Below are 144,179 nucleotides of genomic sequence, written 5' to 3' on the forward strand. Positions count from 1 at the left end.
TAACCCCCCCGGTCGCCGACTCACTCACCCTGGGCAGGCAGCAGCGACGGCGGAGGCAGCTTCCCCCCTCAGTCTCCTCCATGGGCTTCCCCTGCGTCTCCTCCCTCCTCCTCCTCGGCCAATAGCATAGCCTCTCCTTTCCGCCAATCAGGAAACGGGTCTCAGGACCCGCTTCGTGATTGGCCAGGAGGAGAGTCAGTGTGGCAATAGCGAATATTCATTCGCTATTGTCACACAACAGGGTGGGCTCAGGGCGCAAAAAAAAAACCCCATTGGAATCCATGCGTCCGGCAGGCACCCTGCATGTAGATTAAGGGGCCAGATGCATGGATAGGGGGGCGGTGCCCCTACTCCCCCAATGGATGGGCCGCCACTGCCTGGTATCCCAGGATGTCGGCACCCCTAGCTGATCCATCCATCAGTTTCAGGTGCAGGCGCCGGCATCCTTACTAAGGGAAACAGGAAGTAAAGCCTTCACAGCCTGTCTCCTACTGCACATGTGGGAGTTGTGCTGCACTTTCTGAATGGTCTCGCTGTCTTCTGGGACCTGTGTGTCTTCCAGAAGGTGGGGGGGGGGGCGACTACCGTAAATGACGTAGACCTTACACGGAAGTGGTTACCTGTTTTTGACAGGTATCCTCTCCCCCCCCCCCCCCAAAAAAAAAGGTGCCAAATGTGGCACCGGAGGGGGGGAGGAAGCAGATAAGCGGAGCTTCCACTTTTGGCATGGGGCAAAAGGTGTGTCTGCTCCCCGCGCTTGGGGTGCCATAACAATTGAGAGTCCCCGCAAGCGTGACCCTCACTTACAGCGGGTTTCCGAAACATTTGGCAAAGTGCACATTATTGTGCTAACCATGAGCAGCACAGTGGCCTAGTGGTTAGCACTCCTGCCTTGCAGTCCTGGGGCCCTATGCACGTTCTCCATGTGCTTCTTGGTGTTTTCCGCCCCACACTCCCATTACATGCTGGGAGATTGATTGGATCTTGTCTAAACTGGTCCTCGTATGTGTGTGTATGCATGCCTATAAGACTGTAAGCTCCTTGGGGGCAGGGACTTCTTGGTAGCAAGAGGGTGATATGGCTGACATGCCCCATGCCCTTCCCTGCTGGGAATGATTGATAGCAGCAATTAACAACAAGGAGGCTGCATGCTGATGATAAGACTATGTCCCCTCCCCATCTCAACATCGATGCGATGCAAAAGGGCTGCTGCAGAAACATGACCACTCTGATTATGATCTGTTATGAATAGCTCAAACTATTTAAAAAAATTGTGATTTTGGTAACTTGTAAGGACTGCAATAGGAACAGCTTGGTACATATGGGAGACCTTAACATACAATTTACCTATGGAATTTGAAAAGCATACATTTATAATCTGTCTGTATACTGTAGTATATAACATCGTGGGGTAGGGGGTTATGTAGTCAAGCAAGGAAGAACTGTCTGGGCACAAAAGAAAAAAAAAAACACATATACACTACTGCAGGGCTCTAATTTTAAGTCCTGAGCTTCTAGCCAGGCCTTAGGAGTTACTCGCCACCAGTTGCCCTACCCATCCCCTACCCTGCTTCGTCCCTAAATCCTCCCCTATGTGATATGTGATATTTATGTGATAAATAAAATAAGGATAAAATATGATTGGCTACTATAGGCACTGTACACATCATCACTGCCTTGTTAAGTAAATATTTTAAGACTATAAATATACTATATATTATAGCATTAAAAAATTAAAACCAAGGAATTACACTTTCACTGATTTAGGATGCAGAGAGACTTACAGGGGAGCAGGAGCTGCCAAAGTTAACTTTTCCTATCACAAGCTGGTGATTGGTTGCTAGGCAGTCTGTAAATGTAATCTTTAGCAACTCTCGCCAAACCCCCTTCCCGCCCCCACCTCATCTAGTTCTTTGCTGACTCCCACTGTATGCCAGGCCCTGCTAAGAGAATGACGGGGGGCAGACGCTGGGAGGAGAATCGGCTCCCGTTCAACACCACCTACTGATGCGGCTCCACACTCGCCCTCAGCTTTTTTCCACTCACCTAATGCGAGCAGGTGAGCGGAAATTTTGAGGGCTGCACTACTACACTTCTGCAATAAATATACATGTCCCCATGCTTATCCTTTGAAAGACCCTGCAAGTACAGAAAAATACTAATTGATCCTAACAATGCTGCCTATGCTTCACTGGCATCGAAAGCAATTTTGTTAGCCATACCTGAATTCTCACCTGCTGGACTACACTCCTACCATGTTATAGAAATGAGGAGAGGAAGATGTGTTTTGTAGCATGGCAGGGGAGAATTCAGGAAAGGCAAACAATACTGCTAGGGATTTCAGTACAACATTTGCAACTCAATAGCTCACTGGATTTCTGGCAGAATCAACAGTTGTTTTTTTGTCTGTCCTTGCAACATTTTTAAAGAGACATAACAGGAGGAAATGTGCGTATTGCAGAGACGTACTGATGTTTCTTTTTATTTTGCCCTGAGATGCACATTATAAAGGGGATCTATGGCAACAACATCCACTTTAATTTTTTTTAACATCAGCATGGTAATAACAACAAATAAATAGTTATATTTTTGACAATGCAATATAAGCTTACTTGAAAAATCTCCTTTCATGTTGTGAGTTCTGCCTGTCTGCTGACTGTCTCTTTCCACAACTTGCTGGATTCCCTGCATGCTTTGCAGTTTCTCCTCTGCTGTTTACTTTTAATTTCTAAGGACTACATATCCCATATCTGTGAAATGAGAGCCACAGTAGTGCCTACCCACAGGGCATAGTAACCACGTGATACAAGGAAGGAAATAGATGGGATCTTCACAAAGGATGGAAGGCCATATATGATCCTTTTTTTTTTCCGTTCAAGCAGCAGATTGAATGAAAAAAAAATTAGCAGATTCCCCCATCACCACATTTAAAGCAAGGCCCGAAGCAAAAAAAAAAAAAAAAAATATAGCGCAGGGCAGACATGACCATGTGAAGAGGGGAGACAGGGCAGGTATGGGTTAAAGCAGGGGCGTAACTACAGGGGTTGCAGGGGTTGCAATCGCTACCGGGCCCCATGCTCCAGGGGGCCCGGTAGCAAACCAGTGGGTGAACTTCCAGGATCGCAAAGGTCACACTTGCGACCGGACCCTGGCATTGCACCACTCTGGGGAGGCCCCAAGATTGCAGGAAGGGGGCCCACAAGATTGCAGGAAGGGGGCCCACTGCAGAACCTGTGAAAGAATCCTGCTGCGGGACTGTAATAAAAGGCCATGCAACTAGTGTAAAGAGCCCCAGGATTAGTGGGAAGAGCCCTGGGCTTGAAGGTAAGGGCCCCGGCCAGGGGTCTGGGGGGCCCTTCATGGTTTCTTGCATCAGGGCCCTGAAGGTTCTAGTTACGCCTCTGGGTTAAAGTAAATTGTTTTGATTTGGGGGGATTCAAGGATTGGTGGAGCAGTCTTGGGAGGGGTTGAGGTATATTTAGGAGGGGTGGCCCCTAAGAATTGGAGGTCAGTGAAGTTCAACGGACGAAGGAAGAAGAAGCTTCCCACCCACCCTCTCTGAATTTTCTGGATGTTATGTTTTGTTTTTGCTCTGTCTTTTGTGCTTTCTGTCCTTTTCGGGGGTCATTTATGATTGTCATGGCAGCTTGGCGTTTTGTTGGTCTTTGCTGGCGGCGGAGGTGAACAGTTTAGGTTAAGGGTATGGTTGGGACTCATCGTTGGTATGGGTCCCTATGGTGCATTCCATTTAATGTCAGTTTAAATGGAATTCAAAATGGTGGCACTGCGGGGAGTGGTTTGTCTCCGAGCCGGTGACGCGGCTGGAGGCCTATCAGGGCACAGGTCCCGCAGTGCAGGATTTGGAATTATTTTGGGGTGCCTCAAAGACCAACAGGCTTAATGACTGATTTGTTTTATGTTTTAAGGAATGTTTTTTCTCCTTATGTTAATTTTAAGGTAAAAAGGGTTAATAAAATGGCTGCTGTGGCCAATTAACTCCAAACACGGTGTGGTCTCAGTTATTTAGGTAAGGGGAAAGGTTTGGGGAATGGGGGTGGAGTCTTTTGGCGTTAAGCAGCCTGAGAGTTGGGGGACATCTATTCTACATTGGTCATGTGGATGGGGGAAACCTTCCTGCTGAGTAAGGTATTCTGCCAGTTGTGGGTCTTCCCCTGCCAGCAGAATACACTGATCAGCTGGCAGAACTGATAGTTCAGGAAGAACCCAAAAGACTGGTTGTACACAACAGCCAGCTGGTCCATACCTGGATCAAAATTTGTCCAGTCCCTGCTGAACTGACCGATTTTTGATGTATGGCAGGCTTTAGTTTATAAACTTCAAGATAGTTCAGAGTAATAAGAGTAGGCTAGAAACAGTGTTGGGGGCAACGAGTTACAAAGTAACGGATTACAGTAACTACAAAGTAACGTAACTAGTTACAATACTAATATTGGTAACTACACTACTTTACTAGGCTATAGGAGGTAACTACACTACTTTACTAGGCTATAGGAGGTAACTACACTACTTTACTAGGCTATAGGCGGTAACTACACTACTTTACTAGGCTATAGGAGGTAACTACACTACTTTACTAGGCTATAGGCGGTAACTACACTACTTTACTAGGATATAGGAACGTGCTTTCCTGCGTTACCTAAGCCGTGCGATACAATCGTTATTTCGAAGAATAGAGAGGGATGAAGTTTATGACTTTTTGTTGCACTTTATGTTTTATTCTGTTTTTTCAGGTTTTGTTCTCATGTTTCCCAATGCCTGTGTTTATACAATAAACTCTATGCAGAAAGAGTGTCATGTATCTTCTTCTACACGGTCAATTAAGAAAGAGGAAAGTAAAGTAATAAGTAGTAAAGTTACTTTTCAAATGCAGTAACTAGTAAAGTAATCTCATTACAATTTACAGAAGTAACTAGTAACTAGTTACATTTTTTGAGTAACTACCCCAACACTGGCTAGAAATGATCTAAATACAATGTGGAAGTGAAAGTATTATTTCCGACCATAGATATGTTTTTTTAGGTGTGCTTTAATAACCTTTCAGGTAAGGCTCTTAAAATTTACAAGAATTTGAGAAAAAAGTGTAAAAAAAAAAAAAAAAAAAGGTGCTCTATTGAGATCTGGTGACCGTGGAGTACATTGAAGTACAATGACCTAAGTAGGTTCCCCACTGTCCATGGAGACACACTACTCTTTGACTTTGGATCATATCTTCTGAGTTCACGCTCTCCTTTGACTCCAGCATTCAGGATGATCCGGTTGGCGATTTTACAGTCTATCTGTATCCTTCAGTATTTTTTTTTATATAACATCTTTATACTCGATGGGCAAAATATATTGGCAGACTCCTCTGGGACCTTGGTGTTTTGTCTTTGTATTGCTTTTATTATGACATGGATTTTGCTTATACATAATTTCTTGATATAGGTTGTCAACTTCAGTTATTCCCTGATGAAGGAGCTGTCCAGCCCCGAAACGCTCAACCCATTATATCTCATTGTCCTTATTTTTGATTTCTCTATGTCTTCATGTTTGTATTACATTGTACATGCTGCTTTACAATTTATGCATTAGTGCTTTTATATATCTATATTAATAAAAATTGATTTTACCCATACACTGTCTATTACTTTTTTGGTGCCATTAAAGTGCCACCCATAGGGGATTTTCCATATCTTACATTTACTTTTTTTATTTTTTTTTTATTGGTTGAGCCAGATGGACTTGTGTCTTTTTTCAACCTTACTAACTATGTAACTATGTAACCTCTTTGTCTTGTTGAAGAAACCAATGGTTTAGATGATTTGAGCTTTGTGACATGGTGCATTATCCTGCTGGAAGGAGCCATCAGAAGATGGGTACACTGTAGTAATTAATTGATGGAATTGGTCAGCAACAATACTCAGGTAGGCCGTGGTGTTTAAACGATGCTCAATTTTTACTAAGGGGCCCAAAGTGTGCCAAGAAAATATCTCCCACACCATTACACCGCCACCACCAGCCTGAACCATTGATTCAAGGCAGGATGGATCCATGCTTTTAAGATGTTTACGCCAAATTCTGACCCAATTTTGGTGAGCCTGTGCGGATTGTAGCCTCACTTTCCTGTTCCTAACAGGCGGAGTGACACCCAGTGTGGTCTCCAGCTGCTGTAGCCCATCTGCTTCAAGATTCGATGTGTTGTGCATTTAGAGATGTCATTCTGCATACCTTGGTTGCGAGTGGTTATTTGAGTTAATGTTGCCTCTCATCTTGAACCAGTCTGCTCATTCTCCTCTGACTTCTGACATCAACAAGGCATTTTCCTCCACACAACTGCAGCTCACTGGATATTTTCTCTTTTTCGGACCATTTTCTGTAAACACGAGAGATGGTTGTGTGTGAAAATCCCAGTAGATTATCAGTTTTTGAAATACCAAGACCAACCTGTCTGGCACCAATAACCATGCCACATTCAAAGTTACCTAAAACCCGTTTCTTCTCCATTCTGATGCTCGGTTTGAACTTCAGCAAGTTGTCTTCACTACATCTAGATGGCTAAATGCATTGAGTTGCTGCCCTGTAATTGGCTGATTAGCAATTTGTGTTACCAAGCAATTGAACAGGTGTACCTAATAAAGTGGCTGGTGAGTGTATAAATATATACAGACTATGAAATAATAATAATTAAAAAAAAAAAAAAATATATATATATATATATATATATATATATATATATATAAATATATAAAATAAATCCAATGGAAACATTAAAGGGATATCCCGTATAACCATGTATGGCTGCGACCATTTACCCCTCAAGGCTACGAAACCTAAACCGGCATGTAGCTAATTGTTGACATGACTCAGAGCCTTTGATGTCTGCGGGGTACATACAGACAGGCACTCCGAGGCTTCTAGCTCTAATTAGGATCTTTTACAGCATGCATTATTAATGACATTTAATAGAGCTTAAAACACAACAAAGCATTTTACTATTCCTGAACTAATGGAGCACTTACTGCCGGCCTTGTTCCTAGAGCGAGCGCAACACTCAGATCCAAAGATTTTCACGTCCCGTCCTCGGCTATGATCAATTAACGGAGTAAAAGTCCAATCGATTTCTGCTCACTTTGTATTTTCAGAATAAATTATTCTGAGCGGAGATGGAAGGAGAGACAGACAGAAAAAGCTCAATCACCCGAGTCTGGGGGGACAACCTACCTAGAAAACATCGACTATGTTCTAAAGTCACATTCACACCTGCATGTTTCCTAAGACCCCGTACACACCTGAGCGTATTGGAATCGAGGGTAGAATCGTGCAAATTCACCTTGCAAATTGCAACAAAATGTGCAACGTGTTAGTGGTGCCATTATTTCTTATTTCTTCAACTGTCGTGATTCAAAACACACAAAAATTGTGGTTAAACGCATCTGGCTCAGTGCCAAAATATGGAACGTGAGCTTCTTTGGGGCGTTTTTGAAGCAGAGGGAGGCCTATTTAAAATGAATGGTGACACTCAAAAAACACACAAAAAAAGTGACGCACCACCATTGCTCTGGTGTCACTCAGGTGTGAATGGGGTCTAAATGCGCGACAAAACCTAAAAAATGTACGTTATGCCATGTGATTCGGAAACATGCTGCAATCGGATTTTGTGCTTGTGGTGCCATTCATTCTTAACCACTTAAGCCCCGGAAGATTTTACCCCCTTCCTGACCAGGTGGTATTTTGCGATTCGGCACTGTGTGACTTTAACGGACAATTGCGCGGTCGTGCGACGCTGTACCTAAACAAATTTGACGCCCTTTTTTTCCCACAAATAGAGCTTTTTTTGGTGGTATTTGATCACCTGTGCGATTTTTTGATCATGCGCTATAATCAAAAAAGGGCGACAATTTTGCAAAAATAACAATATTTTTCACATTTTCTTATATGATATTCCCAAAAAAAAATTAAAAAATCAACATTTTTTTAAATTTTTGGGCAATTTTTTTTCTGCTACCTGAGTTTGGTAAAAAAAAATCACAATAAGCGTATTTTGATTGGTTTGCGCAAAAGTTATTGCGTTTACTAACTAAGGGAAAGATTTTTGTCATTTTTGTTGTTTTTTTTTTTAACGAGTAATGGCGGCGATCTGCGATTTTTTTTGCGGGACTGTGACATTGCGGCGGACAGATCAGACCCTTGACTGACATTTTTGACACTTTTGGGGGTACCAGTGACATTACTACAGTAATCAGTGCTATTTACTGTAAAAATGACACTGGCAGGGAAAGGGTTAACTTTATTGGGGAGGGAGGGGTTAAGTGTGTCCCTAGGGGCGTGTTTCTAACTGTGCAGGGATGTGGCTACTGGTGTAAGAACAGAGATCAACGGTCCTACATAGCAGGACCGTTAGATCAATGCTTTTACACAGGGGAGAATGACAGGAGGCTTTGTTTACATTAGCCGCCTGCCTTTCTCCCTTCACAGCGGACGATCGCGAGTGACCGGCGGACGTCGGGTCCGCCGGTCACACGCACGGAGGTGTCCGTGAACGAGCCGAGGCGGAGCGCGCCTCCGGCGGAGCTCGCCCGCTATTGGCTCCCAGGCTAGTGATGTACCAGGACGTCACTTTGCCTGGCCGGGGCTGACCGCCGCAGTATATGTACTTGCGGCGGTCGGCAACCGGTGAATGTCATCTGAAGCTCAGGTAGCTGACGCGCACTTTGCCACACGTTTGTCGAAACAACAAAATGGGCACTGAAAAAACGCCAGACGCTCTGCGACTGAAAAGGTTCTGGAGATACTTTGGGGCTCTGGTGAGCAAAGGGCAGACCATTCAAGTGAATGAGCTGCCTTAGGTGCGACTAGGGTTGCCACCTGTCCAGGATTCACCCGGACAGTTCGGGTTTTGAACCGTGCATCCGGGTTTCAGACCGCCTAAAACCAGAACACATTATTCAGACTATGGCTTACCAGAGGGTTTGCTGGTTGCAGTTGTCTAAGCTGAGAGTGTTTGTTATACTCTTTTTTTCACACTGCCCAAAGCCAGCACAAAGAGTCTCCCCCGCCCCCAAAAAGATGGGAGAGGAAAGAGGGCTTCCCTTCCTCCCGCCTGTACCCCTCTCTGTCTGCCCACACTCCATTCCCTGACACTGTGCTTCAGAAAAGGAAAGTGGGGGCAGAAAATTTGAAGCCCAGCAGCCATAGATACATCTGGATGAGAGATGCTGACTGCCAAGGGGTGAGTGAGCTCACCATCCATCCCTGTCTGTGAATGAAGTCTTCCCCCTTCTTTCTCCTGCCTCTGAGTGAGTACACTAAGGTAAATCAGGGTTCTCAGAGCACCCCTTACATCAGAGTTCCCCTTTACACCAGAGGCCGCAGTGTTCCCCCTTACTCTAGAGTTCTCTCTGCACATCAGAGTTCTATGTGTTCCCCCTTAAATCAGGGTTTCCAGAGCATCCCTTATGTTAGAGTCCCCAGAGTTCTCCCTTACATCAGAGTCTGCAGATTCCCCCCCTTACAGCGTAAGGGAACTCTGCGAGTTCAGATTCAAAAAGGGGAACTCCGCGGTTTCAGATGTAAAAGGGAAACTATATGGATTCAGATGTAAAAGGGGAAATCTGTGAGTTTAGGTTTTAAAAGGGGAACTCTGCAGATTCAGGTATTAAAGGGGAACTCTGTTGATTCAGATATAAAAGGTAAACTATGGGGATTCAGATGTAAAAGGGAAACTATGGAGATTCAGATGTAAAAGGGGAAATCTGTGAGTTTAGGTTTTAAAAGGGGGAATTCTGCAGATTCAGATATAAAAGAGGAACTCTGCGGATTTAGATGTAGAAGGGGAAATCTGTGGACTCTGATGTAAAAGGGAAACTATGGGGATTCAGATGTAAAAGGGGAAATCTGTGAGTTCAGGTTTTAAAAGGGGAACTCTGCAGATTCAGATATAAAAGAGGAACTCTGCGGATTTAGATGTAAAAGGGGAAATCTGTGGACTCTGATGTAAAGGAGGACTGTTGTGATTAACTTCATATGATTAGAAATGTTTTTTGATCGCACAATATATGTATAGTGTATACTATAATGAAAAATTATTGTGCACTGATAAAGGTGTTCGGGTTTGACTTGAAGAAAAAGTGGCAACCCTACGTGCGACGCTTGTTAATGTGTGGGAAAATGTGAGCGGGAACATGCGTTCCCGCTATGCTCAGGTGTGAATGGGTCTAAAGAGTCTAAGCCTAAGCGGCTGAAAAATCACTGCAATCGCAGATCGCACTTGTGATGCCATTAATTGTAAAAGGCATCTGAAGCATGGGTAGCTGATGTGCATTTTGTTACGTGTTTGTCATACGACACAATGCACTACAAACACGCCAAAATGCGTACTAAGAAAAGAGCCAGCCGATCCGCGACTGAAAAGGTTCTGGAGCTACTTTGGGGAATTTGCAAAACGCTGGGCAGCCCATTTAATTGAAAGGGCTGCCCAAGGTGTGATGCGCATTAGCACATTAAAAGATGCGCCAAAATAAACCTAGCGGGAATGTATGTTCCCGTTACGCTCAGGTGTGACTAAGGAATAAATAAAATAAGATAAAATAAAATCAGGGATGTCGGTCCTCGGATAACAAACACATATGGCGATGGGAAGCTCTGCATTAGATGCAGGTAATCTGAAATCTTAGCACTGTTAGCCAGCAATGGATGACATTCAATTATTAAGATATAGAATGAGGATAATGTAACATCAATTGATGATAATCTGATATAATACAAGGGTAAGGTAGCATGGAATAATCCTAATATGATATAGAAGGAGCCTAATGCAATTTCTAATGGGGATAATGTGATAGAGAATGTGGATAATTGCTGTTAGGAGGCTTTTACTGGAAGTTCTCGATGTCCGGAGACACGCACCACTGTTCTTTCTGTACATACTTTACACTTAGAGTCCTTCCTTTATTATTAGATCAGTTTACCTATAAAGCCTCGGAGCTCTGATGGAGGATCAGGTACAGAGCGCCCCGTGTGACTATTAGGGTGTCCGATTTTTCACCTTCCTTTCCATGCCATTATATTAAGTGCTGGTTCACACATATGCGATGTCAGACATTGCATGTGATACGCACCGCACTGCTCTGCAAATCACATGCGATGTCTGTGCTATGCAAATTCAGCCATGCAGATTGCATCGTATTCGGACCAAAGTCGCACAGGACCCTTTTTTTGGTCTGCACCAGAATCGGATCGCATGGGCAGGGCCATCTTACCGAATGGGCACGCTGGGCAGTTGTCCAGGGGCCCCACTTGCCTGGGGGGCCCTACCTGCCCAGCCCCAGCCAAGTATTAGTCCTGATTCCCATGTACATCCCGCCGCCAAACTTAGCAGGCTGCAAGCGTCTGTCGGCCCTGCACTGCTGTCAGGGCACTTGGGCCGTGGAGGGGGAGTCCACAACTGCAGGAATGCCTGTCCGTCTCCACGGGAACAGGCACACACAGGACAGTCCAGTCTGACTCCAGTCCGTGTGTGTTCACCAGACCCAGCCGCCCAACTTGGAAGCTGTCATTAGCCTGGCACTGCTGTACAAATAAATACCTCCTAATCGATAGTTTGCATTTTTTTTCTCATAGGTGATTGTGTAGGCGGGGCCCAGTGCACTGCATTGCCCGGGGCCCTTTAGGGACTTTAAGACCGGAAGGATTTGCCCCCTTAATAACCAGGCCCTATTTTGTGATTCGGCACTGCGTTACTTTAACAATTGCGCGGTCGTGCAACGCTGTACCTAAACAAAATTTACGTCCTTTTTTTACCACAAATAGAGCTTTCTTTTGGTGGTATTTGATCACCTGTGCGATTTTTTAGTTTTTGCGATATAAACAAAAAAAGAGTGACAATTTAAAAAAAAAAAAAAAAACAATATTTTTCACATTCTGCTATATGACATTCTCAAAAAAAAAAATGTAAAAATCAAAATTTCTTAAAATTTTAGGCCAATTTGTTTTCTGCTACATATTTTTGTTAAAAAAGCATATTTTGATCGGTTTGCGCAAAATGTATCCCATATACTAACTACGGGAAAGATTTATGTAATTTTTATTGTTTTTTTTTTTAATTTTTTTACTAGTAATGGCGGTGATCTGCGATTTTTTGCAGGACTGCGACATTGCGGCGGACAGATCGGACCCCTAACTGACATTTTTGACACTTAGCTGGCCCCAGGTGAGCGATGTAGACCTACGTCGTTTTTCCTGTACGAGCCACCCTGCCGCAGAAGTGGTTTAGGTGGCACTGCGCATGGGCATACCTCCCAATCTTTCGAGATGGGAATGAGGGGCACCTATTAGCAAAAGTATGTAGCCATAGGACACACCCCCTGCCAGGCACCCTTAAAGGAGAATTAAACAAAAAATATTATTAATTATACCCGCAAGTGCTTTTTTTTACAACTACTATTCCTTTATATTGGCTTTTGAAATTCAAAAATGCAGAAGTTTAGAAATTGGATGAAAGGTTTAGCACTGGGAAACACTTTTTCAAATATAAAAACTGCATTTTATACACAACTATATAGATCAGACCAAAACGAGGGACAATTGAGGAGGAAAGAGGGACAGGGGGACTTTGTTCCAAATCAGGGACAGTCCCTCTAAATCAGGGACAGTTGGGAGCTATGCACGGGTGTTCCCACCTATGCGATCCGATTCCTGTCCGAACTGACAGTTGGCACTGCCATATGTGAACTGATCTGGGGGAGTCGTTAACTTTGTATTGACACCCCCAGTAGTTTGCATATGGCAGTGTGAACTGCCTGCGAGTCGGGTGCGATGCAAGAACACGCAGTGGATTCGCAGAGTTCCTGCATCGCACCAATGGGAACCAGCACTAAGGGAGTGTTGGAGGGGAAACTGACTCTTTGATGTTCCTGAAAGTGAACAAAGAAATCCAAAAGAAGATTTTCCTTTGTGTACGCGCTAAGCTGGAGGATGTTGGTGTCTACTAGCTATATAGTAATGAATGGGATCTCTACTTAATAATTGTTTTTCATGTAATAAAATAGATATGTTCAAAGTGGACTTCAGTAAATTTACAAGTCCATTAACCGCTTGCCTACCTATAACATACATATACGGCGGCAAGATCCCGTGCTAGGTACGCGATCTGGCACTTCCAGGTAGAGAGCGTGTGCATGTGCCGCCGTCGACCCTGCTGTGCTGTGATTAAACTCAGCAGATGTCGCTCAGCGGGTGCCGGCCAATGGATTACCACCAGCACCTGCCGATCGTTGGGAGTTCACACAGGAAATAGCCATGCATTTGTAAACAAGCCAAAGCCCTGTCCTATCAGTGGGGAAGTAATGGATTTTCTTTCCCTGCATAGCAGGGGAAAAAATAATTTTCTTCCCAAAATAAAAGCACCACACACCAGTGGTGTATTTTGGTTTTGTGCTGCCCTAGGCAAGACTAAAATTGGGCGCCCCTCCTATGTAAATTTGCCCCACTCCTTCCTTTTTAACGGATGTGACTCCCTCCAAAATTGAAGGACTCCAAGTGCCAGCATGAACCCCTGAGAGCTCACGAGAGGGGGGAGAGAGAGAGGAGAGAGAGGAGAGAGAGAAGGGGGTGGGGGAGGAAGGGAGGGAGGGAGAGAGGGGGGATGAGAGAGAAGGGGGGTGAGAGAGAGAGGGGGGGGTGAGAGGGGAATGAGAGAGAGAGAAGGGGGATGAACGGGAGAGAGGGAGGATGAGAGGGGGGATGAGAGAGGGAGAGAGAGAGGGGATGAGAGTGAGAGAGAGAGGGGGGTGAGAGAGAGAGAGGGGATGAACGGGAGAGAGAGGGAGGATGAGAGAGAGAGAAGGGGTGGTGAGAGAGAGAGAGAGAGAGAGAGAGAGAGAGACAGGATGAGAGGGGGGATGAGAGAGAGAGGGGATGAGAGAGAGAGAGAAAGAGAGGGGATGAGAGAGAGAGGAAGAGAAGGGGTGAGAGAAGAGGGGTTGAGAGAGGGGGGGTAAGAGAAAAAGAGAGAGGAGGGGGGGTGAGAGAGAGAGAGGTGGGAGAGGCGGCTCTAGCAACCAGTGGTCAAAAGAGTCTCAGGTGGAGGGGGGGTGGCTTTTTTGCTGCCCCCCTGCAAAGTGCCGCCCTAGGCCTGGGCCTTGTCGGCCTAGGCCAAAATACGGCACTGCCACACACAGTACACAAACACTGGCTAGGCACACATTTAACCCTTTGATCGCCCTCAATGTTTATCCCTTTCCCAGCCAGTGTCATTGGTACAGTGACAGTGCATATTTTTAGCACTGATCACTGTATTAGTGTCACTGGTTCCCGCAAAGTGTCAAAAGTGTCAGTTAGTGTCGGATTGTTTGACACAATATCGCAGTCGCACTATCAGTCTCTGATCGCCGCCATAACTAGTAAAAAAAAAAAAAAGAAATTCCAGTATATACTGTATATCCCATAGTTTGTAGATGCTATAACTTTTGTGCAAACCAATCAATATACACTTATTGGTATTTTTTTTTACCAACAATATGCAGCAGAACACATACTGGGCTAAGATGATGTAGAAATAGGATTTACATTTTTTATTGGGTATTCTTTATAGCAGTGAGGAAAAAATATTATAGCACAAAAAAAAAAAAAAAACGCAAAAGAAAAAAATGCAAAAAAAAAAATATATAAAAAAATAAATAACTAAAAATAATACGACGAAACGTACGTCGGGCGGTGCTTGCGGTCACGCTCACCCACACGGAGAAGACGCGGCGGCCATCTTTTGGGTGGTATACTGCGGTAGTAAGCGGAACATGCTGGATTGATCCATCCATTGACTGAGATGCTCGATTTTATCCTGCTTTTGTAAGTGCTTTTAATCCCTTTTTTGTTGTGAATAAATCAAACGGTCTGCGCTATGATGGTGCCCTGTTCTTTATTTCATACCTATTTATGATTACTTTCCTCCTGGATATTGCTGGACATGAGGAGGATCGCCTCGAGCTATATCAGTTTTTTGGCGTTTAGGATCTCTGTCATGGGGATCATCTCCATCTGGTAAGAGACAGTGTGAACAGGGTGTTTGGTGGTGGTTTCACGGACCTACAGTTTGATTCTTCTGACAAATTGGGACTTTTCATGGACTTTACACACTCAGTCTTTCTGAGTGGTTCTTTTAGGATTAGCGCTACATTGTCCACTATATAAAAATAAATAGATAAATATATCCCCTAGTTTGTTGATGCTATAACTTTTCCGCAAACCAATCAATATACGCTTATTGGGATTTTTTTTTACCAAAAACATGTAGCAGCATACATATTGGCCTAAATTGATGAAGAAATTAGATTTTTTTTTTTATTATTATTATTGAAAATGTTTTATAGCAGAAAGTAAAAAAAAATAGTTTTTTTTCTAAATTGTCCTTTTTTTTTTTCTGGGGTTGTAGCGCAAAAAATAACAACCGCAGAGGTGATGAAATACCACCAAAAGAAAGCTCTATTTGTGGGAAAAAAGGACGTACATTTTATTTGGGTACAGCATCGCACGACAGCGCAATAGCCAGTTAAAGTAACGCAGTGCCGTATCGCAAAAAATGGCCTGGTCATGAAGGGGGGTAAATCTGCAGAGGCATCAGGATTTACATGAATGCCTCACCTCAGGAAGTAGATTCTGATCCTGAATTATGCCTGAATAAAGATGGTTCTGTTTTTTGGAGAGGACGGAAGATAAGGACATTGTCAGGGAAAGTACTAGGATCTCTGTAAGTAGTAATAAATATCTGAACGTATGATAGATAGATAGATAGATAGATAGATAGATAGATAGATAGATAGATAGATAGATAGATAGATAGATAGATAGATAGATAGATAGATAGATAGATAGATAGATAGATAGATAGATAGATAGATAGATAGATAATAAAAATAATTATTATTATTTGTAGCACCCTCTTAGTCAGGTGCTAGGTAAAAGCATTGGGTTGCTTTCCTGCTTATCAGGGAGCAGGATTTCTAGTTAGGCCTGTTACATATGTCCAGGGTGTTATTCATCTGGGCTGAGGAAGTCTCCCCACTGTATCCAATAGGGGAGCCTGTTGGACAGTGGAGGAAACCCAGCCAGTGACACACAGGCTTTTGTGGCTGTCCCAGTGGGAGGGCATAACAGTGGTTCATCCTAGGATTGACCATAAAAGCCAAGGGCACATGTGACAGGGCGTCTTTGGGCAGGAAGCAGAGTCCCAGGAGGAGGGTGACGGCTGTGTCTCCTTCTGCAGCTGGGAAAGGTGGTCACAGGCAGTCGGCCTGGTGAACCTGAAGGGATTGCTGAATGCAGAAGTCCATTGGATGCTGACAAGTGGAGTTTGGAGGCAACGGTGACTCTGGAAAAACAGTGTCCGTGAGTACAGAGGAACTTACCCAGGGGTCTGCCAGGAAGGGGACCACTCCAGAGGCTAGGGTCAGCTGATGGATGTCAGTACACAGGCATTGAGAGTAAAGGGGGTGCCAGTTTCAGAATCCTGAAGAGAGTAACTAAAACAGGAGCTTTTCTAAACATCTTCACCTTAGTGGCAAGGTGAAGCAGCGGCCTTGCCGCACACACTACAGCTAGTTGTCCCAAAGATTGTGCATAGTTCATAGTTGGAGTATCCCACTCATCCCTTCTCCTATCCCAGTTCCAAATAAAAACACAAAAACCAAATCCCCTGGACTGTTCATTGACTGAGCCAAGGTCTTAAAGTGTTAAGAATTTGCCAGCTGTTGCTAAGGGTAACCCAGGGGAATCCGCTTCAAGAAGGTCCCAAGGGAGTAGTGATACATATTATTAATATATTACAGGATTTATATAGCGCCAAGAGTTTATTCAGTGCTTTACGATATAAAAGGGAAGATAGGACAGACTACAAGACAGACAGATAGGAGATATACCTCACCACATCTAAGGACTGCAATATATTGTGTAGCACCCTACCAGGTAGGTGCTAGGTAAAAGTATAGCCGGTCTTGTCTGCTTATCAGCAGGGCCATGGTTTTCAGCTGGTTTGTCATGGTTCCCAGATGTGGCTGTTGAGACTGGGGAGTCTCCCCACTGTGCTCAATGAGGGCTCTCATTGGGCAGTGGAGGAAACCCAGCCAATGGCTCACTCAGGCCTGAATCTACCCCAGAAAGGCAGATTCTGCCGCACAGCATTCTGGGAGTGGGTATAAGTTTGAGGGGAGCACATGACGTGGGGTCTTTGGTGGGAAGTAGAGTCCCAGGAGGGAGAGTACGGCTGTCTCTCCTCCTGTCAGAAGAATCGGGTGTCCCAGGCGGCTTGCCTGAGGGGACAGAAGGCTGAGCAGAGCTGCAGAGAGGATCCGGTCTCCCGAGAACCAGCGGAGCTGAGAGGGGTTGAGTTTCAGGAAAGCATTCCCAGTCGTGAGTACTGCAAACTGCCCCTGGGGGGGTCTGCCAAGTGAGAGGGGACCGCTCCGGAGAAGGTCAGAGGGATCCGGGAGCTAGCTAGCCCTTGCAGGAGCAGAGTAAAGGGGGTGCCAGTGGTTGGGCCCTAAATCGTAGAGGGGGTGCCAGTGTTGACCCTGAAGAGTAAAGGGGTGCCAGTGTTGACCCTGAAGAGTAAAGGGGGTGCCAGTGTTGACCCTGAAGAGTAAAGGGGGTGCCAGTGTTGACCCTGAAGAGTAAAGGGGGTGCCAGTGTTTGGGCCCTGAAGTATTCAGTGTACAGTGGAAGTGTACAGGGTTGAGAGTTGCAGCAGTGTTACTAAAGGCTACCTCATTCAGGAAGGACTGGAGGGAGCAGTGTCAAAGACTTTTGAGCTAACCAGCGTGTCAGAAGTCTTCAGGACAGTGCAGCAAGTCAGTGATTTCAAGCGCCAGCAAGCGTTGGTCGGCACCCAGCCGGCGACAAGTCAGCGCTGAAAGGCATTTTTTCTCAAGTGTCCCAATTTCTACCTAGTTGAGCCAGAGGAGTAGCCCACTCATTCCCTTCTCCCATCCCCAATATAAACTAAACAAACCAAAGATGCCGGCCTGTTCTTTGACTCAGATCTCACACTTTAAATGTGCTGTTGGTGTTACCGGTGACCATGGCAGACCCACATCAGGCCCAATGCCTGGAAATATTGCTACATTTGCATTTTTTGTTTTTGGGTTCAGATATGCTCCAATTATTGCTGCTACTTGAAAAAGGTCCCAATCTGTTCTTCGTTGTCCATATCCACTTGTCGACCGACCTATAGCAGTTAAACTGCTACAGGGCGGCCGCTGTGCGCAGGATCAGGTATATGTACGTGATCCTGCACTTCCAGGTAGGGGGCACGAATGCGCGCTGCCGGCGGCTCGTTCACGCTGTGATTATAAATAGAAGAAGCTGATCAGCAGCCAATGAGACAGAACTGCAATCTGCTTATGTAAACAAGGCAGATCGTCGTTCTGACAGGAGGGAAGACATGAATCCTGTGTTCCTGCAAAGCAGGGAATAAAATCCATTTCTTCTCCCTAGTAAAAGCACCTCCCATGGTATAACACTGGTCACTCACACAGTTAACCCTTTGATCGCCCCTGATGCTAACCCCTTCCCAGGCAGTGTCGTTAGTACAGTGACAGTGCATATTTTTGTCATCCGCTGACATCCGCAATGCCCATAGCCAAACATTATGTCCGTATATCATCCGCAAAGGGATGGGATGATATGCGGACATACGGAGCGGATGACACAAGTGTCATTCGCGCCGTGAAAAAAAAAAAAAAGTGCCGGAGCGGATCGCAATGCGTTCCCTAATTGTCAGTTAACCACTTGCCGACCAGTCACTGGGACTGTACTGCGGCAAAGTGGCTCGATTCCATCCAGCGACGTAGACCTACGTCGCTGGACTCCTCCCCCTGTAGGCGGCGCTCGCGCGCCGCCGGAGGCGTGCTCCCGCTGTTTTAAGTCACAGCGGGAGTCGGCCAGGGGAGGAGCGGTGGCGATCGCCGCTGCTCTTCCCCGATCGTCGGGTAATCGAGTTTGGAGATCTGCCCGCTTGTGTAAACAGAGCGGGCGGATCTCCTAAGTGACAGGGAGTGACAGATTGCAGGGTTCAGCATAACTGAACATGCGATCTGTCCCTGTGTCACTCAGTCACCTCCCCCCACACACGTTAGTAAGCACCAGGCATACATTAACCCCTCCCTCTCCAATAAAATTAACCCCTTCCCTGCCAGTGTCATTTTTACAGTAACAGTGCATATATATATAGCACTGATTACTGCAGTAATGCTACTGGTACCCCCAAAAGTGTCAAAAATGTCAGTCAAGGGTCTGATCTGTCCGCCGCAATGTCGCACTCCCGAAAAAAAATCGCAGATCACCGCCATTACTCGTTAAAAAAAAAAACACCAAAAATGACAGAAATCTTTCCCTTTGTTAGTAAACGCAATAACTTTTGCGCAAACCAATCAAAATACGCTTATTGTGATTTTTTTTACCAAACATAGGTAGCAGAAAACAAATTGGCAAAAAATTTTAAAAAAATTTGATTTTTACATTTTTTTGGGGGGGGGAATTTCATATAAAAAAATGTTAACAATATTGTTATTTTTTCAAAATAAACGCTCTTTTTTTGTTTATAGCGCAAAAAGTAAAAATCGCACAGGTGATCACATACCACCAAAAGAAAGCTCTGTTTGTGAGAAAAAAAGGACGTAAATTTTGTTTGGGTACGGCGTTGCACGACCGCGCAATTGTCAGTTAAAGTCGCACAGAGCCGAATCGCAAAAAGTGGCCTGGACCTAAGACAGCAAAATCCTCCGGTGGTAAAGTGGTTAAAGTAAAGCAGTGTCATATCACAAAAAAAATGGCTTGGTCAGGAAGGAGGGTAAATCTTCTGGAGGTCAAGTGGTAATTTCCTGCTATGATATCAATGTAAAGTAAAAAAAAATGTAATTCTTTATTGAGCTTCCTTCCATTAGATACCAGAACAATGTCTAAAAAGGGGGATCAGCTGAAAAATACTGTAAAACTTCATTTTAGCAATGCCCTTAGCACGACTATAATGTCTTCATGTTGACATATGTCAAGAAGGTGTAGGAGCTCAGTAGGGGAAGAGGGATTTTTTTTCCATCATGGTTCTCTAAAAATACTACCCACCTGGCTGTCAGTTCTTTCTGAGGCAATGACCCAGAGCTAGCATGCAGCAAGTAAAACTGCATTGTGCTCTATAAAGCCCCGTACACACGCACAGATCGTCGTCATACAAATGTTCGTCTTTTCTCCCCGGGATGTCGGTGTCTGTTGAAAAGTGCAAAGACAGCACAAGGACAGCACAAGAATTTTGTCCGCAGACTTCAGCTGACTGCAGAAGTGATGTCATGTAATGGTTAACTTTCCCTGTGTTTTTTATTTTCTGAGCATGCCCAGTCTTGCAAATCTGCGGTCTGTCGGCTGATTTCTGTACTGACAGGCGAACAATCGTCCGTTCTGGTGTCCGCAGACAAAAATTTTCATGTTTGCAAGAAAGACTTTTGTCCGCGGATTGTGTGCAGACAGCTGTCGGAGGCACCATACTAACACGCGTACAATCGGCAGATCTTTCGTCTGCCGACGTTTGTATGACGACGATCTGTGCGTGTGTACGGGGCTTAACACTGTGATCATGGCTCACCAGTGACAGGTTGTCTTTATCCCTGACCTCCTCTTGCCATGCTGTTGTAACCATCTCCTGCTGTCTGATGTTTGGCCTTTTAGGGTGTCTACCTCCATTATATGACTCAGTTTGCAAAACATGACTTATGAGGAGTGGCTCCGCTTTTCTAGTAAACAGACCTCAGAGCCACTTAATAATTAAACATGCATTTAATAGGTGGGGACGACATGAACCTAACCAACAATCGATGGGCCCTAATTAGGGTGCTCCAAAATAATCTCTCAGTGCTGAGGAGAGAGAAGGAAGTCTGGTTTGCCAGAGAGGATATTATCCCTAAGGGGATGTAATGCTCCAAGCAGACATGAATGCAGCCATTACCAGGCCGTCCATCTGTCTGTAGAGTCCTGGAGATCAATGCCTGATGTGCTGAGGTCACTGGGATGAGTGTTATATGCACCAGCCACCAGGGATGACTGTGTAGCACTCCCCACAACCCCACAACCCCCCTGAAGGAGTTGCTGGATTTTATGGGCCCTTCTAGTTTACCAGTAATCTGGCCTACGGCTGCCCCAAAGCGTTCATTAACCCGCCAGTGGTGATTGAAAAACAGACATGAACTCCATCAACCGTCTTTTTGCAGATTTTATTGTTTTAAATGTGTGGGTATAGAGGGTTGGGGTTTAGGATACCCAAAAAAAAAAAAAGCAAATGTTCCAACCAAAGGCCAAGCTTGAACTCTTTTGCCTTCCCCACAGGCAAGTGTAGATTTGGTAGGCCAGATGGACAGCTCCCCCTTAGGTCTCTCTTCAGCCTCTCTCACAGTGGATCTCTCAAAGCATTTAGCAGAACTCTTCTGAAGGTGCTCCCCAGGGGAGGACTGGGCCAGGGGGCAGGGGGGAAATTTCCCCCGGGCTGCTCTGATACCCTATAAAAAGGCTGCACTACTTCTGCCACAGACATGCCTAAAGGATTGCTGGTGAAGAGAAGTAAAAAGTCCCCACTGCTGACCTACTGGGTGAGGGTTGAAGACAAGGACAGAGCGCAGGCCTCCCCCTCAGCATGGATGCTGTAAACTATGTCTGAGCAGAGGCCAATTCCATGCCCCACTGGAGACTCCTCCCCGGCAAGCCTCAACCGAGCTGTGCTAGCCAGGTCGGGAACCTGGATTCAGCCAGTAAGTAGAGAGTACCTAGAGCAGGGCTTCAGCCTGGAATGGGGGTCAGGAGGAGGACGGAAAGAGGGAGTGTGGGAGGGGGGCTGAGTCTCTGCACCATGGGCCTCTGGTTTGTACTTGCCCCCTGGGCCGAAAGTTGCCAGTCTGCCCCTGGTGCTCCCCCTTAGTAGCCACCTTCCTGATTTCCCAGGCCCTAGTATAGGCCAACTTCCAATCCTTGGGCCTTGGAACTATGTCCTTCCCAGACTGCAGGCCTTGTAGGTGAAGGACCTCCTCTACAGGAGGTAAAGACCAGGATCCTTCAAGCTGACATCCTCCTCTGTAAAGCCTAAAAGGCAACGACACTTCTAAAAAGTCTCCCTAAGTATTGCTTGCCTTCCTCAGCCTACACCTCTTGCATACATCTCCTAGTGATTTGCCAGGCCCTATTGTAAGCCAACTTGCAATCCTTGGGCCTTAGCTCTGGAACTATGTCCTCCCCAGACTGCAGGCCTGGAAGGGGAAGAGGTAAACAAGAGTGGAGCACCCTCCTAGGTAGGTGCTAGTGAGAGAATATAGTTTTTGGCTCTGTCTGCCTATCAGAGGAGCAGCAGGCATATCTATATTGCTTTCTGCCTACCAGATAGCAGGATCGGTTTGTGAGGTCTGCTCATTGTGCTCAGTATGCAATACATTATGTCTAGAGAGTGTTTCATACTGGTCCAATAGGGAGGCATGTTGGACAGTGGGAGGAAACCTGACAAATGGATGCATAGGCTTTGGTACAGTCCTGGTGATTGGCAGGAGCAGGTCGCCTCGGTGCATTGTGGTATACTGTATAAAAGCCAGGAGCACATGTGCTGCAAGGTCTTTGGCTGGAGAGCAGAGTCCCAGAGGGAGGGAGGGTGGCGGCTGCCTCCTCCTCTATAGCAGTGGCACGTGGCCTCAGGAGGTCATCCTGAGGGCCAGAGGAGTGGAGCTGAACTCAGAGGTCCAGGAGAAGATGACTGAGGGGGAGACACTGGAGACTCTGGAAAAACAGTATTGTGAGTACAGGGGGGTCGTGTCTAGGGGTCTGACCTGAGGGGAGCCACCCCAGGAGTAGGATAGTTAGTGGACATGTGTCAGCAAACAAGAAGGAGGATACTAAGGAGAGTGTCCTGAAGATAAAGTCAGTTCATCAAGTCATCTGGGAAAGAGACTTAAAACTAAATTCCCCTCCTTGGCAAGGTGGATCAACAGCCTAGCTGTACCAAGCAATAGAAGTCCTCAAATGTTGTGCATAGGTAATTTGGAGTATCCCACTATTCCCTTCTCCCATTCCTAATTTATCAAAAAAAAGCAAAAACAACTACATACCCCTGGATTGTTTATTGAATGAGCCAAGAAGAAAAGTGAGAGACTGTTAATGTTAAGGTTGCTAACGGTAACCCAGGGGGACCCATAAGTGTGAAATCCAGCAGTCCTCAAGGGGGCAGTGCTACAAGAGGTAAAGACCAAGATCCTACAAGAGGTAAAGACCAAGATCCTTACAGTTGACATCTGGAAAGCCTAAAAGGGAAGGACCCTTTAAGAAGGTCTCCCTAAATATTTATCCTCTTCTTTAGCACACATCTCCTAGTGATTGACCAATGTAAAATAAATAATCACTACTTAAAATAATGTATTTTCTCACTCTACGCACTGGCACTCTTTTACCAGTAGTAGGGAGAAGCAAACAATGCCTTTGGCTAAGGGAAAACCCAACAAACCCAGATAACAATGACAGATGCTCAATAGGGTTTAGGTCCATCACCTTAAAAAACAAATTGAAAAGGATTAAGAGAGGTGCATAGAAGCCAGCCAGCCCCCAGTCTGATGTACTCACCCTCCAGTCTGCCACCAACCAAGTAGACCTGTCTCATGATATAAATAAAGAACAGGGGTTTAGTTGACACGCGTTTGCAAACGCATGTGTAAGCTGCAGGGCCACTTCACGGCACCCTGTTTTACCTGCAGTCCTAACACTTTTAATTTGAGTGTCTCCACACTGGAAGCAAATGGCAGCTAATGGATGAATAGGATGCAGGTGGGAGGGAGCAGCCCAAACCTCCCCCAACCCACCCCCATCCATGACTGGTCTAGTATCTCAAAACTCTAATAGCGATGTTCTTGCGATGGTACAAACTGAAAACGACCAGCTGAGAAGCATACACCTCCAACCCCTTGGCGGATGCAGTGTAAAACACAGATTGGGACTTTATATGAGGCAATTGGCCTGTATAGCACAGTGCCTCCAACCCTAATTTAATAAAATATTTGGGACTTTACATGAGACAAGCAGGTCATGCTATGGTCTCCTTCCCTGTATATGAAAAAACTGGGGTCAAATCAGACTGCATCCACCAAAAAATGCCAGAAAATCGCACGGTGGGACTTTAAATAAAGCACCAGCTTGTAGGCAAGGTGCCTCCATCCCTGGTTACATAAACAATGTGGGCAATGTGGGACTTAAGTGAGACACCAGCAGGTATGCCCAGCGTCTCCATCCCTGTATTAGAAAAAACGAATTGAAAAGGATTAAGAGAGGTGCATAGAAGCCAGCCAGCCCCCAGTCTAATGTACTCACCCTCCAGTCTGCCACCAACCAAGTAGACCTGTCTCATGATATAAACACCTCCAACCCCTTGGCGGATGCAGTGTAAAACACAGATTGGGACTTTATATGAGGCAATTTGCCTGTATAGCTCAGTGCCTCCATCCCTAATTTCATAAAATATTTGGGACTTTACATGAGACAAGCAGGTCATGCTATGGTCTCCATCCCTGTATATGAAAAAACTGGTGGATGCAGTCTGATTTGTCTGATACCTTGAGTGCAGCCATTTCTTCTATATTGATTGTCTGTGGAGGCGAGTACATCATCAGGCTTTTTGATTCACCTGGAGCAGTGAGTCTTCCTTGTCTTTGTATTTCATAGTACATGCTGGCATGGTTTCCTCAATGAGCTGTTGCTCACCAGTGCCGGCAGCACTCATGGAGCCAAAAACAGTATCTCTCCTGCTGTCAAGTGGTACGCGGGAAGGTGAGTGGTCTGAATGGTCCTTTTAGCCCAGATAAGGCTTGCTGCCCCCTCAAGATCAACAACAAGAGAAGAGCGCACGAACCTTATGCATTACCACTAAAAAAGTGTATCAAAGTGTATCAAAGTCAAGATAGGTAGCATACATTATACTCACAAACGCAAGATGTATAAATGCATGTAGGAAATAGAAGCCAATCGCCTCCAGAACACTTCTCTACTGCTGGAGGGCGTCCACAATGACCTGGCCTGGCTTAAGCATTTTGAGGGAGAATCCTCTTCCTCTGAGCCAAAATTGCCACACAAAAATTGGCTCTGAGGAAGAGGGTTCTCCCTTGAAACGCCTAAGTGAAGCCAGGTCATTGTGGACACCATCAATCCATCCAGCAGTAGAGAAGTGTTCTGGAGGCGTTATACGTTTGTGAGTATAATGTATCTGTTTTGATTTTAATAAACATTTTTTGTGGTAATGCACAAGGTCGGCGCGCCCTTCTCTTGTTGTTGTCTTTCCGCACTCATGCAGCCCCAAACCATGACACTCCCACCACCATGCTTGACTGTAGGCAAGACACACTTGCCTTTGTACTCCTCATCTGGTTGCCGCCACAAACGTTTGACACCATCTGAACCAAATAAGTTTATCTTGGTCTCATCAGACCACAGGACATGGTTCCAATAATCTATGTCCTTAGTCTGCTTGTCTTCAGCAAACTAATTGCGGGCTTTCTTGTGCATCATCTGTAGGAGGCTTTCTTCTGGGATGGCAGCCATGCAGACCAATTTGATGCAGTGTGCTGTGTACAGTATGGTCTGAGCACTGACAGGCTGACTCCCCACCCCTTCATTCTCTGCAGAAATGCCGGCAGCATTCATACGTCTATTTCCCAAAGACAACTGCTGGATATGATGCTGAGCACATGCACTCAGCTTCTTTGGTGGACCATAGTGAGGCCTGTTCTGAGTGGAACCTCTCCTGTTAAACCGCTGTATGGTCTTGGCCACTGTGCTGCAGCTCAGTTTCAGGGTCTTGGCAATCTTCTTATAGCCTAGGCCATCTTTATGTAGAGCAACAATTCTTTTTTTTTAGATCCTCAGAGAGTTCTTTGCCATGAGGTGCCATTTTGAACTTCCAGTGGCCAGTATGAGTGAGAGCGAGAACACCAAATTTAACCCAATTTGCACATTTTCACTTAGGGGTGTACTCACTTTTGTTGCCAGTGGTTTAGACATTAATGGCTGTGTGTTGAGTTATTTTGAGAGGATAGCAATTTTACTGTAAACTTTGTTTGTGTTCGCTCTCCTATACAAGAGAAAGAAAGAGATGACGCTGGGGGAGCAGCCAAGGACCTCAAATCTCAAGAACCAGACCATCAGACGTAACTGTGCTGGACATGGATGTAGAAACTCACCCAGTGACAGAAGGTCTGGCCTGATGAGAAGGAGCATTGGGTTCTGGTAGCTAAACAGTGCTAACAAGGGGAACCATGGCCTAATTGGCCAATAAGCCATCATTGTCACAACCTCCACAACTTCTGTTCAGGGTTTTCGTAGAAACCCGAGGATAACCAGGACTTGAAGAAATGCACAGGACCCGCTGCATTTCCAATGATCCGTCAGACCATCTGCGCCTGAAAAACCTCCACATGTAGAGACCATTCCTTGTTGCAAAAATAAAAGTATACATCACCGCACACAGCATCCCCCACGATCATGCCTGGATCCAGGAGACACTGCTGCACGGGCCCAAGGCATTTATGGCCATCTGCTAATAGCAAGGCTGTTTTGCTGTACTGCCGCTTTGCTTGCCAATGGCCAAGCTTAAGGTCTTCCTGGCACCGCATCCATCGCCCTTCTCCACCCCGCTAATAGCTGGGGATTGCTGGAGACACCACATGGCACCGAATCCATTGCCCTTCTCCACCCCGCTAATAGCTGCCGACTGCCGGGGACTCCACATGGGACCGAATTCATCACCCTTCTCCACCCCGCTAATAGCTACGGAATCCACATGACACCAAATCCATCCCCCTTCTCCACCCCGCTAATAGCTGCCGACTGCTGGGGACTCCACATGGGACCGAATTCATCACCCTTCTCCACCCCGCTAATAGCTACGGACTCCACATGACACCAAATCCATCCCCCTTCTCCACCCCGCTAATAGCTGGGGACTGCTGGAGGCTCTACACAACTTCCGGGGCACAGCTTGCCTAACAACCAGGCCTCGATCGTGGACACTTCATCCAAGGTAAGACTTCAACCATTCTGGTCCTTAGGAGGAGGACAAAAAAGGAACGCGTCCTCTGGCTCAGAGTAAAGATTTATGGGAGTAGGGTCATATAGGGGAGGAGTGGCGGCGGGGGTTAACCCATACGTATGCTGCCATGGAGTCTGTCAGGAAATTTATTTTTTTACATTTTAGTATGGTTCTTGTGTTTTGATTTTTTATCCACAATGTGCAGGTGAGGAGTTTTTTGTACTTTATGATTTTTTGGATGTACTCACATTACACTTGTCATGAAGTGGCTGAATTGACATACAGATTCTGTTTGCTATGTATATATTACTGTGATCGTTTAGTGAATGGTTTTGTATAGAGAGTGTTCATCTAGCACCTAATCTCGTACAGCTGATTCTGTGCTATTTAAAGGGCACCATTATTAGTGCTAGCAGGTTATGAATAAGTGATTCGATTCGCGAAACATGTCAACCATGCTCTTCCGACAAGTGTCATGAACTCTCCTTGATTTTGTCTGTTGGATGATTATTGCATTAAAGATCTCGTAGCATTTGGAAGTGCGGTCATTCATTTCTTTATTGGATGCATTCACTGGACCATGGACTGGACCCATGGGTGTCTGCAAGGGGGGACAAGGGGAGGCAAGTGCCCCCCCCCCCCTGGAAATTTCCTGGCCTGATCTAGGAGGGGAATCTATATGGACCATGCTCTAAAGGGGAATCTATGGGGGGCCCTGGCCTGGTCTGCTCTAAAGGGGATCTATGGGGGACCCTGGCCTGGCCTGATATAAAGGGGGATCTATGGGGATCCTGGCCTGCTCTAAAGGGAGTCATATTGTCTAAATATATATATTTATATTCTTTGCAGGGATAGCCTGAAGTACCTGGTGGTGCAGGAAAACCAGGTAGCATGGGGAATATAGGTGAAAAGGTAATACTAAAGAGGGATCTGTGGGGACCCTAGCCTGCTCTAAAGGAGGATCTATGGGGGATCCTGGCCATGGGCTGCTCTAAAGGGGGATCTATTGGGACCCTGGCCTGCTCTAAAGAAGAATCTATGGGGGCGAAAAGGGGCAAAGCATGGGTGACCTTAAAATAAATAAAATAATGCCCGCCCCCCTGAAAGAAGTTCATGACTTGACCTGCACACCTTTGTCTACGAGCTTTCACTTTTCACCTGGAGCAGCATTATCTCCCTTTTGTGCTGCTTGTTCACATGTATTTTCTTCTCTGAAGAGTGATTCATGCTTGGATTGGTCCTCAGAGGGCATTTTACAAGTGGTGAGGAGGCTTTGTATCACGTCATAACCACCTGCTTTAACCCCTTGATTCCCACACTGGTGTGCTGTAACCGGTGCATTGCACACAGTTGCAAGGCACTTGCAGAGTGGCCCCATTCACTTAAATGGGTCGTGTTCGGCAACCATACAGATGGTATAATTCCTGCCTCGGCTGCAAAGCAACGCATCCAAAACTAATACCTTAAACTAACAAACCTTATTTACAAAACCAGCGATAATAAGAAAGTAAAATAAAACACCTTGCTTCATTTCGCAATTCCAGGTCTGATAAACTATCATTATGCGTCTTTATGACCTGTAAATGGAAATGATGATAGTGTACATGTGAAAAGTGTTGTTTTGTAAATAGTCGCACATTACGGCCGCGCGCACCTGTAATTATCTCTACTCCTGCAGATACGGAGAATGAATCACATTTGGCCGGCACCTGTTGGACATATTGACAAAGGGATTGGCCTCAAATCAATGAGCGTTTTGTTCTGAGCTTCGTTTTCCATTCTTGATTTTATTGCCGCACATGGCGGGAGTGGTAAACATGTTTTTATCTTTCACCTTGGTACTGTAGCAGTGAGTTAATAAGTGACAAGAAGTACAGTGTGATTTTAGTATTATTGCTGGATTAAAGGAGATCTTTTTGCGAATTGCGCGGTCGTGCGACGCTGTACCCAAGTAAAATTGATGTCCCTTTTTCCCACAAATAGAGCTTTCTTTTGGTGGTATTTGATAACCTCTGCGATTTTTTACTTTTTGCGCTATAAACAAAAAAAGAGCGACAATTTTGAAAAAAAAAAAAAAAACAATATTTTTCACTTTTTGCTATATAACATTCGCAATAATAAAAAAAAAAATTTTTTTTTTCATCATTTTGGGCCAATTTGTATTCTGATACATATTTTTGTTAAAAAAAAAAAATCACAATAAGAGTATATTGATTGGGTTGCACAAAATTTATTGTGTCTACAAAATAGGGAAAAGATTTATGTCATTTCTATTTATTTATTTTAATTTTTTTGCTAGTAATGGCGGCGATCAGTGATTTTTAGCGGGACTGCGACATTGCGGCGGACAGATTGGATACCTAACTGACATTTTTGACACTTTTTGGGGGACCAGTGACATTACTACAGTAATCAGGGCTAAAAATATGCACTGTTACTGTAATAATGACACTGGCAGGGAGGGGGTTAACACCAAAGGCGATCAAAGGGTTAAATGTGTCCCTAGGGGGTACTTTCTAACGGTGTGGGGGATGGACTTATGGAATGAACACAGGGACCTGTGTTCTTAAATAGGAGGAACACAGGAGCCCTGTGTTCATTGCTGACAGAACAACGGTCTGCCGTGTTTACAGCCCCGCAGATCAGCTTCCCCTCCCACAAGCGCTCCCGTGTAGCGACGTACAGGTATGTTGTTTCGTGGGAACCTCCAGACCTGCCGCCGGCTGGTCGGCATGTTGTTAAAAAAATCTGTAATTTAGGAAAAGAGGTGTGCCTTGGTGTTGTTGGATTTTTTTCTCAGTTGAGTACTGTCTGTGAATTTATTTTTATTATTGGCACTGTTACATTTTTTGCCAATAAGTCTCCATTCACACTGGTACGACTTGTCAGGCGACTTGGTCAGCCTGACAAGTCACGCACCGTCGCGGTCCATTGACTGCTACAGGAACCGTTCTAATAGGAGTGACACAAGTCGCTCCGACTTAGAAAAAGGGTCCTGTACTACTTCGGGGCGACCTGGAGCGACTTGCATAGACATTCATTTTATGAAGTCCGTGCAAGTCGTGCCGAAGTCGCGGTGCACGCGACTTCACAGGTCGCCCCCAAAGTCGTGCCACTTCAGTGTAAACCGGCACTTAAAGCTACCCTACCTAGGAAAGTGTGTTTATCTAAATTTAGTGGTGCTTTCTAAGGATTCTCCTAGTCAGTGGTTATTTTTTATTACATGTACTTATATAGGACCATCATTTTATGCAGTGCTTTACATATATATTATAAATTCACATCAGTCTCCACCCTCAAGGAACTTACACTCTAAGGTCTCTAACTCACATTCATACATACACATATTAGGTCCAATTAACCTAGAAGTATGTCTTTGGAGTGTGGGAGGAAACCCATGCAGGAACAGGGAGAACATGCAAACTCCAGGCAGGTAGTGCCATGGTTGAGATTCAAACTGACAATCCTGGTGCTGCTAGGTGGAAGTGTCAACCATTTAGCCACTGTGGTTATCGCCAGTTTCTGCCTGCTGGCTGCTGCAAGTAGGTGTCAGTGATGCCTTTGGCAACAGTGTGGGAGGCTGTACTAATTAGAGCTTTGAATATTTATCTCTCTCTGGCCAATCACTGGGAGGTTTATTGCCAGGGGTGCAGGCTGGAAGAGGGTATACATGTTTAGGGAGTGACCTTGGGAGTGTAGGGCTCTCCCAGGCCTCCTGCCTGAAGAAGGGAAGTTATTGGCTACCAAACCCCCTCAGGCTTACTGTCTGAGGAGAGGGGCAATGAAGCAAGGCCAAGGCCTGTTTTGAGGCCTAGATTGTTTAAAACGGGGATTATAATGTACCAGGGAAAAACTCCAGATGTCTTGAGAAGCTGGAGAAGCAGGAATTTGAAGCCTGGTCCTCATTAAAGCATGGTGTCTTCTCCCCTAGGTGTTAGTAGCTGAATAAACAATGTTCAGGGAATGACCTTGGGAGTGTAGTTCTCCCCCAGGCTTCCTGCCCGAGGGAGGGATGTTGTTGCCGACCCATACTCTCTCAGGCCTGTTACCTGAGGAGGGGCCCATGCAGCTAGGCCAAAGTCTGGTTTGAGGCCTAGCCTGTGTAACATGGGGATTGAAGTACCAGGGAAGAGCTCCAAATGTCTTGAGGGGCCAGAGAAGCTGGAAACTGAAACTTGGACCTCACTGGAGCATGGTGTCTTCTCAACAAGGTCTTGACAGCTGAATGGACAATGTTTATGAAATGACCTTGGGAGTTCAGTTCTTCCCCAGGCCTTCTGCCTGACGGAGAGATGTTGTTGGCTACCAGACCCTCTCAGGCCTACTGCCTAAAGAGAGGGACCATGCAGTCAGGCCAAGGTCTGGTTTCAGGCCTAACTTGTTTAATATGGGGATCAACGTAACAGGGAAGAACTCCACATGTCTGGAGAGGTTGGAAACTGAAACTTGTTCTTGACTAAAGCATGGTCTCTCCTCCCCAAGGTGTGAGTAGCTGAATGGACAATATTCAGGGAATGACCTTGGGATCGTAGTTCCCATGGGAGGGATGTTGTTGGCTACCAGATCCTCTCAGGTCTGCTGTCTGAGGTGGATAGCCATGCAGATAAACCAATAAACCAAGGTCTGATTTGAGGCCTAGCTTGTGTAATATTGGGATCAAAGTACCAGGGAAGAGCTCCAGATGTCTTGAGGGGTTAAAGAAGCTGGAATCTGAAGCTAGGACCTCACTGGAGTATGGTGTCTTCTCCCCAAGGTGTCGGCAGCTAAGCCATACACTGTTAATTTCTTTTTTTGTACACCCAGATTTGTCCACACCAATAAGGTGGATGGAGGAATCGCCCCCCCAATGGAAAATTGTCTTCTAACCAGGGCTTTTTTTCTCAGAGAATAGGTGCAGGAACTCCCCCTTGTCTCCACCCCCTACCCACCCCCAAGCACATACCTTGGTTACACTTCCTACCCACCTCCCAGTACCGCCCCTTTTAGAGAACAGAGAACCAAGTATCATTCTGTGGTACTAAGAAATTTGTATGGAACTTGTTAAATAAAACAAGAAAAGAGCAAAATAGATCCCCTGCAGCCAGCAACAATAGACCCCCCCAGAAACAAGAGATCACCCACACAACAATGCCTCCCACTACAACAAAATACCACCCCAGCAACAATAGACCTCCAGCAGCATCATTAGATTCTCCAGCAGCCAGCAATAATAGACCTCTCTCTCAACAGTAGATCCCTCCTAGCAACAACTGACTCCCCAGAAATATAGGATCCCTTCCAGCAGTAATAGATCCTTCTCCAGCAACAATAGACCCCCATGCAAAAATAGATCCCCCAGCAGCCATCATCAATAGACCGTTCAGCATACTCCAGCACCCCTTGCACTTAAATACATTCAGTGTTGGAGGTGCCGGAACTGCGTTCCCCCACGTTCCCCCTGAAAAAAAGCTCTGCTTCTAACATTCTGTCAGAAGTAACTGAACAGCAGCTGCAGCTGCTGATCAAAAACATTTTTTCAGCATGTCCCTTCGACAGGAGTCAATCGACTTCTGTTGAGCGGGGACAGACACCCACTGATAGAAATTTGGCTTGTCCCTGCTAAACCAGCTCAATTTCATTCAGTGTATGGCCAGCTTTACAATCAGTGCCAGGAGCCAAAGGAAATACCTAGTAATTGCAGATATAGAGAAGCATGTGACTCACTCCATGCAACAGAGTTTTTGGCCCAGTGGAGGGGGTTCAAAGCCCTGTAGCATCAAAAGCTTCACAGGGCTCTTCTTTTACTCCTGGCTGCTAAACTGGGCAGTGGAGGGGAGAAAAACTAAGTATGTGCTACAGGGTAGGGCTACATTGTATGGTAAAGCAAAGGTTAACTTTTACATAAACAGTGAATTTAATATGTGTGCTCTGAAAATGCATGACACATTCACTTTGAATGCCACATTCCTTTGTTTCACTGAAGCGTACCTTCAATGCTCAGTGACAACTGATAATATTTAATAAAAAGCTCTGTACTTGCTGTACCTCCTATTAGGATGAAACCGTGGTCAGCTTCGTATGTCACATTATTATCTCTTTAGTCAGTAAAATATAATGTGTAAAATAGAAAATCAATCCAGAATTCTGAATGTGGGGTGACTCATTCATGATAAGCCTTAAACCTTATACCAGCTCACCATTGTCACATCCAGCTTGTGGTCCATTACACGATGTGTCACCTTACAAGCATCTATGTCCTTTGCATCAGGCTTCTGCAATAAATGAGCTGCTTATTACTCTGCGCCAATCATCCCAACCCGCAGCCAGGGGTGAAACAGTAAGATAAGGATCTCCTAGTACACCTTAAAGGAAGCGTCTTTGATATTAAAATGACTTCAGTGTAGCTTTAGGAAATTGGCCACAGACATTAAAGAAAGCTTAGTCCTTCATTGGACTGTCTGCAGATGTCTTTTGATCCAGCTTCAGCCATAAACAGGGATGTCTGGCTTTCACAAGTATTATGCATATGCAAGAGCAAAGCACAGTTCACCATTGTTGAAGCAGCAGTAATTAGACAAGGCTCCTCAATTGGTCTGATTGCTTTCTCCACTGAGATCTTCTGGCCAGTAAAGAGTAATCTGGATGTAAGACTGCAATAATATAATGTCTAAAGGGCTGTTAGCTCTCTAGCTTCTTATACTGTATAAAGCTAGCCCTATGCTGATGAAAATTGGGCCGGTTCAGCACGGAACCGCCAAATTTCAAAAAGTGTGCGGCCATGATCCCTTCTCAACAGAAGCCGATCGTTTGAAGCATCTATGGCCAGCTGTAGACATCGAGAAACCTTCCTGAAATCATATCCAGTTCTGTTTCTGTCCACCAGGGAGTTTTCGATGTTCCTTGCCACCTATGTGTGTTTCAGCTCCTCAACTGTCATATCCTCTGCAATGCTCTCCTGTGTACTTCTTGCCCCACGCTGGACCATCTGTGTGACTCTTCTGCCTATACTACCCCATATCAGACCCTCCAGCACCCTTCTGCTGCACATATTTCCCACTGTCATACCCTCCACCCTCCTCTCTAACACAAGTTGCCCAATGTTTTTTTTTTTTTGTTACAAACTGCCCAATGTTGGACCTGCTGCACTACTCTTCTGCTCATACTACTCCATTTTGGACCCTCCAGCACTCCTTTCCTTCACATATTCCCAATATCATAACCTCCACCTTTGTCTCCAATGCATAATGCCCCATGTTGGACCTTTTGCACTACGTTTTTACTCATACTACCCCATGTCAGACTCTCCAGTACTCCTCTCCTGCACATATTACTCACTTTCATACCCTTTACCCTCCTTTCCAGCACTTAATGTCCCATATTTGACCTTCTGCACAACACTGCCGTTCATACAACATCATGTCAGACTCTCTGACACCCCTCTCATGCACATATTTCCCACTGTCATACCCTCCACCCTCCTCTCCAACACAAATGACCTCATGTTGGACCTTCTGCTCATGCTATCCTTGTTGGACCCTCCAGCACATCTCTCCTTCACATATTTCCATCTATCCTACTCTCTACCCTTCCACCCTCCTCTCCAATAAAAGTTGGCCAATGTTGGACCTTCTGCACTACACTTCTGCTCATACTACCCCATGTCAGACCCTCCAGCACACCTCTCCTTCACAAATTTTCCATTGTCATACCCTCCACCCTCCTTTCCAACATATAATCTCCCATATTGGACCATCTGCACTACTCCTCTGCTCAAAATACCAAATGTTGGAACATCCAGCACTTCTCTCCTGCACATTTCCCACTGTCATACCCTCCACCCTCCTCTCTAACACAAGTTGCCCAATGTTGGATGTTCTGCACTACTCTTCTGCTCATACAACTCCATTTTGGACCTTAAAGGCACTCCTCTCCTTCACATATTTCCCACTGTCATAACCTCCATCCTCCTCTCCAACACATGATGCCCCATGTTGGACCTTTTGAATTCCTCTTCTATTCATACTACCCCATTTTGACCCTTCAGCACTCCGTTCCACTTCCTGCACATAATTCTCACTTTTATACCCTCCACCCTCCTCTCTAGCACATAATGCCCCATGTTAATAATAATGCTGTGATATAATAATGATTGATCAATGTTCTTTACAGATATTTTTTCATAAGGACTATTTTATTAGTTTGATTAGGTTTGTATATTCTCGATCTAGGACATTTTTAGCATACTCTGGCATCAGGATCCTACCTGTATTCGATGCTAGAAAATGAGAACTGATCTATGATGTGTATATTTACAATATTGTGCGTTTCCTATGGTAACCACTTGCCTATTTTTTCCGGCGACGATCACCCAGCCTCCAGCACTTGAGAAAGTCACGTGTTTGTGACGCAACGCGTCAGTAGCAGCCGGGTGATGTCATGTCCGGTCTATGGCTGAGACTGGAAGTTCGGAATTTTACATTGTTATTATCCTTGGAACCCTCGGTCTGCTTCCTTTACTACATTATCTGTCTTCTACTTGATTGTAAGTGATGATTGTTTTTAATAAAGCCATATTTTACATACTACACTATGAAGATCCCTATTTTATTTTATATGAGCTGAGATTTACCTGCAATGGAGTGAACCTCTTCAGCCAATGACTGATTTTCAAAAAAACGCATTATCATTTTCCCTAAGGTAAGCGGCGACTGTACTTAGTGTTGGATATCGGTTGTGGGAAAAGAACACCTTTGTTATTATTCTTTGGATGGCAGCATTCAGTATTGGACAGGTCTTCCTATATTTGAGTATTTTACATGTATATATATTTTTTGGGACTTGGATATATCATTGGAAGGTGTGCAACACTCATTGATGCTAAGTTTTTTTTTGCACATTGACTTTTTATTATATTTATCATAATATTTTTTTTTTCACGTGCATGCATGCTATATGTGTTGAAGCACGAGATATTTATGTATATGTTGTTATAAATGTTTTTATATATTGATATAGAGCCGCTCCATACCGATTTATTATTTTCAGTGTATGTGGTAACACTACAAGGATTGCCTGCTGTATCCAGTTTTGTATATATATCTATATATAAATAAATAAACCTCCTAAGATCCTATAGATTTTATACACTCTACATAGCTAGATTAAGATCATACTTTATCATCCTTGGTTGTTTCATATACTTCTGTTCAGTTTTTACAGAAGAAAAAGAAGGAGAAGGACCTCCACTTGAAAGGATGACTAATGAATCGTTTGATGCATGTGTCTTTACAGAGGAAGACGTTCTAAGATTGCTGTCTAAAGTGAAGACAAATAAGTCACAGGGTCCTGATGAGATACACCCAAAATTATTAAAAGAGCTTAGTGGTGAGCTGGCAAAACCATTAACAGATTTATTTAACCAATCATTAGTAATAGGAGTCGTCCCGGAAGATTGGAAATTGGCAAATGTCGTGCCCATTCACAAGAAAGGTAGTAGGGAGGAATCGAGCAACTATAGACCAGTGAGTCTGACATCAATAGTAGGCAAATTAATGGAAACCCTATTAAAGGATAGGATTGTGGAACATCTTAAATCCCATGGATTGCAAGATGAAAAACAACATGGGTTTACTTCAGGGAGATCATGTCAAACAAATCTTATAGATTTTTTTGACTGGGTGACTAAAATAATAGACGGTGGAGGTGCAGTAGACATTGCATATCTAGATTTTAGTAAGGCTTTTGACACTGTCCCACATAGAAGACTTATCAATAAACTGCAGTCATTGAGCATGGACTCCCATATTGTTGAGGGGATTAGGCAGTGGCTGAGTGACAGACAACAGAGGGTTGTAGTCAATGGAGAACATTCAAAACAAGGTCATGTTACCAGTGGGGTACCTCAGGGATCTGTACTGGGATCAATTTTGTTTAATATCTTCATAAGTGATATTGCAAAAGGCCTCGATGGTAAGGTTTGTCTTTTTGCTGATGACACAAAGATATGTAACAGGGTTGATGTTCCTGGAGGGAAACGCCAAATGGAAAAGGATTTAGGAAAACTAGAAGAATGGTCAGAACTCTGGCAACTGAAATTTAATGTGGATAAGTGCAAGATAATGCACCTGGGGCGTAAAAACCCAAGGGCAGAATATAGAATATTTGACACAGTCCTGACCTCAGTATCTGAGGAAAGGGATTTAGGAGTAATTATTTCAGAAGACTTAAAGGTGGGAAGACAATGTAATAGAGCAGCACGAAATGCCAGCAGAATGCTTGGATGTATAGGGAGAGGTATAAGCAGTAGAAAGAGAGAAGTGCTTATGCCGCTGTACAGAACACTGGTGAGACCTCACTTGGAGTATTGTGCGCAGTACTGGAGGCCATATCTCCAGAAGGATATAGATACTCTAGAGAGAGTTCAGAGAAGAGCTACTAAACTAGTACATGGATTGCAGGAAAAAACTTACCAGGAAAGGTTAAAGGACCTTAACATGTATAGCTTGGAAGAAGGAAGAGACAGAGGGGATATGACAGAAACTTTTAAATACATAAAGGGAATCAACTCGGTAAAGGAGGAGAGCATATTTAAAAGAAGAAAAACTACCACAAGAGGACACAGTTTTAAATTAGAGGGGCAACGGTTTAAAAGTAATATGAGGAAGTATTACTTTACTGAGAGAGTAGTGGATGCATGGAATAACCTTCCTGCAGAAGTGGTAGCTGCAAATACAGTGAAGGAGTTTAAGCATGCATGGGATAGGCATACGGCTATCCTTCATATAAGATAGGGCCAGGGACTATTCATAGGATTCAGATATATTGGGCAGACTAGATGGGCCAAATGGTTCTTATCTGCCGACACATTCTATGTTTCTATGTTTCTATGTTTCTATCAAAGTCCACACAAAACATTGTTTCCGCAAGAAAAGGCTTGGCAAGGTGTTGGTCTATCTGATGGCTGTTGACGTCTGGAGTTGTTCTTGGCGATCTGCCCTGATTTAATGGGAAGGTAACCTTGTGAAATGCCCCTCATAAAATATGTTTACTAAGTTTAAAGTAGTTCTAAAATTTGCCCCCCCCCTATACTTACATAAGCCCTCAATCGATCCAGCACTGTGCACATCTCCAGGTCTTCTCTCCCTTCACGTCCGTGTCTCACTAGCTTTACTGAAACACCAGGAGCCATTGGCTCCCACTGCTGTCAATCAAAGCCAGCGCCGGGGAGCGGGAGATAGGGCCCGCTGTCTGTGTCAATGAATGCAGCAGCAGGGCTCGGAAGCGAGCACGCATGAGTGCCCCCATGGAAAGTGGCTTCCCATGGAGGCACTGGACAGAGAGGAGGAGGCAGGAGCGCTGGTGGGGGACCTAAGGAGAGGAGGTTCAGGGCCGCTCTGTGCAATTCTTTTCCACAGAGAAGGTAAATATAGAGATGTTTGTTATTTTTATTTATTTTTTTATTTTTTTAATGCTTTCCTTTACAATTGCTTTAATACTTGTCAGAACTTGGTTTCTACTTAAGTTTTAACAAATGTTGTGCCTGAAATGGAATGAGATGGCTGGCATTATTACAAAATGCGGATGATGAGTTGATTTTACAAGGATCGTCTGTAATTTCCCTACACCACATAACATTCACCACTCCTCTACTGCAGTGGTCCTCAACCCTTGTCCTCGGGGCACACTAACAGGCCAGGTTTGCAAGATAACTAAATTACATCACAGGCGATCTCATTTGCTGCTCAGTGATTGCAGTATTCTAGTCTGCATCTCCCAAAGGTAATACTTAAAATCTGGCCTGTTAGTGGGCCCCGAGGACCAGGGTTGAGGACCACTGCTCTACTGCACATACTGCAAGCTAGCATACCATCCTCTTTTGCACATACTGCTTCCTATCATACCCTCTATACTTCTCTCCCACCCATACTGGCAGAGATGTATTAGTAACTAAGTAGAACTACTTCACTACTGTACTTAAGTACCGAAAGGCGGTATCTGTACTTTCCTAGAGTAGAATTTTTTTCTCCTACTTCCACTTTTACTTCACTACATTTTTTCGATGATTTCAATACTTCTACTCCGATATTTTTTTTTTTGTGCTGCATAGTTACTCGTTACTCTTATAAAAATGACCACTGCCAGAACAGTAGATGGCAGGTTTCATGAAGCTCAAAACATGTGTATTATCAGCGCATATACGAAAATAAATGCTACTGTATGTATAAATAAAAGCTGCATTTGAAATAATAAAAAACAATATGATGTTCAAACTTTTGACTTCTTTCTTTAATAACTACATAACACAGTACTTGTACTTTTACTTTCAGTACTTGAGTAGCAATTTTTTTTTCAAAACTACTGGTACTTTTACTTTCAGTACTTGAGTAGCAACATTTTTAAAAAAAAAACTACTTGCAATACTTAAGTACAAAAAATGTTGAATACTTTAGTACTTCTACTCAAGTCACTTTTTGATCGAGCACTTCCACTTCTACTCAAGTCACTTTTTGATCGAGCACTTGTACTTTTACTCAAGTATGGGTTTCGAGTACTTTATACAACTCTGCATACTGCCCACTATTATACCCTCCATACTTCTCTCCAACCCATACTGCCTCTGCACTCCTATCCTGTACATGCTGCCTACTATCATACCCACCTTACTTCTCAACTAAACATACTACCCTCTATTTTACCTTCTGTACTCCTATTCAAGCCATCATACTCTGCAAACCTGCTAAAGCCCTTCTAGAAGAGTTTGTTCAGGAGCGGAATGCTTCTCCTGCACATACTGCCTGCTATCATACCCCCCCCCCCCCCATACTCTTTTCCTGCACATACTGCTTCCTATCATACCCTTCATACTCTTTTCTTGCACATACTGCCTGCTTCATACCCCGCATACTCTTTTCCTGCAAATACAGCTTCCTATCATACCCTCCTTACTCTTTTTATGCTCATTCTGCCTGCTATCATACCCTCCTTACTCTTTTCCTGCACATACTGCCAGCTATTTTACCCTCCATACTCCTCTCCTGTACATACCTGTCTGCTGTCATACCCTCCATACTCCTCTTCTGTGCATACCTGTCTGCTGTCATACCCTCCATAATCCTCTCCTGTACATACCTGTCTGCTGTCATACCTTCCATACTCCTCTCCTGTACATACCTGTCTGCTGTCATACCTTCCATACTCCTCTCCTGTGCATACCTGTCTGCTCTCATACCCTCCATACTCCTCTCCTGTACATACCTGTCTGCTGTCATACCCTCCATACTCCTCTCCTGTACATACTGCTTCCTATCATACCCTCCATACTCCTCTCCTGTACATACCTGTCTGCTGTCATACCCTCCATACTCCTCTCCTGTACATACCTGTCTGCTGTCATACCCTCCATACTCCTCTCCTGTACATACCTGTCTGCTGTCATACCTTCCATACTCCTCTCCTGTACATACATGTCTGCTGTCATACCTTCCATACTCCTCTCCTGTACATACCTGTCTGCTGTCATACCCTCCATACTCCTCTCCTGTACATACCTGTCTGCTGTCATACCCTCCATACTCTTCTCCTGCACATACTGCCAGCTATTTTACCCTCCATACTCCTCTCCTGTACATATCTGTCTGCTGTCATACCCTCCATACTCTTCCCCTGCACTTATTCTATATATATATATATAATTACTGAGGCCCTAGCATGACAATAAAGTGACTCTGTCAAGTAAATATAACTGGTCACAAGGCTCTTCCCGGAAAAAAAAAAAAAACACCCCCTCCCCCCTTCCTTTCCCACCATTCATGCTACCAAGACACCGTTCTGCTAAAGATAAAATTTCTGCTGAAGTCTGAAAATCCAACACTTCTGAAAAGTGTCAATCTCCCCTGGATTTATGTATTTAACACCCTTTGAGACCACACTCACCAATTTCTCTGGTGGTGCAGCTTGAAGGTGTCCCTTTTGGGAGAAGACTAGTAGGTAGGCCAAATGTTCCTAATGAAAGAAATTGCTGGCATTATGCAGTACCCGTTTTAGGAAGACTTTTACTTGCAAAAGTTAAAATGGAATACAGGTCCACTTAAGAAGAGGGCAAATATTTCTTTCTTTCATGTCCTTACATAAGTGGCATTGTGGCCGGTCCTCTTTAACGTGAAGCACTAGGAGGTAAGACAAGTGGTTGCTCATTTGGCTGACACACATTTGGCACACATAAGACTGAACTTTGTTCTGTGTGTCTTACTGGGAGTGCCGTTAACAAGTACTGACTCCAGCTATTTACACCTCTGACCTGACTTCACTGTCTGCGTTTCGTGTTCTGTCTGACTCTGCTGACTGCCTCGTTTCACCTCATTATTCCTCTGCAGCCATGCAGAACATCCCGAGTCCTGGGGAGGCTGAAATTGGAAAACACCTGTTTGTCATAATAATTTTATTATTATTTTTATTATTTTTATTATTTTACCCTCTGGAGCTCCTACATGCCCATATTAGAACCCATAGTCACCACCCGGCTTCTCATTTGACTGCAGTAAACTTTTTGCATATCTTTTGCTCACTAAGGCATAGCTCCCAACTGTCCCTGATTTCGAGGGGCTGTCCCTGATTTAAAACAAAGTCCCTCTGTCCCTCTTTCCTCCTAATCTGTCCCTTATTTTGGTCTGATCTATATAGTTGTATATAAAATGCACCTTATATCTTTCAAAAAGTGTTTCCCAGTGCTAAACCTTTCATCCAATTTCTAAATTGCTGCATTTGCAAATGTTAAAAGCCAATAAAGAAATAGTAGTAGTACAAAAAAAAACAAAACAAAAAAAAAAAAAAAAAACAAACACTTGTGGGTTTAACTTAGGGGGGCAAGGCGCAGATACGTTCTATGCCTACATACTTTTACATTCCCATCTCAAAATGTTGGGTGGTATGGTGACTGCAGGCAGCTGGGGAAACATGTGGTGTCACCCCTCTGGCGGGTGTCACCCGGTGCAGACCGCACCCACCGCACCCCCATAGTGACGCCACTGATTCTAAGGGCCTGGGTGGGTCACCAGGCTTTTACAGTATTTGCCTTAGAATTGCATCTCTTCCTATACAAGTCAATGGGAATACAAAAGCAGCTTGCAGTAGCTTGATAATTAGAAGGAAGTTGACCACAGGTCAGGTGAATATTAGAAGCCTCCTTGGTCGTATGCATGCTGCAGTTCCCATCCACATAAGCCTACCAGTTCATATACATGGAGTATTGTAGGTATTTTTATGGCAGAGCTTTCCCGCAGCCGGGGATCCACACGTGCCGCAAACAGCTTGCCATACAAGTGAATGGCCACACATGGACGTACTCTTGCACACACTGTACTCATGTAAACTTGGGTTGCACTGAATCTCATGACAATGGATTTAACATTGCTTCCAATACTGTCTGTTCACATCAATGCAGCCCAGCTGTGATGCGACTTTGGGAGGAGGTCCTGTACTACTTTGGTGTAATTTACAGTATGATTTGGCCCCTTAGAATAGCCTTTTTCAACCAGGGTGCCCATGGTGGCTTGAGGCTTCTTCAGGGGTGCCTTGGCAAAATGCCTAAAAAATTGTATACATGCCAGTGTGTTGATGAAGCCTGTCTTTTAGTTACACAAAGCCACAGGTTTTCATTGTGCACCATTACTACGTTCTAGCTGTTGGCCATGGCATCATCAGTTGATATGGAGAATGTCAGTTGCCTGCATAGCATCCTTGTTTGCCCCTAACCTGCCCCTCTCCATCAGCATGTGGGGGTCACATTAGCTGAGTGATCGAGAAAAACTGAGGGAGCAGAGGAACATTGGGATACTAATCAGGACCAGTTTGCAAAAGTGTATTTGTTTGGAAGAATAAATCACCTCTAACGTTGGGTGTCCTACTTGTGTGGATATTGCTGCAATATGCAATATGTAAATCTATTAGAATAGGTTTTACATTTTAGAGAGGGGTGCCTCGAGACTGTCCATAATTTTTTAACCGCTTGCCGACTGCTCACAGTATATTTACTGCGGCAGTCAGCCCCTCACAGGCAGAGTGACGTAGGTCTACGTCGCTCGCCTGTGAGGCTCTGGGGAGCGCGCGCGCGCCCGCGGAGGCGCGCTCCCATTCCCGCGCGGTCACGGACCCCCCCGCGCGTGTGACCAGCGGACCCGATGTCCGCCGGTCACTCGGCGATCGGCGGGGGAGAGGGAGAATGTCAGGCAGCTTGTGTAAACAAGCCACCTGTCATTCTCCTCGCTGTAAAAACACTGATCACATGGATCTACTATGTAGATCCGTTGATCAGTGTCCTTACAGCTCAAGCCACAGCCAATCACAGTAGAAAGCACGCCCCTAGGGACACACACAGCCCCTCCCTCCCAAATAAAGTTAACCCCTTCACTACCAGTGTATTTTTACAGTAACAGTGCATATATATAGCACTGATTACTGTAGAAATGTCACTGGTAACCCCAAAAGTGTCAAAAATGTCAGTCAAGGGTCCGATCTGTCTGCCCCAATGTCGCAGTACCACAAAAAAAATTGCAGATCGCCGCCATTACACGTTAAAAAAAAAACACCAAAAATGACAGAAATCTTTCCCTTTGTTAGTAAACGCGATAACTTTTGCGCAAACCAATCAAAATACGCTTTTTGCGATTTTTTTTACCAAACATAGGTAGCATAAAACAAATTGGCCGAAAATTATAAAAAATTTTGATTTTTACATTTTTTTTTTTGGGGAATTTCATATAAAAAAATGTGAAAAATATTGTTATTTTTGCAAAATGTACGCTCTTTTTTTGTTTATAGCGCAAAAAGTAAAAATCGCACGGGTGATCAAATACCACCAAAAGAAAGCTCTGTTTGTGGGAAAAAAAGTATGCCAAATTCGTTTAGATACAGCGTCGCACGACCGCGCAATTGTCTGTTAAATTCACGCAGTGCCGAATCGCAAAATACCCCCTGGTCGTTTAGCAGGAAAATCCTCCGGGGCTTAAGTGGTTAAGGGTGCCTCTACTGAAAAAAGATTGAGAAACACTGCCTTAGAATATGCAAACCACATCCAAAATGCAACCAAAGTAGCGCTACATAATCGCACTGCAAATAAAGTTAAAATAACATCACAGTAGTGTGAACCGAGCCTTAAGGACCAGTTTATCCAGATATGGTGATTCTGTTTTATTTTAGTATTCCAGGCTGATGAACTGGTTTGGGAAGGGATAAGCCTCCCATGTGAATGCTTTACCCAGAAGAACCTGGCCTACTAATAGAGTTCCCGGGACAGTCCCGGTCCAGTAGCTGGAGAGGGCATGGCTTTGTAAACATGTAAACGTGCGTATCGCAGGCTGTTATGGGGCTGATTTGGGCAGGGTACGCCCACATAATAGGTGCACACTGTTTTGCCTTGACTTTATAGTCAGAAATATAAACATGCAAGCAATATATTAATCCATATTCTCCTAATCTATCTGCAAAGTGGATAATGGAGGGGCCACAGTGGGATTAAACGGTGGCTCCATGGAATTATTGCGCCCCCTTACCCCATTCCTTGTCTTAGGCAGGCCATACACAGTGCATATTTCTTTCCTGCAACCACGAATTACAGGAAAGAAGTTTGCATGATTCCCCCATCAACACAGACAGTGCTGACACGGAAATCCGCAACTGTCTTCTCCTGGCAGGGGGGTGAGCAGGGGATAATCGCAACAGAATCAAACTGGCTGGTTGTACCTAAATTGTTCGATCAATCAGCTTGGTACATTCAGGCTGTCCATTAACGGTTTTAATCTCGGCCAGTTCCTGCTGCACCGCCCAAGATTTGAATCGTGTATGGCCGGCCGTATACTTTTTGTGAGTTTATTTATCAGTTAAATTGGATTAAAGTTAGTTTAGTAATTCTAGGATAAAGGAAAGGTCTTTAAATTACCTCTGGATAGGACTGTGGAAGCTAAGTGTAATAGGTCACTTATACTTTGCTTCAGTGGCGTAGCGTGGATTGTCAGCACCCGGGGCAAGGTAAGTAATTTGCGCCCCCTACACAAATCTACTGGACCATTACACTGACACCTACACTGACCTAGCTGATCACTAAACAGACCTACCTGATTACTATACCTGACACCTACACAGACCTACCTGACCACTACACAGACACCTACACTGACCTACCTTATTCCTGCACTAACCAACCTGATCACTACACTGACCTACCAAATTTCTACACTGACACCTACACTGACCTACCTGACCACTACACAGACCTACCTGACCACTACACAGACACCTACACTGACCTACCTTATTCCTGCACTAACCAACCTGATCACTACACTGACCTACCAAATTTCTATACTGACACCTACACTGACCTACCACACTGACCTACCGGACCACTACACAGACCTACCTGACCACTACACAAACCTACCTGACAATTACACTGATCACTACAGAGACCTACCTGAATACTATACTGACACATACACAGACCTACCTGATTGCTATACTGTCACCTACACAGACCTACCTGATTAATATACTGACAATTACACAAAATGAAATGAATGGGCTGCCTACATGCAGAACACAGGTAGCAATGTTATAAAGCTAGGCTCATATCCTTCACATCACAATCCTGTCATTACAATAGTGTTCTCAGCCCCCTGCACATCACAACCTCCCCTTCACATTACTGTCCTCAGCCTACCTTCATACCCCCCCCTCACATCCTTGTCATCATCCCCCCTTTACATTCCTATCCTTATGCCCCTTTATATCATGCCCCTCCTCCTTCACATTTCTGTCCTTAGCCCCCCTCTGCATTCCTGTCCTTAGGCCCCTTTATATCACCTCCCTTCCGCCTTTACATTCCTGTCCTCACCCCCCCCACCCCTTTACATTCCTGTCCTCATCCCCAGTACCCCTTTACATTCCTGTCCTCACCCCCTACCCCTTAACATTCCTGTCCTCACCCTCCCCCACCCCTTTACATTCCTGTCCTCATCCCCAGTACCCCTTTACATTCCTGTCCTCACCCCCTACCCCTTTACATTGCTGTCCTCACCCCCCCCCCACCCCTTTACATTGCTGTCCTCACCCCCCCCCACCCCTTTACATTCATGTCCTCATCCCCAGTACCCCTTTACATTCCTGTCCTTACCCCCCCCCCCACCCCTTTACATTCCTGTCCTCACCCCCCCACCCCTTTACATTCCTGTCCTCACCCCCTACCCCTTTACATTCCTGTTTTCACTTCCCCACCCCTTTAAATTCCTGTCCTCATCCCCAGTACCCCTTTACATTCATGTCCTCATCCCCAGTACCCCTTTACATTCCTGTCCTCATCCTCCTACCCCTTTACATTCCTGCCCTCACCCCCTACCCCTTTACATTCCTGTCTCCCACTACCCCTTTACATTCCTGTCTCCCACTACCCCTTTACATTCCTGTCCCCCACTACCCCTTTACATTCCTGACCCCCACTACCCCTTACATTCCTGTCCCCCACTACCCCTTACATTCCTGTCCCCCACTACCCCTTTAGATTCCTGTCCCCCACTACCCCTTTAGATTCCTGCCCCCCACTGCCCCTTTACATTCCTGCCCCCCACTACCCCTTTACATTCCTGCCCCCCACTACCCCGTTACATTCCTGCCCCCCACTTCCCCTTTACATTCCTGTCCCCCACTACCCCTTTACATTCCTGTCCCCCACTATCCCCTTACATTCCGTCACTGTCTGTGAGACTAACACAGACACAAAAAACGGTTTAAAAAAAACGGTTTCCACCAGCACGTGAAGATGGCGGGAAAGGGATTCCACCTGCCTGTCCGTAAAGACCGGGGAACCGACCACAGGCACAAGGGTAGATTTGTTTAATCTGGAAACAGGATGGTCCACTTTAGGTGGCACTGTCCAACGGTTGGAGACCTTTTCAGCAAAAATGTACAGCAGAATGTGCAGAAATATGCCCGCAGAGACCCCAAGCACTGTACTACCTCAGACAAGCCGTCCTCCTGATTCTTCCAGCAGCATGTAGAGAAAGACAGGAAGTGACCTCGGCTGGCAGCAGGAAACAAAAGTAGAGGAGGTAATGTCGCCTGAGGAAGGTCACGCTGCGCAGCATAGCACAGGGGATACACAAAGATGGATGCCCATACATATAAATAGGAAGCTTCAGGGAAAATGGCTGCCCCATACAAGTCTAGGGGTAAAAATTCACATTGCCCACACTTAAGATGGCGGCGCCCACAGCGAGTCAGGCAGCCAGGGACCGACACATGAAGGCTTTAGGAACCACAAAAAGGACCAGCAAGCCCAAGGTACCATGCCACCCTCTCCCCAGGGCACCAGGCACTCCAGACACACAGCCACCACAGGGACAGGGATAGGGGGAGGGTAGGGCACACAGACCAGGTAACAGGCAGGCCAGGGGGATCTCTTGGGAGGCGCAAATCCCATTATCCCCAGGAGAGGGCACACATCCCCCCAAGGCCACCATACCATGGACCAGGTGGGCTCCTCTCTGGGCAGACTGTCTCCCACCCGAAGTGGAGGTGCTGCCAGCCAAAGGGGTATGCCGCGACTCAGGGCATTCCAGGTCGTCGCGTCCCGGTGAGGCATCCGCTCTCAGGCTCGTCCCCAACCGGAAAAGGGGCACCATCGTGGCTAGGCCTAGGTCAGGACTATAACCTGCTCACACTCGTAGGCCAGACTGGGGAGATCATAAGGATCTAGATTATCCAGTGTGAAGCCCTAGCTGGCATCGTTGCTTGTAGATCACCAGGAAAAATCTTCCCTGAACACTAGCTAGCAAGTAAGTAAAGCGAAATAAAAAGAAAATATTCTGTTGAAAAAGTTTGGGAACCTTGGGCTTCCTTTCAAAATGTAACACTTTTACTCGGAGCCCTGTCGGCTACCTTATATAAACTTGTTCTTGAATTGGTGGATCCGGTCCGCGGATCAACTCACTTACTGGCTCTCCCCTCCTTTCTCTTCCTATCTATACTCTGTGTCTTTTCTTTTCCCCCCCTTTGCCTGTCCCTTTTTGCTCTATCTTAAAGCGGAGTTCCGGGCACAAAATCGACCTAATCGATTTTGTGCCCATCCGCTGGATCTTCTTCATCTGAAAAGGAATTGGATAGTTAGGTATATTTTTTTTTTTTACTCACCTTGTAATTGTAGATAGAAAATACTCACCTATTCTCCACTTCCTCCCTCTGTGCCGCGGCTCCGCCGTCACTTCCTGTCTTGCGATGATTCCTGGGAGCTGAACGTCATCGCTCCCAGGAATCAATGTGATGGCACCGGCCCCGCTCGTCACTTCCGGGGCGACGCCGCATTCCCTGCTAAACAGCTTCTGGGCATGCCCAGAAGCTGTGGAGGAATGCGGCGCCGCACCGGAAGTGACGAGAGGGGCCGGTGCAGGCGCATTCTGGGAGAAGAAGACACGGAAGAGGACGCAGAAGAGGATCGCGCCGGCTTCAGCTGCCCACAACAGAGATGGCAATGCTGGAGAAGAAATTCTATAAGTGAGTATTTCTTCTTGCAGGTAAGTGCGAACCGGGACAGATCAGAGGCTAGCCAATGTGGAATGTACTAGCCCTGACTGTCCCGGGGGTATGTTTATTGAAAAAACGTTTTCGTGCACGTAACTCCGCTTTAAGCCTCTGATATGTTCAGGGAAATTATGTTGCTCGTTGCTTACTTCAGCACTGGCTGACAAATCTGTCTGTCCTTAGACTCTAATGTTCTATCTGCGGGAATCTCGACCTACCTTATGGATATTGGCTTCCAGGGTTTGGTTCTGTCTCATCAGGACGGAAATTACTCTATCCTGTGTGCCCCCGAGACACAGTCTATTCCCTTTAAGGGGGTCTTGCTGGATCAGGCCTCTCATCCTATGGAAACCATTCCCTTGTTGTTTAACTTGCTATATGATAATTTGGAAACCTCTGAGTTTTCTCTGGTTGTATTTCCCAGATTTAATATTTCACTGACTCTTGTTTGTTCTGTTTGCCAGCATTTGTGTTATGAGCGTTTTGTAACCAAGTAGCTCAAATATCTTGTCTAATTTGTGTTTTTTCTTGAAAATCAATAAAAATCATTGGAACCAAAAGAACATTTTCTGAAAAGAATAAAAAAAACTGAGACCAGAGTACCAGGAGGAAACCAAGGTCCTACTCCTTCTAGGCAGAAACAAACTGATGTGCTGGGCTGTGGCAGTGGGGGTTATGCCTAGAGGGACAGCCCTGTGGGCGTGTACATGTTAAAAGTTTTGTCCTAACGTACTGCATAGACTACTCCTGCAGGTGGCAGCATAACCCATTCAGCTCATGGAGATGAGGGTGCGTCTGTCAATGGACGATAGAGAAATTAGCTTTTTCTGGATCAATTGATCATCTCACGCTTTCTCAAACTGCCTTAAATGACAGCTCAGTTGGCAATCTTTGACCATTCAACATTCTTCTTTGTCCAGATGGAGCTGTAATTTTGCCCCCACAAACCTTTTCTGGTCACTCTCTTCTACATTGAAATATCTCTGCTGTACCAAGCTTGCAAGCCTATGTATCTGTCCCTTACTCCATTCCCAGATCTCATGCCTCACCTTTGCCCTCTTAAGTCTACAGCCAACTTTCCATTAGATTTCCCTTTACAAGGACTGATATTCTTATTTTTCTTTATAATCTTGACTATCTTCTCGCTTCAATGTGTGAAACATCTGCATCCTAAGATCCTGTCTGGTTTCTTCGTCTGGTTGTCTATGGTTTCCCATTCTCATGAAAACGCAGAGGAGTCACCTTAAATGACACAAACAATAGACAATTGTCTTCTTTCTCCGACTCTGTGCTTTAAATAGCAACAATGAATTTTTCCATCGAGGTCTGTCTGAGGAGGTATGTTAGTCACCCATGTCTCAGGCTCTGTTGGTTTTGGGAAGCATTAATCCCGTGAATTATATATTTTTAATAAGTAGCTGCCAGGTGACGACACAAAAGACTGACGGTAACAAATTGCTCTTATTGAAGTAAAAAAAAACTGAAGGCAAATAAGCTTGTAGTTTTCAAAAAAGTCAACAGTTAAAGCCATATTACACCCCAAAACCAAAATGTATTATATTGCAGCTTGCCAATTCATAGATGTGGTAGCAGCTTTTGTTTTCTTTTAGGCTTTTTCCTTTATTTTCACTTGGCGAAGAATTTGCGCACAAACTTTTGGACTAAATTTAACTAGTGTATGGTCAGCTTTAGAACCACCTGCTAAATGCCACCTTTCACCTAGCTAATGCATCCATTTGAATAATACCAAAATCCACACTTCACCTATGAATAACTCTAAGCTCTTTGTGGCTTTTCCCATTCCCACTACACAGGATGGAAATGGCTCCGGAAACCAAAATGGCTTGGGTAAAAGGATTACCACCAAGACAAGGAATAACCATCCTGACAAGTAAAATTTGGAGTTGTCAATATTATTGATAATAGGAAAAAAGATTGGTATTCTTTCCCAGAAAAGGTGGCAACCTAATCTGTGTCTAAACTAGGCACAGATTAAGTGGCCAAGACTGGCCACTTAAAAAACTATGAACAACATCTATTATGTGTCTCATGGCCCTGAACTCTTCGTCTTTGTACACCATGAATCCACGTATATTAATTAGAGATGCGCACAAAAATTTAGTTTAGTTCCATTTTCCGTAGCATGCCCCCTTATCCCAAACTCCATCTCTCACTACTGTACCAATCCTAAGACTTGACCTCTGGCTGATCCCAGCCCATTAACCATCTGATGTCCTGTATACTCTAAACCCCGATCATGATGCCCTGCCCCTATTTTTTTTTTTGGCTTCGGACCTGCCTATTCATTGTTCTGAATCGATTCGTATTTTCGGAAGTTATTTTGGAAGATTGACTACATTAGTTTTAACGTGTTGATTCATTATTTCAGGGGATTACTTATGCACTGAGTCATCCCTGCTAGTCCAACCCACAAAGAGAAATGGACTGAGCTGATTAGATGATATCGGCTGGAGTCACGTGCATCTGAAAGTAATGCATGGAACTAAATTAATTTCTGATTCATTCATTTATGTTAATTATTCATCATATGTTATGATTCAGAGATTCTAAAGGATCCACCTCCATCCAACCCAAACACAATAGACATTTCACTTTTATACCTTACTGTATTGCAAAATGTTTCCATTTCATATGTAGTGTATTTTTACATTAATGAAAAATGTTAATGCAAAAAGAATCCTCTGATTATCCAAGAGTCAAAGACTATTTCGCTGCTCTCATCAGAATAAATCGAAAAGATCCAAATCAATTTGGATCATTTGTTATGTTGTGAAAAGTTTCAAATCAATTTGGATCATTTGTTATGTCGTTACATTATTTCGAATGCTTCAAACATTAACATAAGGCCCAAACGATTGCATCATGTCATTCGAATGAAACAAATGAATTAATTGTTTTTGTTATAATTTATTTCAGAATAGTTGAAATTCGTTACTTTTGTGATTCAGTGATTCAGATGTACAGTATTTTTCCTCTGAATGTCAATTTGTAATGAAACAAATTGCATATGTCTAATATTAAGCCACAGCAACCTATAAGAAATTTTCTTTCAATAATTGAATCCAATATTCAGCTCTGTGACACACTCATACTGTTGAAATGAAAAGGTTGATGGGAACAATGTCTGCACATTTATGGGAGATTTGTTACAGCAAGCTACTATAGTGAGTACAACATGTACAAATATACAATATGTAATGCAATAGGCAGTACTGAAAGCCAATGATGCAATGTTACTGTAATGTCTTTTTGGCAGTTGTGGGTTTTTTCTCTACTTCCACCTTTTGGAACAAGTAACATGTCATAAGAGTACACAAAAAGTTGAGCAATAACATTGTCGGTAATTCAGCGTGAGTGGCAGTCAGTGATGGGTCGCGGTTATAGGGCTCCCTAGATCACAATAATGGAAAACACCCTCATCTCATTTATTCAATGCAGTTAATTTAAAGGATAAAGCCTACCATAGATGGATTGAATCTCAGTCTGTTCAGCAGGGACCGGCCGAGATTGGATCCATCCATGGACAAGCTGATTGTACCATCGATTCATTGATCGACTTGGGTACAGCCATCATGTCGGATTTTAGCATGCGATTTTTACAAGCAACTATAGCCGCTAACAAACAAAATTAACAAAACAAAATAGCCCCTGCCTCCACCTATAAGTGGCCTTCACAGCAAGGAGCACATGGAAGGGCAGCGCATGCAAGACAAAACCAGAGAAAATCCCAGCTCAACTCACCAAACAGTCTGCTTACCAACCAAATTAACCTGTCTAACAGTATGTGTTAAAAACAGGGGTAAAGTTAACACACATTTGCACATGCATGGATAAGCTGCAAGGCCACTTCATGTCACCCTGTATTACCTGCAGTCCTAACTCCCGTAAATTTATCAGAGTCTCCACAGTGGAAGCACATGCATTCTAATGAATAAATAGGGGGCAGGTGGGCCTGGAGGAGAAACAAAACCAGAGAAATTCCCAGCACATACTGTTAGACAGGTTAATTTGGTAAGTAAGCAGACTGGTTGGTGAGTTGAGCTGGGAATTTCTCTGGTTTTGTTTTGCATGGGTTGCCCTCCCATGTGCTCCTTGCTGTGAAGGCCAGTTATAGGTGGGGGCAGGGGCCATTTTGTTTGTTACTGATATAATATGGGTGAGGGGACATACTGGACAACTTTGCTGTCATTGTGCTATGTGCTGAGTGTCCAGTGTTCCCCTATACCTTTAAGGTGGATTGGGCTACCTCCAAGCTCACTGCCCCCCTGGAGAACACAATAGCTCTGCAGGAGGGTTTCCCCCATCAACACTGACTGTGTTGATGGGGGAACCAAGTTATTTTCTTTCCTGTTTGCAGGAAAGAAAATTGCATAATTCTGCCTAAGTATACATTCAGAGAAAGAACCTTGCCCTGCCTGCCAAATAGGAGAAAAAATAAGAAGATCATAGTGCCATGGCTAGCGCAGGATAGTCCAATTTCTTAGGATGGCAGGATAGGCCAAATAAAGCTTCAAATGTGTTGTTGCTAGGCTGTACCCAATCTGAGCTGTTATTACCTTTTCCTTGGTTCTGCAGGTCTTCTCTAATCTCAGCGGGTTGAGTGCTTCTACTGGTTACTGTGAAGGAGGCTCCAGTAAGCAGAGTGAGAAGGAAGATCACTGAGTTCTGAACACTTATCCGACTCAACCAACCCAGTGGCGACTCTAGGGACAATATATAGGGGGCACATAAGATACCACAGTAAAAACTGGGGGGGCACTCATAATTTTCACCACTATATCATACCACTGAAAAAAACTAAATAAGTATATACAGTAAAATCTTGGATTGCGAGCAAATTTTTGTTCCGGAAACATGCTTGTAATCCAAAGCCCTCTTACATCAAAGTAAATTTCCCCATAAGAAATAATGAAAACTCAGATGATTCGTTCCACAACCATGTATTCAGTTTATAGTCTATATACAAAGATTATAGCAATGTGATAGGTTGTGTAACCCTAAAATGTCCATCCACAAATGGCGCCTCCACAAGGGGATTAGAAGCAAAATCCAGCAGGAGCTACAGAGCAAAAGAGAAGAGAGGCACCTCTAAGTGTAGCAATATGGTTACATTTAATGAAGGTTCCACATTTAGCAACTCACGTGGTTGATGATTAAAAGAGGTACATCTAAGTATGCAGGCATCTGGGGTAAAGCTGTCCACATAGACCATCTTCTGCACCACCAGCTCTCACAGCAGTCAGTCTACAATCCTAACGGGGAAGACTACCCTGCAGTAAAGCGATCTGAAAGCAAGGCTTGAAGCACTCATGGAGCTCAGTGTGGAAGGGATGACGTTGACCGTTCTGGGTGGAGAACAAGCTATGTGGACAGCTTTACCCCAGATGCCTGCATACTTACAGTAGATGTGCCTGTTTTAAACATCAACCATGTGAGTTGCTAAATGTTGAACCTTCATTAAATGTAATCATATTGCTACACTTAGAGGTGCCTCTCTTCTCTTTTATACTCAGATGTGACATGATGCTACTTGTATATCAAGAAATTGCTTGTATATCAAGTCAAAATGAATTAAAAAAATTTGGTTGTATTGCAAAACGCTCTCTAACCAAGTTACTCTCAATCCAAGGTTTTACTGTATATAAATAAGGTTACAAAATATGAGAGTAATGCAGTATGCAATGATACCTTTTTATTGTACTAACCTAACACTTAAAAGACAAGCTTTCAAGAGTTCTCCTTTCTTCGTCAGGTATTGCTTCAGACCTGAGAAATAGGAAACTCTTAAAAGCTTTTCTTTATAGTTTAAACCAATTTTAGCAAACAGTTTAACCAGTAATGGTGTCAGTTTACGCAGTAATAGCTCCTAGTATGGGTGCCAGTTTATGCAGTAATAACCCCTAGTAATGGTGCCAGTTTATGTAGTATTAGCCCCTAGTATTGGTGCCAATTTACGCTGTATTAGCCCCTAGTATTGGTGCCAATTTACGCAGTAATAACCCCTAGTATTGGTGCCAGTTTATTCAGTAATAAAGCCTAGTATTGGTGCTAGTGTTGCCAACCCCCCGGAGGGAAATTTACTGGCAGAACGTCCAAAATTTACGGACGGCACCAATTTTTTAATGGCATTGCAAAAATGTACATAAACAGGCTGTTTACAGTGCTAAACCGTGCAAATATCAATACTTAAACTATAAACATGTAGATAGTGCTATTAGCAATGTGTTTAGGTTAAACAAAAGTCGAACACCATATTTCTCCATTTACATGAAGATCAGATTAATATAACCCAGCCAGCACAGTGTTCCCCCGTATATCAGAGTGTGCAGGATTTCCCTTACAGTGTAACTCATAAAGAGGAATGCTGCAGATCTTGATTTAAGGGGGAACTCTGATTTAAGTGGGTGCTCTGGTGACCAGAAACCACCTTATATCAGAGTCTACTGCATTGCCCTTTACATCAGAGTTCCCTTTTACATCAGGGTCCGCAGAGTTCCCCCTTCGCACTGATGTAAAGGGGAACGCCAGGAACTCTGATGTGGGGGGCAATCTGGTGACCAGAGACCACCTTCCACAGAGTGAATACATTAAGATATAGGGGGGGGGTTACTAATATAGAGGGATCTTTATATCAGTGCCCCCTTACATCAGTGACCCCCCCATCAGACTGGTCTGGTGGCGCTGTCACTGACCTCCTCTCAGGTGCACTGTGCAGGGCTCAGTCAGACGGCTCTGGTCTCCACTCAGCAGGCCCCACACATCTGACTTCTCCCGTGACCCCCATCCCGGCAGCGCTCTCACTCTTGACTCCTCTCCAGAGTCCAGACTCCCCTGCAGACATGATAAAAGACAAGAGATGGTTAGAGACGGCGGACATGGTACAGGAGGTGGTCAGAGACTGCAGACATGGTACAGGAGGTGGTCAGAGGTGGCAGGTGGGGCCTGGGGGGGACTGGGAGCGAGGAGAGGCCATGGATGGAATCCTGGATGGATGGATACTTCAGAAGCCCTGCCCTGGGCTCAGGCCAGGGCTGAGGGAGTCAGAGGTGGCACTGGCAGGTGGGGCCTGGGGGGGACTGGGAGTGAGGAGAGGCCATGGATGGAATCCTGGATGGATGGATTCTTCAGCAGCCCTGCCCTGGGCTCAGGCCAGGGTACAGGGCTGAGGGGGTCAGAGGCGGCAGCAGGTGGTGGGGCCTGGGGGGGACTGGGAGCGAGGTCGAGGAGAGGCCATGGATGGATGGAATCCTCAATTCCTCATGGATGGATCCTACGTCAGCACTCAGCAGCCGCCCTGGCCCTGCCCAGGGCTCAATCCAGGGCTGGGGCCTGGGGGTCAGAGTCAGAGAGGTTGCAGGTGGGGCCTGAGGCTGGGGGGGGGACTGGGTCTGTGAGCGAGGAGAGGAGACTAGTAGGAGCCTAGCCCTAGGAGGAGTACTACTCACGGTCTCTGGAGAAGAAAATCTCACTGGAGACAGTGGATGGCCGATGGTGGTGGTGTCTGTGCCAGGCCAGCCCAGGCAGAGATGGATGGATCCTCGTCCTCGTCATGGTGGGGGTACGCCGGGGTGGTGGGACTGGAGCTCAGCTGGCTGGTGGCGCTGCTGCAGACAGTCCTGTCCTGGGCTGGTTGGGTCTCCGTCTCTCCACACGCGGTCCACGGTCACCCCCCCCCCCCCCCCCCGGCCGGCAACAGGCTCCTATAGGCTCAGGCTGGGGGAGGTTGCGGCCGCGGCGGCAGTGGCGGGAAAATTCTGGGCGGGCCATGTGCAGGGCACAGGCGGCCAGGCGGGGGAGGACTCGGAGGAGATGATGAGGAGAGTGACTGACTGACTGTGAGTGTCCGGCGACGAGACCGAGGCGCACGCCGCGCATGCGCAGTCAGATTGTCTCGCCGCAGCCATCGTTTTAACGGGCACTTTTTTCCTGCTACGGGCATTTACGGGCAGGAGAAAAGTGCCCTGATTTTATGGGCTGTCCGTGAATATACGGACGGTTGGCAACACTGATTGGTGCAAGTGTTCGCAGTAATAAAGCCTAGTATTGATGCCATTCTCTCAGCATGGAGGAGGTAGGGAAGAATAGTGAGACCTGCCAACCACAGTGATGAAAGTGTTAAGGCCAGCCGTGACAGTGGCAGCGGTCTTAACACTGTCGGTGAGGCTTCCTCTAGTGCAGGCTCAGTTCTTTGCAATAATGCCCGGGGATGGCAGGTCGGGATCCCGCAATCTGGCTTACCAACCTGCCATCCCAGAGACACATGGGGGGGCACATCATAATGTTGGGGGGCCATGGCCCCCTCTGGACCTCCCTAGTGACACCACTGAAGATGGTAAGTATTTAGAACAGGTTTCCAGGGTGTTCTCTCTCATTCAAATTCAGAGAAATAAGGAATAAACACTCATAGAACTTTCCAGCACCATATACAATGTATGGCAAACCACAGTAAAAGTATAACTATAGGCAAAACTTTTTTTTTATTATTATTTTAGATAGAGAGGGATTAGAACACCTGCCAGGTTTTTATTGCTGTCTGTGCCCCCATTAGGAGATTCACCTCTCTATTTGTCCTGTTCTCCATTATGATTGAAAGTGAACCTAAAAGAAAATCCCAAGTATTGGGTTATCCCCAAAAAAGTAATAGAGAGGAAATCTTCCAATAGGGACACTAGTTCTGGTGACCAGAGGGGCCCCAAGAAATTCCCTTAATTTGCAGGGATTTCCTCTCACGTCCTGTTTGGTTATGGGACAGGAAGTGAAGGGAAATCTCTGCAATGGGACACAGATGGCAAAAAAAATTAAAAATAAAAATCTGACAGGGGTTATCACCCTCCCTTACTCAATCCAAAATGGAAATAAAATGTTGCCTATAGTTCTATTTTAAGAATTTTTTGTAAAAATTATACAAAATTTATAAGAGCTGAAGGATCATAAAAGTGTGTAAAGTGTTTTACTCTACAATATACAGGTGCATCTCATAAAATTAGAATATCATCAAAAAGTTAATTTATTTCAGTAATTAAATTTAAAAAGTGAAACTCGTATATTTTATATAGATGTGTTACACACAGAGTGATATATTTCAAGCATTTCTTTTTTTCTAAATTTTGATATTTATGGCTTACAGCTAGTGACACCCCAAAATTCAGTATTTCAGAAAATTTGAATATTACATAAGACCAATAAAAAAAAGAATTTTTAATACATAAATGTTGGCTGACTGAAAAGTATGTCCGTGTACAGTATAGTATGCACTCAATACTTGGTAGGGGCTCCTTTTGCATGAATTACTGCATCAATGTGGCGTGGCATGAAGGCGATCAGCCTGTGGCACTGCTGGGGTGTTATTAAAGCTCAGGTTGCTTTGATAGTGACCTTCAGCTCATCTGCATTGTTGGGTCTGGTGTGTATCATCTTCCTCTTGACAATACCCCACAGATTCTCTATGGGGTTTAGGTCAGGCGAGTTTGCTGACTAATCAAGCACAGTGATATCATGATCATGTGACCAGGTATTGGTACTTTTGGCAATGTGGACAGGTGCCAAGTCCTGCTGGAAAATGAAATCAGCATCTGCATAATGCTGGTCAGCAGAGGGAAGCATGAAGAGCTCTAGAATTTCCTGGTAGAGGGTTGCACTGATTTAGACTTGATAAAACACAGTGGACCAACACCAGCAGATGACATGGCTCCCTAAATCATCACTGACTGTGGAAAATTTTGCATTTCATTTAGAAGTCAAGGTCCCAGAGTCTGGAAAAAGATTGGAGAGGCAAAGAATCCAAGTAGCATGAGGTCCAGTGTAAAGTTTCCACAGTCAGTGATGATTTGGAAACTTTACACTGGATGTACATGTACGATGTCCAACTTGTTGACTCTTAGTCAGTCTTCATAGTACTGTCCATTTAATGGCATGGCCTTATAAGACCTTGTTTTTTAGGAAAAAAATCCTTAATTGTGCTTTGCTATACACTGCATATGGTGCTTGGCAGGTCCTATGGGTGTTCATTCCCTATTTCTGTGAGCTTTCTGGTCTAATTAGGGTGAGGCACCAAATCATTGCCCTAGATATGATTTCCAAGAGTAGGGCTTCAATCTTTCTAAACAATGGACCATTTTACTGTCCTTCAGACGTTAGAGGGTCCAGACTGTGGCCATTGGGAGTAGTAAAAAAGGTCCCAACATCAGTGGGAAAAAACAATGCTCCATCTTTGGTGTTTGTGGAAGGAATTGTGTCCCATCATTGGTGTCATTGGCGGGGATTTGTGCCCCTTCACTGGTGTCAGTGGGGGGAATTATGCCCCATTGTTATTATCAGTGGATGAAATAGTGCCCCAGGTAGATAAAGACAAGCAAAAGGTCGCAGTTTGATGACCACTAATCTAGAGGTTCTCTTCCCTTATGGACTTTGTATAAGGAAGATGTCTACTTAGAAGCATGGCTGCTTGGATCTTGTCTTGTCTTATCAAAGACCATCATGTTCTATAGGTCCAAAGATTTATAGGTACTTGCTTCAGTGGATCTGCAGGTTGCAGGAAAGAAAATCGCTTAATTCCTCCATGAGCACAGTCAGTGTTGATGAGGGGATCCCTCCCATGGAGCTATTGTATTCTCCTCGCAGGGAACCGTCCCTGCCGGGAGAACACAATAATTACTGCTAACGGCTATCTTATGCTAAAAATCAGTCATGTTGGTTTATTGATTAATAGATCGACTTGGGTACAATCAATCTACCCTTAGATGGATCAAATCTCAGCCGGTTCCTGCTGAACAGGCAAGTAGAATCTGTAGCCATTTCAGGTGGTCATACACAGCCAGTGCTCAGTTCGCTGAAAATCAGCAGGAATTGCACCTGCCCGTAAACCGCCTGATTTGTGACATGCCCACCAGGTGGAACTCAACTTTGGCAATGCTGCAGCCGCTGCACATGCAGCAGAGGGCTGTTAACAAGTACCTGTGTGAGTATAGCACAACGACAGCCTTAGACTGGCTCGGCTTTTTTTCCCCCACGCCAATGGCTGCTGATAAAGGATGCATGCACTGTACTGTCACCATTTGAGGAGGCCCCATGGATGGTGACCAGTGACAATGCATGTATCAGTGACACAATCACTGTTGTTGTGATACATGTCCCCCAGGGCAGTACCCAGACCCCCATAACCATTGTATGCCCAATTACTTGCATATAAGCATTCAAAATAGGCATTTTTGATTTTTCCAGTTCGGGTCCCATAGACTTCAATGGGGTTCGTTATTTGGTTCCGAACTTTTGCGATGTTTGAAAATTCTTCTGCGAATCAAACAGGGGGCCTTTTGGTCCAACCCAAATAAGTACCTGTAATACATTTTTTTTTAAAAAAAGGAGGAAAGTGAGTGTAAATCTTTCTAACAAAAATCCTAGATAGCCATGAAAGCCTGACAGGGGTATTAACCACTTGATCTCCGGAAAGGTTTACCCCCCTTCATGACCAGCACATTTTTGTAAAACGGCACTGCATTATTTTAACTGACAATTGCCCGGTCGTGCGACGATGTACACAAATAAAATGTATGTCCCTTTTTTCCCACAAATAGAACTTTTTTTGGTGGTATTTGATCACCTCTGCGGTTTTTATTTTTAGCGCTAAAAAACGAAAAAAGACCAACAATTTTGAAAAAAAAAGGATTTTTTACTTTCTGCTATAAAACATACCCAATAAAAAGGTAAAAAAATAAAATTTCTTCCTCAATTTAGGCCAATATGTATTCTGCTACATATTTTTGGTAAAAAAAATTCCCAGTAAGCATATATTGATTGTTTTGCGCAAAAGTTATAGTGCCTACAAACTATGGGATTTTTTTTATTTATTTAATTTTTACTAGTAATGGCGGCAATCGGCAACTTATAGTGGGACTGTGCTATTGTGGTGGACAAACTGGACATTAACTGAAACTTTTAACACTTTTTGGGGACCATTGACACTAATACAGTGATCAGTGCTAAAAAAAATGCACTGTCACTGTAATAACTTCCAACATGACTGTTCCACAGAAGCGGGTCGTTAGACCAGCTCCTGTTGCACAGACAGTGGTACACAAGTAGTGAAAATCAGGGCTGTGACAAGGGGTTGGCAGAAGGGATGGCTGCCCTGGGCACAGTGTGTATTGTAAGGATGAGGGGCGCTGTAAGTTCCTTCTACTTTAAGGCTCACAGGAGTAATGAAAGCGGGCATCACTACTACCGTCAGCCAAGCACTGTAAGTAGCAAGGAGAGGAGGAGAGAACCAGGAGGAGGTGCAGGCTGTGCTCTCTCTCTCCCCCATAAGTCTATACGTAATGAAGGGTGCAAAATTTGGCATCTTTGCCCTGGGCACTGGATGATCTTTTCCCGACACTGCTGAAAATTGATGGGTTGGTACATGTGAGAGAGGCAGACTGCCGTTCTGTGAGAGGGGAAGATGAAGAGCTTGTGTTTCTGCTAAGCAGGATCTCTGTCTTCCCCCAGTCAAAATACCTCCCCCACACAGTAAACAAGCACTTCCAGGGAACACATTTAACCCTTTGATTGCCCCTGATGTTAACCCCTTCCCTGCCAGTGTCATTAGTACAGTGACAGTGCATTTTTTTATAACTGTATTGGTGTTACTGGTTCGCAAAAAGTGTCACTAAAGGCCCGTACACACGTGCAAATTGTCGGCCGAAAAGATTCGGCCGACGACCGATCGGCCAATTTTCGGCTTGTTAGTATGATGCTTCCGACAGCCGACAGCGCACTTTCGGCCGAACAGAATCTGTCGTGCAAGCATTAAAATTTTTGTATGCCGACACCAGAACGGCCGATTGTTCGCCAGTCAGTACAGAATTCGGCCGACAGACAGCAGATTTGCAAGACTCGGCATGCTCAGAAAAGAAAAAAGACAAGGAAAGTGAACCATCACATGACATCACTTCTGCAGTCGGCTGTTGTTGGCCGACAAAATTTGTGTGCAGTCTTTTGCAGTTTTCAACAGACACGACAGCCCTGGACAAAAGACGGCCGATCGTTCGGCCGACGATCGGTACGTGTGTACGGGGCTTTAGTATTCGGTTTGTCCTCCACAATTCCGCAGCCCCGCTAAAAGTCGCTAATGGCCGCCATTACTAGTAAAAAAAAATAAAAAATTTAATAAATCTATCCCATAGTTTGCAGACGCTAAAACTTTTGCGCAAACCAATCAATATACACTATTGGGGATTTTTTTTTTACCAAAAACATGTAGCAGAATACATATTGGCCTAAAATGATGAAGAAATTTGTTTTTTTACATTTTTTTTTATTGGCTGTGTTTTATAGCAGAAAATAAAAAATATTGTTTTTTTTTAATTGTCTGTATTTTTTTGTTTATAGTGCAAAAAATAAAAAACGCAGAGGTGATCAATTACCACCAAAAGAAAGCTCAATTTGTGGGGAAAAAAGGACATCAATTTTTATTTGGGTACAGTACTGCTCGACCGTGCAATTGTCAGTTAAATTAACGCAATGCCGTATCGCACAAAATGGCCTGGTCATGAAGGGGGGTAAACCTTCCAGGGCTGAAGTGGTTAAGCCATTCTGGATAAAAAGTTTTGGCTGGACATGTAATTACAATTTAAGGAACACTAATGAAATTTGTCAAATCCCATCCCCCCCACCCAAAACCCCCCTCGAGTTGTGTCTGGCTTTCACCTGGACCGCCAGCAGGTTAATTCTCCCACGCTGGCGCTCACACCCTCCCACGGAGCGACATGTGTTGTTTCCTAGCAATTCAGCATAATAAGGATTCTTTGCAAAGACACGTTGCTGCATCTCTCCTCCCAGCCAAAGACCTCAACAAGAGGAAAAGCAAAATGCAAACACAATTCATTATTCCTGCTGCACCGGCTAAGTGTCAGGTCAGACTATTTTAATGGCAAACAATAAGAAACCTTGTGGGATCAACAAGAAGGAAAAATTAATATGGCAGACGCGGGAGTCAAGATGACAGTTTTGATACCATAGCAACTAATGATAAAATCAGACTTCCGAGAGCAAAAAAAAAAAAAGTTGAACATGAGCATAAGGGACAAGAGCTCTGCTACGCTGGCAGGTCTCGGCACAAAGTTGTGCTAAGTTCCTGCATCTGAACGCATGGGTTTTCAGGAAATGTAAGTGTGTTACCCCAGAGGTGGTGGTGTCAAGGGAAGGAGGCAGCACATACGTGTCTTTAACAAAGATTTTATCCAATAAACCAACAGAGCAAGGCCAGCAAAGCAAGGCCCATAAAGACATGGATGAGATTGTTTGGGGTGGAGGAACGTGACTGGCCTGCACAGAGTCCTGACCTCAACCCGATAGAACACCTTTAGGATGAATTAGAGTGGAGACTGCAAGCCAGGCCTCTTCGTCCAACATCAGTGCCTGACCTCACAAATGCGTTTCTGGAAGAATGGTCAAGCATTCCCATAGACACACTCCTAAATCTTGTGGACAGCCTTCCCAGAGGAGCTGAAGTTTTTATAGCTGCAAAGGGTGGGCCAACTCAATATTGAACCCTACAGACTAAGACTGGGATGCCATTAAAGTTAATGTCTGTGAAAAGGCAGGTGTCCCAATACTTTTGACAATATAGTGTATAAGTAGTGTGACAGACCCAACCAGGACAATGGCTTTTGGGGGGACTGCAGGGTATCCTCTTGCCCACTGACTACAGGCCTTGGCATTTGAGGGAGCTACAAGCATTCAGGAAGATGTCCTATTCTACAATGCAAGATTATCACATTTACCAGTCAAGGAGGTCTTGATGGTCCCTGCCAATTTGAAATTCAAAGAAGATGGATGTGGAAAGAAAGCTGGTTAATAAGATTTGGAAAGCCTTGGGTCTGCTTGAATACTGTTGTCAGACTGTCTGGGTGGGCACTGACCTGAATCACCTAGGCTTGTCTAGATGGCTAGTTGTCAATTAGCTTACTGTTAATTAGATCACTGTTAGCTGTTATTTGCTAGTTGTTGATTAGCTTACTATTTATGTTTATGTTAGCTGTTCATCAGATGTACTAAGATTACTGTTTTCAGTTTGCATTGTTTAGGATAATATGATTAAGCTTTTACCTGATTTTGTATGGTATAAATTCTGTCTGAATTTACAATAAAATGAGTTCCAGTTTGCACCGAAGCTACTGTTGTTTAGTTCTTGGGTGCAATTCTCAGCTATAATACCTGGTTTCAGAGTGTAGGAAGCTAAATCTTGGCAGAGGCACCCAGGTAGGGTACCAGGGGGTCCATCACAAGTAGTATATTGTTAAAATGACTGTATTGCCTAAGCGTCTTTATTTTTTTAACCTTATCAGTGCCAACAAAAAGGGTGGAATTAATGCAGTTCCAATCAAAAGTGTTCCTTTTTATATGGGCAGCAAAAAAGCAAAAAGGCATAAGTTACCATATACTGTATGTATACTGCGGCTTTGAATTTGCGCTACTTCAGAGTAGCGCAATTGCGCTTAACTTCCTTAAAACTAAGAGGGGTATATGCTAATGCCAGGAGCCTAGCTAATAAAATGGATGAGTTGGAAATGTTAGTACATGAGGAGGACATAGACCTTGTGGGAATAACAGAGACTTGGTTCGACCCCTCACATGACTGGCTGGCCAATATCCAAGGGTATTCGGTGTACCGGAAGGACAGGGGAGGAAAAAGAGGGGGAGGGGTATGTCTCTATGTCAAGAACAATATAAAGGTGACAGAAAGGAGTGACATTACGGATGGGATGAGCATGGATTTAGAATCTGTGTGGGTTGAACTCCATAGGGAAGGAGAAAAGGGGAAAGTAATTGTGGGGGTTTGCTATAGGCCACCTAACCAAGGGGAGGAGGTAGAGCTGGAATTTTTAGCACTAATGGGTAAAGTGGCAAAATTGTGATCAGTCATCGTATTGGGGGACTTCAATTACCCCGACATTGACTGGGAAGAGGGGACTGCACACTCACAGAAGGCCCGCCTATTCACGGAAACCTTACTGGATAATTACATGTCACAGTTGGTGGATTCCCCCACCAGAGAAAACGCAGTCCTGGATCTATTGCTCACTAATGACCCAGACATAATCTCGGAGGTAGGAGTCCAGGACAACCTGGGCTCTAGCGATCACAGGATGATCACATTTAGTGTAAATAACAACATAACAAGACAAGTGGGGAACATAAGAACCCTAAACTTCAGAAGGGCAAACTTTCCAAAATTGTACTCAATGATGGAAAGGGTAAACTGGGACCAAACCCTGGGATCCCTGACCACAGAGGAAAAATGGGAATGCTTTAGGAACATATTAGGCAAAGGCATCTTGCAGTGCATTCCTATGGGAAATAAATTTAGAAGGGACAAAGCCAAACCTGGCTGGCTAAACTGTAGCGTCATAAAACTTATTAGGGGGAAAAAATTGGCCTTCAAGAAGTATAAATCAGAGGGCACAGTATCGGCTTTCGAGCAATACAAGGAGGCAAATAAGAAAAGTAAACAAGAAATCAGGATGGCTAAAATCAACTTTGAGAGACAAATAGCGGAGGATAGTAAAAAAAACCCAAAGAAATTCTTTAAATATATCAACAGCAAAAAAACTAAGGCAGAGCATATTGCACACATAATTAACAATGATGGGAGGATGGTTACAGAGGACACTGAAAAAGCAACCGTGCTAAATGCTTTTTTCTCGTCAGTCTTTACACAGGAAAAGGAGGGGTACACTGACCATGACTGTATGGTTATTAGTAATAAACAGGACTTGCCACCATGGCTAACAGAGGGGGAAATCAGGGAAAGGCTGGATAAACTTAACACAAACAAATCACCAGGACCGGATGGCATACATCCGAGAGTACTCAAGGAACTCAGTAAAGTTATATCGAGACCACTGTTCCTGATCTTTGCTGACAGTATTAGGACAGTAGATGTACCAGGGGATTGGAAGAAAGCTAACGTGATTCCAATATTCAAAAAGGGCCAGAGGCATATCCCGGGAAATTATAGGCCTGTCAGTTTGACATCAGTAGTATGTAAACTTCTGGAGGGGATGATAAGGGACTATATTGTAGAGTTTGCTAAGGACAACAACATCATCAGCAGTAATCAGCACGGGTTTACAAATGGGCGTTCTTGTCAAACCAATCTCCTTACATTCTACGAGGAGGTGAGCTGTGAGCTAGATAGGGGGAGACCAGTGGATGTGGTGTACTTGGATTTCGCTAAGGCGTTTGATACAGTTCCCCACAAGCGCTTAATTTATAAAATAAGGTCTGCAGGTATCGATAGCAGGGTTTGCTCTTGGATACGGAACTGGCTAAAAAGGCGGGTCCAAAGGGTAGTAATAAACAGCGCATACTCAGACTGGTCTGAGGTGGTAAGCGGGGTCCCCCAAGGCTCAGTCCTGGGACCAACCTTGTTCAATTTATTCATAAACAGCATTGAGGACGGGATCAGTAGTTCGATATCAGTTTTTGCAGATGACACAAAATTGGGCAGGGCAATAACTTCACAACATGAAGCAGATATCCTGCAGAATGACCTGGACAAAATAACAGAGTGGGCAACGACATGGCAAATGAGGTTTAACGTGGAGAAGTGTAAGGTTTTGCACTTGGGGACTAAAAACATAAAATCACAATACACGTTAGGAGGGGAGCCCTTGGGGGAATCAAAAATGGAGAAGGATCTGGGAGTCTTGGTTGATGATAGATTAGGAAACAGCATGCAATGTCAAGCGGCAGCTTCCAAAGCCAACAGAATATTAGCATGCATAAAGAAAGGGATGCATTCCAGAGATAAGACTATAATCCTTCCACTTTATAAAACTCTGGTCCGACCGCATCTGGAGTATTCCGTCCAGTTCTGGTCGCCAGTCCTCAGGAGGGATGTGTTGGAGCTGGAGAGAGTCCAGAGAAGGGCAACTAAACTAATTAGGGGATTGGAGGTCCTTGACTATGAAGAGCGTCTACAATCGCTCGATTTATTCTCCCTGGAGAAGAGACGTCTGAGGGGGGACATGATAGCAATTTATAAATATCTTAATGGGGATCCCAGCTTAGAAAAAAAGCTGTTCATTCGAAGGGATTGCATGAGGACTCGAGGGCATACAATGCGATTAGAGGAGAAGCGTTTTAACCTCAGGCAACGCGGGGGGTTCTTTACTGTTAGGGCAACAAGATTGTGGAATTCTCTACCACAAGAGGTGGTTTCGGCGGGTAGTATGGTGGCTTTCAAAAGACTCTTAGACTTACATCTCAAGGATCAGAACATTCAGGGGTATGGGAGATGATTACAGCCACACATGCCTACACAGGTTGAACTGGATGGACTATTGTCTTTATTCAACCTCACCTACTATGTAACTATGTAACTAGAGTGATTTCAAAGCTGCACATCAGTGCGATTTTTACCTTAGATTTCATGGCAGCTTGCGACTTAATTTAACAGAAGTAGCAATGAAATTGGAAAAAAAGTAGTTTTCAATGTTACGCCGATTTAAAAGGCTCCATTGCCGGCAATAAGGTGGGACTTGTCATGTGATTTGGAACTGTCAAATCACATGACAAATCGCACCGGTATGAACCAGGGCTTAAGGGGATTTTGATTTTTTCCCTACCAGGAGCAAATCTCAAAGTCCTGATTGGATGGTATTTATTTCCCCCTCGTCTTGTCATAATATACCCCAATTACTGATTACCTCTTCTCAGGAAACGACAGGCATTCTGTCGAGGGTCCTAGGTCTACGCCTCATTTTCCTCTGTTGTCATTCTTCTTTCTTTCTTTTTATTTTATCCTGTGTCTTCTGTTTACTTGCTAGTATGAAGCTGATTGGTATAGATTGAAGCTTTCTTAGGTATGGACTGTAAGTTTTATTTAATTTGCCCGTTCACACACTGTGTAAGGCTGGCCATGCATGGCGCAAAATCGCATGATTCCCCCAATAACACAGATAGTGTTGACTGGGGAATTAGCGGTTGTCTTCTGGGGGGGGGCGGCAAGGGAAGCAGTCCCTGCCATGAGAAGACAGTGATTATTTCTAGTGGCTATAGCAGTCGCTAGCGATAATTGCAATATAATCTGGTAGCCTGGTTGTACCCAAGTTGATTGATCAAACCACTTGGTACTTTCAGCATGCCCATTAACAGTTTGAATCGTACATGGCCTGCCTAACTAACCTCTACTGATCTGCAGAGATTATGATATGCTTTATCTGGTTGTTATGTTTTATGCTGATACCTAGTAGACAACTATTTATGCATACGATATGATAGGCCTTATGTTTGCATGTTTAGCCTCTTTGGAAGATGTTTGTTTATGGGTTTTATTTCCTTTAAAAAAAATATATTGAATGGAAATATAAGCAGAGGTCACTAAGTGGATTGGTTGGAAGAAGTAGAGGAGATCTGAAGGATAATCTGTGAAGAGGGGTAAGGCAAGCTTCAGTCGGAGATCTGCAGTCATCAAGTGAACGTCCCTCACTTCCATGGTTGAAGCCATCTTCAGTGTGGCGTCCTCTAATCAGTCTGGTCAACTCTTAGTGCCTGGGTAGTTTAGACCAGGATGTGTCTGAGGTCAGCTGAGATCATCCTCGAGGTGGTGTCCTGAGGCCAGGGACATAACCTATTGGTTGGAAGAAGTAGAGGAGATCTGAAGGATAATCTGTGAAGAGGGGTAAGGCAAGCTTCAGTCGGAGATCTGCAATCATCAAGTGAACGTCCCTCACTCCCATGGTTGAAGCCATCTTCAGTGTGGCATCCTCTAATCAGTCTGGTTAACTCTTAGTGACCGGGTAGTTTAGACCAGGATGTGCCTGAGGTCAGCTGAGAACATCCTCAAGGTGGTGTCCTAAGGCCAGGGGCATAACCTATTTAACTGGTACCACAGACCCAAGATTTATGGTATTGTTCTATGGTACTTCAAAGACTTGCAACCTTATTTGATCTGTAATGTTACATTTTCTTGGTAATTATAAAAAGGCTGCTCTGGCTATTTAAAGCGGAGTTCCAGCCGTTCCTGTGTTTATTAAAAATCAGCAGCTACAAAAAGTGTAGCTGCTGACTCTTAATAAACACACACTCACCTGTCCCATGATCCAGCGTTGCGGCCGCCTGAGGCCTCCGTTCCATATCTCTCCTCTCCCTTGTGTGGGCACCTGGCTGTGACAGCTTGCGGCTCCACAACTGGCTTTACAACCAGCACTGCTTATTTGTGAGTCGCGTTACGTGTCCTGAATGGCGGGGCAATTTTCAGGGACCTGTGACAGGTCCTAGAAGATTGCAGGGAGAAAGGGGGAGAGGATAAATTCCGCTCAAGTCAAAACTAGGTACCCGCTCCCCCCTCCAAGAAAATTACATGCCAAATGTGGCATTTCAGGGGGTCAGGAGTCCTTAAAGTAGAAATGTCACTTTTTGGAGGAACTCCACTTGAGTCGAGTAAGGTGTCTTCCTTGGTAGGACTCTGGGAAGAGGATCTTGGGTGGTGAACAGGTGGGTAAGGGGGAAGGTTTCCTCTGACCCATGCTGGTCATGTTCCTCCACTCCACTTCTAGTAGTAGGGCTGCACGATATTGGGAAAAAAAGTACATTGCGATATTTGGTTTTCAGCAATATATATCGCGATATTTCTCTGGGTGGAATGCAGAAGACACTGACAGTGTGGATTAGGCAGAGTCAGGACTCACAGTGGTGGTAGGAGGTAGAAGAACACAGCCCGACATGACATCGATCCACACTCCAGGAAGCCGAGTGGCATACACACGTCCCCCAGCTCCCGGAACCTGTCCAGCGGCTTGGTGTAATCTGCCCGTCCCGCCGCCTTGTAGATCATCGCGGCCATGGCATAGACTTCTACACCGCCCAGCAGGAAGGATGCCCGGGTCTCCTGGTCCAGCTCCCAGTCATAGTGCAGCACACACGAGTCGATGATGGAGCCGGCACGGTGGAGGTAGGTGTCCCTGTGAGTAATGAATGTGGGGCACTGAGAAACATGGTACAGCATGTATGCCACCCCAGCCAGACCCCCATACAGCCCACCCTCCTGGCCACCCTGGGCAGGCAGCTGCTGGAGGATGCTGTCTATGGTCCTGATCACAGCACCCACATCACTGCCCTGGGCTGTGTTGTATCGATATCAGTTTCCCCAAAGAAACGAGTTTCCCCTTGCTTTCAGCTGTGATCGGAAATCTGCCCCTCCAGCCCGATGCAATCCAGCCCTCCCAGCTCTGCCTCTACTCTCCAGCCGACCATTACTCCGCCCTGCTCCGCCCATTGTCTCTCCATTGAATCTATTTACAAAACATTACAGCCTGATCCCGCCCCCGTGTGCGCCCCCGATGCAGCCAGGAGAGACAATGGGCGGAGCAGGGCGGAGTAATGGTCGGCTGGAGACTAGAGGCAGAGCTGGGAGGGATGGATTGCATCGGGCTGGAGGGGCGGAGTTCCGATCACAGCTGAAAGCAAAACGGATGTGTCGGCTGCCAGCACTGTGAGTCCTCCTCCTCCCCCCGAGTCCCGACTTCTCCCTGCCTCCCTGCCTATGCTAAATATCGTGTCTTCGGCGATATGAATATCGCCCACGCCCGCAGAACGATAGTCGATATCACATCGACTATCGTTCAGCCCTATTTAGTAGTATGGAGCAAATAAGTTTAAATGGTGCAGGATTTCAGGAATGCCGTGTTTTAGGTATGTACAACATTAACAAAGCAGATAGATCTGCTTCAGGTCCATCTGTGCCACCCACCTAAAGTAAAACAGAAACTGATGTGAATTCTGCAACTAATTAACCACGGGATTGCAGCAGTTTTCAGTATGGGAAAACTGTTGCAGACCCCCCGCCAGCAGACAGTTCACACTCCTTTCTGCTGGTATAAGCGGAGCCCTCACAGCTCTTCTCAGTGGCGGCCCATCCATTGGTGGTAGGAGGGGGAATTTTTTATTTTTTTTTGGGGGGGGGGGGGGGAGTGTTATTGTACTGGGAGCATATGTGGAATGAGAGGATTTGATCTAAGTATGCAGATTAACGGTTATTTTTTTTGAGGGGAGGGTACCTTTGCTGACACATAATGCTCTCTTAATCTTGGGCGGGGGGGGGGGGGGGGGGGCACAATTTGGCATGTTCACCCTGGGCTCTGGATGACCTTGTCCCGGCACTAGTAGGGGGTGTTAGCTAACACAGTCTACAAGCAAATACAGCCTGTCTAAGTACACCCCCTCCTCCCATCAAAGCATTTTGATATTTGCATATCCCAAAAGCCAGTCCACTGCTTGCATCAGTGCTGAGGACCTCTGAGAGAGGAGTACTGAAGCAGGGTGCTGTGATGTTTACAGGAAGTTATGCACAGCCCCTCCCACCAGCCATGATCTGGGTGCGTTGCACAGTAAAACACAGAGACCTGGTGATGACACCACTGGATCTAAAATAATAAGTATAATTATTTTAAAAAAACATAATAATATATAACAATAATAAAATAATATTTTCTGGTTTTATAAAAATAAATATTGCACAGTAAACAGAGAGACCCATTGATGACATCACTGGATCTAAACCAATAAGTATAATTTGAAAAATGATAATTATAATATAATAATAATAATAACAGTAATAAACAAAATAATAATAAAAAAATAATAACTTCTGTTTAAAAAAAAAAAAAAAAAAGATTTTACAGAAAACACAGAGACCCAGTGAGGACATCAGTGGATCTAAAATAATAAGTATAATTATAAAAATAATAATTTTAATATAATATTAATATAATATTAATAAAATAATAACTTCTGTTTTTATAAAAAAAAAAAAAGAAATATTGCACAGTGAACACAGAGACTCTGTAATGACATCACTGAATCTAAAATAATAAGTATAATTATAAAAATAATAATTATAATATAATAATAAATAATAATAATAATAACAGTAATAAACAAAATAATAATACAAAAATAATAACTTCAGTTTAAAAAAAAAAAGATTTCACAGTAAACACAGAGACCCAGTGAGGACATCAGTGGATCTAAAATAATAAGTATAATTATAAAAATAATAATTTTAATATAATAATAATAAAATAATAGCTTCTGTTTTTATAAAAAAAAAGAAATATTGCACAGTAAACACAGACACTCTGTAATGACACCTCTGGATCTAAAATAATAAGTATAATTATAAAAATGATAATTATAATATAATAATAAATAAAAATAACAGTAATAAACAAAATAATAATACAAAAATAATAACTTCTGTTTTTTTAAAAAAAAAAAAAAGATTTCACAGTAAACACAGAGACCCAGTGAGGACATCAGTGGATCTAAAATAATAAATATAATTATAAAAATAATAATTATAGTATAATAATAATAAAATTATAATTTCTGTTTTTATAAAAAGAAATGTTTTTTGTTGTTGAGGAGGAAAAGGAAAAACCAGGGAAGACAATATAACTAGATTAAACATCATGTTTATTAATTACTTATATTATACAATTAATCAGATTTATTTATTTCCTTATCCATTCTGCTGTCTGCTGTTTAGGTCTCTTATATGACTTGCTGTAAAACAGATGATTTTAATAATATTTAGGATGAAATAGGATTGTCAAAGGTTGGTAGAAAAGGGTTTTATGACACAAGGGTACCCTGTGCCTCTGGGCCCATATTACTAATAATTAATGTTTTTTGTGTTTTTTTCCCGAAACGTTGTGCTTCCTCTAGAAAGCCTATCCTGCATTGATGAACCCAAAGATGATCAAACAGTCTGTCCCGACTCCCGGCACTGGTCTGTATGATGCTACTGAATACCTAGGGAGTAAAGTATTGATGTGAATAGCTGACATTGTGTACAGAAGTGGGATCTGGTAAACAAGAGTCACTTATTAACACTGAGCCCCGCTATGGATTGTTTAAGGCTCATGATGTGTCAGTAAGTCCATGGAGCTTTTTACTGCCGGAGAATTGTATTCCCAGCACAATGATGAGTCTCCGCACAGCTCTTCAATACAGTATGTTCCGGAAGTGCTGCCATGACAACTTAAGTGTATGGAGATGTAAACCCTGTAACCCGCGGTAATGTATTCACCAAAGCAATGAATGCCATCTACACACAGTCAAGTTCTCTTAATTGGGTGTTTTACCTTGGCAGTCCTTTCCCATCTATTATACAGCATGATACACACACTCCCCCATAGCACACAGGGCATGGATTAATCAAAGGATAACTGCACTTAGAAAACAATCATCACCATTTTATCACATAAAACTTTAGAATAAAAATAGATTTTTTTCCTAACCCCTTCCTTTAATAACCCTTTATTACTAGAACATTTCTCAGGTTTCAGTGCTGTGATAGTTTGACTGACAACTACTCTGTCATGCAACACTGTACAAAATTAATGTTATGCCATTTTTTGAGACAGATGGTGCTTTCTTTGGTGGTACATAATAACTACTGTTTTTTCTTTTGTTTGTTTGTTTTGTTTTTTTCTAAGCATTTTGTAGCACAACCCCTGACCCTCTGAGGCATATGAAGGACACCCCCCTCACCAGTGGCAGGGTGGGCTAACATTTACCCAAGGGCTGGGTCTATAGCTGCTCATGGGGGATTGAAAATCTTTGGGTGTCAGTCATTTTAATGGCTTTTTTAAATACAGTATGTTATGGCTCCAGACACACAGGGAGAAATGGTTAAGAGAGATGTATGGCCTAAGCTTTTTGGCCATAATTCTCCTTTGGGTAGTAGCAGGAGTACACTTACTTTTGCTCTCCTGTGACCCAGAATCAGCCAACAGCCCGCTGTCTGCTGAAGTGGCAGAGCTGCTCCAGGCAGCTCTGAGACCCGAAGCCAGCTGCACCCGCCTGCTCCCCTGCCTCTACGCATCAACTCGGGTCTCTGTAGGTGTATCTTCCCATGCTTCTGTGCATCCTCCCATGCCTCTGTGCTCCCTTCCAAGTCTCTGTCCATCCTCCCATGCCTCTGTGCATCCTCCCAAACCTCTGTGCATCCTCCCATGCCTCTGTGCATCCTCCCAAACCTCTGTGCATCCTCCCAGGCCTCTGTGGTCTCTCCTAGGCCTCTGTGCATCCTCCCATGCCTCTGTGCTCCCTTCCAAGTCTCTGTCCATCCTCCCATGCATTTGTGCATCCTCCCAAACCTCTGTGCATCCATCCTCCCAAGCCTCTGTGCATCCTCCCAAACTTCTGTGCATCCTCCCAGGCCTCTGTGCTCTCTCCCAAAGCTCTGTGCATCGTCCCAGGCCTCTGTGTATCCTCCCAGGCCTCTGTGCATCCTCCCAAACCTCTGTGCATCCTCCCAGGCCTCTGTGTATCCTCCCAAACCTCTGTGTATCCTCCCAAACCTCTGTGCATCCTCCCAGGCCTCAGTGTATCCTCCCAAACCTCTGTGTATCCTCCCAAACCTCTGTGCATCCTCCCAGGCCTCTGTGCTCTCTCCCAACCCTCCTATGCTTCTGTGCATCCTCCCAAACCTCTGTGTATCCTCCCAAACCTCTGTGCATCCTCCCAGGCCTCTGTGTATCCTCCCAAAACTCTGTGTATCCTCCCAGGCCTCTGTGCATCCTCCCAAACCTCTGTGCATCCTCCCAGGCCTCTGTGCTCTCTCCCAACCCTCTGTGCACCCTCCTATGCTTCTGTGCATCCTCCCAAACCTCTGTGCATCCTCCCAGGCCTCTGAGAATCCGCCCATGCCTCTGTGCTCCCTCCCAAGCCTTAGTGTATCCTCCCAGGCCTCTGTACATCCTCCCATGTCTCTGTGAATCCACCCAAAACCTCTGTGCATCCTCCTAGGCCTCTGAACATCTTCCTAGGCGTCGATGTATCCTCCCAGGCCTCTGTGCATTCTCCCATGCCTCTGTGCTCCCTCCCAAGTCTCAGTACATCCATCCAGGCCTCTTTGCATCCTCCAATGCCTCTGTGAATCCTCCCAAACCTCTATGCATCCTCCCAGGCCTCTGAACACCCTCCCAGGTCCCTGTGCATCCTCCTAATCCTCTGTGCATCCTCCCAGGCCTCTGTGCATCCTCCCTTGCTTCTGTGCATCCCCCCTAAAAAACTGCCAGGTCCCCTTGAGGATCCAGCTTCTTTGCAGCTTCTCCAGCAGGCTTCTCCTTCTGGTACTCTAACTTGTTTCAGCTTCCCACTCTACCATGAAGGACAGCTTTCTACGATCACTTCTAAACACAATCCAAGCCTAAGCACAGACCACATGTTAAGCCCCACACAGGCTACAGGCCTAACAGACAGCACACTTCCCAATGCTGAAGAGCAGGGGGAAGAGAACTCACACCATCAGCCTCAAATATTTATGTCCCCGCCCAGTATGCACAACTGGCAATAAAACGCCTACTGGTTAGCCATAGAGAACATAAATATCCATAAACCAGTAATTTTATGGCTTCTCACTCTATTGCAGGTAGCAGTGGTACCTACTGGCAGCAGGCAGAAGCAACAGCAACATTGAGCTTATGGGAAGACCAAATGAGTGCAGTATTATAAATCATCTTGGGCTGATTACCACCCAACAAGAAAAAAATCACCCTGTTTACGGCAGGGTGGCTACATTTTGTGGCTACAAAAAAAAGGAGCTGTTTCCTTTACTTTCTGTTATAAAATATAGCAAACAAAAATACCAGGACAGGAAAACCCCTAAAATGTTCCCCTTTTGGAAAGTAGACACCCCCAAGGGGAGTGAAGATACATGATGGTATCAATGTGGTTAAAAGCTTGGTAATGGTACACTAAATACATTATATATACAGGTCATACACAGAGGAAGAAGGAGGTAAAGGGGTTAATCTGACTTCCAGAATACAATAGGAGCAGCAGGAAATTCTTACATCCGTGCTGTAGAGCATAGATTTAGGAGCTTGTTCATTGTGTGTATGCCCAACGTTACACCTAATGCAGTGTAATGTGGAGATATCACCAGAAATTTTTTCATGTCAAGTGCATGCAATAAATGTGAATTCTGGTTCCTGTGTAGGTCTTGGCTTTACAAATGTTTGTTACAGACTAGTCCTCTGCTGCAACCCCTTAACTTTTGCCAAAGTAACAATGTTCAATCCAAGTGATCAATGGTGCAGAGGAGACTGGGGAAATGCTTCCTCTTGTCTGCAGGAGACTGGTGACATGATCTCAGCCTAGGCAAAGTCACTGGACTGTTCTTTGATAAGCTAAAGTGAATCTTTGAAGAATTATACAGTTGCTGCATATTGTGACATGTCGGGAATTTATTCATGTAGACTTAAAGTTACTGAAAAGTCCACTTCAACAAATTAATTGGTTTCAATATACAACAGTACTGCCAATGCCTTCATGTTTTTATAATGTCTGAAGCTTTCAGGAATATATTGTCCATCTATACTCTGCACAAAAGTTTATCTGTGCAACCTTTGTATTTTTTAAAAATGTAATAATGAAAATTGAACAAGAAATATGATTGTTTGATATGATTGAAATTGTATGATTGTATGATTTATATGATTGATGATCCACTGAGTTAGCATCCCACAAAGGAGAACAACAATAAATTTTCACCAATTGGAGCAAAAGGCATTTGTAGCACCCTCCTAGTTAGGTGCTAGGCTGTCAGGTAAATTTAGTTCCTTTTGGACTCATCTGTAATTAGTGGGGCAGTTGCTGATTGCTCTGGACTGATCAGGGTCTCACAGGCTGCAGGCTTGATTGCTTCTCCCTGCTTTTTGGAAAGCTCCAGGACATATAAGTGGAGCAGGTCAATAGAGCAGCTTGAAGAATTATGGGGTTTCAGACAATCCATGGGGAGGCATGCCCAGTAGGTGGTTGCAGATCACATAAATAGTCTGGGGCTTGACCAGTCTGGGTCCTTATCCAGTAGGAGAAGCACCCAGCTTAGAGGCCTGCTGCCCTCCCAGGCAACCCAGCACCTTTATCAGGAGCTCAGCAAGGCCCCCGGCTAAGCTTGGGCTGGGGGGGGGGCTACTTTCAAAGAAGCTTCAAGCTAAAAAAGGGGGATTTCACCTAGGATCCAGTCTGGAAAGTCTAAGCGTCTGTCTACCAATCTCTGGGGGAGGCATCCAAGTACCCAAGGACTTGAAAGAAGAATCTGGGTAAATCCTGCTGTTGATAACCCCCTGTTGCACTAAGACTGAGGATCACCTGACCTGGAACATTGCTTATGGCGTTCCAGTGCTGTCCATTCCCTGAGCTATTGCTAAGGGACTTTTCTAAAGAATAGCTGCAGAAGAAAGGGCATGTTCATACTACTGCTGAACATTCTGGAGTATCCCACAGCTTCTTGTGCTCTATCCAAGTAATACTGCATGCAATAAACTTAGAAAGGCAACCCTTAGACTACTCATTGAGCCAGAAGTTTGGATGCTGCTGTGCGCCTGGCTTCCATTGACACTGATAGGAAAGAGAGCCTGGGACAAGATAGCAGGCCAGTCAGAGGGTCTGCACTACACATTTTAATTTATAAGAACTGTTGGGATGGAGTTCTATTTTATTGTCAGATTCCTACATTTCTAACATACCCAAGGCAGCCTACCTGGTTGTTCGGAAGTACAGTAAAAAACTATAATAGGAAAGCATTGAGCTGGTTATATCTTGCTTCCCTTGTTGTCCCCTAGGTAACTCCACCCTAGGTTGATTATGTCTTGGTATTTAACTAGCCCATTGTTTAAAGTCCCCGACTGCCCATTGAGAAATATTTTTAGAGCTTGGGAACACATTACTTAAAAATACACAAAGTGCAATATCCCAGTGGTCAGAAAATAGGAACTGAAATGTTCTGGGGGAGCGGGAAGACCTGACAGAGCTTACAGCCCGATGAATGACATCAATGGCCGGGTTGAGCAAGACAATTGATTGTTCCACTTCCTTCCTACATGAAGTATTTTCGTTTGTGTAAAACCTAATGAATTAAAAATTTTAGTTCTTGTTTCTGGCAGGGACAAACAAAACAGAAGTCCTTCACGTGACTGGAGGGTAAATGAAGTGGTCTCTCAACTTACCCAATGGTGAGAAATGTTTTTTGGTCTGTAATTCTCACCATTTCCTGTGTTATTCTTGGACTAAGAGGTTGAAGTGTTTCAAGAAAGTTGACATTAAGCAACGAGTTTTAGGAAAAGAGTTTGTCAATAGTCCAACATAGCTGAATGGCATAATAGAGCCCAAAAAAAATATATATATGTCACACCCAATGCTGGTATAATGTAAAGAGATAATAGCACCACGTCAATGACAGGTTATAATTACTAGAAATGGCTCTTGGTTACCAAAGGCAAACTATTGTCAAAAAAACAAGTACCAAAACATAGTATGTTACAGGCATACCCCACTTTTAAGTACACAATGGGACCAGAGCATGTATGTAAAACGAAAATGTACTTAAAGTGAAGCAATACCTTTTTTCATTTCTCAATGCATGTAAATACACTAGCTCCATAGGAAATCTTGGCCAGCTTGACATGGCATTGCTCCCAAACCATGTGACAAGGACACCAAGCTTGGGGAGCATGTTAAGGGGATCCAGGACTATGACATAATAGATTAGCTAGGCAAACAGGATATGTTGTAGTCCTGAGTCCCCTCTCGGTGTTCCCTAAGTTTGGTATCCCTGTCACTTATGGTTTGGGAGCAGTGCCATGTCAAGCTGACCAAGATTTCCTATAGACGCCAATGTTAAAAACCGGGAGTAGTGTCATGCCAAGCTGAACAAGCTGTGTCCTTACTTACGAGTGTACTTAAAGTGAGTGTACTTAAAGTGGGGTATGCCTGTACTTGAGCTAGAGGTACTCCTGCCAAGCGGAGTGATACTGTAAATGATGTAGATATAGGTACGTACATACGGTTTCTGTCCAACCTACTGGGGATGAGAGAAGGTTCCTAAGTACTTTTGCTCCTTCTATTGCCCTTCACTGACTGCCAGTGGGCCAGTCGGGGTCCAGGCAGCAAAAGCACCAGATCTTCCAATTCTTTTTAGCTGACAGCTGCTTTCTTTCCAGTGGGGACTGGCAACGCTCCCTCTATTGCAGCTGCAACACATTAAAGTGTATATACAGCTAAAACAAATTTTTGACTAATTTGGATAGAATATAGAAGAGTTAAGTCCTCTGTTAGGCTGGGGAGATTTCCCTTCACATTCTGTCCTGCACATACGAAGGAAATCATAAGAAACCTCATCAAAGTGAGGGGAATTCCTTTTGTAGACAATTTTCAGTGGAACTTATTTCCCCATTGATTTACTGTCACGTCTTGCTCTGGTCACAACTCTGTCTTGGTAACAGTGGTCACCAAGAGAAAGAGGGAGGGTGACTTTCGCCAATGGGGAAATGGGATAGCAATAAAAGAGAAAAAAAAATAGACCTAAAATTTTGGGTGAATTCACCAGCCATTGCTGGGTGCCTGCTATCATGTAATAGTTTTCAGCAGGAACCTTAGATTACTACTACTACTAGAGATGAGATGAATTAAGATAATTTATTGAACCGAAATTTAAACAAAATAGAAGTAGACTTGCCGAGGATGAAACGCTGCTCAAACTGACCCGGTGTTATCACTGTGGATGGCCTCTACCAGCACTGGCGGAGAGATCCTTAAGCCTCTAGCTTAGAGCAGCACTGCAAGCCCTTCATGAAAACAGAGGTAGATTCAACATAATTTTACCATTTTGGGTAAAATGCATTGAAATCAACCGTGAAGGTAAAATTAAGGTGGTTTGTAAGGGTGCAATTGGCTTTAAATTGCTCCTGAGGGTTACAGAAGCTCTTTTCAACCTAAACCTTTTCAAATAAAGACCATCATTTTATTTATTTCTTTTACAGAAAGTAAAAATCAGCAATGGAAAGAAAGGAAAATACACAAGTAATATTTGCATCCAAACAAATTTAGCTGTAATCACTGTGATCCCCCATAATAAGCTTTAACATGGTAATGCAGTTTACAAAGTTGTTTTAAATTATACTAAATCACCAGCTTTTATTACCATAATAACCCAAGATCCTGCCATTAAAGTATCACTAAACCCACATCATGAAAAACCATCAATAAGTCACTGAGATTCGTTTTCTCTATTCTACAAAAAACCTGGTTGATCCTGCTGTTCTCTATCACCACATTTTGTCCAAGTCCCCAATTCAGCTTGGGATTTTGCAGAGCACTGTTGGCAACTCTGTATATGCTCAGTTTTCAGCGAGTTTCTATGCTGAACCTTTCCTCCCTATCACATCTGAGCAGCCCATGTGACTATAGAGTCATACATGTGGGTGTATACACAGGTGGTAAATGACAGCCCACTCCCTCCCTCCTCCTCCATGCCCACTAACCGGCTAAACACAATGCAGTCAGGATATTACGTGTAGATTGATGGAGGCTTCACCTCCCTTTTATTCTAATATATAGGCTGGAGGGGCATGACAGAGCTTGTAACTGGCAGAAATCTGTCCACATCATGTTATTGCCAAAAAAATAATAAAGATTTCAAATATATTTGTATGACAATTTAAAATCGTTTATTGATATTAATTATTCATTCTTAGTTTGTATTCTAAAGGCTGTTTATATATATATATATATATATTTTTTTTTTTTTTTAAACAGGTGACCAGCAGCAGACAACTAGAAGCTCCTCCTGCTTATGTATCCCTGCAGACAGGCTGGGAAAGATCTGGGTCACGTGACAGCTGTATATCGATTAGAAAATAGATACTTAGATGTTTTTTTTTTTTATTAAAATAATTACAGTGCCGACATTCACATTCAGAATAATAAGGGACAATGTAAATTAATCAGTGTGTGTTTAGTATCACTTTAAGGCCCTTGTTTAGGTATTTCCTCTTATGGGGTAACAACTGTCTCCCAGTCGCTTTCACACTTGAAATAGACTACAAGTGACCATGCAGACACACATTGTGCATTCAAGGTTTATCGTTGTCACTTTTAGCAAGCCGGTCCAGAGCAATGTGGTGAAGCTGATGCTGGGTTGAGTGCATGTAGGCAGGAGATGACTAAAATAGGCTAGAGGAGATCAGAAATAACAAGATGTAATAAAAAGATAAAAAATGGGGAAAACAATATTTTATACATTCCAGTTGTTGATAACATGATAACATGCATATAGATAAAATTTACATCTGCTTTAAATGAACATTAAGAACACTTCTACAACACCAACTGTAGAAAATGGCAAGGTTCCACGGAAAAAAAAGAAGGTCATCAGCAGTGAGGGAAGTGGAGTGGTTTCCATTTTGCACACAAATTGAGAACCGAGGAACCACAACAAAAAGCAAAAATTCTTTTGAATCGTTGGATCATCAGATGTCTATATTTAAACTTATTTGTCTCACTGAACCAAAATAACTTTGTTTTAATTTCATTTAGCAGTAAAAGAGACTTCCCGTAAACATGAATGACTTTCCATTTGCTGACTTTATAGACATTTGTACATGGCATAGTCCATATTAGAGCAAAATGATCCTGAGGGTCTTTTTACAATCAATGGAATCCCAAAACACTGACATTTACAAAAAAAATGGCATTTAATTTGCCAGTAAATGATAGATTCAACAACTTACAAACTGCCAGAGATTCCCTTCATCCATACCAGATTCATGTTGAGGGTCTGATATAAATGTTAATGGTGGACCCTATGCAAAAAAAACACCAAAAAATCAGAGATCAGGCCCTTTGGGCCTAGTATACATTTTAAAGGGGAAACCCACACAAAAAGCAGACCCTTATCCAAGCATGTAGCCAGCCTGGATTGAAAGGAAGAGAGGAAGGGGAGGGGGGGGGGGATTAGCACGCATCCCCTCTCCTAAACCACACCAGACCAAATGTCCTTAAAGCAGAGTTCCGGCCTCAAATACCTTTTTAACTAAAAATACCCCTATAATACTAATCCATCGCCCTTTACAGAACCGCTACTCTCATACTTACAAGGTGTACAGTATTGGATTTTAGTCGAAATCGCACTTTTAAAACCACTGTCTGGGCACGGCCATCTTGGATGTGGGCATCTGAAGCTGCAGTGTAATCTGCTGTGTCCTTTTTCCTGATTCCAGGGAGTGTTCTGGGAGTTCTTCCTGATTCCAGCCTCCTGGGAGTGATGACAAACCGCTCCCAGGATGCAATGCAAAGGCGGAAGTGATGTTGGTGGCTGTGGCCAAAGAGGGGGAAGAAGGAGGAAGTACAATCAAAAATGCTCTGAAAATAAGGTAAGGGACCCCCGAAAAAAATTGAAAATGCCCAATTGTTGATCAGCATAGCGAGCACTCCAGGAATCACTAAAGTTGCAAAATAGGCCGGAACTCCGCTTTAACACGGGAAGGGATACGTTGCCTGCAGAGAGCCCCCTGGCAAAGCACCTTGTCCCCATGTTGATGAGGAGAGAGACATCTTCCCCACAACCTTGTTCCAGTGGTTGTTTGGATCTGTGGGCAGGGAGCTTATCAGAATACTGCCCCCCCCCCTCCATGTGAATGAGTAAGGGCTACATAGTACCCCTACTCATTCACATAACAGGTAAACAGCAAAGACAGTTTAACAATTTTTGACTAGTCCATTAATTTAAAAAAAAGCAAGCCATGCTGTAGTAAAGTGTAATATAGTGCTGCACTACCTTTTAAAGTGCAGAGAAATAAATACGATAAATAAGTAAATCAATGAGTGTGTTGCCTTGTGTGCAAAAAATGCAAAATAAATTACATAAAATTATACATATAAATATTGCTCATAATCATTGCATATGTAAAGCATATCATAAAAAAGGGTGATGTCATTCTAATAGTCCATACTTATGTGCAAATATAGGTGATGGTATAGGTGACTTTGTGGAGCAAGGTATCTCAACTAATTGTAAACATAGACATAAGTGCCGGTTCACAATACCGCGGCACGACTTCGGGGGCGACCTGTGAAGTCACGTGCACTGCGACTTCGGCTCGACTTGCACGGACTTCACATAATGGAAGTCAATGCAAGTCGCCCCGAAGTAGTACAGGAACTATTTTCTAAGTCGGAGCGACTTTAGAACGGTTCCCGTAGCACACAATGGACCGCGACTTGTCAGGCTGACCAGTCGCCTGACAAGTCGCGGTAGTGTGAATCGACACTAAAGCAAAAAGGTGAAAAATAGTATATAAATTGCCAAATAAATAAATATTATTTAGTGTCCATATACTATAGAAATTCTATTTGTATAACACATCTGATGATCTCTTCACATTTATCTTAGTTCTCAAAAGTGTGCTTCAAAAATGAATGTGGTATGTCCAAAAAAATTATACATATATCATGCAGATTGGACCATGTATGTCCAAACAGAGAACCGTGCATAAAGTGAAAACTTTTTGGTGCTGTGATTATTGCAGAAAGTGAGGGTGATCCTCCGTGCTGGAGCCTCAAAACCTGTGTGCCTGGCCTCTCACCTCTCACTTTCTTGCAAATTGCCTTATGTGTTAAACCGGTATTTTCAGGGGTTACCTGGATGGTGGAGTCCTCGCGGTGTATATCATCTCACTCCTCCTTACTACTCTATATCTTGCTCTCGGGGGGAAGGGGTATAAGTAGAGATCTCTCATAGTGTATTATTTCAATGCAGTTTATTATTATTATTTTTTTTTTGGATACACCACGTTCATTTTTTAAGCATGCTTTTGAGGACCTTGCTTCACCTATACCATCACCTATATTCAGGGCAGCCATCAGGGGGGGACAGCCCATACACATGTAGGGGGCCCGGGCATCCTCAAGGGCCCGGCCGTCCCAAGGGGAATGTTGGTAGTAAGGCCCCAGGGGGCCAAGGCCTAAAGCTGTGTCAGGGGCCCCAATATTTCTGATGGCTGCCCTGCCTATATTTGCAAATAAGTATGGACTATTAGTACCTTATTCTATCGCCCTTTTTATGATATGCTTTAACATATGCAATGACTATGAGCAATATTTAAATGTATAATTTTATGCAATTTATTTTGCATTCTTTGCACACAAGGCAACACACTCATTGATTTACTTATTTACCGTATTTATTTCTCTGCACTTTAAAAGGTAGCACAACACTATATTACACTTTAATATATGTCCAAGGCTAAGTCCCCATTCACACTAGCGCGACTTGTCAGGCGACTTGGTTCGCGGTGGGTCGCCTACCATTGATTAGCACAGGACCCGTTCTAATAGGAGCGACACAAGTCGCTCCGACTTAGAAAAAGGGTCCTGTACTACTTTGGGGCGACCTGGAGGCGACTTGCATTGACTTCAATGATATGAAGTCCGTGCTGTGCACCGCGACTTCACAGGTCGCCCCAGCAAGTCGTGTCGCCCCTGTCTGAATGGGGTCTAAGGATAAGCTTTAAGTGTTAGCAGCAGCCTTTGATGCATCTATTCCAGTCACCTATTTCCCACGATAGTGTGAGAGCCCCCTTTATAACAAAGCCATGCTGTAGATTGAGAATTAATCATGCTATTTAGCGATGCATATATATAAACAAATAGTGTTGCGCTAGCAAGTGAAAATTAAGTGACTGAAAATCATCTGATTAGAATCAATGGTGAAAAAAGGGGGGTATAAAAACCACACCTGTGAAATAAAATACAAAATATATGTACCAATATGTAAAACTAAAAAGTCTATGAAAGGAACCGCAAGTCCCAGCAGTGATGGTAAATCTTTAAAGTGTTTCTGTTAACTGGCACCTGTGATCAAGGAGATGTATAATAGGCTGCTTACCAGATATACATGGTCATCTACTGTCATAGATAGACCACATAGGCATGTAATCTGTGGGGACCAATCCCAGTGATTTCACAGGATATACTTTTAGTAACGGATCCAGAAAAGGTTGGAGATGTCAATCCTCACATGTAGAGGGTAAAACCCATGGGGAATGAACCAATGAGAAGAAAGGTGCACATAGCGTGATACCGTAATATAAAAACAATTTATTTAAAAAGATTGCACTTACTCCAATAATGTACAAGCAGGCAAAATATAAAATCTGGTACACTTGAATACAGATGGCAGCGTCCCGCGTGTAACAGTAAAAAAATCTCCGGCCGCCGTTGGGGACGTGGTTGCGACGTATCCGGAACCGCCCAACTAGTTTCGTCATAGAATGACGTCTTCCGGGGCGTCCCATATATATGGTAGATATATTTTGTATTTTATTTCACAGGTGTGGTTTTTATACCCCCCTTTTTTTCACCATTGATTCTAATCAGATGATTTTCAGTCACTTAATTTTCACTTGCTAGCGCAACACTATTTGTTTATATATTGTATTTGGTCTGTGTTCTTCAGGTCTGTGTTTGCAGCTTTTGCTTTACTTTTTTTACAGTTTTTTCACTTAGCGCAGGAATTTTTTTATGATTTATATGTAGCGATGCAGATCCACGTTAATCACGTCAATCACATAAAAAAAATCTGCTGACCAATTGAAATGTCTGGTCCCATAGCTGACTCAAGTCGAATGACATTTTCAGGAGCCCATCGCTAAAAGTAAACAAAAGCGTGGGACCTCTCAGTTGATGCTTTTGCCCTACTGTGACCATGACCATATTTGGTCAATACCATTACCAAAACAAGACCATATGGCTGTATTTGTTTGACTCCCTTCCAATGGGCTAATGCCTTTTAATGGAAGAACGCCTGAACAGCTAAGGTCTGGTCCAAAACTTTGTTTCTACTCTCTATACTTGCTATTAACATGATTTGTCACTTTGGGTGGAATAAACAGTAATTGGGGGCCGGCTAATGAGATTTTCTCTCTGGACCCACCAGTATCTTACAAATGCCCTTGGTGTACTACCTAAACTTTTAGTGTAGCTACAAGTTTGTTTGAATTTCAGCTTTCCTTTTACCTTTCATACATATATATAAATGGGCATATTTAGAGTCTGTGTTTAGGATCTGCACTCCTGGCAACACTGCATTTCTGCTTTCTGAGGATTTCCTTCCTCTTTGACTGTTGTTATCAGTTGTCTCTGTCTGTTATCTCTTCCTCATTGTCTATTCTTTGTCTCTAGGGTAACATATCAAAGCGGACTTCATTCATGAGTCAGTTGTGTGTCGGACGTTCTGGCCGCTCACATATCCTGTAAACACAACGTCAACGTCAACGTCTGTAGGGTCATCTAGGAATATTTCCTCTGTTGTTTGACTTACAACCCTTCGCATAGTTCATATTTGCGAGCATATTATCTTTTGTAATAATATAGCACTATAACCATGAGTATAAGATGGCGATCAGATGTTGGGGCACAATGGGACCACAAATCAAAACATAATGGAGGAAAGTTTAAAAATACCCTAGGCACTGGCCATGGTAGGGAAAGTAGAAGTTAACTAATTCAAAAGGGATTGCACCACTGAGGATGATTGGACTTAGTGACATCTTATTACCATAAATGATGGAGTATCAATTTTTGTTGTTCATACATGTGAGAAGAGGGAAGTACTGAAGAATAGACATTGGATAATTAAGTAAACCACTTTCTTCTTTATTATTTATTATTTATTATTTACAGAGCAGTCGTACAACAGTGTTGCTCATACCTCTCAAGTCCCAAGTATGTGAGATGCGGGAGAGGGACACATTATAGCAAATAGTATGTAGGCAAATGACATGCTCCTGCCATGCATCCAGTAACATGGACCATGGGGATTATTGCACAAAAAAAACAATTGGTTTAACCCAAAATATAATGTTTTCAACATTATTTTTCCATTATCTTGGCTTTTCAAAATAACGAATTGAGTCATCTAAACATTTTGATAAAGTAGTTAGTTTTGAAAACACCTTTGATAGTTAAATAATACATTTTTATGAAGGTCTATACACCAGGCCAAAAAGAGGGATTTGGATCTAAAACAGGAACAGTTGGGAACTTATGGTGTTACCCCCCCCCCCCCCCCCCACACACTTAACATCATGGAGGCAAAGTCAACCCACATCTAAATTGGGTGCTTCTTGAGTGACAGAAAAGACAGAAATTTTGTAGGAGGTAGAGGTGAAGTGACTATTGAGCTGTTCGCCATCAAAGAAAACATGCATGGACCACCCAGAATGCAAACATTTAGTAGTTTCTTTAAAAATGGTATAGATGAGGCTTTTTTGCTAAGCTGCTCGCCTGATTAGGTCTACAAGACCTCCTTCTCTTCTCACTTGGGATGGGGAGATTTTAGTTTACAGAAGATAGCTTGGAGGAAGGATAACGTTGTACTATCAGTTCAGCTCACAAGAGATCACAAGGACAAGGGAAGCATTTCTGGAAAGATTAACAGGTATTTTCTGTACTGGCTGAAAATGTCCTTAGTCTCAAACCCAAAGGCTAATGCAACCACCACATTCAATGACTAGAAAGCTGCAATAAACCAACTGCGAATTAAACCAAGTTCTCTTCTAGATTACAGTTCCTGGAGTTGATACATTACTCACTTCCTCTTTCTTTTGAATGAATGTGGCCTGAGCCATTCTAGGGAAAATCTGGAAAAGCTATTTTAAGCCTATTGATACCCACAAAAATAAGATAACATTGAAACCTAAAAATGTCAGGCAATGATTATCTTATACCTAGGGTAGCATTGAGAATTAACTTCAAGCAATATGTGATACCAGTGTCTTTTTAACCACTTTCCACAAAAACACGCACTTGAACTTAGGTTAGAAAGTGAAATGTATGTATTTATTTATTTCTTAAGTTTATTATATAATAAGCAACTGCAGATTCAGCAAGCTCCAACATCGGAAAGCTGGGTCTGCCGCCTTTTTTCACATGTGGCGTTATTCAGAGGCTGCAAAGATGCTTTCAGCATTGTAAATCTATATTACCATAATGTCAAGTTACTAGCAGCAAGTGGAACTGAAACAGTTTGGTAGATTTGTTTGGTGGATGAAGGTCCTACAAGCACATCTTATATGAAAGTCTTGGGCACCCTGGGCTGGTTCCTCTGCTTGAATTTTAAGACTTAATTTTTACATTTTTGACTGCACTGTGCATCCAAGGTATCATACGCTAGTAGTTTTCCTTTTTAACAAGGATATCCCTTTTTCCAATGAACCTTTACAACAAAAGACTATGTTACTAGTCTTGCTGGGATTAATAAATAGCAATAGCAACGGAGATTGCAAGATGACTTTCCGTCATATAACCAGCACTGGAGAGAAGCTGGAGCAGTATTAAAAACCTGACAAAGACTCCAACCCTTCCTGGCTGTGCCAAATAAATGGGTTTTGATGTGTCTGTCCCCATGAAGGAAAAAAATAGTATTGGGTGCAATTGGGCTTGAAATCTCAAGTTCACATTTTAATTAAATTTTTAGTATTGTTTCTGCACTTTCCCCCCTTTTTATGGTTCTTTACTCTGTTTCCATCTTCTGGACCAGTGGCCTGTAAACTGCAGCCCGTGGGCCAGATTCAGCCATTTGCTTACCTTTATCTAGCCCTTGGAGCACTATTCCATCCACTGACACCAACAATGGAGCATAATCCCCGTCACTAACACCAACAATGGGACACCATTCCTCCCACTGACACCAACATAGGGGCACAATTCCTTCCATTGATACCAGGGATAGGAGACTATTCCTTACACTGACAACCACACTGAGGCACGATTCCTTACATTGACACCAAGGATAAGGCACATTTCCTCCCACTGACACCTAAGGTGGGGCATTGCGTAATCGCACCATGAGATTTTCTGCTCCCACTGGCCACAGTCTGATCCCCCTAAAGTCTGAAGGACACTAAACTGGACCTTTGTTTAGAAAGTTTGGAGACCCCTGTTCTGAACTGTTGCTCAAACTTCACTGGTTCAGGAGTATTGTCTGTACACATAAGCAGTAAAGAGGCCCTGTACTGTGAAAGCCATGCTTAAAAACTATTAACCATTATTGCCTGTTATTTTTCTCCAGCTAATGCTTTCCCCATTACTGAATACATTTGTCTTGTTCTGCACTGTGTGGAGGCAGTCATCTTGGTAGAAGCAGGTCTTTGCTTTTTCATGTCAGAGCTACCCCCTATTGATGATGATGAATCGGATATTCATGAAGCAGCAGGAGAGGTAATGGAAGCACATATCGACAGAATGAATGAAATAAGCTTGCACAGCAGGTCCTCAGGTACAGCTTCCACTCCAGGAAGAGAACAGTGAGCTGCACAGTAGTGACATCACCAAATCTCACTCCAAATCTGTTGAGACTAGCAGTCAGAGGCAGTAGTGCCTTAGATTTTCTCAAACTGCAGATTTACAGCTACAGTGCCTTGAAAAAGTATTCATACCACTTGAAATTTTCCACATTTTGTCATGTTACAACCAAAATAGTAAATGTATTTTATTGGGATTTTAGGTAATAGAACAACACAAAGTAACACATATTTGTGAAGTGGAAGGAAAATGATAAATGGTTTTCACATTTTTTACAAATAAATATATGGAAAATGTGGCGTGCATTTGTATTCAGCTCTCCTGAGTCAATAATTTGTAGAACCACCTTTTGCTGCAATTACAGTTGCAAGTCTTTTTGAGTATGTCTCTACCAACTTTGCACATCTAGAGAGTGAAATTTTTGCCCATTCTTCTTTGCAAAATAGCTCAACCTCTGTCAGATAGGACAGAGAGTATCTGTAAACAGCAATTTTTAAGTCTTGCCACAGATTCTTAATTCAATTTAGGTCTGCACTTTGACCGGGCTATGACTAGGGTACTAAAGATGTCTTGTCCCCTTCCGCTTTGACCTTTACCTCACCCTTCAACCCTTTAGTAACCACTCGGGCAACAAGTTCGACTGAAGACCCCTGCCACACCCACTCCCCACCTTTTAACCAATCATATTCCTAATAAGAAACTGTATTTCTTTTTTTTTTTTTTTATCATAGGACTCCGGCTTACAAAACCCTTTAACCCCTGTCATGCCGATGCCAGCCCTCCGTTCATGTTCTTCTTCCTTTATTCCGGGCCTCCCTTGACTAGGGTACTAAAGATGTCTTGTCCCCTTCCGCTTTAACCTATACCTCACCCTCCAACCCTTTAGTAACCACTCGAACGAGAAGTTGGAGGTAATGGTCAAAACAGCCTTTTATTAACCAAAATAATAAATAACACATAAAAAACATAACATTGTAAATACAGTATAACTGGAGCCTCAAGATCCTAGTAGGCATCATCCAAAAGAAAATACATGCGACCTACTTAAAACAGGCCTTCAGCCGCAACACCACTGGCTCGAAGACAACCAGCCACAGATAGCTCCATTAGAACAACTGGAAGCCGTACCTCAGACGAATCCCTACAAAATACCTTTTTGTGCCCACAGTAACCTACAAGGACCTTGCACCCTGCCACCACCACACAAACATGACACCTTATGTTTGTGCGGTCCTCCATAACTGCAGGGCCCTTTGAATGCCCTCTTGCAGTCCCAAACACCATAATTCTACCCCAACAGCATTCAAATGAACACCGTCGCCACGCAAGTAACGCCAGGATCCAACCCGGGATGCCAAACAAACAAACCTCCATTCCTCACCACAAATCTAGAAACCGCTATATTCACCTTTTTACGGGCTTTATTCGAGGCCTCTACCAACCTGGCCAAACGCCACGAGTACGAGCCACCACCTCCAACCACACTAAGACCGTCTCCAGGTGGCCTATCCAGAGACGGTCTTAGTGTGGTTGGAGGTGGTGGAAAGTCGAATTTGATGTCTCGTATCAGTTCACGTAAAGCCCTATTTCCCAAATCATCCCCCCGGCATGGACAAGCAACCTTCCCCCTCAGAAATAACCCTACTCCACATTAGCCCAGGCACTCCAATCCAGCGTATAATAGCCTCCTTCCGAGGAATCCCAAGCTGCCTACCGCACCTCTGCTCTCTGAGCACCCCAGTGTACATAAGAGTGCCCCAGGATCCACACAAGACACGATCCTCCACCTGCAAAATAAAACAAAACAGAACCAAAACAAAAAACACCCCTCCAGTAAGCTCCCCAAAAAACAAAAACCCACACCACCCCCGACAAAACAACATAATACAGCAGATCCAACAGACATACCCTCGCCTAAACATACAAACCCCAGCTACAGCCCCCTACAACAAATGCAAACGAATATATAGGCGATAACGCCAAGATTCCCAATGACCAATACGCTTAACTACCCCTTTACTCAAACCCCACTTCGCAGCTTCAGTCGCCGCTCCAATGCGGAACGAATGTGAAGCAAAATCAGCAGCGCACAGTCCTAAAGTCGACAAACCCATCCGAAATACAGAAACAAACTGATAACGAGACAGCGCTGAGCCATCAATATCTAGTAGAAATGGTCCAGACAGCTGCAGACAGGGGAGGACTGGCCCAGGGGGCAGAGGGGCAATTGGCCCCTGGGCCACTCTGATGTCCTGTGAAAAGGCTGCACCGCTTCTGTCACAGACATGCCTAAAGGATTCCTGGTAAAGAGAAGTAAAAAATCCCTGCCACTGACCTACTGAGTGCGGAATGAAGACAAGGACAGAGCACTTCCTCCCCAGCATGGATGGTGTAAACTGTGTCTGAGCAGAGGCCGGTTCTATGCCCCATTTGAGACTCTCCTCCCCTGGCCAGCCCCAACCGAGCTGTCCCAGCTCCCCCAACCGCCCCTGCTGGCCAGTACCAGGGGCGGAGCTCCAGCCTGGAATTGGGGTCAGGAGGAGAACGGAAGAGGGAGAGTGGGATGGGGGGCCGAGTCACTGCACCATGGGCCTCTGGTTTGTACTTGTCCCCTGGGCTGAAAGTTGCCAGTCTTCCCCTGGCTGCAGACGTACTTCCAAAAACGGAGCCACCTCTGAATTGGACATACATCAAAACCCTGCACCTCAAATAACTCCACCCGCCCACCTGGTCTGTTTTTGACCACGGAATCCAAAAAGAGACAGACCCAATACCACACTTAACATCAGCCGCCTGCAGGCCATCTGTCCCCTGCTTAGAAGAACAAATAAATTCCCCAATGCGCAGAGCCCCAAAGAAGGCAAATACAAATGCCGCCCTGAATAACACTACCTTATAAGAGGACGGACAAACTCTATGAAGGATACCAAACAAAGAACACAGCAACTCAAAAGACACCAGCCTGTGTGCATCTGCAGGACACCAAACCTTCCGATACCCTCTTACAGCCTGCCGAACCAAAAAATCCTTGGTATAGTCAACACAACCCGAAAGCTTTACCACTTGCCGACCGCCCCCTGCATATATCCTGGGGGTGAGCGTGCGCCGCCCCCGGCGTGCTCCTGTCCCCACTAGGCAGCGGGGATGCCGATACACGTGCACCTGCGATCGCTCCCTGCTGAGAGAGAACACCGGTCAGCTGTTGTAAACACAGCCGACTGTTGTTCTCTTTGAAATGATCACAGAGTACCTGTGATCCTTCTATATAGGATCACAGGTCTCTATGATCATTTCACGAGTCCACCCCACCCCCCAGTTAGTAAACACTCCCCTAGGCTAACAATTAACCCTTTGATCACCCCTAGGTTAACCCCCTTCCCTGCCAGTGTCATTATTACAGTAACAGTGCATATTTTTAACACTGATTACTGTAGTAATGTCACTGGTTCACCTAAAAGTGTCAAAAATGTCAGTTAGGGGTCCGATCTGTCCGCTGCAATGTCACAGTCCCGCTAAAAATCGCAAATCACCACCATTACTAGTAAAAAAAAAAATACATAAAAATGACATAAATCTTTCCCCTCATTTGTAGACGCGAAAACTTTTGCGCAAACCAATCAATCAATCAATTTTTTTTTTACTAAAAATATGTAGCAGAATACAAATTCGCCTAAAAGAATGAAAAAATGGAATACAGTATATAGCAGAAAGTGAAAAATATTGTTTTTTTTTTTTTTCAGAATTGTCGCTCTTTTTTTGTTTATAGCGCAAAAAATGCCAACTAAAGAAAGCTCTATTAGTGGGAAAAAAAGGACACAAATTTTATTTAGGTACAGCGTCGCACGGCCACACAATTGTCTGTTAAAGTAACGCAGTGCGGATTAAAAAAATGGCCTGGTCATTAACCTCCCTGGCGGTATGATTCTGTCAGGAATTACATACCAAAAGCGGTACAATTCTTTTCATGGAAATTTGGCGTTATGTATTATAGGCCTACAATTCTTAGTAATTACTGACTTAAACCTGACCAAAACAAGAGTCTAATTTAAGTTCATTCTTCTTCCTCATGAATGTACACATAGCACCCCATACTGACAGAAAAACACAGAATTGTTGACATTGTTGCAGATTTATTAAAAAAGAAAAACTGAAATATCACATGGTCCTAAGTATTCAGACCCTTTGCTCAGTATTTAGTAGAAGCCCCCTTTTGATCTAATACAGCCAGGAGTCTTTTTGGGAAAGATGCAACAAGTCTTTCACACCTGGATTTGGGGATCCTCTGCCATTCCTCCTTGCAGATCCTCTCCAGTTCTGTCAGGTTGGATGGTAAACGTTGGTGGACAGCCATTTTTAGGTCTCTCCAGAGATGCTCAATTGGGTTTAAGTCAGGGCTCTGGCTGGGCCATTCAAGAACAGTCACGGAGTTGTTGTGAAGCCACTCCTTCGTTATTTTAGCTGTGTGCTTAGGGTCATTGTCTTGTTGGAAGGTAAACCTTCGGCCCAGTCTGAGGTCCAGAGCACTCTGGAGAAGGTTTTTGTCCAGGATATCCCTGTACTTGGCCGCATTCATCTTTCCCTCGATTGCAACCAGTCGTCCTGTCCCTGCAGCTGAAAAACACCCCCACAGCATGATGCTGCCACCACCATGCTTCACTGTTGGGACTGTTTTGGACAGGTGATGAGCAGTGCCTTGTTTTTTCCACACATACCGCTTAGAATTAAGGCCAAAAAGTTCTATTTTGGTCTCATCAGACCAGAGAATCTTATTTCTCACCATCTTGGAGTCCTTCAGGTGTTTTTTTAGCAAACTCCATGCGGGCTTTCATGTGTCTTACACTGAGGAGAGGCTTCCGTCGGGCCACTCTGCCATAAAGCCCCGACTGGTGGAGGGCTGCAGTGATGGTTGACTTTCTACAACTTTCTCCCATCTCCTGACTGCATCTCTGGAGCTCAGCCACAGTGATCTTTGGGTTCTTCTTTACCTCTCTCACCAAGGCTCTTCTCCCCCAATAGCTCAGTTTGGCCGGACGGCCAGCTCTAGGAAGGGTTCTGGTCGTCTCAAACGTCTTCCATTTGAGGATAATGGAGGCCACTGTGCTCTTAGGAACCTTAAGTGCAGCAGAAATCTTTTTGTAACCTTGACCAGATCTGTGCCTTGCCACAATTCTGTCTCTGAGCTCTTCAGGCAGTTCCTTTGACCTCATGATTCTCATTTGCTCTGACATGCATTGTGATCTGGAAGGTCTTATATAGACAGGTGTGTGGCTTTCCTAATCAAGTCCAATCAGTATAATCAAACACAGCTGGACTCAAATGAAGGTGTAGAACCATCTCAAGGATGATCAGAAGAAACGGAAAGCACCTGAGTTAAATATATGAGTGTCACAGCAAAGGGTCTGAATACTTAGGACCATGTGATATTTCAGTTTTTCTTTTTTAATAAATCTGCAACAATGTCAACAATTCTGTGTTTTTCTGTCAGTATGGGGTGCTATGTGTACATTCATGAGGAAGAAGAATGAACTTAAATTATTTTAGCAAATGGCTGCAATATAACAAAGAGTGAAAAATTTAAGGGGGTCTGAATACTTTCCGTACCCACTGTATATATATATATATATGCATATATATATATATATATATATATATATATATATATATATATATATGCATATATATATATATATATATATATATATATATATATATACAATATAAAATGTGTTTTGTGTTTTGTGCAACGTTTTTTTTTTTTTTTTAATTTCCCTCCCTAGTTCCGCTCCCATGCAGCATTGCTGCTGCAGGGAACGGAACTAGGAAGTGATCAGAGCGACGGAGACCGAAGGAGGAGCGGCGGGACTCTCGGCTGGCGGTCACAGCAATGAGAGATCATCGCTGGATCGCCAGGATAAGGTTAGAGAACACCGCTGCGCTCTCTGCAATCCACCCCGAGCGTGACTCGGGGTTACCGCTCCTGATATGAAAAACCAACCCCGAGTCACGCTCGGGATTACCGCTAAGGAGGTTAAGGGGGCAAATCCAGAAATGGTTAAACAAAAAGGCCAAACCTGACAATTTCCAGTCCAGCACTGACACAGAGACCCGGTTCCCATCATTTCTTCCTATAAAGTACAACACCAGAAACTAAGGCTCCTGTTCTGACATCATTTTCTCCATACCACCCACCAAGCCAAACCATTCCGCCCACACATTGGAATAAGCTGACCACGTAGTTTCATTCACAGAATGATGAATCAGCGTGGCCGTTATTCCAAGACAATCTTCCGACAATCTTCTTTTTTTAGGGATGACCCCCGAAGGAAAAACCACCAAATTAGTCAAAGGCAAAGAGCTGAACGGACCCGCTATGCGACCCAGCACTATTTCCTTGAAAAGTTTTTCCAAAACCACTGCGGGATGTGAAAATGTAAAAGTGCTGATCGTAAATTGTCTGCAGGGGGGGGGGGACTAAGACTGCAAGGGATTCCTTCCTGATCCCCCAAGAGGCAATCAGATATTCCCTGGATCAACTTTACCTAAAAGTATTAGTACCCATTTATATTAAGTACACCCAGGAAAGAATCCAGGCCTTTTTAAAGCAATCTAGTGAGCTGGCCAGAACCACCTCTGGAGGGAGTCTATTCCACATTTTCACAGCTCTTACGGTGAAGAAACCTTTCCGTATTTTGATCATATCAATCTCCTCTTCTCAAGAGAGAATAAATTCAGTTCCTTTAATCTTTTCTCATAGCTGAGCTCCTCCACGCCTCTTATCAGTTTGGTTGCCCTTCTCTGCACTTTCTCCAGTTCCGTGATATCCTTTTTAAGAACTGGTGCCCAAAACTGAACTGCATATTCCAGATGAGGTCTTACTAATGATTTGTCCAGGGGCAAAATTATATCTCTCTCAATACAATGCAAGAGTGAATCAGATAAATAAATAAAATTGATGCATAAAAGTCAAATTAAAAACATGTAATGTAGACATACAATCCTAATATCCAATGTGCAACGAGTGCAAATAAATAAAAACAAACAATGTATCCGCATGTGCCGAGCTCATTCTCACTTCTCTTCTGGTATACTGGTGCCCCTACCTTACGCGTTATATCACAACACATGACTTCATCAGGGGTACGGACACCAGTATACCGGAAGGGAAGTGAGAACGAGCTTGGTACTCATGGATACATTGTTTGTATATACCATTCAAAAAGTGAGTACCTCACTGTTATCTTAAATACAATAACCATTTTTACATACGGGATTACGGTATGTACCCCTTATATTTTTTAAACACACCACACGGAGAACGTCAATGTTAAGGGACACAAACTAAAGAGGACGCAACATTTCCTACGTGAAGCCGCCGCGGAGGAATTACATTATTTGCGGTAAATCCACAGAGGCAAGGTGAGCCGCTCGTACACACAAAGGTGTCATCCACATCGAAGATCGGCACTCAGCGATATAGAAGACACCTGACCGAGCACTCGGGCACTTCATTCATCTAGCCAGCACTACAATCAGTCACATCTTTTGCATTCATTCGTATTCACTTGTATTGACGTTATAATAAGCACTCTTGCACTTTAGCACACCGAATCACTGCTAACACTAAGTATTAAGGAGTTTTATTGCTTATCATCTGTAGCACTACTCCCATGGGAGCTGCTGGTTACGGATTCCCCTTGGTTACCCATCGCAAAACTTGACAATATGGCATATTCCAAGTGCTTGGCTCAGTCAGAAAACAGTCCAGGGGTTTGGGTTTTTGTTGTTTTATTGGAGAACTGGGATTGGAGAAGGGATGAGTGGGATATTCCAACTGAATAAACTATGCACAATTGCTGGGACTTCTGAATAAAGCTGAGTGTGGCAAGGCCACTGCTTCACCTTGCCATTAAGTGAAGAAGAATTAGATGAACAGATGAGCTGTACTGTAATGTGAATCGCTCTTTAGGGTCCCACTTGGCACCCCCTTTGTCCCTACTCTCCAGGGTCCTATACAGCACCCCCTTTAATCCTTTGGCAAGTCCCCTGGCAAGTCCCCTGGGAAAGTCCCCTGGGAAAGTCCCCTGGTACTCACGGACTCTGTTTTTCCCTTTGGCAAGTCCCCTGGTACTCACGGACACTGTTTTTCCTGGAAGACGGCCAGAAGCTCCACTGGATCCTCTGCAGATCAGCTCCACACCTGGTTCACTAGGCCGATTGCCTAAGACCACTTTCTTCATGCAACTGGAAGAGAGACCAGCCGTCCGCCTCCTCCTGGGACTCTGCTTCCTGCCAAAGACACCCTGTCACATGTCCCCCTGGCTTTTATGAGCAATCCCAGGATGCACTGCAAGACTGCCCACCCACTGAGACTCCCACAAAAGCCAATGTGTCACTGCCTGGGTTTCCTCCCCTGTCCATCAAGCTCCCTTATTGGATACAGTGGGGACACTCCCTCAAACATGCAACAGGCAACCTTATAGATCAGGCTCCCCTGATAAGCAGAAGGAGCATAAGATGCTTTTACCTAGCACCTACATAGGAGCGTCCTACACATCATTTACATTTGTTACATCCACTTGGATTTTTATGTATCGATCCCTGCTTATTTATTTTATGGTATTTTATACCAAATCACTTAACACAGGCACTTTTTCTTTGCACACACTTGTATTTTGGCACACCTAATTATTGTTCATCTCATTGTTTATTTATTTACACTCGTTGCACATTGAATATCAGGATTATATGTCTACATTTTAATTTGTGTTTTTAATTTGACTTTTATGCATCAATTTTATTTATTTATCTGATTCACTCTTGTATTGTATATTTATTCAACTACAGTTGATGCACTTTTTTGGATTTTAATGTATTGATTTTTATTTATTCATACATTTACATTATATATCTATTTATTCACTCAGCACAGGCCCTTTCTTATCATTGGTTATTTATATTCTGATTTTCATCACTCCCAATTTACACTGGTCATTCAACACACATAGGAGTGTTGTTACAGCATCATTCACTACTTAGCGCAGCCCCCTTTCACATTTAACTTGTAAATAGTCTATATTGGCGCTGCTTGCTTTACTAAGGCCATATTTTCTTCACATATTTATTTTGTCTTTATCTTATATTTTGATAGCGTGGGAGTCAGACATTTCTCATTAGCCTCCTTGCTAAGCTCACCGGAGCCTTTTTCCTGAAGCGTCACCAGACCGACCTTTTCCTTTTTGGGGACACCGCATGAAGGAACTGGAGCCCCCGCAGCCGGAGCAGTTCATGCTTAAATCGGCACATAGATCCAAACTTGCAGACTCCCTCGTTGTACTGCCAACAATACCCCTTCTGCTTACTGGCCAGTTGACCTGAGGTATTGGCTTCACCGGCCCCTGGCTGAAACAACTGATCACTAATCCGCGTCTACGTCATAAGCTTCATGCATAGACTGATGTCCTTGTGATCCCAGCGCAAGGACGGACACACAGCCTTCAGTTCACAGTACTGTTTATCATAGCATAACCATGCCAGCCCCCCGTAGAAAGGATGAGACTCTATGACTGCGTCCAAGTAGCAAAACAAGGACGGGCAATTCTTTGGCTCCTTCTCACCTGTTACACTCACCATGATCGCAAATGCTTGTAACCAATTTGCATTCAGACGATACCGCCGCTTCTCTTCATCTTCCTTTTTGCTGTCATCATACTTACCCCTATCCAGGGTAGATTTCACAAGTGGAAGCAATGAAAAGATGTCGACATACTCACCCTTCCAAATCTTATCCTTTATTTCCGGTTTCAGATGCGCCCCTTGTGGACCTTCAAAGCATACATAGACCTTGCACCTCGCAGAATCCGCCAATCTTATTCTGTTGGTTTCTTTAGTGGAATCCTTACCTGTTTGTTCAGAAACCGCCGCCAGAGCAGGTGCCAAAATTGTGGAATGAGGAGGTAAAAACAACGCAGGAGTCCCACCGTCAGCTGAGCTACCTGAGGCCCCAACAACCGGGGGCACGTTGCCCTTTGAGGTACCCACGCAGCTGTGGGCAAAACAAGGCCTGAAGCGGCCTCCAAGTGGCCAATAAGTTCCCAGACACCCGCCAAAATCTCCCCCATCCCAGAGTCCCCCACAACACCCCTACCAGACCCCAAACCGACCTCATTCCCCCAACATGAACAGGGCCCCTACACCCAAGACCCCTGCCCAACAGACAAAAATGCAGAAGATACAGAAGAAGGCAGGAACACAGATGACTCGCCAGGCTGCACTGGGATAGAGGATATCCCAGCCATTGCATGCAGATCCAACACAGCTACTTCGTTCTGCTCCTTCTGTCCTGAGTCGCTGAGCTCGCCAGCAGAGCCATCCATCAGAGCGCCGCCATCTTCTCGGACACCAGGGCTCTGGCCCGTATTGTTCACAGAGCGGCCGCTGACACAATCACCCGGCCTCCGCTCTCGGGGCCCCAGCCTGCCACTGCCACTCGCATGCTGGCCGCTGACACTGTAGCCAGAGAAGCCATGCCACCTCCAGAATGCTTTGACACAGATGTGTATACCCCAAAACTGACAGGCGGATCTGAACGGTCCGCCTGTGTGAAAGCGGCCTTAAACTTCTCCACAACGTTATCCCTGGCCTATCTGGTGTGTTCCTTGGCCTGCATGATGCTATTTGTTCACTAAGGTTCTGTTACAAACCTCTGAGGGCTTCACAGAACAATTGTATTTATACTGAAAATAAATTACACACAGGTGGACTCTATTTACTAATTAGGTGAAGGCAATTGGTTCCACTAGATTTTAGTTAGGGGTATCAGAGTAAGGCCCCTTTCCTACGGGCTTTCCGATACAGTCCGCCTGTCAGTTTTTCAGGCGGACCTGATTGGATGCTCTATGTACCTATGGAGCAGCGGAGACATGTCGGTTGACACCCGCTGCTATCTGATCCGATCCTGTCGGTGAAATCCGGACAGATAGAAACCCTATTTTTCATCTGCCTGGAGGATCGGAAAGAATCGGATGAAAACGGACAGGCGGTCAGTTTTCATCTGATCTCCCATAGAGGAGAGCGGGGATCTAACAGCTCCATCTCTGCAAGGTAAGTGGAGACGGAGCAGTCATTCGCCTGCTCAGCAGGGATCGGGCGATCGATCCCCGATGAGAAAAACGGAGTCCGCCGAGTGCACTGCTCGTGTGAAAGGACCCTAAAGAGGGCTGAATACAAATGCACCCACACTTTTCACATATTTATTTGTAAAAAAAATGTGGAAAACATTTATCATTTTTCTTCCACTTCACAATTATGTGCCACTTTGTGTTGGTCTATCACATAAAATCCCAATAAAATACATTTATATTTTTGGTTGTAATATGACAAAATGTGGAAAATGTCAAGGGGTATGAATACTTTTTTAATAACAACTTTTTTATTATTAATAATAATAATAATAATAAGCTTTTTTTTCAGGAAGACATCAAGAAAAAGGTTACAGTTTTTCAGGGTACTGCTTATGCACATTTATTTAGGTTCCTATAACATAGCACAGCTTTCCTTTTTGAGTGCAGGTCCACTTTAAGTGATTTAACTGAGCCTTTAAAATTTAGAACCCGAGACATGCACCTGCATAACAAGTTCATCACATGTGTGGAATTGACCCAATTACATCTGCTGAGACCAATACTTTACAATACCAGGAAAGAAGTCAAAGCAAAGTTACTGCTGTCAGCTCCAGGAAACTGTGTGCAGGTGACATCATTTCATATTACATCATTGCAAATGTGTGCAAATTGGTTGTAAAAAATAACAAAAAACATCCCACTCAACATCATTTCCATTTCAACACATCACCTGGGCTTGCGTGGTTCTGTACTCCACTAGGAAATAACTTAGTATATTATCTAACATATAGATACCCATACGGGTGGTTTCACAGTTACATACACAATATTATGTTGCATCTAATGGTATGAACAATAGGTTAATATAGTATGCAAATTGTTGTATTGTATGTAATTGTGTACACTTTGGGGTAGGCAATTACATACAATACAACCCTTCACAATTAAATACAATACAACAATATTACAATATGTTTCACTTATGGAAGGGATCAAAGTTCAAGCCAAGCTTCGGGCAAAACTTTTATTTAGCTTGGATAAATAAATACTTTGTTTTATGATTAATGTCCAAGACCCCCATTGAAGATAGTTCACAAAACTTTTGTTCCTGTGATAGCAATGCAGAAAATTAGGGAAACAGTTTTTCTAGAATAGAACACAGGAGTAATAATATTTAATATAATATAGAGCTAACCCTTTGGCATATAACTGAAAAAAGCATTTGTGTCACCACTGGGGAGATTTGAAATCACTTCTTTTTTTGATATGAAGTGATGAGAAATCTCCCCCACAGGGACAGATTTTGGAATTAACCACTTGCCGTCGACTGCCACAAGTACATATACTGCGGCGGTCTGCCCCCCCCCCCCCGGGCAAAGGGACGTATGGGTACGTCCAGAGATATATAAAGTACTCAAAACCCATACTTGAGTAAAAGTACAAGTACTCAATCAGAAGTGGAAGTGCTCGATCAAAAAGTGACTTGAGTAGAAGTACTAAAGTATTCAACATTTTTTGTACTTAAGTATTGCAAGTAGTTTTTTAAAAAAATTTGCTACTCAAGTACTGAAAGTAAAAGTACCAGTAGTTTTGTAAAAAAAATTGCTACTCAAGTACTGAAAGTAAAAGTACAAGTACTGTGTTATGTAGTTATTAAAGAAAGAAGTCAAAAGTTTGAACATCATATTGTATTTTATTATTTCAAATGCAGCTTTCATTTATACATACAGTAGCATTTATTTTCTTATGCGCTGATAATACACATGTTTTGAGCTTCATGAAACCTGCCATCTACTGTTCTGGCAGTGGTAATTTTTATAATAGTAACGAGTAACTATGCAGCACAAAAAAAAAAATATCGGAGTAGTGCGATTGCAGGCATCGCATTTGATTCTCACCGAATTCCTGTGCACACAGTGATTTTTGATCACATACAGAGAAGATAGCACACTTTATTTTATTATCTCTATTCAATTGTTCCCATATTCAGAAATTCTAAGTGCAGCAAATCCTCTTCTCCCATATCCCCTCTCAACACAAATCCCCCCAAATCACTCATAGCACACCTTCCCTCCTAGAACAAATACCTTACCTCCTTAAGCCCCCCCCCCAAATTCTCCCACCCAGCACAAATCCCCTCCCTCCGATTTCCTTGTGGTGCCCCTGAATCTCACAGTGCCCAGGGCAGCCGTCCCTCCTGCCCACCCCTTGCCTCCGGCCTGCTACTTACCCATATAGGGGACTGGCAGAAGGAGTGTTCACTCTCTTCTTTATAAGTATGTTCTTTTCTAAAATTTTCTTTACATGATAGAGTCTCTTTAATTTTACCTTGAGAATATTCTTTGACACTCTGTTTAAAGCGCCAACATTTCCTCCCTAAAGCAATGTACGGAGTTTTCCTCCAAATGACTCTCTAATAGCCACTAAGTGCTGATTACTAAAGTATTGTCTGCTTTGACTTGCGTAGGTGTAGAATTTTGCTTTTTCAGGAGAAAAGAGCAGATGGTCGGTGACACCAAGATTCCTGGCACCGAAAATGATTTCATTTATGTGAAGCATTGAAATAGTAAACAGCGGAAGATCTGCAATAAAGTCCCCGAGACCTACGCTAATGTCACATAAACACAACGCTGATCTCATCTTATACGTATTAATGTGCGGGTTTGCGGTCAGTTTACACTCTAAAATATTTAAAATTAAACATAATAAATTATTTTTGCTCCAGTGCGTAATTTATTTTTGCTATTTGTAGGCTGCTTATAGTTTTATTTCCTGAACTTTGACGGGAAGAAAAATTCTGCAACTTAAAGATGAACTTCAAGATAAGCAAATATTGTCGAAATACATTCATCATGTGTATTCTTCCTTGTATCTTGGTGTGATTTGTGTATTTCTTCCAGATCTGTGCAGTAATCTAACATGAGACGTTCAGGAGAGGTTCCTACAATAAAGACCGCTCACTGCTGCTCTCACTCTTTGTGTAGGATGCCTGGTCTTGTCTCCGCCCCTCCTGTAGTTTTCTACAGGCAGTCTGTAGTGGGTGGAGCTGCTGTGCCCCTCCCACAGCTCTGCTCTCTGCACAGGCTATGCACATCAAAGAGATGTCTCTGCTACTTTTACAATGCATTAACTAGATTTATTTTTGACCTACACAAAGTGGATATACATCCTTTATATCCTTTGTGGCTATCGTGGAATATATTTTAATGAAAGTTTTGTTTTCAGCTACAAAGAAAAAAACACAGAAAAAGCTTGCATACCGTTTGGCAGAAAAGCTAACATTTTAATTTAGTTTTAACCAGGGCTTTTTTTTCTCAGACAATAGGTGCAGAAACTCCCCCCTTGTCTCTGTGCCCTACCCACCTCCAAGCACCGTTTCTCGGTTCCACCCTTACCCACCTCCCAATACTGCCCCAAAGAATCATTTTGTGGTGCTAAATAGTTTGTATGGAATTTGTTCTTGTCTAATAACAAGAAAAGCAGTAAAATAGATCCCCTGGGACTGGCAACAATAGAACCCTCACACAACAATAGGCTCCCCCAGCAACAATGGACCCCACCCCAACAACAATATGTCCCCTTAAGCAACAATAGATCCCCCACACAACAGTAGACACCCTCCACCCTCTCTCACACACACACACACACACACACACAAACAGCAACAATGGATCATCCAAAACAAAATACCACCCCCCAGCAACATTTAGAACCCCAGCGGCAACAACAGATTTCCCAGCAGACAGCATCAATAGACCCTCCAGGAGCCAGCAATAATAGACCTTTCCCTCTATAGTAGATCCCTACTAACTACATAAAACTCCCCAGCAACAAAAGATCCCCACCAGCAACAATAGACTCCCCACACAAAAACAGATCCCCACCAGTGACAATAGATTACCCAGCAGCAAGCATCAATAGACCATCCAGTACACCCATAGGCGGCTCTCTAATTAGGCAAATTAGGCGGTCGCATAAGGCCTCACACCTACAGGGGCCTCGCGGCCAGTGGCGGAGTGACAACATTTAGAAGGGTGCAGTCATGGAAATCTCCCAAGTAAAAGATTATTTTAAATCATCGGATATAAAAGTTGCAGCAGTGTGCTGCAGTCCCTTCACTGCTGCTGCCAGTTGTCTGTTGTCCGCTGACACTTACCCCGCCTTCCCTGCCTGGGGATTGGCCGTCTGATCATGTAATCCTAAGATGTGGAGGAATCAGTGGGCGTGTACCTGCATCAGTAGGAAGTGACTGCCCGGTCAGGTCACTCTGCTATCATCGGTTGTTGCTCTGGGAGGAGAGCTCTGCCCTGGCCCAGAAACATACAGGTAACCAGGCCCCGACTTGTCACTCTGCAGGCTGGTCATAGATTTGTGGTGTCTACTACGCAAAGGGAGTAGCCCCAGGGAAGTTGGAAGAGTCTTAGAATGGTTGGTGGAGGAGGAGGAGCAGAAGAAGGCCTTGGGTGGCTGGGGGAGGAGAGGATGGCTGGAAGAGAAGGAGAGGGTTCCTGGGTAGCTAGGGGAAAAGGAGAGGGTCCCTGGGTGGCTAGGGGAAAAGGAGAGGGACCCTGGGTGGCTAGGGGAAAAGGAGAGGGACCCTGGGTGGCTAGGGGAAAAGGAGAGGGCCCCTGGGTGGCTAGGGGAAGAGGAGAGGGCCTCTGGGTGGCTGAAGGAGAAGAAGAGGGCACCTGGGTGGCTAAGGGAGGAGAGGGCTCCTGGGTGGCTGAGGGAGGAGGAGAGGGCTCCTGGGTGGCTGAGGGAGAAGGAGATGGCCCCTGGGTGGCTGGGGGAGAAGGAGATGGCCCCTGGGTGGCTGGGGGAGAAGGAGCAGGCCCCTGGGTGGCTGGGTGAGAAGGAGAGGGCCAGTGGGTGGCTGGGGGAGAAGAATAGGGCCCCTGGGTGGCTGGGGGAGAAGAATAGGGCCCCTGGGTGGCTGGGGGAGAAGAGGGCCCCTCGGTGGCTGGAGGAGAAGGAGAGGGCCCCTGGGTGGCTTTGGCAGAAGGAGAGGGCCCCTGGGTGGCTGGGGGAGGAGAGGGTCCCTGGGTGGCTAGGGGAGGAGGAGAGGGCCCCTGGGTGGCTAGGGGAGGAGGAGAGGCCCCCTGGGTGGCTGGGGGAGAAGGAGAGGGCCCCTGGGTGGCTGGGGGAGAAGGAGATGGCCCCAGGGTGGCTAGGAGAGAAGGAGAGGGCCCCTGGGTGGCTGTGGGAGAAGGAAATGGCCCCAGGGTGGCTAGGAGAGAAGGAGAGGGCCCCTTGGTGGCTGGGGAAGAAGGAGAGGGCCCCTGGGTGGCTGGGGTAGAAAGAAAGAGCCCCTGGGTGGCTGGGGGAGAAGGAGAGGGCCCCTGGGTGGCTGGAGAAGGAGGAGAGGGACCCTGGGTGGCTGGAGGAGGAGAGGGACCCTGGGTGGCTGGAGGAGAAGGAGGAGAGGGACCCTGGGTAGCTAGAGGAAAAGGAGAGGGTCCCTGGGTGGCTAGAGGAAAAGGAGAGGGCCCCTGGGTGGCTAGGGGAAAAGGAGAGGGTCCATTGGTGGATAGGGGAAAAGGAGAGGGCCCCTGGGTGGCTGAGGGAGAAAGAGAGGGCCCCTGGGTGGCTGGGGGAGAAGGAGAGGGCCCCTTGGTGGCTAGGGGAAAATGAGAGGGACCCTGGGTGTCTGAGGGAGAAGGAGAGGGCCCCTGGGTGTCTGAGGGAGAAGAAGAGGGCCCCTGAATGGCTGAGGGAGAAAGAGAATGCCCCTGGGTGGCTGGGGGAGAAGGAGAGGGCCCCTGGGTGGCTGGGGGAGGAGAGGGCCCCTGGGTGGCTGGGGTAGAAGGAGAGGGCCCCTGGGTGGCTGGGGTAGAAGGAGAGGGCCCCTCGGTGGCTGGGGTAGAAGGAAAGGGCCCCTTGGTGGCTGGGGGAGGAGGAGAGGCCCCCCGTGATGCCAGAGTCAGTTGCCAGGGAAGAGAGTGGAGCTGAGCCAGTCCTGCATATCTGACATTAAAGCCAAACATGGTGGAGCTGGAGCCCTTTGCCCTACACAATGACAGCACCTGAGGTGGAAGGTGAGGGGTAGCGTTGCTGTGACATTATATAGCATATGGACTCTGTACATTATTTGTAGTTTTGATTGGTTTTTAACTATTTTCCCCCCAGCTGTGAGGGACTGAAGAATGACAGCCCACTATGCTGGGACTTATAGTGCCCTAGAATGTGGAGGACTGAGGAATCCTCAGTCCCTCACAGAGGGCACTACAAGTTCCAGAATCGCAGGCTGACGTGCCTTAGTCCCCACAGAGGGCACTACAAGTCTTAGCATAGCAGGCAGTAGTTCCTCAGTCCCCTACAGAGAGCAGTACAAGTCCAAGCATAGCAGGCTTCCATTCCTCAGGGAGGAATGGCAGTGCACTATACTGGAATTTACAGTGCACTCTGTGGGGACTCAGGTATGGCAGCCTTCTGCAGTGGGACTTGTTGTGCCCTAGACTGTGGCGGACTGAGAAAGGGAAGTGTAAGGGGGTCTCTGGAAACTCTGATGCAAGGGGGAGCTTTGGAGTTCCCATTTACACCAGAGTCCCCAGCTTTCCCCCTCAAATCAGGGTTCCCAGAACTCTCCTTACATCAGAGTCTCCAGCATTCCCCATTAAATCGGGGTTCCCAGAACTCCCCTTACTTCAGAGTTCCCAACATTCCTCCTAAATCAGGGTTCCCAGAACTCCTGTTACATCAGAGTCTTTAGAGTTCCCTTTTACAGTGTAAGGGGGAAACTCTGGAGACTCTGATGTAAAGGGGGCTCTGTGAAATTTGATTTAAGAAGGGGACTCTAATGTAAAGAGGAATTCTGATGTAAGGAGGAAATGCTGGAGGGAATCTGATTCAAAGGAGAACTCTTATGTAAGGGGGGACACTGAACTCTGATGTAAGGAGGGACTCAGGGAATCATGACCTATAGGGAAATGCTGGGGACTGTGATGTAAGAGCAGACATATATATATATATATATATATATATATATATATATATATATATATATATATATATATATATATATATATATATATATATATACACATTCATACCCAATGTTTATTGATCTTTGATTAAAGAAGAATTGGTTAGAGAAAATTCTAGAAACTGTGAATTCATAGTACAAAGGTTAAGGCTCTGAATTTATGCAATTTATACAGTTAATTTGTATCGCTTTAAAGAGGAAGTAAACCCTCCTCTACAACTTGTAGCTATAGGTAAGCCTATGATAAGGCTTACCTATAGGTACTGTAAATATCTCCTAAACATGTACCGTTTAGGAGATATTTACCTTACATGCAGCCAGTGACGTCACTAGCGCATGCGCTCTGAAGGAACGGCCGCTCGTGCCGTTCCTTCAGAGTCCCGTGCCGTGACTGTCGGCTCTCGTGCGCGTGCGCGACGTCACCGCGGCTCCGGACAATCAGATGGCCTGATGCCGCGATCCCGGAAGATGGGCGACTGGACATGTCGCCCATCATAGAGGTGAGTGAGCAGCACGGGGCTCGTTCTAAGGTAAGTATTGCATAATGAGCTAGTATGCGATGCATACTAGCTCATTATGTCTTTCTCTTGCAGGGTGAAAAAAAAATGCGAGTTTACAACCTCTTTAATTATTTTTCCCATTATGGGCGTGAGTGGGGCCTCATATCCAAGTTTTGCCTTAGGCCTCACAAAGCCTAGAGCCGCCTCTGAGTACACCCCTTGCTATTACATACATTCAGTGCCCTAGGTGCCGGAACTGGGATCCCCCGCGTTCCTGCTGACAAAAAAGCCCTGGTTTTAACATTTTGAATGTAACTAATTGTTTAAGCATTCCCCCATTACTAAGCTGTGGCCTGGGGGGGAAGGGCTTTCTTATACGGTTGGAGATTTCCTGCTTTGTGATAGGACAATGGGTGAGGTCCCCCTTTTTAAGGTAGCTCCCAAAGGTTGAGTCAGAGTGTCAAAGCATGGGCAGATGTCATGGAGGAGCGCTTACAGAAGGTGTCCCAGATTCAGGTTTCCAGAGGAGCCCCATTGTGTTGAGGAGCCGAGGCAGCCTTGTTTGATGGCTGAGAAATTTGACCCTAATTACACTTAAAGGTGAGCATGGCCAGGTGCTTTAGTGACTTTTTCTACCCGTTTGTAGGCACGGTTTCTGGACATTTTTAGTGACTTGTATTACAGGAGTAGAATCACAGATTGTTGCCCCCATAGACTTTTAAATGCATGAAAAACACATATTTTTTAATCATTTTTCAGGCACTTCTATTAAAGCCTATGGGGCCAAAAATGCATGACTCGGCCCAGAGGCATAATTTAAGAAGCCAAGTGCAAGAATCCAAAGACACAACAAAACTCCTAGTTCACTCCCTGGTCATCTCGCGCCTCGACTACTGCAATTCCCTTCTCATTGGCTTACCTCTACACAGGCTATCCCACCCTTCAATCCATCATGAATGCTGCCGCCAGACTCATCCACCTCACCAATCACTCAGTGTCCGCCGCTCCTCTCTGTCAAGCCCTCCACTGGCTTCCGCTCACCCAACGAATTAAATTCAAAATACTTACAACATCTTACAAAGCCATCCACAGCCTAGCCCCCCAACTACATCAGCAGCCTCATCTCAAAATACCAACCTAATCGCTCTCTTCGTTCTTCTCAAAACCTCCTGCTCTCTAGCTCACTCATCACCTCCTCCCATGCTCGCCTCCAGGACTTTTCCAGAGCCTCTCCAATCCTATGGAACTCCTTACCCTTATCTGTCCGATTATCCCCCACTCTATTAGCTTTTAGGCGATCTCTGAAAACCCTCCTCTTCAGAGAAGCCTATCCTACCAACCCCTAACAAATGTACCTCCTTTTTCTCCATCAACCCATCCCCCACACTTATTGCCTTTTGTTTCACTTGACCCTCCCTTCTAGATTGTAAGCTCTAACGAGCAGGGCCCTCTAGTTCCTCCTGTTTCGAACTGTATTGTAACTGTATTGTCTTCCTTCACATTGTAAAGCGCTGCGCAAACTGTTGGCGCTATATAAATCCTGTATAATAATAATAATAATAATCCATGAAGGGACCCCCTGATCTCCAGAGAGGGCCCTTACCTCTGAGCCCAGTGGCAGAACACCAAGGCCCCAGATTCACTTATGAAATGTAACAGCAGTCTGTAGACTTGAAAGATGCCGACAGCGCCAGTCCACACCATTCCACACCCAAAGGGGAGACTTCCTGAAATGAGGTAGATGTAGTCCCTGCATTGTTCCTCCTCCTTCGGAACCTTTCCCTATCTCTAAACCCTGTCCCTGCCAGACGGGGAACCTGTCACTCTTGCCCCTGATGACATAATTTCTGACGAAACATGTAGGACTGAGTCTATGACTGTAAACGTCACCACACATGCCAGATCTGTCAGGCTTTCAACCATTTCCCAGGAAGGAGTACTTATATTTTTATGCCGAACTTTATTAATCTTCCTGTGAGTTATTAGCACTTGTTGCGTTTTAATAAATGTTGATACAGTTTACACTATGTGGATCTTTCTCCTCTCATTTCCTATGCCTACCATGATGCAACATCTCATATTATGAGCCTTGCCACTATCTTCATCAATGTTAAGAGGGACAGCATTTGCATTTCCTATTTCTGGGTCTATCAAGCATTTTTGACTCTTATAATTTATAGTTTAGTGGTTCTGGTAAGGATGCATTTTGTTCATCTCTTCGGTGAAGGCACATCTGGGTGATCGATTCAGTGATTAATCATATGTATACTTAAAGAATGACTAAAGGCAAAACTTTTTTTTTTTTTTCATTTTGTTTAGAGGGGAGAGTGATTAGAACACCTGATGGAATGATCTGAGGACATCATACGTTGATGACGAAACGCGTCATTTTGGAACGCACGTAGGACACGTGACCGGTAGTTCGGAACGGTTTAGGACGGTATGGAACGGACGCGGGAACCGGCGTTCACCATCCTCCTCTACCCTCAGTGTACACCGCTAGGGTACACGATCTGTGTCCGGACTTATCTTAAACCTTTTATCTTTGTTTTATCAAGTTTTTAGTTGGTCTGTCTCTTATGCATGAGAGTTTTTTTTATGACTGACCCTATATATTCAATAAATTATCCTTATGGACTTCACTATGAGGCTTCCCATTTTTTGATATCTGTTACCCACGGAGTCTACATACAGGGGAATCCATAACCAGCAACAGCGGGAGGACCAGCAGTACAGTATATGCACTGGGAGGAGAAACTTACTTCCTATAAGCCTGAATTATCCCCCTGCTGTAAGGTAGGAGGGGATCCAACTTTTCTGGTAAGTTCTCTGACACACACCCCCCGAGCACAGTGGTGGTCCCTTGCCTCTTTCTACCTAAGCACTATTCCACCTGGATCGGTTTTATTGGGTTTTCGCCTTGGATTTACATCCCTGCATGGTGTATTATTACACCCAACATAGACTTACATATGCCTTTATGGACACTAAATATTGTTATTTTTAAAGCACTTTTCATATCATCATTCCTCTTTAGAGCCTGATTGGTATATATTGTAGTGGTGTCTATGGTGTATGTGAGCTTTGTATATTTTTATGGTATTATTATACACGATTGAAATTTATCAGCATTTTTTTTCAAATATTCAAGCGCAAAAAGCGTGGGGTATAACCTAATATCCCTCTTTATCTTTTATATCTATCTCCGTGGCAGGAGGAGTTTTTTGCGGCTGCACACCATTTTTTACTTACCTACAGTTATATTTATTTATCACTTAATAACTTTTATAGATATTTGTGGTGCACATATTTAATAATTTTAAAGGTGACCCATAGGCGCAGGTGCACAACCCCCTTTACAATTACGTTTTTTCTGTGATTTGCACTTTATTTTCAACATTATGGACGATCTATGATTTTTTTTTACACATTGATCATATATTCCTTTTGTCACTTTTTCACATTTAGCGCAGAAAAGTTTATGTTTATATATATATTGTCCCTATACTAGCCACTCGCATAAAGTGCGCCAAACCCAGGATCCGGAGTCTTTAATAGACTCTGCCTGACCCAAGATGGCCACCCAAGTCACGTGGGGCGCCAGCTTCCAATCAAACGGCTGCCTCCCTGTGACCACAGGAAATCAAAGATGAACCAATTTCCTCACAACTTCCTTCTCCTTCTGCATTGCCGCTGCGGTCAAATACCATCTACAGTGGGGAATACAGACGGCATCTGCCTACATGTGTCTCATTAGGGAAATTTCCCTACACTTCATGTCTTATGGACTCAACAGAATGTGAAAGAATATCTTTCAATGTGAAGATTCTCTAACTGACAGTTGTCAAGTGCCCCTATTAGAAGGTTTTCCATCTATTCCTGTTCTGGTAGCACTTTCATTCCTGGTGACATTGGTGATCAGGAAAATTAGAGAGAGTGATTCTTCCTTATGGGGGAAGACAGTGAAGAAAAGCTTACAGCGGTAGTTTTGACTTTATTCTTTAACCCTCCTAGAAAAATATTTAACTTTAAATTAATATACTAGTATGTGTTTGGGTTGTAGGAGGAAACCGAAGCACCCAACAGAAACCCACATAATATAAAATTATATTTATAAATAACAAAAGGTATCAACTCTATGAGAGTCCCAGACCCACATCCTCAAAATCGTGTATTGAAGAAAGAAGAAGCTAAATAGATATGTGACCACGTGGTCCCAGGAACCACCTGTGATCTATCTGTTATTAGGACTTTATAAGGTATAGGACTGACAGTAATGGAGGTAAGCATAAATATATAAAACAACAAGTTTATTGAACAGATGTTAAAAACATTGAGCCATAAAATGACATTGTAACATAAACTAAACTGTGTAGACTGTGAGGTGTCTTGTAAGTTGCCAGGTCAACGCGTTTCGCGGACTGGTTCAATCAGTCACTGCTTCATCAGGAACATGATTGGCAATACATTCACCATTACAGACATTTTTTTGAAATTTGCCTTTTTTCTTTAAGTCTGTAAAGGTGAATGTATTGCCAATCATGTTCCTGATGAAGCAGTGACTGCTTGAACCAGTCTGCGAAACGCATTGAACTGGCAACTTACAAGACACCTCACAGTCTACACAGTTTTGTTTATGTTACAATGTCATTTTATGGCTCAATGTTTTTAACATCTGTTTAATAAACTTGTTGTTTTATATATTTATGCTTACCTCCATAAGGCTCCTTTCACACGGCCGCACCGTGTGAAAGGTCCGCTGCGGGACTTTTTTTTTTTTTTTTCCACGGAGCGGATGACATTTCTGTCATCCGCTCCGTGTGCCCGCATATCATCCCATCCGTTTGCGGATGATATGCGGACATAATGTATGTCTATGGCACTGCGGATGTCAGCGGATGACACCGCTGACATCCGATTTTCCTTCCTTTCCGTTTTTTACACGGAAGGAAAAATAGGGTTCTGTTCCATTCATAAAAACGGAACAGAACTGACAGGAGGAAAATCGGGTGTCAGCAGATGGTATTCCGCTGACACCCGCAGTGCCATTAACTTACATTGATGTCCGCAAATCATCTGCAAAAAAATAGGATGATTTGCGGACACACGGAAAGCAGCGGAGCGGCCGTGTGAAAGGACCCTTACTGTCAGCCCTAGACCCTATAAAGTCCTAATAACAGATAGATCACAGGTGGTTCCTGGGACCACGTGGTCACATATCTATTTAGCTTCTTCTTTCTTCAATATAAAATTATATATTTTTCATTTAAGAGGGTTTCTAAGGAGGATTAAACCCAAGACCCAAGTTCTGCATTCTAATTAAACAATGTACTATAGTCTCTCCAACCAACTTTTAGATATATATATATATAAACAGCATTAGATGTCAACTCTGTAATATGTTATGTCTCTGTTATTACCAAATGGGCTTCAATTATGTATCCCTATGATTATATTATGTACTATTTTACCTTGATTGTCTATTGTACTGCTGGGTGTTATACATGTGGTGGTGCATATGGATATTGCCATCGATATGTTTTCTTTTTATTTGTTATTATTTAATTATTATTTAATAAACATATGGTTTTTAACCATGATCAATCTTCCAACGCCATTTTGCCTCAATTAAAGTCCCAATTTTTTCCCCCATGTTTTCATATTGATCCAGGGATGGAGACTTCCTTACTATATGTCTCATACAAAGTCCCAAACTTTTTTGTCTCTTTCAAATTTTATTTTCCATTTTAAAAACCACGCCCCCCCCTTTTTTTTTTTTTTTAAATAGCCACCTGAGTTGGTTATATAAATACATCACAAGTCAAGTCATTCTATGAGTAGTATTTACTTATCCTCTCCCAGTCTACAATTCTTTAACAGTGAAATAACTCATTGGCCTTAGTCAGTTCAGGATTTCTACTACCATTGCTTAAACACGAAGAAGGGAATTTCCTAGCTGATGATTCCCCACAGATGTCTTCCATTGTCAGAGGCTAGCGTGTAATTACAGATCGTCAGCTGATGAATGAACTAGGTGCTCTATCAATGAGCAATGCCTGATAGTAAGATGATTATTAAATCAAATTTGCCAGAAGCAGATGACTTATGTAACCTAAAGCCGTTGGCACCTCTACTTATTCATGTTGACTCATTTGGGTGTTTTTAAGAAACGTACCCTTATTTTTTTTCCTTGAGCAGAGCAGAGTATGTATACACATAGATAGAACAAATCAGTGCTGGTATGCACTAAAGAAAGGGATCCAATGAGATCTAGTCTGTGTCTCCCAAGGTATGACCATGGTGACCTGCTCTAGGTGTGTAGAAATAACTTATCCTGCTTACAATAATGGACATTTTGTCTTGGATCATTTTCCATCAAGTGCTTCTGCTAGCCTAGATGTCACCTAGCCTAGAGTAAGCTAGCCTAGATGTCACCTTGCCTATATGTATAGCCACTTCAGCCCCACAAGATTTACCCCCCTTCATGACCAGACCATTTTTTTGCGATACAGCACTGCATTACTTTACTTGACAATTGCGCAGTCGTGCAACGCTGTACCAAAATACAATTTATGTCCTTTTTTGAGTTTTTTCCCCACAAATAGAGATTTCTTTTAGTGGTATTTGATCACCTCTGCATTTTTTTTTTTTGCCCTATAAACAAAAAAGACCAACATTCTTCGCTTCCTCCTACAACTTGAGGGTAGACAGTACAAATACAATACACTTTAATACCGTAGGAATCAGAGAGCCCTGCTCCTTAGAGCTTACAATCTAAGAGGGAGGGTCAAGAGATACAAGAGGTAATAACTGCGGGGGATGTGCTAATGGAGAAAATAAATATGCAGTTGTTAAGTGGGGGCCAGATAGGCTTCTCTGAAGAGATGAATTTTCAGGGATCTTCTGAAAGTGAACAAAGTAGGTGATAGTAGGACAGAGAGCAGGAGAGGTGACAAGGGAGCTAGAGAGCAGGAGATATTGGGAGGTGTGAAGATAACTATTTGCTTGGTATTTTGAGACCAGGTTAGTGATGTAGCTTGGGGCCAGGTTGTGGATGGCTTTGTGAGTTATTGTTAGTATCTTGAATTTAATTTGTTGTTTAACCACTTAAGCCCCGGAAGATTTTACCCCCTTCCTGACCGGGGCCTATTTTGCGATTCGGCACTGCTTGACTTTAACGGACAATTGCGCGGTCGTGATACGCTGTACCTAAACGAATTTGACGTCCTTTTTTTCCCACAAACAGAGCTTTCTTTTGGTGGTATTTGATCACCTTTGCAATTTTTTGATCATGCGCTATAAACAAAAAAAGAGCGTCAATTTTGCAAAAATAACAATATTTTTCACATTTTTTTATATGAAATTCCCCAAAAAATGTAAAAATCTAAATTTTTTAACATTTTCGGCCAATTTGTATTATGCTACATATGTTTGGTAAAAAAAAAATTGCAAAAAGCGTATTTTGATTGGTTTGCGCAAAAGTTATCGCGTTTACTAACAAAGGGAAAGATTTTTGTGATTTTTGTTGTTTTTTTTTGTTAACGAGTAATGGCGGCGATCTGCAATTTTTTTATGCGGGACTGCGACATTGCGGCGGACAGATCGGACCCTTGACTGACATTTTTGACACTTTTAGGGTTACCAGTGACATTACTGCAGTAATCAGTGCTATACATATGCACTGTTACTGTAAAAATGACACTGGCAGTGAAGGAGTTAACTGTATTGGAGAGGGAGGGGTTAAGTGTGTCCTAGGGGCGTGTTTCTAACTGTGATTGGCTGTGGCTACTAGTGTAAGAACAGAGATCAACGGTCCTACATAGTAGAACCGTATGATCTCCATTCTTACACAGGGGAGAATGATAGGCGGCTTTGTTTACATTAGCCACCTGCCTTTCTTCTAGTGTAACAGACGATCGCGAGTGCCCAGCGGACATCGGGTCCGCCGGGCACACGTGCGGGGCGTCCGTGACCACGCGGGAGCGCGCCTCCGGCGGCGTGCGCTCGCTCCCTAGAGCCTCACAGGGTAGCGACGTAGCCCTACGTCGCTTTGCCTGTGAGGGGCTGACTGCCGACGTAAATAGTCATGCGGCGGTCGGCAAGCGGTTAAGTGGCAGCCAATGGTGGGTTTTGCAGAGGGGGTTAGCAGACGCCGAGCATTTAGTAAGGTGGATGAGCCTGGCTTCAGAGTTCATGATGGACTGAAAGGGGGATAGCCTATTTAGAGGTAAGCCAATAAGGAGGGAGTTGCAGTAGTCAAGGCGAGAGATGACCAGGGAGTGGATTAGAAGCTTTGTGGTGACATTGGTTATGACGGGGTGTATCTTGGAGAAGTTGTGGAGGTTGAGGTTTTCAAGCTTTGGACAGTGATTGGATGTGGAGCCGAAAAACATGGCGTGGGGGGACGGGTTGATAATTGAGCTGTTGATTTTGACAGAGAAATCAGGGGAAGAGGCACGTGCGGGAGGATAGGTTGAGTTTGAAGAAGTGATGAGTTAGTATGTTGGTGATGCGTGAGCAGACAGATGGAGTGAGCTGGGGGGTGGAGAGATAGTTTTGGGTGTCGTCAGTGTAGAGATGATATTGAAAGCCATGGGAGGCAATTATCTTACCCAGGGAGGAGGTTTAGATTGAGAAAAGGAGAGGTCCAAGAACAGAACCTTGGGGGACCCCAACAGAGGAAGGAAGAAGAGAGTAGGAAGTAGAGTTGTAAGTGACACTGAATGAGCGGTGGAATAGGTAGGATGAGAATCAGCGAAGAGTACAGTCATGGAGACCAAAGGAGTGGACGTTTTAGGGGAGAAGGGGGTGGTCCAATGTGTCAAAGGCAGCATTGACTTAAAAAGGTGTATGTGAAATATCTTATGACATTTTTGATACCTCATGAACAGATGTCCTATATACAAAAGGAGAAATGTTTGCTGGAAACCAACCAAACATACAAAACACTGGACTTTCAGAGGCACATGATAAGATAGACTCAGTATGCATAGTTGTTAAAAGAAAATACTTTTTATTAAAAACATTTTAAAATGTTTTACAAAGTGGGGGATATACAGCCTCCACACTTGATAGAAAGAGTTTTTTTTGTGATATCATTAAAAAAGAACAAAGAAAGAGAAAGCCACAGACATATCCTAGTATTGTAGCAATATGGAGGTATGTAGTTGTTCAGAGATTGATGCCCTTTTGATTGATTGATTTCATTCTTGTGCATCATCTTTAGAAGAGGATTCCTTCTGGGATGACAGCCATGCAGATCAATATGATGCAGTGTGCGGCGTATGGTCTGAGCACTGACAGGCTGACCCCCCTCCCCACCCTTTCAACCTCTGCAGCAATGCTGGCATCACTCATACTTCTATTTCCCATAGACAACCTCTGGATATGACACTGAGCACGTGCACTCAACTTCTTTGGTCAACCATGGCGAGACCTGTTCTGAATGGAACCTGCCCTGTTAAACCACTGTATGGTCTTGGCCACTGATCTGCAGCTACGTTTCAGGGTCTTGGCAATCTTCTTATAGCCTAGGCCATCTTTATGTAGAGCAACACTTCTTTTTTTCAGATCCTCAAAGAGTTCTTTGCCATGAGGTGCCATGTTGAACTTCCAGTGACCAGAGAGAGTGAGAGCGATAACACCAAATATAACACATCTGCTCCCCATTCACACCTGAGACCTTGTAACACTAACGAGTTCCCTAATACCGGGGAGGGAAAATGGCTAATTGGGCCCAGTTTGGACATTTTCACTTAGGGGTGTACTCACTTTTGTTGCCAGTGGTTTAGACATTAATGGCTGTGTGTTGAGTTATTTTGAGGGGACAGCAAATTTACACTGTTATACAAGCTGTACACTCACTGCTTTACATTGTAGCAATGTGTCATTTCTTCAGTGTTGTCACATGAAAAGATATAATAAAACATTTACAAAAATGTGATAGGTGTACTCACTTTTGTGAGATACTGTATATATATTTGTTCTGTATATTATTACAGTACTTTTTAGAGGATCTGAGGCCCTGGTGAAGCGGGTTCTCCCACGAAAAGTCTTAGATAATTAACCGGATCCCAAGGCCAAGATAGATATCTAGATGGATGCTCAATTCGTAAATATGTTTTTTTATATATTTTCATTGTTTGTGTCTATTACATCTCAAACCCCACAATCAAAGTTGCAAACGACTTTTTGGTCTCCATTATTAAACATTGGGGAGGGTACCTTCTAGAGCAGTGATGGCGAACCTTGGCACCCCAGATGTTTTGGAACTACATTTCCCATGATGCTCAACTGCACTGCAGAGTACAAGAGCATCATGGGAAATGTAGTTCCAAAACATCTGGGGTGCCAAGGTTCGCCATCACTGTTCTAGAGGGTTTATAAAACTTAACACTCTACCCCTACACACCAAATTTTGTATACCAACAGAAAATCAAGTCGTGTATGGCTACCTTAATGGGGCAAAAAATTATTAGAAAATCTGGGATAAGTGCGACGGGCAACCTACAACTTCTCCTCCTGTCTTCACAATCCAGAATCTTCCTACTATTATCAACGCTCAAAATATGATGTTTTTAAAAGCTCCTATCTCTGGCTACAACCTCTTCAACCCCTATGGGACAGAGACTGGGACTGAACACCTCTTTCCCCTTCCTTGTTCCCCCTCCCCCTTTTCCCCTTCTGCCTCTCCCCCCATTCCTCCCCCAATAAGAAGATATACTATGCTCCCACTCTGGGGTTGGAGGTAGGCACCCGGCACTACATGTGGTGCGGGGTGCAGACTCCCCCCACCCCCCCCCCCGAGAGATACTTCATGCAGCAGATTCAACCTACTCACCTCCATTGAGCCCAGTTGACACCTTCTTTACCTTTCTCTTCTTGATCTTGGAATATGAGGACTCTCCCCATAACCTAGGACTGATTACAGGACCAAGTTCAGCTATACAAACCCTATCGACACCCACCAAACACACTTATCGGTTCGCTTTCCAAGGCTTAATATACAGTATCATAAAAAAGAACAAAGAAAGAGAAAGCCAAATATATCCTAGTATTGTAGCAATATGGAGGTATGTAGTTGTTCAGAGATTGATCTGATTGATAAACAACCAATACTTGACTTTGTGAAGTCTGTTTCACAGCAAGCTTCATCAGGACCGACAACATTCAAGACAATTCTTAAGGTAAAAAGACGACAGGAATTAGTGGCTAGTCATACTTGTAGAGAAAACATTAGATCACAGTTAATTAACATTGTATTTCACATTTGCATGTACATATCCAGCTGGGGTGAACAAACCTTCTCCATGTGAATGCAGCATATATGGCTTCATTCTTCATATATGGGATGGTTCATCCCAGCTGGATATACATGCAAATGTGAAATACAATGTTAATTAACTGTGATCTAATGTTTTTTTCTACAAGTATGACTAGCCACTAATTCCTGTTGTCTTTTTACACTAAGAATTGTCTTGATTGTTGTCGATCCTGATGAAGCTTGCCGTGAAACGCGTTGACCGTTAATCAAACAGACTTCACAAAGTCAAGGTCACAAAGTTCAAGGGGGCCGAATACTTTCACAAGGCACTGTAGAGCCACTGTTACTCTCAGTTGTTTTACCTATCTTCATATGGAATCCACCATGCTTTGATTGCTTCTACTCATATCCAAGCTATGATACTCCCTTTTGGGAATTTAGTTCTGTATTGTTATAAATATATTTTTTTAGATTTTGTTTACCTTTGTTACTGCGAAATCTTTGATATTACGAATTTGCTGTATGTTACCTATTTGTTTCTTAATAAAGATATTTTTGAAAAAAAAAAAAAGAAAATCTGTCATTTGGACATTTTTCATCCAGTTAATGGGCCCAATTTGAAAATCAGTTGTGACCTTTTTGAGCAAAACATTTCAGGAAAAGTTCTACTGAACAAACAATAAATTGAAAGGTTAAAATTGAACTGTTGTTATTGCGCATATGTGACCCAGAAGCAAAAAAAAAAAAAAAAAAAAACGAACGAGAAACTGATTAATTTATGCCCATTGAACAATTTATCATTTGAAATTCAGTCATTACCATGATGGCAATATTGTTTGCTCTCATGACCATGTGTTCTTTTTTTGAAAAACGTGTTTGAACGATTTCGTGACTGGTGTATGGCTAGCATTAGTGTTTTTTTTTTTTTTTAGAGCAGTAGCTGAATTGTGGGGCCTAAAAATTGGTCTTGTACAGGGTGCATTTAGTGACTCTGTCTGCCACTGCATTAGATATTCTACTTTTATCTCTTATTGTTTCCCTATAAAAGTACTTTTGTAGAAAGGATCGTATATGCATGTATCATAAATACTAAAAGAGTTATTAACCGCTTGCCGACCGCCGCAAGTAGATTTACTGCGGCGGTCAGCCCCTGCCAGGCAGAGTGACGTTAATTAACGTCACTAGCCTGGGAGGGTCTGGGGAGCGAGCGCGCGCCCGCGGAGGCGCGCTCCCGCTCCCGCGCGGTCACTGACCCCCCCGCGCGTGTGACCAGCGGACCCGATGTCCGCCGGTCACTTGGCGATCGTCGGGGGAGAGGGAGAATGTCAGGCAGCTTGTGTAAACAAGCCACCTGTCATTCTCCTCGCTGTAAAGACACTGATCACACGGATCTACTATGTAGATCCGTTGATCAGTGTCCTTACAGCTCAAGCCACAGCCAATCACAGTAGAAAGCACGCCCCTAGGGATACACACAGCCCCTCCCTCCCAAATAAAGTTAACCTCTTCACTACCAGTGTATTTTTACAGTAACAGTGCATATGTATAGCACTGATTACTGTAGAAATGTCACTGGTAACCCCAAAAGTGTCAAAAATGTCAGTCAAGGGTCCGATCTGTCCGCCACAATGTCGCAGTACCGCAAAAAAATTGCAGATCGCCGCCATTACGCGTTAAAAAAAAAAAACAACAAAAATGACAAAAATCTTTCCCTTTGTTAGTAAACGCGATAACTTTTGCGCAAACCAATAAAAATACGCTTTTTGCAATTTTTTTTACCAAACATAGGTAGGATAAAACAAATTGGCCGAAAATGTTAAACATTTTTTATTTTTACATTTTTTTTTGGGGAATTTCATATAAAAAAATGTGAAAAATATTGCTATTTTTGCAAAATTGACGCTCTTTTTTTGTTTATAGCGCGTGATCAAAAAATCGCACAGGTGATCAAATACCACCAAAAGAAAGCTCTGTTTGTGGGAAAAAAAAGGACGCCAAATTCGTTTAGGTACAGCGCCGCACGACCGCGCAATTGTCCGTTAAAGTCACGCAGTGCCGAATCGCAAAATACCCCCTGGTCTTTTAGCAGGAAAATCCTCCGGGGCTTAAGTGGTTAAAACCAAAATCTTTTTTTATTAACCACTTCAGCTCCAGAAGGTTTTACCCCCCTTAATGACCAGGCCATTTTTTGCAATACGGCACTGCGTTGCTTTACCTGCCAACTGCGCGGTCGTGAGAGGCTTGACCCAAATAAAATTGATGTCTTTTATCCCCACAAATAGAGCTTTCTTTTGGTGGTATTTGATCACCTCTGCCCTTTTTATTTTTTGCTCTATAAACAAAAAAAGACCAACAATTTTGAAAAAAAAAAACAATATTTTTTACTTTCTGCTATAAAACATCCAATTTTTTTTTCAATTTAGGCTAATATGTATTCTGCCACATATTTTTGCTAAAAGTGTATTTTGATTGGTTTGCGCAAAAGTTAGAGCGTCTACAAACTATGGGATTGATTTGTGGACTTTTTTTATTTTCTTTACTAGTAATGGCGGCGATCAGCGATTTTTAGCGGGACTGCGACATTGCGGCGGATAAATCTGACACTAAGTGACACTTTTTGGGAGCCAGTGACACCAGTACAGTGATCAGTGCTATAAAAAAAATAATACACTATTACTGTATAAATGACACTGGCAGGGAAGGGGTTAACACCTAGGGGTGACCAAGATGTTAAGTGTGCTCCTAGTGAGTGCTTTCTAACTGTGTGGGGGACGGATGTGCTGGAGGAAAAGAGAGATCTGTTTTTCAGCTTAGCTGAAACACAAGATCTCTCTATGCCTCTGTGACAAAACTCTTGTCTGCCTTGTTTACATAGGCAGACGGACGTTCTGTCATTCCCCTGCACGATTGCAGGTGGCCGGTGGCCATCGCGGCTGCCAGACCCGCTGATTGGCTCCTGTTGTATCTGATCACGGCGGCGCGCGCATGCCCCCGAGAACCCCTGCACAAAATCACGTACCTATACGTGATTTTGCGCAGCTGGGCAGCTCTGCCGCAGTATACTGTATATGCAGTGGGTGGTCCGGAAGTTGTTAAGTAAAGTAGGGAATGGTTAAAACGCCTGATTTTATTTTTTGTCCATGTGACATCGGGGAGATTTCCATTCGCTTCATGTCCCAGAAACACAGCAGGAAGGGAGCTAATCTCCTCTTAGACAGCTGTCAGAAGAACATTGGAAGATTTCCTCTTACCTGCTGTTCCTGTGACAAATCAAAAATGTTGGATTTGATGTCATTTTCTGTACTAGAGATAAATGTCAGAAAAGACGGGTAATTTCAGGGCCAATTATTTATTATCTGTTTATTTATGATAATGATGATGATTATTAATAATAATCATTGTTATTATTATTATTATCCAAAAATTATTTATGATATTAACCACTTAAGCCCCGGAAGATTTTACCCCCTTCCTGACCAGGGGGTATTTTGCGATTCGGCACTGCGTGAGTTTAACAGACAATTGCGCGGTCGTGCGATGCTGTACCTAAACGAATTTGACGTCCTTTTTTTCCCACAAACAGAGCTTTCTTTTGGCGGTATTTGATCACCTGTGCGATTTTTTGATCACGCGCTTTAAACAAAAAAAGAGCGTCAATTTTGCAAAAATAACAATATTTTTCACATTTTTTTATATGAAATCCCCCCCAAAAAAAAGTAAAAATCAAAATTTTTTAAAATTTTCGGCCAATTTGTTTTATGCTACATATGTTTGGTAAAAAAAATCGCAAAAAGCGTATTTTGATTGGTTTGCGCAAAAGTTATCGCGTTTACTAACTAAGGGAAAGATTTTTGTCATTTTTGTTGGGTTTTTTTTAACGCGTAATGGCGGCGATCTGCGTTTTTTTTGCGACATTGCGGCGGACAGATCGGACCCTTGACTGACATTTTTTACACTTTTGGGGTTACCAGTGACATTACTACAGTAATCAGTGCTATATATATGCACTGTTACTGTAAAAATACACTGGCAGTGAAGGGGTTAACTTTATTTGAGAGGGAGGGGCTGTGTGTGTCCCTAGGGGCGTGCTTCTAACTGTGATTGGCTGTGGCTTGAGGTGTAGTTACACTGATCAACGGTTCTACATAGTAGAACCGTATGATAAGTGTTTCTACACAGATACACAAGCTGCCTGCCTTTCTCCCTCTCCCCGATCGCCGAGTGACCAGCGGACATCGGGTCCGCCGGTCACATGCGCGGGGGGGTCCGTGACCGCGCGGGAGCGGGAGCGCGCCACCGGCGGCGCGCGCTCGCTCCCCAGACCCTACCAGGCTAGCGACGTACCGATACGTCACTCTGCCTGTGAGGGGCTGACCGCCGCAGTATATGTTCGTGCGGCGGTCGGCAAGCGGTTAAAGTGATATTAAACTCCTAGTTTTTTAAGCATGTTCCGCTGCTGGTTTAATCACTTGGAGTATGCAGCATCTTTATCTTTTAATCATTGCCTATGTTCCAGTTTAAAGCATAAAGCAGAGCTCGACCCAGAAGGAGAAGCTCTGCTTGTCTGCCCCCCCCTCCGTTGCCACTTTTGGAACCTTTTTAAATCTCAAGTAAAATACTGCAGTGGCCCAGCAGTGGCCAGGGAGGGAGGGGCCAGGGAGGGAGGGGGGAGTGAGTACCTGGTTTTGACAGGTGCCCGCTCCCACTCCCGGTTCAGTCTCCCGCAGCCCCCTCCCCCACACCTGGCCCATTCACAAAGTGCAGCGTGCTTTGCGCATGCTCAGTAGGAAACCGACTGTGAAGCCGCAAGGCTTTATTGCCGGTTTCCCTTAGCCAAGATGGCAGCGCGAGCACCCGATAGCCAATTGAAAAATCGCCTCGGTGAGGACACCACTGGGTTTCTGGACAGGCAAGTGCCCTAATAAATAAAGCCAGCAGCTACAGTATTTGTTGCTGCTGACTTTTATTTTTTTATGAAGGAGCCTGGAGCTCCTCTTTAAGCTGGTGTTTAATACTATTTTAATTATGCATTTTTGAATATTTATCATATTTATTAATAATTATATTTTCATAATTACTTGTTTTATTTATGTTATTATTATTATTACAAATGTTATCATTACTCACATAGCTACTGACTTAGTTACCAAATTTCACATTGAAGAAATATTTCGACACTCCTACATAAATAAGGAACTGCCAAAATGCTGTTACAGGATATATAGACCACGAAGGAGGGCATGGCGCAGGGCATTCAGCTCAGCTGGCACGAAGAGGAACTTCGGCAGTTTTATGACATCAGTAGTATTTAGATTAATGTCAGTGATAAATAATTCTAAAAAAATGTTAAGGCCACAGAGAATGACACATCGGTCTCTATTACTGTACTTCCCTTCCCATTCCCCCATTTTCTCCTAATCCCTTATATATGTATGAGATATTCAGGGCTGGTGCTACCACTAGCCTGCTACCTACCACTGCCTAGGGCGCAGCCACAGCCAGGGGGACTCTGGGGACCCTGATGTAAGGGGGGACTATGGGGACCCTGATGTAAGGGGGGGCTATAATAGCTATTGAATTACCTGGAAAGAGTCTGTGTCAGCTGGCAGGTAAATCTGACCATTCACTCTGTGAATTTCATCCAGTTTCTGATAAAGTGGCTGAAATTCACTCTAATGATGAACTTTTGCCCATTAGGCCCTCTGCTCAGTGGGAGCTGAAAATCATTTATAGAAGCTGTATTTCTACTGCTTCTCGTGGTCACTGCTTCCTAATGAAGCCACAGCACCCAAGGCATCCCTAGATGGGGAATCCCCACCAAATAAACTTGAAGACCAGACTTTTTCTGGCACTTTTTGTTTTACAAGTTTAAGGGCTCTTTCACACGGGTGCTCCGTATGTCCGTATTTCATCCCATTTTTTTGCAGAGGAAAAACTGACATAATGCATGTCAATGGGATTGCGGATGTCAGCAGATTACCATCCGCTGACATCCGATTTTCGTCCTTTCAGTTCTGTTCCGTTTTTTGGAACGGAACCCTATTTTTCTTCCGTTTAAAAAACATAACGGATGCAAAATCGGATGTCAGCGGTGTCATCCGCTGACATCTGCAATCCCCATAGACATACATTATGTCCATATACAGTGGGTACGGAAAGTATTCAGACCCCCTTAAATTTTTCACTCTTTGTTATATTGCAGCCATTTGCTAAAATCATTTAGGTTCATTCTTCTTCCTCATGAATGTACACATAGCACCCCATACTGACAGAAAAACACAGAATTGTTGACATTGTTGCAGATTTATTAAAAAAGAAAAACTGAAATATCACATGGTCCTAAGTATTCAGACCCTTTGCTGTGACACTCATATATTTAACTCAGGTGCTTTCCATTTCTTCTGATCATCCTTGAGATGGTTCTACACCTTCATTTGAGTCCAGCTGTGTTTGATTATACTGATTGGACTTGATTAGGAAAGCCACACACCTGTCTATATAAGACCTTCCAGATCACAATGCATGTCAGAGCAAATGAGAATCATGAGGTCAAAGGAACTGCCTGAAGAGCTCAGAGACAGAATTGTGGCAAGGCACAGATCTGGCCAAGGTTACAAAAAGATTTCTGCTGCACTTAAGGTTCCTAAGAGCACAGTGGCCTCCATAATCCTCAAATGGAAGACGTTTGGGACGACCAGAACCCTTCCTAGAGCTGGCCGTCCGGCCAAACTGAGCTATCGGGGGAGAAGAGCCTTGGTGAGAGAGGTAAAGAAGAACCCAAAGATCACTGTGGCTGAGCTCCAGAGATGCAGTCAGAAGATGGGAGAAAGTTGTAGAAAGTCAACCATCACTGCAGCCCTCCACCAGTCGGGGCTTTATGGCAGAGTGGCCCGACGGAAGCCTCTCCTCAGTGTAAGACACATGAAAGCCCGCATGGAGTTTGCTAAAAAACACCTGAAGGAATCCAAGATGGTGAGAAATAAGATTCTCTGGTCTGATGAGACCAAAATAGAACTTTTTGGCCTTAATTCTAAGCGGTATGTGTGGAGAAAACCAGGCACTGCTCATCACCTGTCCAATACAGTCCCAACAGTGAAGCATGGTGGTGGCAGCATCATGCTGTGGGGGTGTTTTTCAGCTGCAGGGACAGGACGACTGGTTGCAATCGAGGGAAAGATGAATGCGGCCAAGTACAGGGATATCCTGGACAAAAACCTTCTCCAGAGTGCTCTGGACCTCAGACTGGGCCGAAGGTTTACCTTCCAACAAGACAATGACCCTAAGCACACAGCTAAAATAACGAAGGAGTGGCTTCACAACAAATCCGTGACTGTTCTTGAATGGCCCAGCCAGAGCCCTGACTTAAACCCAATTGAGCATCTCTGGAAAGACCTAAAAATGGCTGTCCACCAACGTTTACCATCCAACCTGACAGAACTGGAGAGGATCTGCAAGGAGGAATGGCAGAGGATCCCCAAATCCAGGTGTGAAAGACTTGTTGCATCTTTCCCAAAAAGACTCCTGGCTGTATTAGATCAAAAGGGGGCTTCTACTAAATACTGAGCAAAGGGTCTGAATACTTAGGACCATGTGATATTTCAGTTTTTCTTTTTTAATAAATCTGCAACAATGTCAACAATTCTGTGTTTTTCTGTCAGTATGGGGTGCTATGTGTACATTCATGAGGAAGAAGAATGAACCTAAATGATTTTAGCAAATGGCTGCAATATAACAAAGAGTGAAAAATTTAAGGGGGTCTGAATACTTTCCGTACCCACTGTATAATCTGCAAACGGATGGGATGATATGCGGACATACGGAGCGGATGACACAAGTGTCATCCGTGTCTGTGAAAAAAAAAAAAAAAGTGCCGCAGCGGAATAAAATATCGGAGCGGCCATGTGAAAGACAGTATTTTTTGCTAAAAAATTACTTAGAACCCTCAAACATTATACATTTTTTTTAGCAAAGACCCTAGCGAATCAATTGCAATTGCTGCAATTTTTTATGTCACATTGTATTTGTGCAGTGGTTTTTCAAACGCAATTTTTGGGGAAAAAATACATTTTAATGTATTAAAAAAGAAAACACATTATATACCACAATTTTCTTGCAAATTGTGAAAGATCATGTTACACCGAGTAAACAGATATCTAACATGTCACGCTTTAACCACCTCCCACCCGGGCCATTGTACATATACGGCCGGGTGGGAATCTCGTCCTTCTGATCGGACGTTCCGGAACGTCCTTCAGAAGGAGCGAGATCGCGCCGCCGCGGGCGCTGCATATCAGTGCCACCCCATCAGTGCCACCCCATCAGTGTCTCCTCATCAGTGCCTGTCAGTGCGGCGTCATCAGTGCAGAAAAAAACGTATCTGTTTACAAAATTTTATAACCTAAACAAAAAAACGTTTTTTTTTTTTTCAAACTTTTCGGTCTTTTTTTATTTGTGCACCAAAAAAGAAAAAACCTGGCGGTGATCAAATACCACCAAAAGAAAGCTCTATTTGTGGGGAAAAAATTACACAAGTTTGGTTTAGGTGCAGTGTTGCATGACCGCGCAATTGTCATTCAAAATGCAACAGCGCTAAAAGCTGAAAATTGGTCTGGGAAGGAAGGGGGTTTAAGTGCCCGGTATTGAGGTAGTTAAAATTGCGCACGTTCGTGGAATGGCAACAAATCTCCATAGGTGATGTTGTAAACACCTTTACAGGTTACCTGTTTCGAGTTACAGAGGAGGTCTAGTGCTAGAATTATTGCTCTCACTTTAAAGTTCACGGTGATACCTCACATGTGTGGTGTGAACACCATTTACATATGCGTGCCCAACTTACGTATGCATTTGCTTCTGCGCGCAGGCACGAAGGGATGGGGGGGCGCTTTAATTTTTTTCCCTGTTTATTTTACTTTTTATTTTTTATTTTTACACTGTCCCTTTAATTTTTTTAACACTTTTATTATGTAAACATACCTTGTAATAGATATAAGGATGACAGCTCCTCTTTATGGAGAGATCTGGACTCAAAAAGATCCCAAATCTTTTCTTTACCTTTAAAAGCAAAAAATCCCCCCAAAAAACATTTTTTTTATGTTTGTTTTTAAAAAAGAAAAAAAAAATATTTACTTCCAGCCTGGACCGGAAGTGATGTCATGAAATCACTCCGGTCCTCTAAGCCATAGAGGTGATCAAACAGTATCTACTCTTTAATCGCCTATGGGAGCAGCCAGTCGCACCATCCAATCATTTCTGTTGCTGACTGGCGGAAACGGATGTCCTCTCCCGCCGCTTCGGAAACCGTTACAGCTGCTTATGAGCCCAAATTGCAGCAGTGGCTGGATGGGGATGTAGCCCTGCCACAGCAAATGTTATACAACCAGGACAGCCATCAGAAATTTTGGGGCCCGTTACACAGCTTTAGGCCTGGGCCCATCTTGGCCTGAACACCAACATAACGCAGGGCCCACCCTCTGGCCGGCCCACCGAATCTGCCCACTGGCCATCCCACCGAGTCCTTCAGTGCACCCACTTCTATTTTAATACCCTTACAACTTAAAGAATGAAAATGAATCCAATCCATCAAAGAGACATCCCTCATATATTCAGCAAAGAGACATCCCAATCCAGCTAAAATACAACCTCATACATTCAGCAAAGAGACATCCTAATCCAGCAAAGAGATGGTCTCATATATTCAGCAAAGAGACATCCTAATCCAACCAAGAGATGGCCTCATATATTCAGCAAAGAGACATCCCAATCCAGTAAAGAGACGGCCTCATATATTCAAAAAAGGCACATCCCAATCCAGTAAAGAGACAGCCTCATATATTCAGCAAAGAGATATCCCAATTCAGCAAAGAGACAGCCTCATATTTTCAGAAAAGAGACAGCGCAATCCAGTAAAGAGACGGCCTCATATATTCAAAAAAGGCACATCCCAATCCAGCAAAGAGACAGCCTCATATATTCAGCAAAGAGATATCCCAATTCAGCAAAGAGACAGCCTCATATTTTCAGAAAAGAGACAGCGCAATCCAGCAAAGAGACATCCCTTCAGCTGCATCGGCTTACGCTGCAGCTGCCATGCTTCAGCAATTGCTAGTTACTACAGCAGTAACAACTCGGTCTTGTTGATTGGGGCCTGGGCGGCTGGGCCCCTTGGAACCCCTGGGCCCCCTACATGTGTATGGGCTGCCCCCCCCGATGGCTGCCCTGTATACAACCCATCATGTTTGGTGGTGGTACTTCAATTGAATGGGGCCATGCCACAACTGCATGCAATGCAGGCGTTTGCAGCAAGGTGGTCGACTTTACATATCACCTCCTAACACTTCTGAAATGCGATTCAGAGGGGCAACAAGGTATTCCGCACGTATATACTGAGCCTAGCTTGTAACTAATGCAGCAAAGGTAAAGTGCACAGGAAGGTATCAGCTGGAAAGATTTCTGGCAGGATCTACAGGTCAATTTTTGCACTTATCAAACAGATATAACAAGGGAGCAAATAGAAGAAGTTCATTGTTGGGGTTTACAGAAAGTTGACTTTGGAAAGTTCATCCAGACAGCACAGCGTGATGAGGAACATCTGGAAGGACTTTTATTTATTTTTCACAGGGCAATCAATGTTGTATGCGGTCACATTCTTGAAATGTTTTCGGAGAGCGTCAGCCGAGTGATATGGAATTCAGGTAGTCATGTGACCACAATCAGACTCGTGACAAGCTGGTGAGCCATCACTGTGCAAATAATAGAGTGGAAAGTATGACATCATGACTGAGACAGCAAACTGTGTGATGTCACAAGAGATGTCAGCGCCATTAACGGTCAGCTATTACAAACAACAGAGCACATGGAGCAATTTACTAAGCAGATAAAGTAAAACTGGACATACACTATTGTAGTTCCAAAACATCTGGGGTGCCAAGGTTCGCCATCACTGCGCTAAAAGATTTTCAAAAGAACATTTGTAAGAAAATTCTCATTACATTCAAAGATTAGACAAACGTTGTTCCACAGTATTTCACATTTTTGTTCGCTTTTTAACCCATCATGATGCGAGTAAAATAGAATCCTAATGCCTGAACACAGTTTTGCAACTTTGACATGTGTTAGTAAAGCTGTACATATCATCGCAACTGCTTGCGCATATCCTGGTGAATTGTAACACATTTTTTTATAGAACAAATTGGGCTTTCATTTGTTGGTAAAAGGTAATGGACATCTGGTTTTGTTTTTTTTTTTTTGTTTTTTTATCAAATGAAAACTGGGCCAAAATAGTAAAAATTTTATATTTAAAAAAAAAAAAATGTAGCTGTAAATATTCTTGCTATTACTGTAACTTACCGCCAAAGAACAACCCAAAATAAATGATGCTCCTTCTGACAATCAGCTATATCACATATGTGTAAGTTATTTGTTTGTACCTATAGAAACAACAGTGCGCATTTTGCTTTTTTAATCCTACTGTACTTTAATTACACTGACACTGATAGTAATTTAAAAAAATGCTTTATTTTTAATCCTACCTAAGGTCCGGTTCACACTGATGCGATGCGGGAAGGCTGCGAACTCGCAGCCTGTTCCCGCATCGCACACGCACCCCCGGCAGTTCACACTGCCATATGCGATCCGCTGGGGGTGTCAATGTAATCTTAACGACACCCCCAGTTTGATCGCATATCGCAGTGCGATCGTGCAGTTCGCACAGGATCGGATCGCACAAGTGTGAACCGCTGTGCGATCCGATCCTGATGCGGCTGCAAAAATGCCTCCTGTGCGTGTTTGCTGCGGGTGCGATGCGAATTTAGCCATACAGTTTGTATGGCTAAACTCGCACCGCACAGCCGATCGCATGTAATGAAGGAGCAGTGCGCTCCGACATTACATGCGAACCCCGCACACGCACAAGTGTGAACCGGGGCTTAAATACACTAACCCTGACCTTTGACCCCCAACCCTTACCTACTCCTAACCCTGATCAATCCCCGATCTTTCTTTCTTTCTTTCTTTCTTTCTTTCTTTCTTTCTTTCTTTCTTTCTTTCTTTCTTTCTTTCTTTCTGTCTCTTTATTTTTCTCTCTCTTTCTTACTCTTTCTCCCTCTATTTCCTTCTTAGACCCTTTCACACAGGCGGACCGTTCAGATCCGCCTGTCAGTTTTTTTGGTGGATCTGAAGGGATGCCCCATGCATCTCTATGGGGCATCGGATGTCGGTGGAGACATGTCCGCTGACACCCGATCCGATCCGTCAAATCTGGACGGATGGAAACCCTATTTTCCATCCGTCCAGCAGATCGGATCGGATGGGATCGGATAACAGAGAGGCGGTCCGTTCTCATCCGATTCCCCCATAGAGAACAGCGGGGACCACAGCTCTGTCTCCGCACACAGCGCGGAGACAGAGCTGCCATCCTCCTGCTCAGCAGGGATCAGCGGATCCATCCCCCGCTGAGATAAACGGAGTCCGCCAACGGACCGCCAGGCGTGAAAGGGGCCTTACTCAGTAAGGCTGGCCATACACTATACAATTTTCTTATTCAATTTCCTTTAGATTTACCTTAAACTATGTAGTGCAAGGGCCTGCCTGACTGCATACAAATTGAAAGTCTTTAGGTTTGACCCTATATTACATGGTTTTGGTAAATCTAAAGGAAAGTTGAACAAGAAAATTGTATAGTGTATGGCCAGCCTAAGGCCCCTTTCACGCCTACTCTTTCTCTCTTTCTTTTCGGCTCCGTTTCCACTATCGCGGCTACAAAGTCATGCTACTTCTAGCGCGACTTCGTAGTGTAAGTTGTTTGCGGCTTTCAGTGCGACTTGTCCCTCATTATAGAAGGAAGTCGCACTGAAGTCGGCCCTAAAGTAGTGCACAAACTATTTTTCAAGTCGCGGCGACTCAAGTCGCAGCAGTTAGAACGGGCAAAATTGAAAGTAATGGCTTTTGACTTGTTGTGCGACTTGACATGTGTCAAGTCGCACAACAAGTCGCAATAGTGGAAACGGAGCCTTACTTTCTTTCTCTCTCTCTCTCCTCTAGTAGGAGAAAAAGATACAATGTATCTTTTCTCCATTCAAGTAGAGAATAAAACACAAGGGCAGGCTAAACAACGATTGATCACTATGATAGCCAATCTGAGACTATCACATCGATCAAGTGATCAGGAACTGGGTTTCCCAGTTCCCGATCATTAGTATGGGACTCACAGTAAGAGCCTGGTCCCTGCACTGGGAGCACCCCTATGTATGCATACATAGACTTGTCAGGCCCAATAAGCCTCTTTAACCACTTGCCAACTAGCGGCTGTCTATATACGGAGGCAGGTCAGCAGGTTCCCGCGAATCGCTGTATCTGTACGGCGGTCTGTGGAAGCGATTCTGGGGGGCGCATGCGCGCCCACTCACCAGCGGGAAAGCCCATCCACGGGGCCGGTGGCCACGATTGCTGCCGGGCACCCGTGATCGCTGCCCGTGAAGAGAGAACGGCAGTCTGCTGTTGTAAACACAGCAGACCGTTGTTCTCTCAGCAATCAATGGAGAACTCCTGTTCCTCCTATTTAGGAACACAGGTCTCTGTATTGATTTTACTAGCCCATCCCCCCCACAGTTAGAAAAAACTACTTAGGCTCACACTTAACCCTTTGATCACCCCTGAGATAACCCCTTCCCTGCCAGTGTCATTATTACAGTAAAAGTGCATATTTACAGCACTGATTAACCACTTTACCACCGGAGGATTTTGCTGTCTTCCGTCCAGGCCACTTTTTGCGATTCGGCGCTGTGTGACTTCAACTGACAATTGCGCGGTCGTGCGACGCTGTACCCAAACGAAATTTACGTCCTTTTTTTTCCCACAAACAGAGCTTTCTTTTGGTGGTATTTGATCACCTGTGCGATTTTTACTTTTTGCGCTATAGACAAAAAAAGAGCGTTTATTTTGAAAAAATAACAATATTTTTAACATTTTTTTATATGAAATTCCCCCCAAAAAAGATGTAAAAACCAATTTTTTAAAAAAATTTTGGCCAATTTGTTTTCTGCTACCTATGTTTGGTAAAAAAATCGCAATAAGCATATTTTGATTGGTTTGCGCAAAAGTTATTGCGTTTACTAACTAAGGGAAAGATTTATGTCATTTTTGGTGGTTTTTTTTTTAACGCGTAATGGCGGCGATCTGCGATTTTTTTTGCGGGACTGCGACATTGCGGCGGACAGATCGGACCCTTGACTGACATTTTTGACACTTTTGGGGTTACCAGTGACATTACTGCAGTAATCAGTGCTATATATATGCACTGTTACTGTAAAAATGACACTGGCAGGGAAGGGGTTAATTTTATTGGAGAGGGAGGGGTTAATGTATGCCTGGTGCTTACTGACGTGTGGGGGGGGGAGGTGACTGAGTGACACAGGGACAGATCGGATGTCCAGCTATGCTGAACACTCAGAACTGTCACTCCCTGTCACTATGGAGATCCGCCCGCTTGTGTTTACACAGGCGGGCGGATCTCCAGACTCGATCCCCGGCGATTGGGGCAGAGCAGCGGCGATCGCCGCTGCTCCTCCCCTGGCCCGACTCCCGCTGTGAATGAAAACAGCGGGAGCGAGCCTCCGGCGGCGCGCAAGCGCCGCCCAGAAGGGGGAGTGTCTGACGACGTAGCCACTCTGCCGCAGTAATATTACTGTGGACGGTGGTAAAGCGGTTAATGTAGTAATGTCACTGGTCCCCCCAAAAGTGTCAAAAATGTCAGTTAGGGGTCTGATCTGTCCGCTGTTATGTCACAGACCGGCTAAAAATCGCTGATTGACGCCATTACTAGTAAAAAAAAAGGCATAAATCTCTCCCGTAGTTTGTAGAAGGACACAAATAGCCCTAACATGATGAAAAAATTAGATTTTTCATTTTTTTGGGAATGTTTTATAGCAGAAAGTGAAAAATATTGGGTTTTTTTCAGAATTTTCGCTTGTTTTTTTCTTTATAGCACAAAAAAATAAAATAAAAATAAAATAAAAATAACACAGGTGATCAAATGCCACCAAAAGAAAGCTCTATTTGTGGGAAAAAAGGACATCAATTTATATTTGGGTACAGCATTGCACGACCCCGCAATTGTCTGGTAAAATAACGCAGTGCCGAATCGAGAAAAATGGCCTGGTCATTAAGGGGGGAAATCTTCTGGTCCAGAAGTGGTTATGCAATTGGTGGATGTATGCTTTCTGGCCAAATCCAAGAAGAATAGGCAGATTACTGATGTCCCATATATTTGTTAGTACTTCGCCACAATTATTGTGGTTTCTCTTCCCCCTTTTTCTTTCTCTTCCTCAGATGGGAAGAGGCTTTATGAATTATTTTGTATATTTGATATGTCTTATTGATGTTTTAAAGATATTCACTGTCACAATATTACTAATTTGACATGTATTTTCTGATAATATTTTAGTGATTATTCTGTCTGTGTGAGATCCAAGGTCCTGAAGAAGTGGATCATTCTGTAAAACGCATCGACCTACAATATATGATCTCTGAGTATTTTATATTTATGTCTTTACACTGATTAGACATTATGAAATGTTTTTAAACATTAACATTTTTTTCACATGACTATACTGGGATGATATTTTCCAATGTTATAATTGTTGGATACCACTTCCCCATAATACTTATTTCTTTAACCACTTGCCGACTGCCGCACGACTATCTACGTCAGCGGTCAGCCCCTCACAGGCAAACTAACGTAGGGCTACGTTGCTTGCTTGTGAGGGTCTAGGGAGCGAGCGCGCGCCCCCGGAGGCGCGCTCCCGCTCCCGCGTGGTCACGGACCCCCCCGCGCGTGTGACCAGCGGACCCGATGTCCGCCGGCCACTCGGCGATCGGCGGGGGAGAGGGAGAATGTCAGGCAGCTTGTGTAAACAAGCTGCCTGTCATTCTCCTCGCTGCAAAGACACTGATCACACGGATCTACTATGTAGATCCGTTGATCAGTGTCCTTACAGCTGAAGCCACAGCCAATCACAGTAGAAAGCACGCCCCTAGGCACACACACCCCTTCACTACCAGTGTATTTTTACAGTAACAGTGCATATATATAGCACTGATTACTGTAGAAATGTCACTGGTAACCCCAAAAGTGTCAAAAATGTCAGTCAAGGGTCCGATCTGTCCGCCGCAATGTCGCAGTACCGCAAAAAAATCGCAGATCGCCGCCATTATGCGTTAAAAAAAAAACAACAAAAATGACAAAAATCTTTCCCTTTGTTAGTAAACGCGATAAATTTTGCGCAAACCAATCAAAATACGCTTTTTGCAATTTTTTTTTACCAAACATAGGTAGTATAAAACAAATTGGCCAAAAATGTTAAAAAATTTTGATTTTTACATTTTTTTTGGGGGGAATTTCATATAAAAAAATGTGAAAAATATTGCTATTTTTGCAAAATTGACGCTCTTTTTTTGTTTATAGCGCGTGATCAAAAAATCGCACAGGTGATCAAATACCACCAAAAGAAAGCTCTGTTTGTGGGAAAAAAAGGACGCCAAATTCGTTTAGGAACAGCGTCGCACGACCGCGCAATTGTCCGTTAAAGTCACGCAGTGCCGAATCGCAAAATACCCCCTGGTCGGAATGGGGGTAAAATCTTCCGGGGCTTAAGTGGTTAAATGCGACCCCGCAGAAGAGGACCTGCTTCTGTGAGGCTGCATATACTGCATAAGTACACACAGTGGGAAGTGGTTAACAGGGGCGTACCTACAGGGGTTGCAATTGCAACCGGGCCCCATGCTCCAGAGGGCCTGTGCGGCTCCCCTGTACACCTGGATGGGAGGGGGGGGGGCAGCATGTAGAGAAATCACTGTCCCCCATTAGCTGCAGGAGGAAAATGGAGGAGATTGGTTCCTCTGTATGCTGCCCCCACCACTCCTCCTATTTAGTTCACTTGTATTCTGCTGTCTCTGGGCCCCTGTGTGCTCCCCCCACTGTGCTCCCTTCCCTCTCCTGCCGGCTGCTGCAGGGGATGTGTCACAATAGAGAACCAGGAAGGGGTCAGTAAATATGAAATTCCTTTTCTGAATGGACAGAGTCATAGTCAGTGACATTGTAAAAAAATAAAATGAAAAAATGTTTTATTAAATTAAAATACCAAAAAAAAACTACTGACACCAGTGGGTGAACTTCCAGGATCACAAAGGTCACACTTGCGACCGGGCCCTGGCATTCCACCACCTTGATGGACCCAAGATGGCAGGAAGGGGGCCCACTGCAGAACTTGTGAAAGGGTCCCGCTGCGGGACCATAATAAAGGGCCCGCAACGAGAGTAAAGGGCCCCAGGATCAGTGGGAAGATCCCAAGGCTTGAAGGGAAGGGCCCCGGCCAGGGATCCAGTGGGCCCTTCACGGTTTCTTGCACCGGGGCCCTGAAGGTTCTAGATACGCCTCTGGTGGTTAGCGTTAAATTTTGGAATAAATTGAATGTCCCAAATAAAAAAAACTATTTGATAATTCATTTGTTCAGGAAAAATTGCATTCTTTGCCTTTGAATTTTCATGTTACTGCGGTTGAAAACTAAAGTTGATTTGACCCCACTAATGATTACAAAGTTGAACAAACCTTCCTAAAGTGAAACTAAAGTCTAAGATTGAAAAACTGCAAGCAGGCGGGCTCTTTATTGCAGAAGAGTTATGCAGAGTCTCTACGATAAAATAAACGTACCTGCTTGCTTGCAAGAATGACTTGCAAGAGGAGCTGGACTTTGGTCTTTCGTCCATCAGACAGGGAGTGTTGGTTGGACTTGATGGCTTAACCTCAATAACTCTGCCGCAATGCAGGGGCTCTCCCAAGGAGCAATTGCTTGAGAAATTGGAATGAGATCAACAAAAGGAACAGCAGACAGTCACCTTAGGAAGCTGTAATCATTTATAGCAGATGACAATGTAACCATAGAAAGAGAAACGGTACCCAACACATTTCAAGGCTGTCGATCCTCCTTTATCGGGGCTTAACGTATAACTAAAGGCAAAACTTTTTTTAGTTTTGGATAGAGTGGAGAGGGATTTTCATTGCTGTCTATGCCCCCGTTAGGGCAATTCATCCTCTCTATTTGTCCTGTTTACTGTTAATATTGACCCAAGCGTTATTCTAGCTTGTCCAATTGACGTCATGGGTCCCTCTCCTGCAGGGGCTAACAGAAAGGGGCTGGATGACAGTGGCTGTCCTTAAAGCTATAAATGAATGGTCCCAATCAGTGGAGGATGATGCAGATGGTAGCTCTGGAACATGAAAAGAGGTGAGTACAGGGCCATCTAAAATATTGATTGGTTCCTGGGCAAACATTTTCTTTGGGGGGGGGGGGGGGTCCCTGGACTGGAGGTTGTAATCTCTATATGGGGGGGTCCTTGAACTGGATGCATTACTCTCTCTATGGAGGGGTCCCTGGACTGGAGATATCAATCTCTCTTTGGAGGGGCCCCTGGACTGGAGGTGGCAATCTAGAGAGACTCCTATCTCCAGTCCAGGGGCCCCTCGATTGGGAGACTGCCACGTCCAGTTCAGGAGCCAAGGCCCCTCCATAGAGCCACTAATATCTCCAGTCCATGGGCCCCTCCTATTGTAGGGTGACATTAGAATGGAAAGCTACTGGGATAGCAAATCAGTGCAGACTAAAGTGACAGTAGTGCAGGAACACTCTGCACCCCCCCCCCCCCCCCGCAGTGCCCTATATGTGGTCTCATCTGAGCTGACTCATTTGAGCCTGCTCCAGGCCCCTCCCCCCTCCTCCTCCACAGTGGGCAGGAGACAGTGAGGTCGGTCAGTATGGGAACAGGCTGACATGGGGCTCTTGCTGTGTGGTGAAGGGGTGGGAGACAATCACAGTAGGGCTCGGGGAGGGGGGCAAGAAAACGGATGGCCCCAGACTCCCAGAATGCACTGGTACAGCAGCAGCACCCCCAGTGAAAGTGAAACTGTGCAGGGAGAGACAGAGGACAGATTAATCTGACTGCTCCTTCCATAGATGGCGCCGGAGACCCTGGACAGCGCGGGCTGAAGGGGCAGCTGCTTTGGGCCCCATAATAATGACTGGGCCTAGGGCAGCTGTCCCTTTTGCCCTGCGTTAAAGATGGCCCTGGGTGAGTAGCATGGACAAAGATTATTAAACAAATCAATAGAGTTTTGCTTTAAAGCTGATCTCTAGGATAAGAAAATATTGTCTAAATAAATGATATCAATAAGTTGTGTATCCTTCCTGGAATCTTGGTGTGCCTTGTGTAATTCTACCAAATCTATGCAGTACCCCAGTATGAAACTTTGGCTTCCAGTAATAAAGACCAGCCACTGCAGCTCTCTTCTTGTGCAGGGTGACTGGTCCTGTCTCCGCCCCTCCTGTAGTTTTCTGCAGGTAGTGGGTGGAGCCTGTCCCTCCCACAGCTCTGCTCTCGCACAGAGTTGATGTCACTGCTACTTTAACAAGGTAATATCTAGGCTTGTAATGCCTTTTGGTGCACACAAAGTGGCAATTGAGGTATATATTTAAATTAAAGCTTTTGTGCCCACAGTTTGGCTCAAAGGTCTTCAAGAAAGCTGCTTGTAGCTTGTGAAATACTCAGCAAATCCTTTGTCTGTTGCCGCTGTCCAGGTGAACCGGCCACCTGTCCCTTCTATGCAAATGAAAAGCGTGGCCCTTTTAAATCTGCGCACGGCATGTCCTGCCAAGCCTTGTTAAAGCAAACCATTCATAGAGGCCATCAGGCCCAGCACAGATGTTTTCTTCTTAGTGCTCACTTATCAGTTTAACATTGCATGTCTCAAAATTACAATATGTTAAAAAAAAAATGTCAGGTTGTTTTGTACCTTCATCATGGCTAACATAAAACATTCATCAAGCAGAGAGATTGCAGATCCCTTTGTGGCAGATTCATGTGCTAGTAATAACACCTGCATTAGCTGTCAGGCTGTACACATTGGTCTCACTTTGTGAAATGATTTGCCTTCACTGCCCTCTGCTGGACAAGTTTACAAATGTCAACTCCAAGAAGTCACTGTTGGAATTAGCAAACATTTGGAAGGAATCCCAAGTGGATTCTGTGTAAGGTCAGCCGTACGTTTCTCATTTCTGCTTTTAAGAGAGTTTAAGACAACAAATATGCCTAAATAAAGTCCATCTGCGAGGAGTGTTATCCAGATGGCAGGGATGGAAATCTGAAAAAAAAAAAAAAAGAAAAGAAAAAGTTAGTGTATCTCTAGCCAAAGATTTTTCTTTAAGTTTTGGATAGAGTAGGAAACCTCTGTCAGGTTTTCTGCTTGTGTCCCATAGGGAAGATTTCTTCTTACTTCCTGTCCTGGAGACACAACAGGAAAGAAGTGAAAAGCTCCATAAAAATGTGGAATATTCCTCTTTTAGGCAATTGTTACTAGAAGAGGTGTTCCCCTTCAGAATGGTCACCAGGACAAATAGACAGGGGTGATTTCCCCATGGGGGACATAGGCAGCAATAACTATATACAGTTCAGTGATAGCGGCAAACAAACATCCATGAATCCAAGCTGGACCAATGTAACTATGCAAAAAAGCCATACCTGGAATTCAGCTTTAAGCTCTCTAACTTTGAAGTGCCTGTTGTATGTTATCGCTAGCTCCCTGAGAGCTCAAGAGCTATAATATCTGGCTGTAAGTTGCCTGTTTTTTGCTCACTCACATTGCCCTCACTACCTTCTTGCATGCTGCCTTCATAGACATCTGCTAGGACTTGACTAATCTCTATCATTCCATTTGCCTCGACCCTTGCCTAGACCTGACTGCTCTCTTGTCTTCCACCTGCCTTAACTTCTGCCTGAACTTGACTACTATCTTGCCTTCTGTCTGTCTCAACTTCTGCCTGCCTTAACTTGACTACTCTTTTGCCTTCCGCCCACCTTCACCCCTGCCTTGACCTGACTACTCTCTTGCCTTCTGTCTGTCTAAACCCCTGCCTGGACCTAACTACTCTCTTGCTATCTGTCTGCCTCATCTCCTGCCTGGACCCGTCTACTCTCTTGCCTTCCACCTGCCTTGACCCTTACCTGGATCTTTCCTTCTGTCTGCTTCAAACCCTGCCTGGACCTGGCAACTCTCTTGCCTTCTGTCTGCCTCAACTTCTGCCTGGACCTAACTACTCTCTTGCCTTCTGCCTGCCTCGACTTCTGCCTGGACCTGACTACTCTTTTGCCTTCCGCCTGCCTTCACCCCTGACTTGACCTGACTACTCTCTTGCCTTCTGTCTGCCTAAACCCCTTCCTGTACCTGACTACTCTCTTGCTATCTGCCTCATCTCCTGCCTGAATCTAACTACTCTCTTTCTTCCACCTGCCTCAGTTTCCACCTGGGCATGACTCTCTTGCTATCCATCTGCCTTGACCCCTGCCTGGACCTGACTACTCTCTTGCTATTTGCCTCATCTCCTGCCTGAATCTAACTACTCTCTTGTCTTCCACCTGCCTCAGTTTCCACCTGGACATGACTCTCTTGCTATCCATCTGCCTTGACCCCTGCCTGGGCCTAACTACTCTCTTGTCTTCCACCTGCCTTGACCCGTGCCTGGACCTAACTAATCTGTTACCTTTTGTCTGCCTCTATTTCTGCCTAGACCTGACTACTCTTTTCCTGTCCATCTGCCTTGAGCCCTGCCTGGACCTGACTACTCACTTGCTATCTGTCTGCCTTGACTTCTGCCTGGACCTGACTACTCTCCTGCTTTCCAGCTGTCTCGACTTCTGTCTGGACCTGACTACCCTCTTGTCTTCCACCTGCCTCAACTTCTGCCTGGACCGGACTACTCTCATGCCTTCTGTCTGCCTTGAGCCCTGCCTAGATCTGACTACTCTCTTGCTATCCTTCTGCCTCAACCCCTGCCTGGGCCTAACTACTCACTTGCCTTCCGTCTGACTTGACCCATGCCTGGACCTGACTAATCTCGGTTCTTTCACCTGCCTTGACTTCTGCCTGGGCTTGAGTATGCACTTGCTTTCCGCCTGCCTCTACTTCTGCCTGGACCTGACAACTCTCTCAACTGCAGCCCTGTGAACAGTCTCTGCGTCATTATGGCATCTCAATTTCAGCCCCCCCCCCCCCCCCCCCGTTGGGGCGATCCTGAGAACAACCCGGTGTCAATTTTCCCTTCTACACAGTTGTCACGCCTCCTGTTCCATTTTTATTTTAAAATTCTACAATTCCCATGTCCAGGTGATAATGGTCAGCAACACCAACACAGGGAGTGAATCTCAAAAGCACAGATCTAAACAGCAATAAAAAGCTGGCAGGAGTTCCAACCCATCCCTACTTTATTCACAGCTGCATACAAAAGTTATTCTCTTTTCACCTTGGCCTGCCTTGTTGAAATGCAGCCATTATCCCCTGGTCATTTGTGGTTGTGATTTGCTGACCACAAGTTTTTAAAATAATGATGGGAAATCGTATAATCAGGTTTAGGGCTCGCCTAGTGTAGAAGGTAAATATAACTCATTGGGCAGCCTGTTTCGCTCTTTGGTTTTTCAAATGGTTCTATTCATATCAGATGGCTGTGTGCAAAGTAATGAGATTTTGGGACTTTGGAGGAATCCCAAAGCATGCTAGGTGTATATATTTACACTTTGCTGATGCTATATACAACACAGTTGAGTACTGTCTATGACACTTTTTTATTTGCACTAACAGTTACATTTTCAGAACAAGATTTTAGTGTACACCCCTTCCTCTAAGGTCCAAGCAGTACCTTGGATCAGTGTTTGTCAAAGTTTTTTAAGTCCCAGAACCCTTTAAAAGTAAGGAAAATCTCAAGACACCCAAGTCTAAAATGGTGTTCCTCTGTCACATCAGAAGCCATCCTTTCACATCAGAGCCCCCCATTCATATTGAAGTCCTTGGTCCCTCCGCTCCTCCGCTTTCATATCAGAGTCTTTATTCCCGCCTTACTCCTCCCCCCCCTTTTAAATCAGAGTCCTCATTCCCCCCTTCACATCTAAGTCTGCAGCCCCTCCACTTTTACTAAAGAGTCCTCAACTGGCCCGTCTGCGCCAAGGAAATGCATAATGCTGTGCAAAAATATAGAACACAGCACAGCACCCCTGAGTGGCACAGAAGGCACTCCAGAGAGCCACAGCACCCTGGTTGAGAAACGCTGCCTTAGAAGGGGGGGTATGCCCTGAAAGCTTGTGCACTACTACTTCTATCATCTCTGTAAGCTTGATGCTGTATAAAAACTCATGTAGTTCCACTAAATGTGTGCTGTGCTAAGCATCCTGAAGAAAAGTTCCTCGGCATCCCTCTCAACTTTCACTGAGGTCTAGAGGAAGATGTATTTACAGTCAGGTCCATAAATATTGGGACATCGACACAATTCTAATATTTTTGGCTCTATGCGCCACCACAATGGATTTGAAATGAAACAAACAAGATGCGATTTAACTGCAGACTTTCAGCTTTAATTTGAGGGTATTTACATCCAAATCAGGTGAAAGGTGTAGGAATTACAACAGCTTGTATATGTGCCTCCCACTTTTTAAGGGACCAAAAGTAATGGGACAATTGGCTGCTCAGCTGCTCCGTGGCCAGGTGTGTGTTATTCCCTCATTATTCCATTTACAAGGAGCAGATAAAAGGTCCAGAGTTCATTTTAAGTGTGCTATTTGCAAATGGAATCTGTTGCTGTCAACTCTCAATATGAGATCCAAAGAGCTGTCACTATCAGTGAAGCAAGCCATCATTAGGCTGAAAAAACAAAACAAACCCATCAGAGAGATAGCAAAAACATTAGGTGTGGCCAAATCAACTGTTTGGAACATCCTTAAAAAGAAAGAACGCACCGGTGAGCTCAGCAACATCAAAAGACCCGGAAGACCACAGAAAACAACTGTGGTGGATGACCGAAGAACTCTTTCCCTGGTGAAGAAAACACCCTTCACAACAGTTGGCCAGATCAAGAACACTCTCCAGGAGGTAGGTGTATGTGTGTCAAAGTCAACAATCAAGAGAAGATTTCACCAGAGTGAATACAGAGGGTTCACCACAAGATGGAAACCATTGGTGAGCCTCAAAAGCAGGAAGGCCAGATTAGAGTTTGCCAAACAACATCTAAAAAAGCCTTCACAGTTCTGGAACAACATCCTATGGACAGATGAGACCAAGATCAACTTGTACCAGAGTGATGGGAAGAGAAGAGTATGGAGAAGAAAAGGAACTGCTCATGATCCAAAGAATACCACCTCATCAGTGAAGCATGGTGGTGGTAGTGTCATGGAGTGGGCATGTATGGCTGCCAATGGAACTGGTTCTCTTGTATTTGTTGATGATGTGACTGCTGACAAAAGCAGCAGGATGAATTCTGAAGTGTTTCAGGCAATATTATCTGCTCATATTCAACCAAATGCTTCAGAACTCATTGGACGGCGCTTCACAGTGCAGATGGACAATGACCGGAAGCATACTGCAAAAGCAACGAAAGAGTTTTTTAAGGGAAAGAAGTAGAATGTTATGCAATGGCCAAGTCAATCACTTGACCTGAATCTGATTGAGCATGCATTTCACTTGCTGAAGACAAAACTGAAGGGAAACTGCCCCAAGAACAAGCAGGAACTGAAGACAGTTGCAGTAGAGGCCTGGCAGAGCATCATCAGGGATGAAACCCAGCGTCTGGTGATGTCTATGCATTCCAGACTTCAGGCTGTAATTTACTGAAAAGGATCTGCACCCAACTATTAAAAAGTGAAAGTTTGACTTATGATTGTTAATCTGTCCCATTACTTTTGGTCCCTTAAAAAGTGGGAGGCACATATACAAACTGTTGTAATTTCTACACCTTTCACCTGATTTGGATGTAAATACCCTCAAATTAAAGCTGAAAGTCTGCAGTTAAAGCACATCTTGTTTGTTTCATTTCAAATCCATTGTGGTGGTGTATAGAGCCAAAAAGATTAGAATTGTGTCAATGTCCCAATATTTATGGACCTGACTGTATGTTGGTTTACAGGACAAGGAGAGCACTGGGAGGACTTGTCCTATACTTTCTGAGAAATCTAGAGGTGGGGAGTTGACATAGAAACCTGAAGAGTTGCAGGATCTCTACCTTCTGAATCTAAAGCTGCCTACAGATGTGTAGCACTTACTCCCGGAGTGACCGATGAGAACATACAGTTTCTTCCAAGTAGTACACAGGCTGCCAGTCACACAAGTCTTGTCTTTTTAGAATTTATTGCTCAAGAACTTTAACAGGAGAGGGGTTTAGGTTTACAGGATACTCCAAAACGATCAGTATTAAAAAATAGGAAGACAAATTTCTCTCTAATTTTCCCAAAACAGGTTCTTGGAGGTAATAAGAAATGGCCAGTGTATATACTGTATAGGACCCTATAGCAGCAGTTTATTTTTTTTTTAAATTTCTTTATTAAATTTTCCAAGTAGTAAAACAGCATTACAACACTCCAATCTCTGGAGAACAGCAGTTTATAAAGCCACTTCTGGCACTTAGGGGTTGATTTACTAAAGGCAAATAGAATGTGCACTTTGTAAAGGGCAGTT

This window comes from Pelophylax lessonae, assembly GCF_965119305.1.
Source record: "Pelophylax lessonae genome assembly, chromosome: 2".
Classification (NCBI taxonomy): domain Eukaryota; kingdom Metazoa; phylum Chordata; class Amphibia; order Anura; family Ranidae; genus Pelophylax; species Pelophylax lessonae.